General features: G+C 38.4%; 1 protein-coding gene across 1 annotated transcript; it reads right to left on the bottom strand.

The window, feature by feature from the left end:
• Window positions 1-40,557: 40,557 nt before the first annotated feature.
• On the bottom strand, window positions 40,558-122,933 carry SDHAF3 (succinate dehydrogenase complex assembly factor 3). Its single transcript, XM_022586631.3, has 2 exons — window positions 122,671-122,933; window positions 40,558-40,853 (listed from the first exon to the last, which is right to left on the bottom strand). Exons 1-2 carry the CDS (start codon window positions 122,842-122,844, stop codon window positions 40,650-40,652), a joined length of 378 nt encoding a protein of 125 aa, XP_022442339.1. The 5' UTR covers window positions 122,845-122,933; the 3' UTR covers window positions 40,558-40,649.
• Window positions 122,934-144,179: the final 21,246 nt, after the last annotated feature.

Genomic DNA, 144,179 nt, shown 5'->3' with positions numbered 1-144,179 from the left:
GGTATAAGAAGTGAGGGTGATTTTGTGGAATGTTCCCTAACTTTGCAAATCGCTTTGCAAGTTCTCCGTAAATCTAAAATCATTCCAAATAAAAACATTTATTTGAAAACAAAATGAAACAAACCGAAACAAAAAATCCCAGAATATACCAGAATCTGCTCAGGAAGATAAAGCAGATATAGGATATTACGTGAAGGATTTTTTTTTTTTTTTTTTTTTGCGGTACGCAGGCCTCCTGCTGTTGTGGCCTCTCCCGTTGAGGAGCACAGGCTCCGGATGCGCAGGCTCAGCGGCCATGGCTCACGAGCCCAGCCGCGCCGCGGCGTGTGGGATCTTCCCAGACCGGGGCACGAATCCCTGTCCCCTGCATCGGCAGGCGGACTCTCAACCACTGCACCACCAGGGAAGCCCGCGTGAAGGATTCTTAAGGTTAAGGAGCAAAGCCTCAAATCACACCATCAAATTTCACAAACACCAGGAACTTCACTGCAACCACTGGTAGCTCGTTCACCAGGGCTGCTTCTGCCTCCGAAACTCAAACTTGCAAACACTAGAAAAGCACAACTACTGCTGCTCCTGTCACCTGTCCCAGCAAACATGGAAGCCCCATTTACAGTATCCTAATCAAATATACCTTAACTGCAAAGGAAGCTTGGAACTTGAATTCTGACATCTCCCTTGGGAACGGATGAATTATTTTGTGGGAAAAATAAAAGAGAATAACTAAATGGATGACAGAAGGAAAATACCAAAGAGAAAAAAAGAGATTGCAACTCTAATTCACTCATGATTAGAAAGATATTAGTAACTCCATGGAGAGGCAGAATTGGCAAATATGATAGCAATAAAAGGTATCATTAGTTTAGCATCTATTATGTGCCAAGCACTATATATACACCATCTCTAAACTCTGTAAAAACCCCGTATGGCAGGTATTACTATCCTCATGTTATAAAAAACAAAACTGGAGTCCGAGAAGTTAAACATGGCCAGTGTCACACAGCAGCAGATCTGACTGACTCCTTACCCTCTCCATGTTGCTGCTTTCAGAATGTCACCAAACAAAGCAGCTGAAATTAGGTCCACATTTCTATGTGAATAATTGGTAAATGTATTAGAGGTTTACTTACGTTCAGTTTTCTTGGAAGAATGGTTTTCGTTCTGAAATCCCAGTCAGTGCCATGTGCCCAGGTGACTGCTAGTGACCAAGAGCTCAGGAAAGGTGTCCACTCGGAGCTGGTCACAGAGTGGGCAATGTTGGACAGGTGACAATAGACATGGAGGATCAAGAGGTGCTATCTGGCTTCAGGAACTCTGTGGAGGTCACCTTCCTGGGGATGGGAAGGCTGGATCAGGCCATCACCCCACTGTTTAGCTCCTCACCTGGTGGAGCCTGCCAGAGGCCCTGATGATGACACACAGGAATAAGAACACTGCCCATTTTTTTAAACTTCCAACACGTGTATCATTAGAACATCGTATACATTTTACCTTGTGTACTGCCATTCGGTGTTCTGCCAAAGACTTAAAAGACATTCTTCTGGGCTGAGCCTGCACGTCCAGAGCCTGTGCTCCGCAACGGGAGAGGCCACAACAGTGAGAGGCCCGCGTACCACAAAAAAAAAAAAAAAAAAAAAAGACATTCTTCTTTGTTTTAGCTGAAATATTATTTGGGAAGGTTATGAATTCCCAATAGAAAGTTCACACATGGGTGAATATGAAGGTGGCAGGTTAATACCTTTGTCTGACTTGCCACATTTAAATTTCTCTATCTAGTCATCCTTGGAGACTTCAATAATGTGGACTTGTTTTTGCATAATGTGTATGGTATAAGGGGTTCAGTACCCAGGAACAATGCTTTCTTTAGTATCGAAATGAAAGCATACCAGAGTGATATATTTAACATGCAAATTGAATCGTGTGACTCTCTCCTTCAATGGCTTTCCTTTGCTTTTAGAATAAAATCCAAACTCTTTACCACAATAGAGAAGAAAAAAAAAAAAAAAAGGATTTGCTTGCCTGTGTTATTTCTTTTGACCTTGGCTTTATGAGCCTGAATGGATCTATCTATCCAACTCAGCAGCAATGTAGCTTGTTACAAAGATCCAGGAAATATAGTTCAATTTAGTTAAATAATATTAAGTACCTATCATATGTCAAGTTCATGGTAGATGATGGGAGTATAAATGTATATAAAACATGGAGGAGGAGACATATATAAATCAATAGTTACAGAACTGTTGCTTGTAACATGTAACAGTGAGATACATGCAAAAAAAAATGTGCATTCAACATGGAGTGGTGGGGCAAAGCAGGGAATGACTGTTGGGAGGTAGACAGCTAGAGAAGACTGCACAAAAGATAAGATGACTAAATTGGGCATTGGAGGATGAAGCCAATAGAGCAGGAAAAAAAAAAAAACGGTCCAGGGGGAGGAACCAGTGTGTTTAAAAAGCCCAAGAGTATGAAACAACACTGTAAGGGTTTTGTCATGTTGGGCCATAAAGCATGTGAGGGACAGGTCACAGGGGGGGATGACAAGGCTGGGGATAGATCATGAGGGACTTGACTTGTTCATTGCTAGTCTTCAAGCCAATGGTTTCCAATAATTTGTGAGTCTATGGTAGAGATGTGAATGGGAAACAACATGGTGACGCATCATGGTTAAAAAATCTATGAAGATAGACAGTATTGTGTGTGTAAATATATAAAGAAAACATGTTTATATTCTCGTAGTAATAAGTACTGTAACTATTCAAAATCGTAATTGTAAATTAGTTTACATTTTAAAGTGAGGTTTGTCTCTAACTGAGGGCTTTTTCTGGTGGCAAAAACACATTCTTCAGCCTGCCAAAGGAACCTAAAAGTACCAGCCCAAAGAGCGTAGGAGTGCCCCGAGGCCCCTCTCAAAGAGTGAAGGAAGGGTGTTAGTGAGAAAATCCTGCTGCTTCCTTCGACCCTTAGAGAGACAGTTCTCAGGTTTCCTTCTGCTCTTTCTTGCAGAGGCCCCAGCCGACAGCCCAGGTGCCCACCGCAGTCACCGCGCATGAATGCACCCCTGAGTGGCTCTTTCCTTCCCCATCTCGCTGCCCCCCCCGCCCACCACGCCTCCTCCCACAACCTCCCAAATAAATCCTTGCCTCAGGGTCTGCGATTTTCATGTATTCTGTGTATTTTAGAAACGTTAGGAGGAAAAAACTGTAAGCCTCATTTCATGTTCAAGAGAACAGTTTTTCCTTTTTTTCATCCATTACAAGAGTACAGGAGATTGTAAGAGTAGACTATCCCAATTTGCAGAGATTAGAACTACCAGACCATAACTCTGGCCATCCCTCAGCCATGTGCTGCCCTCTGGGTAGAACTGTTTATTGCTACCATTCCTGAGCTTTCTTCCACGCTCTCAAGACAAGGGAACTGCAGTTTCAGGAAACACATGACCCTTGGTTTGTCCTGGCTTGATGTTAGCGTCACAGCGAGCTCTGCCCCAGTTACGCTGAATTACATGACGCTCTCAGCTCCACGTTCTCTCTGGTAGACCTCACCACGTGCCCTCAGCTGGAGCAAAAACTGATTTTACACGTTGATCAGATCTTCACACTTTGAGCTATGAAGGACTGATGGTCACAAGTGTACAATCACATCCTTGAATGGTTTTAAGCAAGGGAATGATATCAAACAAAGAGTACTCTGGAAGCCAAAATGGAACACAGAGTGAGTTAGGGTAAGAATCAAGGTAATAAATGAGGAGGCCATGTGTAATAAACCAGGTTACACATTATTAAGGCCTAAACCCAGGGAATGAAGTTGAAGAGCAGGCAATAGATTAAAGCAAAATCATAGTCGTAGAGTATTCTCAGAGCAGTGGCCACAAATGCAAATGCCTCTAGGCACCATAGACATTTGGTTACATCAGGGTTTTTTTTTTGCATTTGAGACTGAGTTCTACCAAAAATAATAATAATAATAATATAGTATACAACATACAGGAGTCAACAATTACCTCAGATGGTCTCTAGAGCTGGGACTTACCTTCTCAGGGAGTGCTGTGAACAAGTTTTACAGAATCCGGAAACTCCTGAAAATGTATATGTAATTGTGTGTACTTTTGTGGAGAGAGAGTTCATAGCTTTATAAATATTCAAATAGGTTCAAGACCCAGAAGAGAAAGCTTTAGCCTAAGAAAGGCAAAGAGAAATGCCATTCACTCGGGGTGGGGTGGGGGTGGGGGGCGGGGCACGTAAGTCAACCCTGAGTGAATGGTAGGAAGAGCTTGTTGAGGATGAAGAATGAACCCTGAACATGTGAGGTACTGTGAAGATTCTGGCCAGTGTAGAAAATGAGACCCAGATGTTAAGGCAGGAAAGTTTTCAGCAGTAACTGATGGGGAGGCTTGACATGGAGCCGTAGCATAAAGCTTTTTCAAGTTTGTGTCAATACTTTTATCAGAGCTGACTGGGAAAATCAGCAAAGTCCCCAGGCTTTACAGAATGGGTGGGGTAGAAGGGGAGGTGTTTCCAAATAGGGGAAGTAATGGAGGAAGAAGCATTAGGGGTTCATGAGTCAAAAATGACCAGAGAAAATGCTAGTGGCTATGCTAAGTCCACACAGGGCTTTACGAATTTTAGAAAGTCTCCCCCCTTCCTCCAAAGGGGTGCCGTCTTGGTGGATGGTAAACCCCACACATCCCCTCAGCCAGCTGCCCTCACCTGCACAACAATGCACAACAGCCCTGCCCCTGGCGCACGTGGACATTCGGGACAGCACGTCAACAGCCCTCCTGCCACATCCTTCCAACCTTCCCTAGTCGTCCCCTTCTCCACACACCAGTTGCTCCAGACCCCCAGTTTCTCTCCTGCCATTGTACCTTTCAGAGTCGCACTACATACTCTCCACACACTTCCCATCTTCTAGACAGAACGTGTGTTCACCCATCCTTCCCCTCCCTCTAACATGCTCCTTAGACAGAAAGCTTGTGACACCTTCCCAGCCTTACTCCCTATTATATGTGCGCTCTGCGTGCAGGGCATCCCTGATAGATTATTAGGCCTGCTGCTCTCCCTTGGGACACTTCTCTTCCCTTTCCTCATTCTATCTTCTTCCCTTCACATCACCTTTCTCTCTTGTCCTCTGCTCTTCATTTTTTTTTTTTTTTTTTGCTCCCTCAGGCTCTCTGGTTGATCTTTATTACTTGCTTTCTTTGTAAAATCAGGAATTTAAAGCCAGACAAGTCTGGAGGTAAAATAATGTCACTGTGAATGTCACCACTCCACAGTTGTCTGGCTCTTCTCACAGTGTTTTGCAGAAACCTTAGATAATAAGGTTTGTCTAATTCCTCTCAAGTGGTCCTTAGACCTGAAGAGGGCATCCGATGTGTATCATGTCAAGGACTCTGTGCTACGTATTGGCACTTGCCATTCACTTCCTCAGCTGTCCCAACTCAGCACGGTGGTGGTTTCTACCACTGCTGGGACCCCAATGGCAGGGTCTCCAAGATGTCCCCACCGTCGCTCCTCGCCAGGGCAGGGCTGCCAGTTACTGAAGATTAAAGGTGCTGAGGTCTCCCCAGGGTGCCACCTGCCATGGATTCCAACACCCATGCTGCTAACATCTTAGACTTTTAACATCACAATGTCCTTTTCAGTATTCCCATGCTGTCCTCAAGAATTAATTTGCCTGCTTATCTCTTGTTATTCACTAAATTTTTTCAAATGTAAGCTGCCAACACTTTGATAAATCATCAAATATATTTTGGTTAGCATAAAATGACAGCGACTATTTATGATTCTAATATCTGGATCAGATTTGTGTAAAGAGCAAATGGTATTTCCTCCCTTTGACCATTATAAATTAATTTTCATTCATTTAACAGACTTTCTCTAACATTCAATTTCCACATGCTATTTATTAAAGCTGCCTGTGATCTTAATTCTAAATCAGAATTCACCTGTAAAAAGATGGTGTGGAAGGCACACACCATGGAATTTCCCATAAGATCCTTACTATCTGTTATGGGTTGAATTGTGTCCCCCCCTCCAAAAGATACGTTGAAGTCCTATCCCTCTGGTACTTCACAATGTGACCTTATTTGGGAACGGGGTCGTTGCAGATGTTACGTAGTTAGGATGAGGGCGTGCTGGAGTACGGTGGGCTTTTACTCCAACATGACTGGTGTCCTTATAAGGACACAGAGGGAAGGCAGCCATGTGAAGACTCAAGCAAGTTGGAGTTTTGCTGTCACAAGCCAAGGAATGTCTGGGGCTATCAGAAGCTGGAACAGGCAAGAATAGATACTCCCCTAGAGGTTTTGCAGCAAGTATGGCTCTAATGACATCTTGATTTCAGACTTAGCCTCCAGAGCTGAGGCTAGAGTTTCTGTTGTTTTAAGCCACTCAATTTGTGTCACTTTACTACAGTAGCCCTAGCAAACTAGTACACCATCCAAGAAATAGCTCTGCTACTAATTCAGTCAGCAAGTAGTTAGATGCCCACTACTGTCTCTCTATGCCGAGTGCTGGGAATTCAGAGGTGAATCTCCAGGGGAGCAGGGTCGGGGGACGCAGACACACCAACAACCAACACTGACCAGAGGGATACCTGGAATAAGACAGAGATAAGTACCAGAGACAATGAGAGCAAACACATGAGCTGCGCCCAAGGTAATTGAGGAAGGCTTCACAGAGAAGGGGCCTTTAGGCTAGATAGAAGGAACAAGCAGGAATTCTAAGGAAATGGAAGGAACAAGAATTTTTGAAACAGAAGGAACAGCATTAGGAAAGGACCCCGCCATGATATTTTACTGTTACAGTTGAATCACTCCATGTTGAAATCCACAGCATTGACCTCCTAGCCATTCAAACAAACCATATACCCTCTGACTTCTGATATTATAGGGAGTTACCCTAAGGTATCCATTTGTTTGGCACTCAGGATAGATTATTGTCAAATAGAGTCATCTGTAAAACACCTTTAAAAACACTGTTTTAAAATGTAGGTTTTATTATTCATGTGTGGTGAGGCCAGCAGATCAGGAGATGCTTGCCACTGAATACAAAGTTTGTTACGGTTCCCAAGAGGAGGGGCACACCACACCATGGGGGCTGCATGGGGAAGCACCGGGGTTGGTCAGGAGGGTGAGGTAGGCGGAGAAGAACTTGGTTTCTTGGGGAAGGAACAGGAGAGGCAAGGTAAGCAGGCTCAAGGTTGGCTGGTTTGGATAATTTCAGGGGGCTCTGGGGTGTGAGGGCTGTCTCTGGTTGTCTGGTACCTGGCCCTGGGGTGATTAGGGTGGGTGGATTGTGGTCCAGAGTGTGAGAGCCAGATAGAGGAGATATGGGTGTACGTGTTCTGGATTGGTTAGTTTGCATATGAAAGGCATGCTCCTGGGTTTACGGAGCTTACTGTCTCTAGGACTTGGCTAGCCCTCAGAGGGATAGACTCTCCAGGGTCAGCAAGGCATCAAGATGTCAAAGCATCTGAAATGTAGAAGATAAAAAGACATGATGAATACAAACACCTTTATTAATTATTGAGTCCAGATTAGATAAGGTGCAATTCTACTTCCTAAGTCGCCCATCTTAAAGAAATTATTTTAGCACTAAACACCTTTTTTGAGATGATAGGCTCCAAAACAAACACCAGTGCCAGGTTCCAGTGCTGAGTCCCAGTGTGTCTCACAGGACTATGTCTTCTAGGACTAGAAGAGGACCCCTTGCACTTCTTTCTGTATGAAAGGAAAGTCAGATGGAGTAGCTAGCAAGGAGTCATTTGCACTAAATGAGAGGTAAATGAGTTCATTTACATGGTGTCAATCTGTAGCAAATTGATTCATTTGGTTCTTATGCAGAGCTCCAAGAAAACCAGACCAAAAATTTCCACAGATAGAAATGAATGATCCAATTATCTGAGGATTGACTTTAGCATACTGATTCCTTTAAGAAATAAGACCTTTCTTCCTTTTTTCTTTTATTCACTTTCTTTCATCCTTCCTCAGGAAAAAAAAAAAAAGTATCTTGGAAGTTAAAAAGGCAAAACTCTAACATAAGAAGTTCAAATTCTTCCAAGGCTTTTGCTACCATTGACATCATTAGCAACATCAATCCTTAACCTTCATTGACTACGTCTTTTGGTTGGTTGGTTTTTTGGGTTTTGTTTGTTTGTTTTTTGGTTTTAAAAAAATTTTTTTTGCTAAGCACCATGTTAAGAGCTTTACAGGCATGACCTCATTTTATCCTCCTAATAACCAATTGAGATAGGTATTCTCACTCCCCTTGTGTTGGAAATTTAAAAACTGAGGCTTACAGACATTTAGGTAACCCTGGGGGCCCAGTTAGAAGAAAGAGTGCTAAATAGGACAGAACCAAGGCCATCTGATACCGTAACCCATGTTTCTGACCCCTCTGCTAGTGATTCTTATTGTACCTGGAAACCACTCTAGGGTCTTGTTAAAATGCAGATTTTGCCTCCTGCCACCTCAGTAGGGGCCTGGGAGTCCTCATTTCTAATGAGCTTCAGGAGATGCTGCTCACCGGACCCCCTAGCGAGGCAAGGCTGTTTACTGGCATTCAGATCTATTCTTTTCAGGAAAGCAAGAATCCCATTTTTCCAAGTGCTAAAGGCCAAAACAAATGCTGAAATTACCTGTTCCATTTTAAATCTTCAGATAGTTTCTATTTTCACCTAAAGTTAATTTTCTTTTTAATTCAGTGAATTTCAGAGTTTTTCTAGCTGCAAAACTCTTTAAAATTCATACACTTTACATTTTAGAACAGTTTCTGTTTACAGAAAAATTTCACATAGTACAGAGTCCCACATACACCCTCTCCCCACTCACTTAGCATTACCTATTATTAATATCTTGCACTTAGTATGGGACATGTGTTACAATTGATGAGCTAAGATTGATACATTATTATTAGCTGAAGTCTATAGGGCTCACTTTTTGTGTTGTACGTTCTACGGATTTGGGTTCTGCCCTCTTCAGACAAGACCCATATACATGCTGGAGATCACGTGGATATGATTCTCACCATATCCTCCTGTCTCCCCAACATCTGCCGTTTATCATTTGTGCTCTGTTGTCTTTCTTATGAAAGAAAAATATTTTTGGTATAGACTCATGTCTATATCAAAAATGAGAAAATGAAAGACCAGAAAAACCTTCACGTTTCCAGAAAGTAGATGAGAGGCATCACTTAGCTTCACACACATTTGTTGACTGCACAGTCCCAACTATTTTCTGAGTTTGAGATACTTGATAGACAGCTCCTTTCTCCTGCAGCTTTGTCCTTAATGCCTCCAGCCAGGTAGGATACCCACGATAGAGGAGGACGGGACACTTCAGGATTGCAGGAGACCTAGCATCTTCCCAGGGCACCCAATTCTGGCCCCTCCTCTTGCCCCATTCCAGCTGCTGCTACCCTCCGCTCCCTGCCGAAAATGGTCCCACAGTGTCAGTTTCCTCCCTCTCAGTGCATTCTCACGTCCATGCTCTCCTAGGGACTGTCTGGGGTTCCTTTGCAATGAAAGGATGCCCAGTTAAATTTGAATTGAATATATTCATTGACTAATCATTTAGCGTGTCCATTGGGACTGACGAAAAATACTACACACACACGGAATTTTTTTTCTTTGAAATTCATATTTAACTGAGTGTCCTGTTTTTGTTTCATTTTGTATGTGTTTCATTTTGTGTGTGTTGTCATGTGCATGTGTTTGGTTCATTTTGCTATTGAATCTGGCAATGCTACCTCTAAGCTATCTTCCCACCTGCTCAGGTCTCCTCCCAGAGACCATGTTTCATCTTTCGCTAGGACCTGCTTAGTGTCCCCTCCCAAATGAACCCACTCTCTTGAGATACTGTCCCTATTTTCACTGTAACTTCAGAGCTGAAAAATGAAATGTCCTGTCACATCTTTCGGACATAATGGTAAGAGTAGACCTCTCTAATAATTTTCAGTCCTCTCCGTCTTTCTCCCCTGTCACCAAGGCAAACATTAGGACAATCCAGAAACAGAAATAAATTGGTAAAGGAATGTTCTTCCTATGAATCCTTGCCTGGCAACACCATCTTCCCAGGAGCAACCTCATATTTTCAGGCTGCACTTTAAAGTCTTTTCCCAACTTTATTTATCTGGCATGTTTATGTGCTTTTGCTCACCGCCCCCCTCTTTTTATTTGATCCAATTTTGAAATGCCCCCTTTCAGTTCTTTAATTCAGGAGGGACAAGACACTATGTGATTACAAACTTGCCATCTTTTATGTGTCAGGATTATTTTGTGATAACAACATTTTTAGAGACAAAGATATAAAATATGAAATATTTGCTCAACTCTAGATTTAATGAAGCCATCACAGTTGGATCTCTTAGCATTTTCTGAGTGTAAAAGGGATAGATGTGTGGACCTCAGGAAGGTCTGGTGATTTGTTTTTATGTCACAGAGGTAGACAAATGAAGGGACTTGTTTTGTAGTTATTTCCCTCAGAGGTTGCTAAGCTTTCCAGTTGCTCTCCTGGGCTGCCCACACTCTCTCCATTCCCCAGTCACTAAAGGCTTTCAGACCTTTTCAGGTAAAAGCACATTCTAGTCTCTTCCATCATAGCCTTGCTCTAAAACTAAGAGGAAAAAGCCAAAAGAGCTGGAGGTCATTTTGAGAACGAAATAATTCAAGACCTATAACCTAGTCTATTAGTTTAAAAACTGAGAGGGTTGGGAATTAGGGCTGCACATGAAGAACTGTGAAAGCAAATGTGAGAACACAAAATCCTCCACGTATAAGCTTTATCAGCCGTGTGTCCAACTCCTCAACAGAACTGGTTTTCACCTGCACAGGAAATCAGGCTATCTATCGTAACATTTTGTGAGATAAGCCTTGGGTACTGTCAGATGAATCATCCACTGTATTTATTACACTTGACTATTTCCCAAAATTAATCTCATCCGCAAAGGCAGAAGATAAACTGCCCCCGAGAAATACTCAAAAGAATTTGACGAGATATGTTAACGTTTTTAATCTCTTCTTAGTATCCCTATCATCTGGACTAAATGACTTGACACAATTAGGTTTCAGCCCATCAAACTTGTAAAAATAACCAACTTGAAGAGGGGGGTGGTTCGGTGGCCACTGCAGTGAGGTGAATATCACTTTCAGGGAGAGGATTTTTCATTTCTAAATTAATTTATACATAGCATCTCTCTCAGTTCTGCCTCTGTAATCATTACGCCCTTTCAATGTCTTTCTGAAGTTTATGTCACTCTAAAGAGATAATGAAATAAATAGGGCTTGACCATCCCTATGGCGAGGACTTAAGAAGCAAATTTGTGAGGAAAGCTAAGCCAGAGAGAAAGATCCCAAGGTGGTAAATAAATGGTTACGTGTAGACATCATCAGTATTCAACCATTGATTGTTTCGTTTTGTGTTTGTATACAGAAGTGCCTGTAGGGATTTCAACTTAGAAGGTAACGATCTGACACTTCTCTTTACTGTGAATTTAGGTTCCATTGAGGTAGTTTTGCTTTTGCCGCAAGAGTTGATGCCACCTGACACAATATTTTTATGTAGTGCTCTTTTGTTTATTAAAAAAAAGATTACTTTTCCAAGAGCTAGAAAATGCCCACCTGCCACAGAGCCTGTAAGTAACCCTTGCTCCAAACCTACCTGGCAAATACAGCCATTGACCCACCCCAGCCCCTGCATGGTGGTGGTCCTGCACAGAAAAGGCGCCAGTTCAACAAAAAAATGTCATTTTGACAGAGATGGAAACTGGATTACCCACCTGGACTCTCCCGGGGCCACACAGCCATTCAATCTGTGATGTAGTCAACAAATGTGCATTAAAGTTACAGTGTGTCTCCCTGTGTGCTGGGGACACGGTGGAGAACAAAAGACTCTCCTGGGTCTCCAGGAGCCCACTAATCTAGAGCCGAGACAGACGAGTCACGGGCAAGTTCAACGCGGTGTGATAAGCCCCACGCGGGGTGGGGGTGGGTAGGAAGGAGCAGCCTCCTGCGGCACCTGGAAGGCGCATCTAACTGGGTCTTGAGGGATCAGGGAAGGCTGTGCAGGGAAACTAGCCCTCTCTGAGCCTACAGTGCTTCCCGTACCAATGCGGAAGTACATATAAAAGCGACCTTCCCCAGCAGTCAGCAAGAAGATGCTCCAGTTCTGTCATCCTCCAAGAATAGCAACAAAAATGCCTGAAGAGCATGCTGCAAGTTAAAAAAATAATAATATATATATATACATATATATATAGTACTTTCCAGAAATTAAATGTCCAAAATAATTTAAAATATACTTAGAGATTTTAAGCTTGTAAAATGGAATATTATGGACATGAATTAAAGCCAACTGAGTTTTATACAAATCCCACTACCCCAGAGCAAGAAAATTGTTTCACATATCTGAAAACAGCAGGACAATGCATAAGAGCTAAGGTTCTGATATGGGATGGATTTTTGATTTAAAGGCATCAATTACACACAGCCTGCCTATTTATGTGTCCTCTGTGGGGCTGAAGCTCAGTGAATTTGGAAGAGAGTTGCCCCAAATTATGGAATTATACAGTGTTACAGCTAGCCCAATCGCTAAAGCGGTTCAGTCTAAATCTCTCTTGTGGCAAATGAGAAAGTTGAAAACCAGAGTATGTGATTTGTCCAAAGTTACAACTTAGGGTAAATTGTTTCAGAGGCCTGTTGCCAGACTCCCGGACTAGGGATTTTTAGCCTTTAGCCAATTAGATGGTGTGGTACTTCTGTGTTCTGGTCCACGCAACATCTGTTCCAACTTTCTTCTTGTTTGGCTTCCTGGACCATAGATGCTGGAAAAGCTGCAAACTGCATTACCCAGACTTTCAGCCAGGATTATACAAGTGACCGGCTAAAAAGAAAGAATTTATAGCTGGACTGTAACTCTTACTGATGCTTGAGCACCGTTTAATCTTTGGTCAAACTTCTTGAAGTATCCACTGTGGTTAATTGAGGAATCCAAAGATGTTGCTAAGTACGCTGTACCTAGTTATCAGGATTGTTTATTGTATAACCTGTGATTTAGGGACTGTGGCTGCCATAATGAGTGGGAGCTCATCACAGTGACTTTGGGAAGCTAACATGCTTAGGAAAGTGTTTAAGCTCAGGGATCCTAAACTCTGAGGTATCCCTTTGCTGATATGATCCACACTCGTTTCTTTTCATTTCCTGTGACCAAAACATACCCAGTGCATGTGACTGGGGACATCACAGGCTGCATCCAGGGCCTCTGTGACGCTGTTGCTCTGGATGCTCTCTCTCCTGGATCCTTTCTTAAAGCTAAGTAACCATCGTACTGGGCAAGGCTATTGTGCCTTGACGGTCTGAATAACCATCCAAACGGGAAGCTCACTCTGGTGACCTGGCCTTGAGGTTCTGTCAAGCGGATCCACCTGAGTGTGACTTGGAGGCAGAAGGGAGCACCAGGTGATGTGGCAAAGCCATCAAAGCTTTGAGCAGATGCAAGGACAGAGGTATCTGTTTTTCTCTGGGGCATGCCAGTGTCTTTCCACTGTCCCGACTCTAGCATCATAGGTGCGAGTAGCAGGGATTTTTCCCTTATAACTAATTCAGTTTGGGTGGGATGCATTTCCCAACTCTTTGCTCCTGGCTGTGTAGATGCCAAGGGCCAACCAAACCCTTTCCATATGCATCTTTCCACCAGGTGGAGGGGATTCTTTTTCTGCCACAAAGAACCCTGGTCAGTAGAGTTAGGGTTTTCTTTTCTTCTTTGCATTGAAAGGATTGTTCTGAGCATTTTTACTCTAGTTTGGCTCTAACTTCTGTTTAAAACCCTGATCTGAGTTAAGCCATCCCACCTACAGACCCTAAGGGGCAAGAACAGTTTCTGCTGGATTCTGCCTAAAGTTCAGAAGCACCACACAACTGCCTATGACTTGTTTTTGAACCGCTGACCCACCACTTAGCTTTTCTGGTCAGTCAGTCAGACAGGCAGACAGACAACCACTTGAAGAGGAACTCACACCCTCTTCTGCAGAAAACTGTCCTTCTGAGAAACAGCTTGGGTCTCCATGGCCAGGAGAGTTTGGGATAACTTGGGAGACCTCTCTGGCCTCGTGAACATTAAGACAAACAGCCAAGGAAAAGGAAGTTTGGGAACAAGATGCTTCACCAAGAGCCTGCTTTGTTCACACAACAGAGAAGGCAGGAAAAACAGTGCAATGGGGTGGTCCCCACCCACCTTTCCAAGGCAGCAACACTTCGCTCTGAATCTTGTCAACCACCCGTCAGAGCAGCAAGGCCCGGGCTTCAATTGCCAATGGAACAATTAGCCAAAACATATGCATGGGGACTTCCTGGTGGTCCAGTGGCTAAGACTCCATGCTCCCAATGCTGGGGGCCCGGGTTCAATCCCTGGTCAGGGGACTAGATCCCACATGCTGCAACCAAGAGTCTGCATGCCACAACTAAATATCCCACATTGCCGCAACTATGACCTGGCATAGCCAAATAAACAATTTTTTAAAAATAGGTAGGTATTGAGACATTGTGAAAGCTGCAAAGAGGAAAAAAATGAGAAAAACACAATTCTCTCTCAGAGGGAGCTTATGTATTAGAAGAAAATTCAGTCTCTTTTGATGCATTTAAACCATGTTGGAGGAATTCTGGGGAAGGAGAGAGAGACCAGTGTGGAACCAGAGAGAAGGGAATAGGTTGGTCCAGGGAAGTTAGGGACCCTGAAGCTGGAGGTCTCTAAAAATGAAGAGGCAGCATTTGAGGGGAGAGGTGGAAGAGAGAAGACCTTCTAAGCAGGAAAGAAATGGGTAGAACAAAGTAGAGAGGAGATAGGAACAAAGAACTGCCAGCAAGTAGACCTACTTGCTTAAAGGGAGATGATTACATGGACAAAGCAAAAAGAGTATGCTCCTTTAGGACGTAAAGAAAAGGGGCTTGAACAGTCTTGGATCTGAAGTTCCGCTATTGCCCCGCCTGTCCTCAAAAAGGAGAAAGGCAGCGAATCAGCAAGCTTAGGCTTCAATTTGTTGCGCAGCTGCCTCCTGAGTGTCTCAGAACTAGGACACACATTGTATGGCTACAGAAATATAAGCAGAAAGAAAACATGCCACCTTAATGGAACTGCATAAGGCTCGTGAACTTCACCAGAAGGCTCACGTTTGAAAGAGGAAAGTGTAAGATGAGGTTTTTACTCTTACCCATTCATCTAGTAACTCATATGACTGCCTTTTCTGAGTGGGGTCCAAAGCAATAGAAGGCTCTACAGCAAGTCAAGAATACAGTGCAAATGCTCTTCCACTTGGGCCTTAGGACAGGGGTTCCACTGAGACCCAAAATGTCTATAACAAACGGGGCTGATGTTCGAGCCTCTGGTGAGCGACATAAGGAGAATCACAGCCTAGAGCTAAAGGGTTTCAAAGCGAACTCACACCCTCTTCTGCAGAAAACTGTCCTTCTGAGAAACAGCTTTTGGCTTGCTATGAGGTACTGATAAAGATTAAATGCCTAACCATGAGATATCGAGTGACTATGTGACCTGAGCTGCCTATGACAAACTGGGTGCTGACTCACTAAACTGTAAATTGTGTTTACAGCAGCAGTCCATCAGCAAGTTCTACGATGAGATGGCTCAGACTTCTTTGGCACCTACTTTGCTTGCATTACCTCTTTTCCCTCAGTCCACATTTATGGCCCCTGTGAGTTCCTTTGACCAATTGATTGAGAAGGAAAAAACTCAGTCCTGGTGTACAGATGTTTCTGTACAACGTGCTAGCACCAACCAGAATGGCTGCAGCATTGCACTCCTGCACAGAACTTCACGCAGTTTATTTGATTGTTCACTTTGCACCAGAAGATGGACAAAAGTATGTACCTACATTGATTCAGGGGCAGTTGTTAACAGTTGAGCCAGATGATCAGGGACTTGGACAAAACAGTATTGGGAGACACCAGACAGGGAGGTCTGGGAAAGAAGTATGAAGATGAATCTCTCAGAAAGGGCACAGAGTGTGTGAAGATATTTGTATCCCATGTGATTGGTCATCAGAAAACATCCATTGCAGAGGAGGTTCTCAGTAATCAGGAGAACAAATTAACATGGTGTGTGGATGTCATTCGATCTCTCCCCAGCTACCCCAGTGCTTACTCAGTGAGCCCACGTACAAAGTGGCCATGGTGGCCGGAATGGAGACTTCCCCTCACCAAGGCTGACCTGGCTTCCACTCTTGTTGAGTGCCTGATCTGCCAACATCAGAGATTAACGCTGAGCCCCCTGATGTGCCAGTATTCCCCAGAGGGACCAGTTACCTGGTACAGATTGATTACATTTGTCTCTTCCCTACATGGGGGAGGCATGGACTTATTCTCATTGAAATAAGCTGTATCTGGACATGAATTGGCCTTTCCTATTTATAGTTCCTTGCCAGCACCCCAGTTTGTGAACCTCTGGAATGCTTTATTCATCATCATGGGATTACATAAATATTTCTCCTCATCAGGGACCTCATCTCAGAGCAAAAGTGCACAATGGCTCGTTCCAGTGGAGTTCATCAGTCTTCCACTACCCATCACCTAGAAGCAGCTGACCTAGTAGAGTGGTGGAACAGCCTCCTGAAGACGAGTTATGATGCCAGTTGGAGATAATATCCTGAATGGATGGGGCTCTACTTTACAGGATGCAGTTGACATTTTTTAATCAGTGACCAACATATGGTACTGTTTCTCCCATAGTCGGAATACGTGGGTCTGTTATTGAATGGGGGCCCCACTGCTCACCACTTACAAAATCAATTACGTACTCACAAATGTCGGTAGAATTAATCAGAATGTCAGCAACCTGGGGAGATGGTGGACTCAACATTCCCCAAAATCACCTCCCCAGTTTCTGCTCGGCCGTGAAACTTTTAAAGGGAAGGAGAGGAGTCATCTCAGGCAGTCATTGAGATGGGGGCCGGAGTTGTCACCATCCCCCCACTGCGTGCAGGCTCATGAGCTTCTTGTGATCTTCCTCTAGATGTTATCTTGTTCATACAGTTTGGTCACAGTTTGTTTGGGAGGTTACTGAATGGGAAGCTAAGGAAGAGATCTAGTCATCTGTTAATTACTTCTTCATTTCTACTTCTTTGATCTACGGAAAGAACTGACAAGTTAAGCAAGGGATTGTGTGATTAAAAGATTTGAAAGGTATGCTTGGACTGGAGATGAGTAGAGCATGGGGGTGTCTGGTTTAAAAGTTAGTTTCAGGGCTTCCCTGGTGGCGCGGTGGTTGAGAGTCCACCTGCCGATGCAGGGGACACGGGTTCGTGCCCCGGTCAGGGAAGATCCCACATGCCACGGAGCGGCTGGGCCCGTGAGCCATGGCTGCTTGAGCCTGCGCGTCCGGAGCCTGTGCTCCGCAACGGGAGAGGCCACAGTAGTGAGAGGCCCGCGTACCGCAAAAAAAAAAAAAAAAAGTTAGTTTCAATAAAACTTTGCCAAAGTGACAAGAAAAGGGGCTTCTTGCTGAGGGCGATTTCTTGCAAAGAGCTGCTTACAGGTCCAGGAATTGACATATGGAATTCCATGTGGTTTCCCTCACTATTAATAATCCAACTGCAGAATTTTTGATTCCTGTTCCCACAACCTTGGACTTTGCCAGTTTAGAAAGGAGCAATGTTTCCATCACTGCACACAATGGTGGTTCTACTGAATTAGAAGTTAAGACTGACACCTAGGTCCTCATGCTACTGATCTTATAGGTAAAGATGGGCTTAATCTACTGCTGAGATGAGTGATCCTGATGACTAAAAGGAAGTTGGGTTGCTGCGCTACATTAGAGCAGGGAGAATTATGTGGAATGCAGAAATTTCTCCGCCCCCCCCACCAACCAAAAAATAGCAGGTCCGCTGAAGATTCTGACCCTTCAGGAATGAAGGTTTAGAACATCCCACCAGGCACAAAACCTTGACCTTCTGAAGTTATGGCTGAGAGACAAGGAAACATGAGATGGGTAGTAGAAGAAGGAAGTTATAAACATATCCCTGTGAATAGTTGTAGAAACAATGACTAAATGGCTATATATTATTTCTTCTTTGCATTTTGTATGAATGGGTGTATTTGTGTGTATCTGTAAATACAAATTTATTTTTCTTTCACATCCTTCCACGTACTATTTTATATAGGTTTACCATTTAGTCTCTAGGTGACCAAATATTCAGATAGAACTGTGACTGAATTGGGGGAATTATTATGGCCCAGAGGTACATAGCGTGACTGCTAATGAAGGTGGATTCATTTACGGTTGAGACTTTGGGCCCCTCATTTTGAGAAAAGGGTGAGAATATCTTTATCTGAACAAAGGATAGTTGCATTTCTGCATAAAAACATAGAGTTGTTTTTGTCATTGTTTAGAAGACAAATAGGCATAGAAGTGATGTGTATGTGTGCTGAGCAGCCAAAGGGAGGAGTCTGTCAGGGATTAGGTTATGATCTCTCAGCTTCAAACCCCACCGCCTGCTTTGTGAGGTTGGGGCTGCCCCTCTGCAAATCACATTTCTGCTCTGCCGCAAGGCTTTGTTAGGCTCTGCCAATAGGGGGCGCTAGAGAAAAACTACTGGACAGGCGGGGGAGGAAGAGGCTTGCTCCCTCCCGTTACTTACTGTGTGCTGCTTATTTGCTCTTCACTTCTCTCAGGGTCAGCCCAGCCTCACTTCCCTTTAGAAGTGGCAGCTCATTCTCTGCCATTTGCAAACTGGCCTCATCAGACCGTCTCAGAGACGCGACCACTAGCTGTTCCCTAAGCTCTCCTCAGAGGTCTGAGCTTCCGCTGCTCAAATCACCATCTCGAAGCTTCTGAAGCTTAATAATTTCAACCTCTCCCTTTATTCTCCCAGCCCTAGAATTGATAGATGCTTTCTGGAATCTCTCTCTTTGATATCTTAGTGTTCTCTCTTTGCTTTATCAGTTCTTCAATAACTAGTTAACAATCCTTTATATTAAATTAGCTCAGTGGAAGTGCCTGGTATGGTTTCTATCTCCTGAGTGGCACTCGATTCAAGAGACACACACAGACTGGATCATAAAGCATCGTACAATATACCTGGTAAGAAGTTTGGACTTACCCTCAACAAGATGGTTGAAGGGTTTTTAAAGCAGGAAAGTGACATAATTTTTCTCAAATTCAAATTGTATTATCCTGGCTGAATTCAGGAGAATAGGTTGGAAGGGTCAATACTAGAGGTGGCTAAGGTGTGGCAGAAATCCAGACGAGATGCTGGCTTGAACTGAAGAAGCGAAAGTGTTGACAGAAAAAACTGAGTAAATGTAAGACCTATTAAATATCGGATACTATTAGAATCAACAGGAATTGGTGATGAATTGGTTAAAGGTAGGAAGGAGGGAAAGGAATTTATTTCACATGAAGGTGAGACAGGAAGCCATCAAGGATGGTGCACAGCCTCATGTAATGACAGCTGGTGATTCAATTCAGAAAAAGAAGCCCAAACACTGAAGGGTAATCAGGTTTAGGGCAGTCACGCCAATTCGGTTGTGAACTGTGGTCTTTGGGTCTTAGGACATCTAGGGGTGGCTGGATTCAGAGATACGGAACTCACGAGAAGTAGATTTGACCTGGAGATAGAGATTTGGGAGTCATGAAAATGCCTGGTAAGAGAGCAAAAGAAGTTGATGGAGTGTCCAGGGGGAGAAGGGAGTGAGAAGAGGTCTAAGGTCAAAACCCTAAGACACAATGTGAGGATGTTTGGTGTGGTTTTGGAGTAAACAGTTGTAGTTCTCTCCATTTCTGAATTTGAAAGGTACTATCAGCTCTGTTCAGACTTAGGGCCCATTTGCGGGACTTAAGGACTTCACAAAGGAGCTTCACAATCTCCTCCTTTTGGATAGTTGCTATGCTGTCGTCTAGCGTTCACTGCCATGCCAGTGTCTCCCTACATAGGGGATTCTAGAGGAGACCGCCTTGTTCATTGGCATGACTCCTAGGTGGCCAGTGTGGGGCGCTCGTCTCTGAGGAACTGATGCAGAGGTGCCAAAGGAATGCTGAGACCCTGTGGGCAACACGAGACCTCTGAGTGAGTTAGACTACTGCAAAGCCGCGTCTAAATGGCTACTTGACAGGACATGACACGTAGGTGCTGACCCAACAGGGGACCAATCTATTACCTTGACCAATTCAATTATAGTTTCCTTTGAAGAGTATAATGGTGTAATGGTTAAAGGCACAGGTGATAGGCAAACTAAAAGAGCTGATCCCAGCGCCTTGCATTGAGCAACTGTTTGACCTCCAGCAAGTTACCTCACTCCTCTAAGCTTCAGATTATTCATGGATGAAATGGTGAAAGTCATAGCAACCCCGATCATATGGAAGTTGACGTTTAAATGAGAAAATCCTTATACATCCCAATGCCTGGTATATAATAAGCCTTCTCTGTGAGCTATCTGTGCTAGATATCAGTTTATTTAGGCTCCTCTCCAAAGTCAGCCTGCATTACTGGCTCTGTGATCCTGGAGATTTAAATATTTCTCCTTTGCAGTGAGCACAGTGTTAAGCTTTATCAATGGAGGGTTTTTGCAGGAGATGGGATTTCTCTCCCAGAGTATGGTATGGTGCCATTTTTGCTTCTCGCTCCTGCTGTGTGGCTGTCAGTGGCACGTGTGTTGGGATATCCAGTGGTACTCTGCCCCAGCTGTATGTAGCCTGGCCTGAACTGGTGATCACTTCACATGGCCCTCCTAACATGGATACAGAGCATCCCAGGCCTTGTGGCACTCTGCCCACAGATAGGCTTCTGAGGCCCCAGCTCGCTCTGTGTGCCTGCCGCCAGCCTCAGCCTGCCGGCACTCCCTGAGTTGTTTTCCAAGGCCCCCCAGACGTGCACACTGCACACCCCAGGCTGCGCACTGTCCTGCCAGTGAGCAGGGTCCCAATACCCCAACTTCCTCTGCAAGCCTGCCTGCCAGCCAGCCTGCCTCAGCATACCTGCTGGAGGGTAATTTCCTGCTTGCCTGGAAAATACAGACTAGCTCTAGAGCCTGGGCAACACAGCAAACATCTCTGCTATTGTGTGGGCTGCAACCACACCTTCTCCAGTGAGCTCAGAATCCCAGCCTCGGGGAGGGTGCTTCATTCCAACTCTGTCCTTCCTTGGGTACCCTCCCTCAGCCCTAGGCTATTCTCTAGAGTTCCCTTTACATCTTTAGAGTTACTTCCCTATTATATTTAATAGTTTTTTTAATTTTAAACTTTTCATATTCAAATTAATGGTAGTTTCTGTCTCCAGAATGGACCCTCGTACAGTATTTTTAGATATTTTATTCAACAAATACTTACTGAGTTCTTGCAATGTGGGCAGCACTGTTCTAAGTAGTAACAAAGCATCAGTGAACAAGACAAAATTCCTGCCCTAGGAAAGTTGTATTCTCTATAGGAAGATTGGGGCATCAGAGTTAAATGATGTGAGATGCCTCTTAGGCTCTAGAAGGCACAAGGTGTCCCTCACATGTTTCATAAACCTAAGCTTTGGGATAAAACTCACATCTGCTCCCTACTTTAGAAAAGTTGGTTTAAAATACTAATTCAAATCCAGTTCCTTCAAATGTATCTACCACAATCTTTTTGTTTAATCATATTTTAAAGTCAAATTGCTTTTGAGTGAGCTTGTCTTGTAAGTTCATTATGATATATATTTTAAATTTAAAATTTTACTATTCTTTACTATCCTGGTGCTTGGTACCGTTTCAGTCATCTAGGGTGAGTGGCAGTATTCAATAGATACGTTGTTACTATATAGATATTCTTTTGAAGTTGCTTAGCAACAATTATTCCCTATTCAGCTCTTACCAGCTTTTGCACAAAGATATTTCGAAACCCTGAAGAGGGTGTACTATTTCAGGTATCTAGCTTTGAACTCTTATTTCTTTGTTAAAATAGAACCAGTTAATCTTACAATTTGTACAAAAATGATACATTTATTAAAGCCCATAATAATTGCCAATTGAACCCAGCATTTCTACATGTTTCTGTCAAACTTAAGAGATATCCAGAACACAAAACTAGTTGGACTAAGTGAATTAGTGTTTCAAATTCACTAATCTTGAGTGTCAAAATGAATTTCTTAATCAAATAAATTCTGAAAATGAAAAGATGAAAAATGAGATTAGGCTAGATAAACTTACCATCTTCAAATTCAGTAATTTTATATGAAGCTAATTGACATTACAAAGATCCTCTAGTCCCTTCTCTATCAGGTCTCTTACCAAAAGAACAAAATTAGAAACCAAGGGAAAATGCAAACAACCCTCAAGTATTGTTCACTGCAAAGCCAAGTTTATTTGAAACACATCAACTAACTTGGTGCCAAGGGCTAGAAAGCAAAGACCTTTATAAAAGATGAATTAAAGCAACAAGGGCAGACACAAAAGTAACATTATCTTTATTTTCCCTTGCAAACAGGTATGTTCTTACATTACCATACTGACCAAGTTCATAAAATGCTATGAATACATCAAAATTGTGGAGAGTTTGTTTAGGCTAAAAGAAAGAGGGGAGCTAATTAAAAGAAAGAAAACTTGTTGTTGATCCTTAATTGAAACAAAATAATTATTTTCCTGTTTTATTTAATCATGGGTGGTTGTTGTTTGAGTTCTACTGCTTTACTAAAAACAATCTCAGAAATTCGTCAAAATTTCCTAGTGAGCTTTTAAAAACTGTCTAACCCTCTTAAGTGCCCAGGCCCTATCCCATATAGAATCTTCAGAGTGGGCACCCAGTAATCTGTATCTTTAAAAATACAACATCATACACAATGGTAAAATGCTCTTTAAATAAGTCCCAATATGCCGTGTGTGGGGCAGGGCAAGAGGCTGTTGATATCTTTTTCTTCCTATGATCTTAAGCACGTGTCTCCAAAAGCCTTTCAGACAGTCTATTTAGAGATTTTTATTTTATTATTTCTCTTTCCTTTGCTGTTAGTTTAAACAACAGCTATCTTTCCCACTCCCAAAGTTTCTACTAGTTTAAAAAATGAAACTCAATGAGGTATACCAGATATACAGAAGAATGTATTAAAATATACATGTATAATTGAATAATAATGATAAACATTCACATAAACATCACCCAGTCAAAATATAAAACATAGCCACCCAGGACCGCAGAAAACCCTCATATGTCCATTACCAGTCACAACTTTGTTCACTCCCATGGAAATAACCATCCTTCCAATTTTTATGACTGTTATTTCCTTACAATTTTACCACTAATATCTGCGTCTCTTACAATTTTGTTTCATTTTGGCTGCTTTTGAACTTTGTACAAATGGATTCATACCATATGTATTCATTTGTATTTGACTTCTTTCAGTTAGTATTATGAGAAGCTAGAGTTCATTGTTTCATTGTTATATGACTATACCATAACTTTTTATCCATTCTACTGTTGAAGGACATTAGGTTTGTTTCCAGTTGGCAGCTGCTAAAATAATTCTTACATGAACATTCTTGTATAGTATCCTAATCCTCCACAAGTGTACATATGAAGGAGTGATTTTGTCGGTGGTAAAGTAATATTAGTAACAACAGTACTAGCAAATAACAATGATAGCAAACACTTTATAGTGTTCATTTTCCAGGAACTGTTCTGAGCAGTTCAGCAAACACTTTATAGTGTTTAGTTTCCAGGAACTGTTCTGAGCATTAACTCATTTTATCCTCACAAGGGCAAAAATTGATTCTTGGAGGCAGGGTAGGAGGACAAAATCTTACTCTTTTTACGTATAAAGTCATATGCTCGAGATCACAGAACTAGAAAGATGGGCTTCAAATCCATATAGTTGGCAGCAGAGTCTGTACTCAACCACCACATTATAATGTAATAGTATGTATAGGCTATAAACATCTTCAAATTTGTAAGAGAATGTTAAAATGTTTTCCAAAGAGGTTATACTAATTTATACTTCCACAAGTAGGATGAGAGTTTTCATTATTTCCTACCTTTTTTTGTGTGTGTGTGTGCTGTATGCGGGCCTCTCACTGTTGTGGCCTCTCCCGTTGTGGAGCACAGGCTCCAGATGCGCAGGCTCAGTGGCCATGGCTCACGGGCCCAGTCGCTCCGCGGCATGTGGGATCTTCCCGGACCGGGGCACGAACCCGTGTCCCCTGCATCGGCAGGCGGACTCTCAACCACTGCGCCAGCAGGGAAGCCCCATTATTTCCTATCTTTTACAACACTTGTTATTCGTCAAATTCCTTATTTTAATCTGAAGGTTGTGTAATACAATATCATTGTGATTTGCATTTGCATTCCTCTATTACAGATGAGGCAAAGGGTATTTTTTATGTTTACTGATCATGTGGGTTTCCTATTTGTGAATTTCTTGTTTAAGTTTTTGCCTATTTTCTATTGGATTTTACATCTTTCTCATTGATATGTAGGAATTCTTTAGATGTTCTGAATACTATTTCTTTGGCCACTATACGTGGTGCAACCATTTCTTCACACTCTGAGTCTTGCATTTGCACGCTTTACTCCTTTTAATGAAAAAAAGTAACACGTTAATATATTCAGATTTACTTTTTTCCTTTACAGTTAGAACTGGTTGTCTCTTATTTTAAAAATTCTCTACCACCCCAACATTTTGAAGATATGCTCTGTATTATATTCTTACAGTGTTGTAATTTTGCCTTTAATTAAGAAACCTACAGCCAATTCTAGGCACCAAAAAGTTTTTTTTTTTTCCCCACAAAAATACTCAATCGTCCCAGAACCATTTATTGAAAGGGAGTCCTTTCTCCACCACCATTATGGCAATGGCAGTACCACCATCACCATAAACCAAACCTCCGTATAATTAAATGCTACACTGTCTTAATAACTATAGTTATGTTACTGACCGGAGGTTTTCGAATCTTTAATCAATAGAAATTAGTAAGAGGCCAGACAAGAAATTCAGGCAAGGCTTTATTGGGACTCGTGCTGCAGCACAAGGGAGTGAAAGCAAGCAACAGGTTCCCTTGCTAGCTCTCTGGGGTGTGGGCAAGCTGTCCCTTAAATGGGGTTAGGGTAGGGGCAGGTCCGGGGGTCGGGCAGGAGGGGCGGCTTGGGTGGCCTGCCCACCCCTTTGGTGGTGCTGGGATCATGCGCAGTAGCCTGCTTTTGCTCCCAGCACCTCAGAAGTGGCGGTTGGGTTTTGGTCTTTTTTTGTTTCTTGTTTTTCATAATTTGCCCCAAATGTACATGCACGCAGTTACTTTTCAGTCCCTTGTAGTTTCTTTGTATTCTGCTGCTTGAGGAGACATTTGTCCAGGTGCAAGCACGGCAGCAGAGGGTCCCAGGTCCCAGCCTGTCTCAGTTATGTTTGGATATCTCACAGGCAGGGTAAATCCTATTACATTGTTCTTCTTAGGGTGTGCCTTGGCTATTCTTGGTCTTGCATATCCATATAAATTCTAAAATGTGCTTGTCAATTAGAAAAAGATCATCTGGAATTTTGATGAAAATAGCAATGAAACTACAAACCATTTGGGGATACCTAAGATATTTACAATAGTCAATCTTTAAATCTTTGAGCATAGAGTACAACTTCATTTAAGTCTTCTTTTAGTGTCTTTAAGTAAAATTTCACAATTTTCTCCAGAGAGTTTTGAATATCTTTTGTGAAACTGCTTTCTAAGTATTTAATACTTGATATTATTTTAAGGATACTTTCATAAATTTTCATGTTGTTTGTTGCTATATAGGAATGCAACTGACTTTCATATAGAAATTTTTGCATCTAACAAACTTGCTAAATTCTCTTATTCATTCTAATGATTTATAGATTCCCTTAGATTTTCTACATATATGATAATATTATGAGACTAACAGTTTTGACTTGAAGAGCAGTGATGACAGACATGCCTTTTCCCCAGCCTCAAGGAGAAAGCTTTCAAGGATTCTTCATCATGTTTGCTGCCGACGTTTGGTAGAAACCATGTAATCAGATTGATGAAGTAACCTTTATACCTACTTTGTTAAGACAATTTCTATCATGAAATTGATGTTGAATGTTAAGCAAATGCTTTTTCTACATCTAATGAGATGATCATAAGTAAATCTCCTTTAATTTGATTATGTGGCGGATCATAGTAATTGATTTTCTAACAACTTTGGACTCCTGGCATAAACCTGACAAGGTCATGATGAATACTTAGTTTAGGATTTCGCAAGTATGTTCCTAAGGGAAATTGGCATGTAATTTTCCATTTTATCATTTGCTATCAGGAATTTGCCAGTCTGATATAAAATTAGTTAGGGAGCAACCCTCTTTCTCTATTCACTGTCAGGGCTTAAGTTTGGAATTATTTATTTATTGAATACTTGGCAGTACTCATGAAAGAAGTTATTTAGGCCTAGAATTTTCTTTCTAGGAATATTTATTAATTTAATAACTGTAAAACCATTCTTCTATTTTGGTAAGCTATATATTTCTAAAAATGTGTCCATTTCTTCTACATGATACAAATTTATTGGTTTTTCGTTGCTCATAATATATTTAAAAATCACAGAAATAGTTACGTCCTCTTATGCACTCCTGATATTATTTGTGCCCACTTTTTTTTTCTTAACTTCACCAGAGACTTGTCACTGTTGTGTCTTTTTTCAAAGAATGAAATTTTTATTTTTATAAAAATTTTCTGCCCTTATCTTGATTTTCTTCATTCCTTTGAGATTATTGTATGCTGTTTTTCTAATTTATTAAGTTACATGCTTCTCTCATTAATATTCAGCCTTTCTTTCTTTCTGCTAGACACATTTAAAGCTATTAATTTCCTTCAACTACTGCTTTAGCTACAACCCCCATATTTTATTAATTATTCCACTAGTGCTCAGTTTCACTTATACTCTAGGATCCATTAGGATTTCTTGATTAATTCATGGGTTATTTGGAACTGTTAGCTTCCTAGAATATGGGGTTGTTTAATCACTTACTTCCCAGGTAAATACCAATTTAAAATGATCCTCCTAGTAAACTGAACCTTTCATTTTATGAAGTTACTTTCTTTAGCAATCTCTCTGCCTTAAGTAATTTTATTCAAATATGTATATATCTACATCAGCTTATTTCCGGTTGGTATAACTTTTACCATCATTTTACTTTCAAACGTTCTGTATTTTATGCTTTAGGTGTGGTCTCTTACCATAGCATATAATTGGTTTAATTTTGTAACCAGTTTAACAATCTACCCTTAACTGAATAACATAGTCCATTTACATTTAAGATAATTACTGACATTTTGAGTTATATCTCTCAATTTTTTTAAAACATCTTTATTGGGGTATAATTGCTTTACAATGGTGTGTTAGTTTCTGCTTTATAACAAAGTGAATCAGCTATACATATATATATGTCCACATATCTCTTCCCTCTTGCATCTCCCTCCCTCCCACCCTCCCTATCCCCCCGCCTCCAGGAGGTTACAAAGCACCGAGCTGATATCCCTTTGCTGTGCGGCTGCTTCCCACTAGCTATCTACCTTAGGTTTGGTAGTGTATATATGTCCATGCCTCGCTCTCGCTTTGTCACAGCTCACCCTTCCCCCTCCCCAAATCCCTAAGTCCTTTCTCCAGTAGGTCTGTGTCTTTATTCCTGTCTTACCCCTAGGTTCTTCATGACATATTTTTTTTCTTAAATTCCATATATATGTTTTAGCATACGGTATTTGTCTTTCTCTTTCTGACTTACTTCACTCTGTATGACAGACTCTACGTCTATCCACCTCATTACAAATAGCTCAATTTCGTTTCTTTTTATGGCTGAGTAATATTCCATTGTATATATGTGCCACATCTTCTTTATCCATTCATCCAATGATGGACACTTAGGTTGTTTCCATCTCTGGGCTATTGTAAATAGAGCTGCAATGAACATTTTGGTACGTGACTCTTTTTGAATTATGGTTTTCACAGGGTATATGCCCAGTAGTGGGATTGCTGGGTCATGTGGTAGTTCTCTTTGTAGTATTATAAGGAACCTCCATACTGTTCTCCATAGTGGCTGTACCAATTCACATTCCCACCAGCAGTACAGGAATGTTCCCTTTTCTCCACACCCTCTCCAGCATTTATTGTTTCTAGATTTTTTGATGATGGCCATTCTGACTGGTGTGAGATGATATCTCATTGTAGTTTTGATTTGCATTTCCCTAATGATTAATGATGTTGAGCATTCTTTCATGTGTTTGTTGGCACTCTGTATATCTTCTTTGGAGAAATGTCTGTTTAGGCCTTCTGCCCATTTTTGGATTGGGTTGTTTGTTTTTTCGTTATTGAGCTGCATGAGCTGCTTGTAAATTTTGGAAATTAATCGTTTGTTAGTTGCTTCATTTGCAAATATTTTCTCCCATTCTGAGGGTTGTCTTTCGGTCTTGTTTATGGTTTCCTTTGCTGTGCAAAAGCTTTTAAGTTTCATTAGGTCCCATTTGTTTATTTTTGTTTTTATTTCCATTTCTCTAGGAGGTGGGTCAAAAAGGATCTTGCTGTGATTTGTCATAGAGTGTTCTGCCTATGTTTTCCTCTAAGACTTTGATAGTTTCTGGCCTTACATTTAGGTCTTTAATCCGTTTTGAGCTTAATTTTCTGTACGGTGTTAGGGAGTGATCTAATCTCATACTTTTACATGTACCTGTCCAGTTTTCCCAGCACCACTTATTGAAGAGGCTGTCCCTTCTCCAGTGTACATTCCTGCCTCCTTTATCAAAGATAAGGTGACCATATGTGTGTGGGCTTATCTCTGGGCTTTCTATCCTTTTCTATTGATCTATCTTTCTGTTTTTGTGCCAGTACCATACTATCTTGATTACTGTAGCTTTGTAGTATAGTCTGAAGTCAGGGAGCCTGATTTTCGTTCTCAAGATTGCTTTGGCTATTCAGGGTCTTTTGTGTTTCCATACAAATTGTGAAATTTTTTGTTCTACTTCTGTGAAAAATGCCAGTGGTAGTTTAACAGGGATTGCATTGAATCTGTAGATTGCTTTGGGTAGTAGAGTGATTTTCACAATGTTGATTCTTCCAATCCAAGAACATGGTATATCTCTCCATCTCTTTGTATCATCTTTAACTTCTTTCATCAGTGTCTTATAATTTTCTGCATACAGGATGTTGTCTCCTTAGGTAGGTTTACTCCTAGATATTGTATTCTTGTTGTTGCAATGGTAAATGGGAGTGTTTTCTTGATTTCACTTTCAGATTTTTCATCATTAGTGTATAGGAATGCAAGAGATTTCTGTGCATTAATTTTGTATCCTGCAACTTTACCAAATTCATTGATTAGCTCTAGTAGTTTTCTGGTAGCATCTTTAGGATTCTCTGTGTATAGTATCATGTCATCTGCAAACAGTGACAGCTTTACTTCTTCTTTTCCGATTTGGATTCCTTTTATTTCCTTTTCTCCTCTGATTGCTGTGGCTAAAACTTCCAAAACTGTGTTGAATAACAGTGGTGAGAGTGGGCAACCTTGTCTTGTTCCTGATCTTAGTGGAAATGCTTTCAGGTTTTCACCATTGAGGATGATGTTGGCTGTGGGTTTGTCATATATGGCCTTTATTATGTTGAGGACAGTTCCCTCTATGCCTACTTTCTGCAGGGTTTTTATCATAAATCGGTGTTGAATTTTGTCAAAAGCTTTCTCTGCATCTATTGAGATGATCATATGGTTTTTCTCCTTCAATTTGTTAATACGGTGTATCACACTGATTGATTTGCATATATTGAAGAATCCTTTCATTCCTGGAATAAACCCCACTTGATCATGGTGTATGATCCTTTTAATGTGCTGTGGGATTCTGGTTGCTAGTATTTTGTTGAAGATTTTTGCATCTATGTTCATCAGTGATATTGGCCTGTAGTATTCTTTCTTTGTGACATCCTTGTCTGGTTTTGGTATCAATGTGATGGTGGCCTCGCAGAATGAATTTGGGAGTGTTCCTCCCTCTGTTATATTTTGGAAGAGTTTGAGAAGGATAGGTGTTAGCTCTTCTCTAAATGTTTGATAGAATTCACCTGTGAAGCCATCTGGTCCTGAGCTTTTGTTTGTTGGAAGATTTTTAATCACAGTTTCAATTTCAGTGCTTGTGATTGGTCTGTTCATATTTTCTATTTCTTCCTGATTCCGTCTTGGCAGTTTGTGGATTTCTAAGAATTTGTCCATTTCTTCCAGGTTGTCCATTTTATTGGCGTAGAGTTGCTTGTAGTAATCTCTCATGATCCTTTGTATTTCTGCAGTTTAAGTTGTTACTTCTCCTTTTTCATTTCTAATTCTATTGATTTGAGTCTTCTCCCTTTTGTTCTTGATGAGTCTGGCTAATGGTTTATCTATTTTGGTTATCTTCTCAAAGAACCAGCTTTTAGTTTTATTGATCTTTGCTATTGTTTCCTTCATTTCTTTTTCATTTATTTCTGATCTGATTTTTATGATTTGTTTCCTTCTGCTAACTTTGGGGGTTTTTTGTTCTTGTTTCTCTAACTGCTTTAGGTGCAAGGTTAGGTTGTTTATTCGAGATGTTTCCTGTTTCTTTTTTATTTTTCCTGTTTCTTAAGGTGGGCTTGTATTGCTATAAACTTCTCTCTTAGAACTGCTTTTGCTGCATCCCATAGGTTTTGGGTCGTCGTGTCTCCACTGTCATTTGTTTCTAGGTATTTTTTTTATTTCCTCTTTGATTTCTTCAATGATCACTTCGTTCTTAAGTAGTGTATTGTTTAGCTTCCATGTGTTTGTATTTTTTACAGATCTTTTCCTCTAATTGATATCTGGTCTTACAGCGTTGTGGTCGGAAAAGATACTTGATACAATTTCAGTTTTCTTAAATTTACCAAGGCTTGATTTGTGACCCAAGATATGATCTATACTGGAGAATGTTCCATGAGCACTTGAGAAAAATGTGTATTCTGTTGTTTTTGGATGGAGTGTTCTATAAATATCAATTAAGTCCATCTTGTTTAATGTATCATTTAAAGCTTGTGTTTCCTTATTTATTTTCATTTTGGATGATGTGTCCATTGGTGAAAGTGGGGTGTTAAAGTCCCCTACTATGAATGTGTTACTGTCGATTTCCCCTTTTATGGCTGTTAGCATTTGCCTTATGTATTGAGGTGCTCCTATGTTGGGTGCATAAATATTTACAATTGTTATATCTTCTTCTTGGATTGATCCCTTGATCATTAGGTAGTGTCCTTCTCTGTCTCTTCAAATAGTCTTTAAAATCTATTTTGTCTGATATGAGAATTGCTACTCCAGCTTTCTTTTGGTTTCCATTTGCTTGGAATATCTTTTTCCATCCCCTTACTTTCAGTCTGTTTGTGTGTCTAGGTCTGAAATGGGTCTCTTGTAGACAGCATGTATATGGGTCTTGTTTTTGTATCCATTCAGCCTATCTGTGTCTTTTGGTGGGAGCATTTAGTCCATTTTCATTTAAGGTAATTATCGATATGTATGTTCCTAGTCCCATTTTCTAAACTGTTCTGGGTTCGTTATTGTAGGTCTTTGCTTTCTCTTGTGTTTCTTGCCTAGAGAAGTTCCTTTAGCATTTGTTGTAAAGCTGGTTTGGTGGTGCTGAACTCTCAGCTTTTGCTTGTCTGTAAAGGTTTTAACTTCTCCATCAAATCTGAATGAGATCCTTGCTGGGTAGAGTAATCTTGGTTGCAGGTTTTTCTCTTTCATCACTTTCAGTATGTCCTGCCAGTCCCTTCTGTCTTGCAGAGTTTCAGCTGAACGATCAGCTTTTAACCTTATGGGGATTCCCTTGTGTGTTATTTGTTGTTTTTCCCTTGCTACTTTTAACATGCTTTCTTTGTATTTAATTTTTGACAGTTTGATTAATATGTGTCTTGGCGTATTTCTCCTTGGATTTATGCTGTATGGGACTCTCTGTGCTTCCTGGACTTGATTAACTATTTCCTTTCCCATATTAGGGAAGTTTTCAACTATATTCTCTTCAAATATTTTCTCAGTCCCTTTCTTTTTCTCTTCTTCTTCTGGAACCCCTATAATTCGAATGTTGGTGCGTTTAATGTTGTCCCAGAGATCTCTGAGACTGCCCTTAATTCTTTTCATTCTTTTTTCTTTATTCTGCTCTGCAATAGTTATTTCCACTATTTTATCTTCCAGGTCACTTATCCGTTCTTCTGCCTCAGTTATTCTGCTATTGATCCCATCTAGAGTATTTTTCATTTCATTTATTTTGTTGTTCATCATTGTTTGTTTCATCTTTAGTTCTTCTAGGTCCTTGTTAAATGTTTCTTGCATTTTGTCTATTCTATTTCCAAGATCTTGGATCATCTTTACTATCATTATTCTGAATTCTTTTTCAAGTAGACTGCCTACTTCCTCTTCATTTGTTAGGTTTGGTGCCTTTTTATCTTGCTCCTTCATCTGCTGTGTGTTTTTCTGTCTTCTCATTTTGCTTATCTTACTGTGTTTGGGGTCTCCTTTTTGCAGGCTGCAGGTTCATAGTTCCCGTTGTTTCTGATGTCTGTCCCCAGTGCCTAAGTTTGGTTCAGTGGGCTGTGTAGGCTTCCTGGTGGAGGGGACTAGTGCCTGTGTTCTGGTGGATAAGGCTGGATCTTGTCTCTCTGGTGGGCAGGTCCACATCTGGTGGTGTGTTTTGGGTTGTCTGTGGACTTATTATGATTTCAGGCAGCCTCTCTGCTACTGGGTGGGGTTGTGTTCCTGTTTTGCTAGTTGTTTGGCATAAGGTGTCTAGCACTGTAGCTTGCTGGTCGTTGAGTGAAGCTGGGTGCTGGTGTTGCGATGGAGATCTCTGGGAGATTTTCGCCGCTTGATATTATGTGGAGCTGGGAGGTCTCTTGTTGACCAGTGTTCTGAAGTTGGCTCTCCCACCTCAGAGGCACACCTCTGACTCCTGGCTGCAGCACGAAGAGCCTTTCATCCACACGGCTCCTCAATTTGGGATGAGTCGTTGTCTATTCATGTATTCCACAGATGCAGGGTACATCAAGTTGATTGTGGAGCTTTAATCCGCTGCTTCTGAGGCTTTTGGGAGGTCTGAGGTCTTCTGCCCACATTCAGTAGGTGTTCTGTAGGAGTTGTTCCACGTGTAGATGTATTTCTGGTGTATCATCCCGAGAGGCTCGTCTCCTCACCCACCAGGGCGGGCGGGGCTGGGAGCTGAGGCTCGCTTCGCGCAGGGAGAGGACTCTATATCTCTCAATTTTTATCTTTCTACTTATCTCCTCTTCTACGTTTTCTCTTTCCTTATTTTATAATGATTATTTTTTCCTATTTCATTTTTCCTCTCTACTAGCTTGTAAGTTATATACTCATTTCTATGTAACAACCACTAACATGTTATACAGAAATGAGTTACGCACTAGAAATCACACTTCCACTTAATCAGTACTTTTATTCTCTTCTCAGTCCATCCAAACTTAGAGCACTTATTCCAATCACTACCCTACCAACTTACATATTATTGTTTTCTAAATCCCTCATTTCATAACCCCAGGAAACATCATTATTGTTCTGTATGGTAAATGTTCCTTTAGATTAATCTATATTTACAACAATCTTGGTCCTTTATTCCTTCTTTCATCACCTTTCTACTATACAAAGCGCATCCTTTAGAATTTCCTTTAGTAAGAACCTGCAGGTGACAACTGTGCTCATGCTTCGTTGTCTGAAACTGTCTTTATTCCACCGTCATTCTTGAAATATATTTGCTAAGTATAGAATTTTAAGTTGAAAGTTACTTTTTGCTCACGCATTACAGTTATCCAACTGGGTTCTGGCTTCCAAATCAGCTAAAGAAAAGTCTAGCTGATGTAGCTCTGAAGGTTATCCGCAACTTCTGTTTTAGCTACTTTTGCAAGTTTTTGTCTTCAGCACTCCACTGTTTCACTGCAGTTTAACTAAGTGAGGATTTCATATTTATCCCACTTGGGATAAATCTGTGGACTGGTATTTTTAATTGATTTAAAAATTCTCAGCAATGATTTCTTCAGATATTGCTTGTGCCCCATCATCTATTTGAGACTATTATTAGCTATACATTAGACCCTTTGGATTTCTCCACTCTGATATTTTTAAGTTTCTCTTCTATGTTACATTCTGGATCATTTCTTGTATTTTGTACTCAGTGATTCTCTTTTCAGGCCCATCTAATCTTGTATTAAACCTCCACATTGGCTTATTTTTAATTTTAATTCATCTATTTTCCATTTCCAGAATTTCTATTTGGTTCTTTTTTAAATATGCTAGGTCAGTTTTTATAATGCCTTGATTCCTGTAGATATTTTAAAAGTTTTTAGTTTTTAAACATATAAACATAGATGTTTTATATTATATATGTGCTAATTCCAAAGTTATTTTCTTGTATCTTTGCTGCCTTTCATTCATGATGCTAGTCTTCCTTATGGACTTTATTTAAACTTAAGGCATTCATTTCCTAGGAAAACTGTCTATATCCTCCAAAGATTTGTTTACATGTGCCAGGCATTCATTCTGGGGCCACTAAATTCATAGATCAAGTTTTGTCTGTTTTAGCACTTCACTTTGCACAAACAGAGCAGGTTTGCTTCTGGCTCACTCTTACCCTGATGGTGTAGTCCTTAGCGGCTGGCTTTCTCCACCTCTGGAGGCCTGTATGCTTTGTCCTCTGCCTACTGTTCCAAAGGACTATCAAAACCAAAGCTGAAATTCACCCTCGGAGCCAAAGAGGCTTCAGCAGTTTCACTTAGATATTGGCCTTGTTACTTAATCTCTTAGAATACTGCCAACTCTACATGCTTCTCAAAAATGCTTTTATATTCTACCTAAACGTTTTCATTTTCATGAGGAGAAATTCTCAGGTTAACGAAGTCTGCCACATCACTGAAAAGGAAATCTAACGTCTTTGTGAAATGTTGTCTATTTCGTAGCATCCTTTTCGTGCTTATCAATGTCAAGTAATTTCCCATGTCCTTAAAAACCCTTTGTAAATCTAAATTTAAATTGTTTGACTGTACATGTTATCACAACTCACTTAACCTTTCTGATGTTTGGGGAATTTTTGTTCTCAAATTTTGACTCTTTTAAACACCAATTCTAATAATATGTTTATATCAAAAACTCTGTCCACATTTCTAATTTTTCCTGCCTTAGGACAGAATTCTAGCAATAGAGTTAATGGGTCCAAGAGGTATGATAATTCTTAAAGTTCTCAATACACACTGCCAATTTCTATAGATTCCCCTCAACCAGCACCACCAATGGTAAGTTGATAACTGAACCATCTCTAGATCAGATTTTCATGTCAATAAGGTGATGTTTACAGCCCAATGGAGAATAATATATTAAGGGGTATGCCAAAGACAAGGAAGCCATATGACTTACTACAGAAAAAGAAAAAAATTCTAAGTCTGAAATATCAGACTAGGTAGAGAAAAGGTAATGATTCTGAAATAGTAAAGCAGTAGAGTGTATCAGTTTTAACTATATAACAAACCACCACAAAACATATAGTGACTTAAAAGGACTACCATTTATTTAACTTACAATTGGGAATTTGGGCTGGGATCAGCTGGGCAGTCCTTCTGGGCTTGGCTGGGATTATTCATGTAACTGCAGTTGGCTAAGAGCTGGCTGGTCTAGGATGGCTTCATCTCTGCTCCACATTTTCCACAAGACCAAGTTTGTTCACATGGTAGCCGGGTAGGTTTCCAGTAGTGCAGGTGGAAGTGTACAAGGCTCTGAGGCCTAGAGCCTGAGTTGGCATACTGTCATTACCCACATTCTTTTTAGCAAATCAAGAAACAAGGCCAGTTCCAGGTTTGCAGAATTCTAACACGGATGGAATTCCTGACGGGAGGAACTGCAAAGTCACACTGCAATGGGCATGGGTACTAGGAGCGATAGAGAACTATGGCTATTTTGCAGTCCACCACATGGAGTTGTCAGAATTGAATAATGAGAGGGAGGCCTCCAGGAAAATTGTGAACATCTAGGCTAAGTTACAGAATTCTGCACTGAGTATATGTTAATATCATTCATTCCCTGAGGAGGGAAGAAAAGTAATTTTAAATATGAGTTGGAAAATGACAAACAGAATTTTAAACACAGATCTGAAGGTAAGAAATGAGATTTAGGTTGGTGTTATAGATTTAAGAGTATAGCTAATATCTGAAGCAATGGATGTGTAAAGTAGGAGTCCTAAAGATGAAATCCCAGAGGACATCACTTTTTTAAAAACGAGAAAAGTTATAACCTAAAGGAGAATTAGGCAGTATACAAACCAAGCAGGAGTGAGTTAAAAGCAGGAGAGAGTAAATACTGTGAAGCCTCACAGGATAATATAACAATCCTTTTTTTTTAAAATTTATTTATTTATTTTTGGCTGCATTGGGTCTTCTTTGCTGCATGCAGGCTTTCTCTAGTTGTGGCGCGCAGGCTCAGTAGTTGTGGCTTGTGGGCTCTGGAGTGCAGGCTCAGTATTTGTGACACATGGACTTAGTTGCGCTGCAGCATGTGGGACCTTCCTGGACCAGGGCTCGAACCCGTGTCCCCTGCATTGGCAGGCGGATTCTTAACCACTGTGCCACCAGGGGAGTCCCTAACATATCAATCTTATACTGATTAATACCCTATTAATTTTGGCAAGTGAGTGGTTACCTTGGTGAGAGCAGCAGATGAGGTAAAAGGAAAAGGAGACAGTGACATTGAGGGTTATCGCTAAATGGCTGGATGAAGTGAAAGATCACAGAAACTAGGGGAGATTGGGGTGGAAATGAAGGCAGTAAAGGAATGATACTGAACAAACTGAGTGGTCAAAGACTAATGAGTTCACAGTTACAGACCACTCTCTGACATGCTGCTGATTTCATCAGTTCCCACACTCTTAGTGTCTCAGTATTTACACAGCACACCTACAGCAAACAAAACAAAACCCCACAACAGTTTCACTACATAGTTCAAACAACTCAGTAGGTATTTAAGTACTAACAAACAATTTAGCACCTACTGGACACTACACAGCTTCTCAAACACTGTAATCATACTGGAAATTTTCTGTCACTAATTTTTGTGTGGTATTTGCTTTTCTCACAGCAATTGCTAAAGCCTAGGTTTACAAAGATATGCCATCCAAAAGAATGTTGCAATCCAACAGTGAAACTGAAATACCTCAAACTAGTAACTGTGTGGTGTCCAATAAATATGGCTGTGATTTCCTGAAAAATTTGAAATATCCTGCAGCACCGCTGTGGTTCTCTGTGGTGCCCTGGGGAATCTCAGTTCATATTTTGGGAACCACAGCTCTATCCCCTATCCTTGCTTTATTTCTTCATAGTTCTAACCACCCTACCTATTTTATTTATGTATTTTGTTTCCCTCCTTTAGAATGTAAATTCCATAGGGGTAGACATTTTTTCTTCGATAACTGCTGTATCCCAGTCTCTAAAATGATGCCTGGCATATTAAGGTTCTTTGGTATTTGTTGAAAGAATACCCAGGTGCAGGAGTAAAAAAACTCATCACATTAAGATGCAATGACAAAAGCATGGAATGTAGTAATCCATAATTTCAGAATTGGAGCTTTATTCAGTTTTGAATAAAGCAGGTTTAAGTGTAGCCAAGAAAATGGGTGGTTGGATTAGTGAAAGTGAATAATGAACCATCAAAGAACCATCTGGCTACTACGTAAGTCAACCACATAGATTAGTACTAATGTCGCCAGAATGATGGCAAGACATGAGATGAAGAGGTATGAGCCAGGTACCAAAGAACAAGAAAATGTATAACCAAAAAGAAAATACTACAAATGAAAGATTTCTTAAGTAAGGGTGACACAGTGATGGGCTGAAAGGGACAACAGGAGGGGGTTCTATGTTCCAGTGAGTTCTAAAGGATCCCCAACTCCCACATCACAAGACACAAAGAAGCAGTGTCCTCGCAGGTGTTAGGTTTCTATTAACCAAGAAGATAAAAAAGATAGTACTATAAAGAGTTTGAGAACATAACGTATTCGTTCATGATGAAACAGGGTTCCTGAATGCACTGTTAAGACTAACTTCAGGGCAAGAGCTTTACCTTATTCATTGTTTTATTCCTGGAGCCTGTTATAATGTAAAGACTAATTACTGACTGATGTATGAGAAAAGACTCACTGATCAGTCTATAGACTGATCAGAGAGGAATAGAAGAAAGGACTGAGGGACCCAGCAGCCATACACACAGAGAAAGCACAAGATAGAAAAACAGAGCAAATATGAATTAATATTTTGAAAAGCTGACATAAACACAATTGCATCTGAAAAATGATCACTTAAGAATTTCAGAGTACAGGTCATGAAAAACCTAGAGGTAAGACGGGAATAAAGACACAGACCTACTAGAGAATGAACTTGAGGATATGGGGAGGGGGAAGGGTAAGCTGGGACAAAGTGAGAGAGTGGCATGGACATATATACAGTACCAAACGTAAGGTAGATAGCTAGTGGGAAGCAGCTGCATAGCACAGGGAGATCAGCTCAGTGCTTTGTGACCACCTAGAGAGGTGGGATAGGGAGGGTGGGAAAGAGGGAGGGAGAAGCAAGAGGGAAGAAATATTGGAACATGTATATGTATAACTGATTCACTTTGTTGTAAAGCAGAAACTAACACCATTGTAAAGCAACTGTACTCCAATAAAGGTGTTAAAAAAAAATCAAAGTACACATACATAATTATATATGCAAGTTATTTTAGTGTACAATATTTTTTTAAATTCATAATCCCAGTCACATTCCAAAATGTTTTTCTTTTCAGTGTATAAATTGACTTAAGTGTAAGAAAAAAATAATGAAAGTGTTTTTATCTCCCCATGAATTAGGCCATAAATGAGATTCTCAAGGTAACTACAAATTAAAGGGGTCATCTGTTATTAACAAACACCAGAGAAATATTAAACACTGTAAAATCTAGTAGACAAATGGTAATATGTATAATACTGAATCCTAAAGCTTCTTTTTAACCTTTCATTGTAAATAAACAATGACTCAGGGAGAAGGGACATTTAAAAGAATAATCATATGTATTATTAAAGCAGAAGTGATGAAATTTTCAGGATAACAATGTATTTAAATAATAACCTTGCTGGACTTGAGCTCACCTCCTCTCGCAAAAACTCCAAAATCACAATCAGCTGATTTTTCAGCAGAAACTCTGCAGGCCACAGGGAGTGGCATGATATAATTAAAGTGATGAAAGGAAAAAACCTACAATCAAGAATAGCCAGCAAAACCTACAATCAAGAATAGCCAGCAAAACTCTCATTCAGATTGGATGGAGAAATCTAAAGCTTTACAGACAAGCAAAAGCTAAGAGAATTCAGCATCACCAAACTAGCTTCACAACAAATGCTAAAGGAACTTCTCCAGATGGAAAAGAAAAGGCTGCAAGTAGAAACAAGAAAATTATGAATGGGAAAGCTCACCAGTAAAGGCAAACATACAGTAAAGGCAGGAAATCATCCACACACAAATATATCAAAACCAGCAATCATGAAGAGAGTTACTAATGCAGGATATTGGAAATGCATTTGAAATTGAGACCAGCAACTTAAAACAATCTTATATATATATAGACTACTAAATCAAAACTGCATGGTAACTGCAAACCAAAACTACGATGCACACACAAAAAAGAAAAAGCAATCCAAACACAACACTAAAGATAGTCATCAAATCACAAGAGAAGAGCACAACAGAGGAAGGGGGTAAAAAAAAAAAGGGCCTTCCCTGGTGGCAAAGTGGTTAAGAATCTGCCTGCCAAAGCAGGGGTCACAGGTTTGATCCCTAGTTTGGGACATGCCACAGAGCAACTGAGCCCATGTGCCACAACTACTGACCCTGTACTGTAGAGCCTGCAAGCCATAACTACTGAAGCCTAGAGCCTGTGCTCTGCAACAAGAGAAGTCACTGCAACGAGAAGCCCATGCACTGCAATGAAGGGTAGCCCCCAGTCACTGCAACTAGAGAAAGCCCACACACAGCAACAAAGACCCAACACAGCCAATAAATAAAATGAGGAAAAGAAAAAAGACCTACAAAAACAAATCCAAAACAATTAATAAAATGGCAGTAAGAACATGCATATTGGTAATTTCCTTAAATGTAAATGGATTAAATGCTCCAACCAAAAGACACAGACTGGCTGGATATGAAAACAAGACCCTTATATATGCTGTCTACAAGAGACCCACTTCAGATCCAGGGACACATACAGATTGAAAGTGAGGGGATGGAAAAAGATATTCCATGCAAATGGAAATTAAATAATAACCTCAGAATTCTACATCTATCAATCAATCATTATCATAATAAATATACTTATAAAGCTAAAGCCACGAAGCTAATGGTTGAACAAGAATAGCATTAAAACGAATTTATACATAAAACAATTTTTGGCAAAATTTCACAAGCTTGTCCATTTTAGAGCCATTCTTTCTTGTTCAATCCAAAAAACAAATCCTATCCAGCAAGTGCTGTTACTTCAATAATGTAAAGTTTCATCCACTTATGATCCTGATCTGTATATTACAAAGAGCATTCATCCCCAGATAAAAGCTTAAGAAATAAATTTTCAAAACCAATGATAGTTAAAATAAGGGGCTCTGAATTTGAAATGCTTTGTTAAACTTTATTGTATAGACTAAAATTTTGGTCTCCTGGACTCAGTAATACTAAACTGCCTATTGGGTTTAGTGGCTTCTTGCATCAGCTCCTGCAACTGTCCAATTTGTTCATCACGAAAGTCATTAAGTCTTTCTTCTGGTAGGGAGATTCCAAAACATGCTTTTTCAGTTGAATTGTGTCTGTTTTCATTAGCTTGTTGCCATAGCACTGCTGCATATGCCTAGTAAAAAGAAAAAAAATTGAAGGTTATAGATATTAAAATGAGACCTGTATTCATTCATTTAATGTTGAAGAACTTATAGAATCCTATCACTGAGAGTCTTGTGCATTTGGCAAATAAGACACGAACAATATAGAGCTGTGTCTTTACTATTCAGTGATAGTTTCAAATACATATATCTTATTTTTAGCATTCTAAGAGTTTTATTACCAAAGTCCTGAATCTGGAAATCTAGAAGGTTCAAGGCAGGTAGGAGTGGTCCATGAACGGGCTTCAGGAGCATGCATAAACCACCCAAAAATCATATGCAAAATTGTATGTACACAAACATGCACATAGTTCTGGGGCCATAACTTTCATCAGATTTTCAAAGGGGGAGTCATGGGTCATATAGGCTTAAAAGTGGGTCTCAAAATTCTTTAGGTTCATTCCCCTGTCTTCAGTTTAAAAACGAATTTAAATCACACTTAGAAAAAATTTTCAAACCTTTAAGCTTTCAATATTTAACAACCATCTTTGCCAGAAAAAAATTCTACATTTTTCACACTAATTTTTCTCTCATTCTTTTAATCAGGCAGGAAGTACCACTGTATTTCAGTTCATGAAGTTAAATTATGTGCACCCTCTGGGTAAGTAAACAAATTAGTTAACTCTGGATAATGCTGCTATTGTATCTGGTTTAAGATAAATTGCTTATAACTGTTAGATACCAGCATCACCAAAGAACTTTAATTTCAGATATTCCAAACCTTTATTTGAATTGGAAATAATATCTTTGTCACATTTTACAGAAACCCATTTCATATAATACTAAAAAATTGCACACACCCTAGGGCTTTATAAATTCCACTTCTAAGTATATGCCCCAGAGCACAGTTTCTCAACCTCAGTACTATTAACAAAGTGTGTAATTTGGATAATACTTTGTAATAGGGTGGGTGGGAATCTGTTTTTGCATTGTAGGATGCTTAACAGTGTCCCTGGTCTCTACCCACTAGATGCCTGCAGCACCCCTCCTCTTAGTCTTGATAATCAAAAATGTCTCCAAAGACTGCCAAATGTTTCCTTGCAAGCAAAACTGCCCAGGTTGAGAACTATTGTCCTAAAGACACTTTACAACATGTGGACAAGAGGCATTCAAAGAATGTTCATTGTGGCATTCCTTATAAAAGCAAAACATTGTTTAATAATAAAGTGTTTAGACACTTCTTTATAATCCATTAAGTAATTAAATGTCTGTATTAACATGAATAAATCTCTAAAATAATCAGAATCCAAAATGCAAGTTAAAAAAATTTATACAGTTGTAGAAATAGAAAAACCAATACTCAAGTTCATATGAAAATGTGAGAGGCCTTGAAGAGCCAAAACAATCTTGAAAAAGAAACAAACGAAGTTGGAGCATACACAGTTCCCAATTTCAAAACTTACTGGCTTTAGGGTAGATATATAGAGACTAATGGAATAGAACTGAGCATCCAGAAATAAACCCTTACATATATGGCCAACTGACTTTTGACAATGGTGTCAAGTCCATCAATGGGGGAAAGAATATCTCTTCAACAGATACTGCTGGGAAAATTGGATTTCCACATGCAAAAGAGTAAAGTTGCATCCCTACCTCCCACCATATACAGAAATTAACACAAAATGGATGAAAAACAAACATAAGAGCTAAAACCATAAAACTCCTGGAAGAAAACGGGTAAATTTTCATGACCTTGGATTTGGCAACAAGTCTAAGATACGACACCAAAAGCATAAGCAACAAAAGAAAAACTAGATAAACTGGATTTCATCAGAATCAAAAACTTTTGTGCATCAGAAGACAGAGTGAAAAGAAACTGCAGAATGGGAAAAAATATTTGCAAACTATGTCTGATAAGCATTTAATAACCAGAATATATCAAGACAATAAAAAGACAACTCAAAAAATGGGCAAAAGACTTGAGTAGACATTTCTCCAAAGATATATAAACCATCAACAAGGACATGAAAAGATACTCAACATAATTAGTCATTAGAGAAATGAAAATCCAAATCACAATGAGATACCACTTGATACCCACTAGGATGACTATAATAATAGACAATAAATAAAAGGAAAATAACACATATGGGTAAGAATTTTTAGAAACTGGAAACTTGTACATTGCTAGTGGGAATATAAAATGGTATAGCCACTGTGGAAAAACAGTTTGGCAGTTCCTCAAGAAGTTAAAGAATTACCATCTGATCCAGCAACTCCACTTACAGGTATATACCCCAAATAAATCAAAGTAGGAACTCAAACAGATACTTGTACATCCATGTTCATAACAGCATTCATTATTCACAACAGCAAATATGTGGAAACATATCCATCAACAGATGAATAAAATGTAGTGTGAACATACAATGGAATATTATTCACACTTAAAAAGAATTCTGATACATTCTACAACACAGATGAAACTTGAAAACATTATGCTAAAACGGAAATGAGCCAGACACAAAAAAACAAATATTGCAGGATTCCACTCATGTGAAATATGTAGAACAGGCAAATTTATAGAGACAAAAGTGTAAGAGGACACCAGGGGCTTGGGGAGAGGGAGTGGGGATGTACTGCTTTTGGGGCACAGAGTTTGTTTGGGTAAGAAAAAGTTTTGGGTATAGACAGTGGTAACCAATGAACAAGACTGTAAATGCAATCAATGCCCCTGAGTGGTATACTTAAAAATGGCTAAAGTGAGGCTTCCCTGGTGGTGCAGTGGTTGAGAGTCCACCTGCCAATGCAGGGGACACGGGTTTGTGCCCCGGTCTGGGAAGATCCCACATGCCGCGGAGCAGCTAGGCCCGTGAGCCATGGCCACTGAGCCTGTGCGTCCAGAGCCTGTGCTCCGCAACAGGAGAGGCCCGCGTACTGCAAAAAAAAAAAAAAAAAAAAAGCTATGCAAGGAGTTCTACTCCCATTAATACTGTGGTACTTTCTATCAAACCAACCCTCCTGCAGATAACATAAAGTCTACACAAAATATAATCAAACAACAATCCCAAGACACTGGAGAGCAACCAAATCAGAAAGGAGCTGACAGAATGGAGAATGGCAGGGAACGCAGGGTTAGACTGCCACTTTTATGGCATTTTTTCCGAGGGAAGATGCCAGTTGGTGCTGCAAGGTTACTGAGGACTCAGAGCACAGTGTGGGAGAACAGCAGCAGCTGGAAAGTAAGAAAGGAAAATCTCAGAAAAAGAACTACAAAAGGGGAACCCCAAATTCTGCAAATAAACTCTGCCCAAATCTCTGGCTAACCCCTTAACTAAGCATGCTTATGACAGACTAAAGCCCAGCTAAGGCAAAAAGAACTAAATAGACACTTTTTGTCAAGGGGGACACAGAGTTTGGAATCTGAGTTCTGCCAAGTTAACTGCTTGATAAAACAAAAATTAATACACTTTGGAAGAACACAGTGGAATAATGTCTCTACAATGTATCTATCATTCACAGTGTCCAGAAAAAAACCCAAAATTACAAGAATCATGAAGAAACAGAAAATGTGACCCATAATCAAGAGAAAAGGCAATGCCTGAAATGGTTCAGACATTAAAACTAGCAGCAAAGGATTCTGAAGCAGCTATTATTTATGTTCAAATACATAAAGGAAAATGTCATAATAAATGCATAGATGAGAAATCTCAGCAGAAAATGAGAAACTGTAAGAACCAAAAGAAAACTCTAGAACTCTAAAATGCAGTTATCTGAAATTTAAAAATCCTCATTGAATGGGTTTATTAACAGCATACTAGAGATGAGAAAAGAAAGATTCAATGAACTTGAAAGTATGTCAGTAGAAATTATCCAACCTGAAAGTGAAAAAACTATTAAAAAATGAACTTAATCTATATTCCTGTTTTTGTGCCAGTACCATACTGTCTTGATTACAGTAGCTTTGTAGTATATTCTGAAGTCAGGGAGCCTGATTCCTCCAGCTCCATTTTTCTTTCTCAACATTGCTTTGGCTATTCGGGATCTTTTGTGTTTACATACAAGTTGTGTGATTTTTTTGTTCTAGTTCTGTGAAAAATGCCAGTGGTAGTTTGAAAGGGATTGCACTGAATCTGTAGATTGCTTTGGGTAGTACAGTCATTTTCACAATGTTGATTCTTCCAGAACATGGTATACCTCTCCATCTATTTGTATCATCTTTAATTTCTTTCATCAGTGTCTTAAAATTTTCTGCATACATGTCTTTTGTCTCCTTAGGTAGGTTTATTCCTAGATATTTTATTCTTTTTGTTGCAATGGTAAATGGGAGTGTTTCCTTAATTTCTCTTTCAGATTTTTCATCATTAGTATAGGGATGCAAGAGATTTCTGTGCATTAATTTTGTATCCTGCTACTTTACCAAATTCATTGATTAGCTCTAGTAGTTTTCTGGTAACATCTTTAGGATTCTCTATGTATAGTATCATGTCATCTGCCAACAGTGACAGCTTTACTTCTTCCTTTCCGATTTGGATTCCTTTTATTTCTTTTTCTTCTCTGATTGCTGTAGCTAAAACTTCCAACACTATGTTAAATAATAGTGGTGAGAGTGGGCAACCTTGTCTTCTTCCTGATCTTAGTGGAAATGCTTTCAGTTTTTCACCATCAAGGATGATGTTGGCCGTGGGTTTGTCATATATGGCCTTTATTATGTTGAGGAAAGTTCCCTCTATGCCTACTTTCTGCAGGGTTTTTATCATAAATCGGTGTTGAATTTTGTCAAAAGCTTTCTCTGCATCTATTGAGATGATCATATGGTTTTTCTCCTTCAGTTTGTTAATATGGTGTATCACGCTGATTGATTTGCGTATATGGAAGAATCCTTGCATTCCTGGGATAAACTCCACTTGATCATGGTGTATGATCCTTTTAATGTGCTGTTGGATTCTGTTTGCTAGTATTTTGTTGACGATTTTTGCATCTATGTTCATCAGTGATATGTAATCAAGACGGTATGGTACTGGCACAAAAACAGAAATATAGATCAATAGAACAGGAGATAAAGCCCAGAGATAAACCCACACACATATCGTCACCTTATCTTTGATAAAGGAGGCAAGAATATACAGTGGAGAATGGTGCTGGGAAAACTGGACAGCTACATGTAAAAGAAGGAAATTAGAACACTCCCTAAAACCATACACAAAAATAAATTCAAAATGGATTAAAGACCAAAATGTAAGGGCAGACACCATCAAACTCTTAGAGGAAAACATAGGCAGACATAAACCACAGCAAGATCCTTTTTCACCCACCTCCTAGAGCAACAGAAATAAAAACAAAAATAAACAAATGGGACCTAATTTAACTTAAAAGCTTTTGCACAGCAAAGGAAACCATAAACAAGACCAAAAGACAACCCTCAGAATGGGAGAAAATATTTGCAAATGAAGCAGCTGACAAAGGATTAATCTCCACAACATACAAGCAACTCATGCAGCTCAATAACAAAAAAAACAAACAACCCAATCCAAAAATGGGCAGAAGACCTAAATAGACATTTCTCCAAAGAAGATATACAGATTGCCAACAAACACATGAAAGGATACTCAACATCACTGATCATTAGAGAAATGCAAATCAAAACTACAATGAGATATCACCTCACACTGGTCAGAATGGCCATCATCAAAAAAATCTACAAACAATAAATGCTGGAGAGGGTGTGGAGAAAAGGGAATCCTCTTGCACTGTTGGTGGGAATGTAAGTTGATACAGCCACTATGGAGAACAGTATGGAGGTTCCTTAAAAAAACTAAAAATAGAACTACCATATGACCCAGTAATCCCACTACTGGGCATATACCTTGAGAAAACCATAATTCAAAAAGAGTCATGTTCCACAATGTTCATTGCAGCTCTATTTACAATAGCCAGGACATGGAAGCAACCTAAGTGTCGGAAGCAACCTAAGTGTCCACCAACAGATGAATGGATAAAGAAGACGTGGCACATATATACAATGGAATATTACTCAGCCATAAAAAGAAACGAAATTGAGTTATTTGTAGTGAGGTGGATGGACCTAGTGTGAAGAGTGAAGTAAGTCAGAAAGAGAAAAACAAATACCATATGCTAACACATATATATGGAATCTAAAATAAGAAAAAAAAATTGGTCAGAAGAACCTAGGGGCAAGACAGGAATAAAGATGCAGACCTACTAGAGAATGGACTTGAGGATATGGGGAGGGGGAAGGGTAAGCTGGGAGAGTGAGAGTGGCATGGACATATATACACTACCAAACGTAAAATAGATAGCTAGTGGGAAGCAACCACATAGCATATGGAGATCAGCTCAGTGCTTTGTGACCTCCTAGAGGGGTGGGATAGGGAGGGTGGGAGGGAGGGAGATGCCAGAGGGAAGAGATATGTGGACATATGTATATGTATAGCTGATTCACTTTGTTATAAAGCAGAAACTAACATACCACTGTAAAGCAATTATACTCTAATAAAGATGTTAAAAAAAATGAACTTAAGATCAGTTATCTGTGGGACAATGTCAAAACTGTGTTTAAATGGAATCCCAGAAGACAATGAGGCAAAAATTTGTTTTGAAAAATAAATGTACAGGTTCAAAAAGCTTAGCAAGCTCCAAGCAAGATAAATCCAAAATGAAGCCACACCTAGGCATACAGTAGTCAGATTGTTGAAAAGGACCCATAAAGTAAAAATCCTAAAAGAAACTTATATAGTATGACCATATGTATAGAAAATATATATTCTTTAGAGTTGTATACATATGTTCAAAATGTATGAAAACAAGCATGGAAACAACAGACACCAATGTCAGGATACTGATTTCCCCCTTCCTTGTTTTTCGAGGCAAAGACTGGGGTAAAGTTTTAGCTGTACTTTTAGTATTCTATTTGCTTTTTAAAAGACTGACTTAAGCAAATACTGTAAAATGTCAGTATGTGTTAAATCTGGGTGGTGGATATATGAATGTACTTTATACAATTTTCTTCTTCCTATATTTTGGAAATTTTCATAATTTTACACTTAAAAATTTAAGTATACAAAATTCTAGAACATTTCACTGGGGTATAATTTATAATAATTAAGGTAACAATCTAATGCTTATCTTAAATTCTTATGTTTCTTGAGAAAACTAGAAATGCATTTCACACAGAAGTGTGAGGAGGCGGTCCCAGTTCAAGATGACAACAAAGAAGGCTCCTGAACTCTTCTCTTCCCACAAACACACCAAATCTACAGCTATACATAGAACAATTTCCTCTGAAAAAAATCCAGAAACTAGCTGCACGACTCTTACATATTGGGTAAATAAAAAAAAATCCACACTGAGAAAGGTAACAGAGGCTGAGACACAATCTCCCTGTAAACCCCAACCCAGCACCGAGGATCTGCAAATAGGTGGGCACCATCCTGGCATGCTCCCATTACCCTGCCACAGGTTGTCAGTATCTCTATGAAAGAAGCTTGTAAGGCTGGTCTAATAGTGATGAACTCTTTCAGCTTTTGCTTCTCTGTCAATAGTAAGTCCATATCTATCAACAGTTATTTTAAATGTCATGAACTAAATTATTCAATCGAAAGACACAGGGTAGCTGAATGGATTAAAAAAACAGACATAACTATATGCTGCCTACAAGGGACTCAATTCAGCTTTAAGGACACAAACAGACACATGGAAAAAGATATTCCATGCAAGTGGAAACCAAAAGAAAGCTGGGGTAGCTATACTTACATCAGATAAAACAGACTAAGACAAAGACAAAAAGAGATACAAGGAAGGTCACTGTATAATGAAAAGGGGGTCCATCCAAAAAAGAATGACATTTTTAATATGTATGCAGCAAATATTAACAGATCTAACGAGAGAGACAGGAACTACAATAATAGTAGGGGGCTTTAATACCATACTTTCATCAATGTACAAATAATCCAGACAGAAAATCAGTAAGAAAACATTCAGGTCCATCTGGTGTAACATGGACTTTAACAAACATTTACAGAACATTTCATTCAAAAGCAGCATAGTACACATTCTTCTTAAGCACACATGACACATTCTGCAGGATAGATCTTACGTTAGGACACAGATTAAGAAGACCGAAATCACATCAAGCATCTCTTCCAACCACAATGGTATTATTACACTAGAAATCAATTCCAGAAAGAAAACTGGAAAATTCATAAATATGTGGTGATTAAATACCATGAAATTGAACAACCAATGGGTCAAAGAAGAAATCAAAAAATATCTTGAGACAAACAAAAATGGAAATACAACACACCAAAACGTATAGGATGCAGCAAAAGCAGTTCTAAGAGGGAAGTTCATAGTGATAAATGACTACATTAAGAAAAAAGAAACACCTCAATAAAAAACCTAACTATATACCTGAAGGAACGAGAAAAAGAAAAACCTAAGCCTAAAGTTAGTAGAAGGAAGAAAATAACAAAGATCAGAGCAGAAATAAATAAAGACAAGAAAGGACAAAAGTTCAATGAAACTAAGCTGATTTTTTGAAGAGATAAACCAAGTACACATGTCTTTAGCTAGATTCACTAAGGAAAGAAGACTCAAATGATATTAGACATGAAAGAGAACAATACAACTGTTCCCACAGAAATGCAAAGGATCATCAGAGACTACAATGAACAATTATCCATTAACAATTTAGACAACCTACAAGAAATGGATAAACTGCTAGAAACATAAAACCTACTAAATAAGACTGAATCATGAACAAATAGAAAATCTGAACAGACCAATTAGAAACAAGGTGATTGAATCAGTAATCACAAACCTCTCAGAAAACATAAGTCCAAATGGATTTACTGATAAATTCAACCAAACATTTTAAGAATTAATACCAATCCCTTTCAAACCCTTCCAAAAGACAGAAGAGAAGAGAATACTTCCAAACTCATTTTACAAGACCAGCACTATTACTCTGATACTGAACCTAGACAAAACAAACAAGAAAAGAAAATTACAGGCCAATATTCCTCATAAACATGAACGTAAAAATTCTCAACAAAACATTAGCAAGCCCAATATAACAATACACAAAAAGGTTCATACACCATGATCAAATGTGATTTATCCCTGGGATGACATGGTTCAACATCAGCAAAACAATGTGATACACCACATTAACAAAACTAAGGATAAAAATCATATGATCATCTGAGTAGATGCCAAAAAAGCATTTGACAAAATTCAAATTCAATTATGAAAACTCTCAACAACTGGGTACAGAGGGAACATGCCTCAACATAATAAAGGCCATACATGACAAGCCCACAGTTAATATCATACTCAGAGGACAAGCTTTCAGTTTTTCATCACTAAGATCAGCAATGATAGAAGGAAGTCCACTATTGCCCCTTTTATTCAACATACTACTAGAAGTCCTAGCCAGAGCAATCAGAGCAAAAAGAAAAAAAAAAGAAAAGGCATCCAAATAAAATAAAGTAGTAAAGCTGTCATTTGTAAATGACATACATAGAAAACCTTAAAGACTCCAAGAAAAAACCTTATACATGAATTAGGTAAAGTTACAGGATACAAAATCCATATACAAAAATTAGCTGTATTTTTATACACTAGTAACAAACTATTAGAAAAATTAAGACAATCCCATTTACAACTGGATCAAAAAGAATAAAATACTTAGGAATAAATTTAACCAAGGAGCTGAAAGACCTGTATACTGAAAACTGTAAGACATGGATGAAAGAAATGGAAGAAGGCACAAATGAAGAGATACTCCATGCTCATGGACTAGAATATTGTTAAAATCCATACTACCCAGGGCAATCTATGTACCAACGTAACCCCTATCAAGATTCCAATGGCATTTTACAGTAAACAATACTAATATTTGTATGGAACCACAAAATAGCCAAAGCAATCTTGAGAAAGAAGAACAAAGCAAGAGGCATTACACTTCCTGCTTTCAAACTATATTACATAGCTTTAGTAATCAAAACAGTATGGTATTGCAATAAAAAACAGAAACAGATCAATGGAACAGAAACAGCCCAGGAGTAAATCCGTGCATATGTGGTCAACTAATTTATGACAAAAGAGCCACAACTATACAATGGAGAAAGGACAGTCTCTTCCTGGATAAAGAAAATGTGGTATATGTGATTTTATATAAATAATACCATATATAATACGATATATATACACGCACACACACAAAGGAATATCATTAAGCTATTTGCAACATGGGGGCATTGTGCTAAGTGAAATAAGTCAGATAGAAAAACACAAATATAGTATAATCTCACTTATATGAGGAATCTTAAAAAAAAACCTCACAGATTCAGAGAACAAATTGGTAGTTACTAGAGGGAGGGAGCTGGGCAGAGAAGGGAGGAAATGGGTGAAGATAGTCAAAAGGTACAAACTTCCAGTCATAAGATAAATAAGTCCTTGGCATGTAATGTATACATGGTAACCATAGTTAACAATACTGTATTGTATATTTGAAAGTTGTTAAAGAGTAAATCATAAAAATTTTCGTCACCAGAAAAAATGTAAATGTGTGGTGATGGATGTTAACCAACTTATTCTGGTAGTCATTTCACAATATACACATACATTAAATCATTATGTTGTAGACCTAAAACTAATACAATGTTATACAATCATCCCTTAGTATCCACAGGGTATTGGTTGCAGGACCCCCTGTGGATACCAAAATCCAAGGATGCTCAAGTCCGTTATATAAAATGGTGTAATATAGTCGGCCCTCTGTATTAGTAATTGCGGAACTCACAGATACAGAGGGCCAACTACATGTCAATTATATCTCGATTTTTAAAAATCTGTTAATTCAAGCCCATATTGGTTTGATAAAATGCCAAAAAAAAAAAAGATCTAAGGGGAATGATCAATGAACATTTTGAGTGTAAAGACTGTCACAGCAGGGAAAAAGAACACCCTTCCCCCCTGCTGTCACCCTCTATTGCCTACCAGTCTGCCCCATGCACTTTCAACATTCCTCTATTGACAGGATAAAAGAAAAATGTAAAACAAACAAACAACCCAACAACTGTAAGACAATTTGTATGTGTCCAGATATAGGGAGAAGCAGCAATAAAATATTAATTTTCTGACTAGATGCCCTGCCATGAAAACCTCCCTAGAGGGAGAAAGACAGAGAATAGAAAAACATCTCATATGAGCTACAGCACCCTTTGGTTTCAAGCTTGTCATGCTAGCCTCTAAGAATAAAGCTATCCCAGAATTTTCCTCAAGTTAGAAGACTCCTATGATTTGATCTCTTGAACCAAAAAGAATGCACAGTGCTTCCTCAGGTAGCAGAAAGCCATCAAAGGAAGACTCTTTGAGTATGGTGAGAGAAGGTGTAGTAAGTTGAATGATGTCCTCCAAAGATAACAAGTCCTGATTCCTGAAGCCTGTATTACCTTATATGGTAAAGGGTTTGCAGATGTATTTAAATTACAAATCTTTGAGCTGAGGAGATTATCCTGGTGGGCTCTAAATACCATCACAAATGTTCATAAAGGAGAGACTGAGAGAAATTAGACACACCAGAGGAGAAGGTGTTGTGAAGATGGAGACAGTCTGGAATGACATGGCAACACGTCAAGGAATGCCTTCACCCACCAGAAGCTAGGAGAAGCAAAGCACGGTTTCTCCCTGAGAACCTCCAACATCTTGATTAGGACACAGAGCCTCCAGAACAGTATGAGAATAAAATTCTGTTGTTTTAAGTCACCAAGTTGTGCTAAGTTGTTACAGCAGCTCCAGGAAACTAATACAGCAGTAAACTACAGAAATACGATGTTAGGAAAGGCTTATAACAGGAAAAACTACCCTTCATGCTATGGTAACAACTTGAAGTGTGGCTTGCTAATTCTCTTTCTCACTAGAGTTTTTAAAAAGGCAGAGAACCTAGACTACCAGAGTACCTAGTCTTATCAGTGACAATAATTAGAAATATTTTAAGAGACTAGTTATGCCTTCACTGTACTTTCTTATTCTTTATGTATTAAACTTGTCTATAGTCTGAATCCAACTGATTACCATTAAATTACTGGTAACAAAGTAGATAGAATCTTTTATAACATGACTTTAACTTAAAAGATAAAAATAAACTAAGTAGATAGAATCTTTTATATCATAACTTTAACTTAAAAGATAAAAATAAACTGTCCATCTAATAAAATTACCTCTAAAGCAAAGTATTAGCAAAATGCAGGCAAAGACTTTTTTAAGAATAAAAATGAACTGTATTAGATTTTTTTAAACCAGTTTTGGGACTTAAACAACCAGATATTATGGGCCTCCTGATGGAAGTACTTAACACAGAAAATCCATCTGCACTGAATATCCTCTACATTTAACCCAATTTACAGAATACGTTAAATATCACTATGGAAATTCAATCAGCAGAATCCAGACTATGAAAAGCTACAAAAACAAACAACCCCAGTCTTAGAGCTAATAAAGAAAAAATAACTTTACAGTGGAGAAACCTAGAAGACACCACATTAACCAAATGATCAAGATTAACATTACCAGTAATAAGTGATACTGAAAACATCATGGTGAAATAAGATGCTCCCTTTGTCTCTCCTCTTCAATCTGCAACCACTAAAACATCTGCCCTCAACAAAGGTACCTCTGCCCAACACATCAGGATGCCAGAGATCCACACATCTGTACATCTAAAGGTGGGTAGACTGGAACACATAGAGAAGACAGAACCAGAAAAAGAGTAAAGGCAGTGCCTGCAATCCCAGCTACCTGGTTGTGGCAGCAGAGCCCACAGCCCCAGGGAGCCCAGTAACAGCAGAGGAGGTAGCACACATGACTCCAGACACCTGGCCACGTTGGCACTCCTGGCCATGGTAATTGGGCAGCAGCAGCAGAGGGGCCTATGACCACATTCCTCCAGCCACAGAGGCACCCACCACTCTGACCCCTTGCTCAGAGCAGTGGTGCCTGCAAACACGACAACCCCAGACAAAGAAGAGGCAACCTTGCCCCAGCTCCTCCCCATTCCCCTCCCCCCACAGCAGCAGAGCCTGTGGCTTGGGAGATCCTGGACACAGCAGAAGCGCTTACCATCCCAGTGTCCCTGGTGGAATGCCAGCAATACCGCAGCAGCAAGGCACCAACAACCCTCAAGGCACAAGCAGCAACAAGGTCAACTGGCAACACCTATGACAGGTGGTAGAAGGTGGAAAGTGCCAACTCTCAAATATAACCAGAGGCAGCTAAGGTAAGAAAAACAAAAAACTTGTGTCATAGTGTCACCCACTGGAAAACAAAAGAAAGGACTCTAATTTCTAACCTGTTGAATCCTTCGAATTAAAAAACCAAAACTAAAACCAATAACTTTAAAGAAGAAAGATGTTTGCTATTTCAAATGCACCAGCAGAGGAACAAGTCATCAAGTACCATGAAGAACCACAGTAACACTATATCAGCAGTCCCCAACCTTTTTGGCATCAGGGACCAGTTTTGTGGAAGACAGTTTTTCCATGGACCAGGGCTGGGTGGGAATGGGAATGGTTTCAGGATGATTCAAGCACATTACATTTATTGTGCACTTTATTTCTACCGTTATTACATTGTAATGTATAAAGAAAGAATTGTACAACTCACCATAATGCAGAATCAGTGGACGCCCTGAGCTTGTTTTCCTGCAACTAGAGGTCTTGCCTGGAGGTGATGGGAGACAGTGACACCTGAAGTGTGTTGCTTATTTGCAGTCTACTCCATAAGATGCAGCTTAATTGTCACTTGCCACTCACTGATAGGGTTTTGATGAGTCTGCAAGCAACTGATTTATTACGGTCCCTGTTCAGTCAAACCTCACTGCTAATGATAATCGGTATTGGCAGCCACTCCCCAGCACTAGCATCACCGCCTCTGCTCAGATCATCAGGCATTAGGTTCTCATAAGGAGCACGCAACCTAGATCCCTCACATGCACAGTTCACAGTAGGGTTCACGCTCCTATGAGAATCTAATGCTGCTGCTGACCTGACAGGAGGCGGAGCTCAGGCAGTAATGCGAGCAATGGGGAGCAGCTGTAAATACAGATGAAGCTTCGCTCCCCTGCCCAGCACTCACCTCCTGCTGTGCAGCCTGGTTCCTAACAGGCTGCAGACTAGTACCAGACTGTGGCCTGGGGACCCCTACACTATATCACAAAAAGAGAATGACAATTCTCCAGAAACCAAACTTAAAAGGCAGGTAATATTGTGATCTAACTGATAGAAAAGTCAAAATAGCTGCCACGAAGAAACTAACAAGCTTCACGAAAACTCTGAAATGAGCTCAGGAATAAAATTAATGACAAGAAGGAATACCTTACCAAAAAGATTGAAAGGTAAAAGAACCAAACAAATTCTGGAGATGAGGAACTCAATAATCAAAATGAAGACTGCATTAGAAAGCACTAAAAACAGAGCAGACCCCATGGAACAGAGAATTAGTAAGCCTGCAGACAGAAATCTATAAATAATATAGATAGAAGAAGAAAACGAATGAAGATCCAAAAAAATTGAAAAATAAAAAAGAAAGAATGCCATTTGCAGTGACATGGATGGACCTAGAGATTGTCATACTAAGTGAAGTCAGACAGAGAAAGACAAATATATGATATCACATATGTGGAATCTAAAAAAATGGTACAAATGAACTTATTTACAGAACAGAAATAGAGTCACAGATGTAGAAAACAAACTTATGGTTACCAAGGGGGAAAGGGGGAAGGGACAGATAAATTGGGAGATTGGGATTGACATAAACACACTACTATATATAAAACAGATAACTAATAAGAACCTACTGTACAGCACAGGGAACTCTACTCAATACTCTATAATAACCTATATGGGAAAAGAATCTAAAAAAGAGTGGATATATGTATATGTATAACTGATTCACTTTGCTATACAGCAGAAACTAACATAACATTGTAATTCAAATATTCTTCAATAAAAATTAATAATAAATAAATATTTTTTAAAAAGAGGAAATTCTCTAAGAACTATCCAACTCTTTTAGGAAAGGCAACATTAGGATAATGAGTATCCCAGAAGGAGAAGGGAGGGAGAAGGAAACAGAGTTTATCTAAAGAAATAATAGCTGAGAACTTCCCAATCCTGGGGAAGGAACTGGATATACAAGTCCATGAAGCTAAGAGAACACCTAATTACCTCAATGCAAAAAGACTTTCTCCAAGACATTCTATATTTAAACTGTCAAAAGTCAATGACAAAGAATTTTAGAGGCAGGTAGGGAAAAACGTATGATAACTGACAAAGTAACCACCACTAGGAAATGAGCAGGTTTCTCACCAGAAATTCTATAGTCCAGGTGAGTATGAAATGATCACCTCAAAATTCTCAATGATAAACACTGTCAGCCAAGGACACTCTATCCAGCAAAGTTATTCAGATATGAAGGAGAAATAAAGACTTTCCCATCTCTGAGGGAGCTCATCAACACTAGACCTGCCTTACAAGAAATGCTATAAGGAGCTCTTCTACCAGAAACAAAAGGCCAGAGTACACAAAACTTTGCATAAAGTGATAAATCTGAACATTTCAACTCTACATCAGAATATTATTATAGAATAAAGGTTAAAGAGGAAAAAAAGCAGCAAAAATAACTATAGCTACTTCAATTTGGTAACAAACTCGCAATATAGAAAAGGATAATTTGAGACAACAAAAACAAAGGCAGCAGGGGAGAGGAAAAGGACAGAACCCATTTAGGCAAATGAAGACAAGATGCTGTCATCACAAAAAATACTATTTTACCTATGAGACATTTTATACAAACCTCATGTTAACCACAAAATACAAATCCAGAACACAGACACAAAATATAGTATACAAACCTCATGTTAACCACAAAATACAAATCCAGAACACAGACACAAAATATAGAAAAAGAGGAAACTAAGAAAACATAGAAGACCACCAAAGGAAAATGGCAGACAGAAACATAAGGAAAAAGAAACAATGGAGACAGAGAGCAACCAGAAAACAAGGCATAAAATGGCAATACTAAGTTCCCATTTATTAATAATCATCCTAAATGTAAATGGAATGAATTCACCAATTCAGACACAGAGTGCACAGCTGCATTATAAAACACGACCCAACTATATTCTATCTCCAAGAGACTCATCTCAGCTCTAAAGACAAACTTGGGCTCAAAAGTGAAGGGATAGAAGATGATACTACAAGCAAATGGCAGCCAAAAGAAAGCACGCATAGCCATAATCACATGAGACAAAACAGACTTCAAGCCAAAAAAGGTAACAAGAGACAAAGATGGACATTAATAATGATAAAGGAGATATTCCATCAAGAAGACATAACAGTTATTAATATAAATGCACCTAACATAGGAGCACAAAATATATACAGCAATTATTAACAGACCTAACAGGAGAAATTGACAGGAACACAGTAATAGTAAGGGACTTTAACACCCCACTTACATCAACAGATAAATCATCCAGACAGAAAGTCAAAAAGGAAACAGTGGCCTTAAGTGAAGCAGTAGACCAGATTGATTTGATATGGTTTTATAGAACATTCCATCCAAGTGCAGCAGAATACACATTCCTCTCAAGTGGACATGCAACATTCTTAAGGACAGACCATATGTTGGGATGCAAAACAAGATCAATAAATTTAAGACTGAAATCATATCAAGCATCTTTACTGATCACAGTTGTATGAAATTAGAAATCAACTCTAAGAAGAAAACTGGTAAAATTAGAAATATGTGGAGACTGAACAACAGGCTACTGAACAACTACTGGATCAATGAAAAACTCAAAGAGGAAATTTAAAAATGAATAGAAATGAAAATACAACATACCAAAATCTACAGGATACAGCAAAAGCAGTGCTTAGAGGAACATTTATAGCAATATAGGCCTACATCAAGTAACAAGAAAAAATCTCAAATAAATAAACTTACACCTAAAGGAATGAGAAAAAGAACAAACAAATCCCAAAGTCAGCAGAAAGAAGAAAATAAAAGAGATCAGGGGAGAAATAAATGAAATAGAAACTAAAAGGACAACAGAAAAGATCAATGAAACTAAGAGCTGGTTCTTTTAAAAGATAAAATCAACAAACCTTTAGCTAGACTCACTAAGAAAAAAGAGAAGGCTCTGATAAATCAGAGATGAAAGATAAGAAATAACAATGGATGGCACAGAAATACAAAGGATTATAAGAGAATATTATGAACAGCAACATGCCAACAAATTGGACAACCTAGAAGAAATGGACAAATTCTTAGAATCATACAACCTTCCAAGACTAAATACTGAATAAAACAAATCTGAATAGGCCAATCACTAGTTAAGAGATTGAAACACTAATCAAAATCTCCCAGCAGACAAAAGTCCAGGACCAGACAGCTTCACTGGTGAATTCTACCAAACATTCAAAGAAAATTCGATAACTATCCTTTTCAAACTCTTCCAAAAAACTGAAGAGGGAGGAATGCTTCCTAACTCACTTTATGAGGCCAACATTACTCTAATACCAAAACCAGACAAGGACAACACAAAAGAAAATTACAGGCCAATATCTCTGATGAACATAGATGTAAAAATTTTCAAAATTATTAGCAAGCCCAATACAACAATACATTAAAAAGATAATACACCATGATCAAGTGGGATTTATTCCAGGTATGAAGGATGGTTCAACATCATCAAACCAATCAACCTGATACGCCACACTAACAAAATGAAGGATAAAAACCATATGATCATCTCAACAGATGCATAAGAATGATGTGAAAAGATTCAATACCCATTTATCATAAAGTCTCTCAATAAAATGGGTATAGAAGGAATATACCTCAACATAACAAAGGCCACATATGACAAACCCACAGCTAACATCATACTGAATGATAAAAAACTGAAAACGATCCTTCTAAAATCATGAAAAAGACAAGGATGCCCACTCCCAGCACTCTTACTCAACACAGTATTGGAAGTTCTAGCAAGAACAACTAGCCAAGAAAAAAATAAATAAAAGGCATCCAAACTGCAAAGAATGAAGTAAAACTGTCACTATTTGCAGATGACATTTTATTTAGAAAACCCATAAGACTCCACCAAAGAACTATTATAAATAATAAACAAAGTAAAATTGCAGGATACAAAATCAACAAAAGAAGTCTGTTGTGTTTCTAACACTAACAGTGAGTTAGCAGAGAGAGAAATTAAGAAAACAATCCCATAAAAATGTTATAGACAAAAGTTACATGTGCTTTTCCTTTCCATTATTAATTCATGTATTTATCATTTTATACTCTGCTCTTTATTAAATATTTCATCATAAAATTAATCCATATCAAAATTCATCACAAACTTAAAGAAAAAAGAAAATCCCACTTACAATCACAATAAAAAGAATAAAGTACCTAGAAATAAATTTAACCAAAGAAGTGAAAAACCTATACACTGAAAACTATAAGACACTGTTGAAGGAAATTGGTGAAGACACAAATAAATGGAAAGATAGTCAATGTTCATGGATTGAAAGAACTAACACTGTTAAAATGTCCACATTACCTAAAGCAATCTATGGGTTCAATGCAATATCTATCAAAATTCCAAGGACATTGTTCATAGAAATAAGACCAAAAATTCTAAAATACAAATGGAACCACAAAAGACCCCAAATAGTCAAAGCAATTCTGAGAAAAAAGAACAAAGCTGGAGGTATCACACTCCCTGATCTCAAACTGTATTACAAAGCTATAGTAATCAAAACAGCATGTTAGCAGAAAAACAGATACGCAGATCAATAGAACAGAATTGAGAGCCCAGAAATAAACCCCTTATATGTGGTCAACTAATTTATGACAAAGGAGCCAAAACTATACTATGGGGAAAGGACAGTCTCTTGGGAAAACTGGACAGTCACATGCAAAAGAATCCCTGCCTTATACCATACACAAAATTAACTCAAGATGGATTAAAGACTTGAATATCAGACCTGAAACCATTAAACTACTAAACAAAAACTATAGGCAGTACACTCTTTGACATCAGTCTTAGTAATATCTTTCTGGATATGTCTCCTTAGGCAAGGGAAACAAAAGCAAAAATAAACAAATGGGACATCAAACTAAAAAACTTCTGCACAGCAAAGGAAACCATCAACAAAATGAAAAGACAATCTATCAAATGGAAGAAGATATTTTCAAATCACATATTTGATAAGGAGTTAATATTCAAAATACATAAAGAAGGCATATAACTCAACAAACAACCTGATTAAAAAATAGGAGGAGGAATTGAATAGACATTTTCCAAAGATGGCCAACAGACACACGAAAAGATGTTCAGCATCACTAATAATTAGAGATACGCAAATCAAACCCACAATGAAATATCACATCTTGCCTGTTAGAATGGCTATTGTCAAAAACAAGTGTTGGCAAGGATCTGGAGAAAAGGGAACCCTCATACTGTACTGGCAGAAATGTAAATTGGTGCAGTCACTATGGAAAACAGTATGGAGATTCCTCAAAAAAACAACTACCATATGATCCAGCTATTCCACTTCTGGGTATTATCCAAAGAATATGAAAACACTAATTCAAAAAGAAATATAAGCACCCCTAATATTAATGGCAGCATTATTTACAATAGCCAAATATGGAAATAACCTAAGTGTCCATTAACAGATGAATGGATAAAGAAGAAATGGTGTGTGTGTGTATGTGTGTGTGTGTGTGTGTGTGTGTGTATAACCATTCAGACATAAAAGAGATGAAATCTTGCCTTGTGACAACATGGATGGATCTTGAGGGTATTATGCTAAGTGAAATAAGTCAGACAGAGAAAGAAATATATGACTTCACTCATATATGGAATATAAAAAACAAAATAAATGAACAAGCCAAACCAAACAAAAAACAGAAACAACAAACACATAGGTCAGAGAACAGATTAGTGGTAACCAGAGGGGAAAGGGTTGGCAGGGCAGGGTGAAATGGGTAAAGAGGATCAACTGTATGTTTACAGGTGGAAACTAAATTTTTGGTGGTGAGCACAATGTAGTGTATAGAGAAGTAGAAATACAATGTACACGTTTAAAACATATATGAAGTTATAATCCAATGTTACTTCAATAAAGAAAACTAAAAATAATACATGATATTAATATCATGACCCTCAGATCATTACACACTGAGATGGGTATTAAGCTCTGTAATATTCATCTCAGTAATATACAACTTCAATCTAAGCATAAGAAAATATCAGACAAACCTCAATTAAGAGACACTCTAGAGGGACTTCCCTGATGGCACAGTGGTTAAGAACTGCCTGCCAGTGCAGGGGACACCACTTTGACCTCTGATCCAGGAAGATCCCACATGCCACAGAGCAACTAAACCCATGCGCCACAACTACTGAGCCTGCACTCCAAAGCCACGAGCCACAACTACTGAAGCACACGCGCCTAGAGCCCATGCTCCGCAATAAAGAGAAGCCACTGCAATGAGAAGCCAGCGCACCACAACGAAGAATAGCCCTCACTCGCAACTAGAGAGGCCCAATGCAGCCATAAATTAATTAACTTTTTTAAAAAGACACTCTAGAAAATAACAGACCAGGAATCTTCAAAAGCTTTAATGTCACAAAAGACAAGGAAAAACTAAGGAACTATCACACATTAGAGGAAACTAAGGCAGCATAACAACCAAATCCAACGTGTAATACTAGATTAGGCCTTAGAACAGAAAAAGAATATTAATGTAAAAACTGGTGAAATTGAATACACTTAGTAACTAATATTGCACCAATGTTAATTGCTTACTTCTGATAATTGTACTATAACTCTGTAAGAAGCTAAAAGAATAAGGAAAAAATATCTAAAAGAGATTTAATGGACATATCAACTAATCACAATGCATCAGTTTATTTGGATTCTTATTCAAATGAAAGTGCTATTAACAAATAGACAACTAGGAAATTTAAAAAACTGATTAGATGTTTGATGATACATGAATTAGGAATTATTTCTAATTTTGGAGGTATTATGGTCATTATTTTAAAGTCTCTTAAATATTGAAATATTTGTGAAGAAAACTATATGCTTGTGATTTGCTTTAAAATAACCTAGGGGTGAGAGGAAAAGTAGGTGGGAATACAGATGAAACAAGACTGGCCTTAAACTGATGTTAAAATGTTGGAAGCCAAGTGATAGGTACATGGTGGTTTCTTATATTCTCTCTATATTTGTATACATTTGAATTTTTTTCCATTAACTAAAAAAAAATGTACATACATATACACGTGCATATATAACATATAACTTAAACAGAATTAACTGTGTACAAACAGCACTAAACTAAAACTATTCCCATCACTTATAAATTTCACCTATGAGTATGAAATTTAACTCACCTCCAAAGCTTCCCAGACACTGAAACGCTACCATTGGCCTAATCTAACCCCAAGCCTGCAACTCTAGAGAGTGCTCTCATGTTGCTTTAACTTCTCAAACCAAAAATCATAGCTCTCAATTCTTTTTGTTTCAATGAGTGATATTAGGTGTCTTCAATGCTAAATTTAAATTAATTTTTATGAATCAGCACAGAAAAAAGCAAACTTTTATTCAGATTCGAGTATTATTTGTTCTTTGCCGCCTCAACTTCTAAAATACCCTTCGGGGTTTTTGTTCGTTTTTGTGGATTCAGCAGGGTTCAAATAAGAAAACTAGGTAGCTTTGAGGGTATCTTTTCTCAGTCCTGAGAACTTTGTTTCCAATGATTACCTGGGTAACAAAGTTTCATCCCTTTTAGTCCTTGTTAATTAATCTTATTTGAGCCTCAGTCTCTCCTGCACCAATTAACCATTTCCTTAGGTTTCTCCTTCTTCTCTATTAAGTGTTCATTAGAGAGCACACTAAGGTTCTTTTTTGTTTTTTTGGGGTTTTTTTTTTTTTTTTTTGCGATACGCAGGCCTCTTACTGTTGTGGCCTCTCTCACTGTGGAGCACAGCCTCCGGACGCGCAGGCTCAGCGGCCAGCGGCCGTGGCTCACGGGCCTAGCCTCTCCGCAGCATGTGGGATCTTCCCAGACCGGGGCACGAACCCGCGTCCCTTGCATCGGCAGGCGGACTCTCACCCACTGCGCCACCAGGGAAGCCCACACTAAGGTTCTTTAATTCAAAAATACCCTACATTCATCATCCATTTTTCTTTTTTGTTTCTGACAATATTCTTAAACACCTTAGAATTACTATAATTTTTAAGACAGACACATTTTTAAAATCGAAGTAAAACATACCAAAATCTTTTTTTTTTTTTTTTTTGCGGTATGCGGGCCTCTCACTGTTGTGGCCTCTCCCGTTGCGGAGCACAGGCTCCGGACGCACAGGCCCAGCAGCCATGGCTCACGGGCCCAGCCGCTCCGCGGCATGTGGGATCTTCCTGGACTGGGGCACGAGCCCGCATCCCCTGCATTGGCAGGTGGACTCTCAACCACTGCACCACCAGGGAAGCCCCAAAACCATTTTTAAATAGGCTTCACAACAATTTCCTCACCAAAAGAATAGAATTTTGAATTGATAGTTTAACACATGCTTGTGACTGTTGATTAAATTCACTTTGTGCACCACTTAATTACCATTTCTATTTATAATTAATGTAAATCACTGAATTTGTGCTACCTGCCCCACAGGCTAGCATCAAAGTAGAATAAAATTCCTTATACACCTGACATACAAAACTTGAGACTGATTGGTTCTTATAAACAAAGCTGGGCCACAATTTTTTTAGATGCCAATGAGAAACACAGTTGGCAAGAAGAGAAGAGAATGGGATTGAATATGAGATAGAATCTCAGAAATCCCAGAAGCTATAGATTTCAGAGAATTGAGACTTTAAGTGCAAGTAACAGGAACATGTGGGCAGAAAAGATACTGGACATATTCATATCTTAAAAAAATACATGTATATAGAGAAAAAATAAGGATTGGTCAAATTAACTATGGTACATCTATTCTATAGAATAGTATGCAACAGTTAAAAGGAATAAAGTAAAAAATGTACTGACATAAAGAGCTCCCCAAGACAAGTTAAAAAAGCAACTTGCAGATTATGTGAATACAATTCCATTTGCATGTTTTAAAAATATGTACAAATGTATACATGTAATAGAATTTTTATATATTTATGTAAACACAGAAGCTGAAAGAATGCCCACAAAAGTTTGGGGGGATGTCTATTTCATATTTTGTTCTGAACATCTCACCTCTGTACTGTTTTGATCTTTTATAATGAACATTATTTTAATAGTTAATATTATTTAAGTAGTTAAATGGGAGGAAAAGAAAGCAAAGAGAAGCTTATATGAGAAATTTTGGAATGGAGGAAGTTACAACTCTGCTTTTTCATGATTTATCCTAACAGCAGAGACTAAATCAATTTGCCTATTGTGCTTAATTAACTTGGCCATAAAGATTAACGAAAGAAAACTCAAATTCCATTATCTTGTTTAATCACATACCTACTACTTGTCCTTCTTTGTTCGTTAAAACAAAATTACAACTAAATATCCCCAAAGCACAGTCAGAAACACTTTTGGTTCTGTAAGAAACCATGACATATGATAAGCCAAACCGTCAAACTTTGTAAATAAAAGGATTGCGTCCCAAAAGGATATTCATACTTAGAAAAGCATTTATCATAGACCCCCTTTAATGAAACCAAATGGTTTAAGATATCTTTCTTTTGAACTATATAAGTCATATTATTAATTCCATTACAAGATAGGCATATATGGTGCTGCCATGCCCACAATTTCCTGGAAAGCTAAAATGACAATAATTTTTCAGAGTTTTGGCAAACTAAATTATTTATACTCCTTCAGGTGTAAACTCACAAAGAGAAGGACAACTACTAGATCTAAAAGGAAAAAATTACCTTTTGCCCAAATTACTGAATTATTTAAAAATTTTATTTAGCAACATTGAACCAATAAACTTAAGTTTGGAGCATTTAGTCAAGCTTTCCCCAGAGAACTGATTAAAAATGCCATGCGTCCTCCTCCTCAAGGAACAAAACCAACAAGAACAGCCACTCTGTAAGAAACCTGAAAGTTACCCGAATTATAATGACTAAATTCAAAGACACCTTGGGGATTTGAAGCACAGCTGCCTAAGTCATTAATACAGAATACTTTATTTTACAGAATAAAAAAGGAATCCATGTTGTCAATAATAATAAATTTGACTTCTTGGCTCTCTTTAATCAGGTTTTATGATTTTCAAGTCACTGATGACAGAATATCCCTTTTTATAGCACAAAAAATATCAAATAACCACCTATGCTATTTCTTAGCCCCCAAACACTTTTATTACATCACACTGACTCACAGAATACAAACAAACAAGAATACAAAGTAGCACCAGTGTCACGAATCATTGTATTTCTCAGGTGGCCATGAAGCTGGACCTCCCTGGAATCAAGTTTCCCAGGTTCCTCTGCCCAGTGCAGTAAAGCAAACTCAGGTCTCACCTGTGACTCCAGGGATGAACAAAAAAGGTATTAATTACTACCTAAAGCAGGAAAAAAAGACTGGAACAAGAACATGGAAGATTCTTGGTTAGGAAAATAATAAGGAAATGTAGACAATCTGGTTCACAAATGCTCCTTACACTTGTTTACTATGAATTCTGTAGTCACATACAAATCAAATATGTCATGATGGCAGAAATGAGACGTCAGTGCAAATAAATAAGTTATCAATTATCTAACTGCTATAAGGATTTAACAAAAATAAAATCTAGGAGAGGACCTTCAAGATGGCGGAGGAGTAAGACATGGAGATCACCTTCCTCCCCACAGATACATCAAAAATACATCTACATGTGGAACAACTGCTACAGAACACCTACTGAATGCTGGCAGAAGACCTCAGACTTCCCAAAAGGCAAGAAACTCCTCACATACCTGGGTAGGGCAAAAGAAAAAAGAAAAAACAGACCAAAAGAAAGGGACGGGACCGCACCACCCAGAGGGAGCTGTGAAGGAGGAAAGGTTTCCACACACTAGGAAGCCCCTTCACTGGTGGAGACAGGGAGTGGCAGGGGGGAAGCTTCAGAGCCACGGAGGAGAGCGCAGCAACAGGGGTGCGGAGAGCAAAGCGGAGAGATTCCCGCACAGAGGATCGGTGCCAACCAACACTCACCAGCCCGAGAGGCTTGTCTGCTCACCCCCAGGGGTGGGCGGGGGCTGGGAGCTGAGGCTCGGGCTTCGGGTGGATCCCAGGGAGAGGACTGGGATTGGCTGCGTGAAGACAGCCTGAATGGGGCTAGTGCACCACGGCTAGCCTAGTCGGGAGGGAGTCCGGGAGAAGTCTGGAGCTGCCGAAGAGACAAGAGACCATTGTTTTGGGGTGCACAAGGAGAGGGGATTCAGAGCACCGCCTAAATGAGCTCCAGAGACGAGGGCGAGCCGCGGCAATCGGTGCAGACCCTAGAGACGGGCATGAAACGCTAAGTCTGCTGCTGCAGCCACCAAGAAGCCTGTGTGTGAGCACAGGTCACTCTCCACACCTCCCCTCCCGAGAGCCTGTGCAGCCCACCACTGCCAGGGTCCCATGATCCAGGGACAACTTCCCCGGGAGAACAGGCACACCTCAGGCTGGTGCAACGTCATGCTGGCCTCTGCCGCCACAGGCTCACCCCGCATTCCCTACCCTGCCCCACCTCAGTGAGTCAGAGGCCCAGAGTCAGCTGCTCCTTTAACCCCTCCTGTCTGGGTGAAGACCAAACGCCAGAGGGCGACCTACATGCAGAGGTCGGGCGAAATCCAAAGCTGAACCCAGGAGCTGTGTTCTGAACAAAGAAGAGAAAGGGAAATGTCTCCATGCAGCCTCAGGAGCAGTAGATTAATTCCCCACAATCAACTTGATGTACCCTGCATCTGAGGAATACCTGAATAGACAACAAATCATCCAAAAATTGAAGTGGACTTTGGGAGCAACTGTACACTAGGGGTGTGCCTTCTGCATATAATTTGTTTCTAGCTTTATGTGCATCTTAGTTTACGATCTAGAGCTTATTATCATCGGTAGATTTGTTATTGATTTGGTGGCTCTCTCCCTTTCTTTTATATACATATTATATTTATATATACTAATTTAAATATTTATATATTTTTTCTTTTCGTGACTGTGTTTGTGTATGTTTCTTTGTGTGATTTTGTCTGTATAGGTTTGCTTTTACCATTTGCCCTAAGGTTCTGTCTGTCCATGATTTTTTACTACAGTTTTTAGCACTTGTTATCATTGGTGGATTTGCTTATTGCTTTGGCTGCTCTCTTCCTTTTTTTTAAATTACTTTTTTATTTTAATAACTTCATTTTCTTTTTTTTTTCTTTTCTCCCTTTTCTTCTGAGCCGTGTGGCTGGGTGTCTGGCCTGAGCCTCTGAGGTTGGAGAGCCGAGTTCAGGACATTGGACCACCAGAGACCTCCTGGCCCCTCGTAATATCAATCAGTGAGAGCTCTCCCAGAGATCTCTGTCTCAAGGCTAAGACCCAGCTCCACTCAACAACCAGCAAGCTCCAGTGCTGGACACCTCATGCCAAACAACTAGCAAGACAGGAACACAACCACACCCAGTAGCAGCCTAAAATCATAGTAAGTTCACAGATGCCCCAAAACACGCCACTGAACGCAGTCCTTCCCACCAGAAAGACAAGATCCAGTCTCATCTACCAGAACACAGGCACCAGTCCCCTCCACCAGGAAGCCTACAAAACCCACTGAACCAACGTTACCAACTAGGGGCAGACACCAAAAACAATGGGAACTACAAAACTGCAGCCTGCAAAAAGGAGACCCTAAACACAGTAAGTTAAGTAAAATGAGAAGACAGAGAAACACAGCAGATGAAGGAGCAAGGTAAAAACCCACCAGACCAAACAGAGAAAGAGGAAATAGGCAGTCTAGCTGAAGAAGAATTCACAGTAATGATAGTAAACGTGATCCAAAATCTTGGAAATAGAATGGAGAAAATACAAGAAACATTTTAGCAGGACTTAGAAGAACTAAAGAGCAAAGAAACAATGATAAACAACACAATAAATGAAACCAAATATTCTCCAGAAGGAATCAATAGCAGAATAACTGAGGCAGAAGAACAGATAAGTGACCTGGAAGATAAAAGAGTGAAAATTACTATAGCAGAGCACAATACAGAAGAAAGGCTGAAAAGAACTGAGGACAGTCTCAGAGACCTCTGGGACAACATTAAATGCACCAACATTCAAATTATAGGGGTCCCAGCAGAGGAACAGAAAAATAAAAGGACTGAGAAAACATTTGAAGAGATTACACTTGAAAACTTCACTAACGTGGAAAGGAAATAATCAAGTCCAGGAAGTGCAGAGAGTCCCATACAGGAAAAATCCAAAGAGAAACATACCAAGACACATATTAATCAAACTATCAAAAATTAATAACAAAGAAAAACCATTAAAATCAGCAAGGGAAAAGCAACAAATAACATACAAGGGAATCCCCATAAGGTTAACAGCTGATCTTTCAGCAGAAACTCTGCAAGCCACAAAGGAGTGGTAGGCCATATTTAAAGTGATGAAAGAGAAAAACCTACAAGCAAGATTACTCTACCCAGTAAGGATCTCATTCAGATTCAACAGAGAAATTAAAACCTTTACAGACACGCAAAACTTAACAGAATTCAGCACCACTAAACCAGCTTTACAACAAATGCTGAAGGAACTTCTCTAGGCAGGAAACACAAGAGAAGGAAAAGACCTACAATAACAAACCCAAAACAATTAAGAAAATGGTAATAGGAACATACATATCAATAATTACCTTAAATGTAAGTGGGTTAAATGCTCCAACCAAAAGACATAGACTAGCTTAATGGATACAAAAACAAGACCCATCTAAATGCTGTCTACAAGAGACCCACTTCAGACCTAGGGACACATACAGAGTGAAAGTGAGGGGATAGAAAAATACATTCCATGCAAATGGAAATAAAAATAAGGCTGGAGTAGCTATTCTCATCAGACAAAATAGACTTTAAAATAAAGACTATTACAAGAGACAAAGAAGGACACTACATAATGATCAAGGGATCGATCCAAGAAGAAAATATCACAATTGTAAATATTTATGCACCCAACATAGGAGCACCTCAATACATACAGCAAATGCTAACAGTCATAAAAGAGGAAATCGACAGTAACACAATAAGAGCAGGGGACTTTAACACCCCACTTTCACCAATGGATAGATCATCCATAATGAAAATAAATAATGAAACACGAGCTTTAAATGATACATTAAACAAGAGAGACTTAACTGATATTTATAGGACATTCCATCCCAAAACAACAGAATACACTTTCTTCTCAAGTGCTCATGGAACATTCTCCAGGATAGATCATATCTTGGGTCACATATCAAGCCTTGGGAAACTTAAAAAAACTGAAATCGTATCAAGTGTCGTTTCCGACCACAATGCTATGAGACTGGATATCAAATACAGGAAAAAATCTGTAAAAAATACAAACACATGGAGACTAAACAATGCGCTACTAAATAACCAAGAGATCACTGAAGAAATCAAAGAGGAAATCAAAAAATACCTAGAAACAAATGACAATGAAAACACGAAGACCCAAAGCCTATGGGATGCAGCAAAAGCAGTTCTAAGAGAAGACTTTATAGCAATACAATCCTACCTCAAGAAACATCTCAAATAAAAAACCTAACCTTACACCTAAAGCAATTAGAAAAAGAAGAACAAAAAAACCCCAAAGTTAGCAGAAGGAAAGAAATCATAAAGATCAGATCAGAAATACATGAAAAAGACATAAAGGAAACAATAGCAAAGATCAAAAAACTAAAAGCTGGTTCTTTGAGAAGATAAAATTGATAAACCATTAGCCAGACTCATCAAGAAAAAAGGGAAAAGACTGAAATCAACAGAATTAGAAATAAAAAAGGAGAAGTAACAACTGACACTGCAGAAATACAAAGGATCATGAGAGATTACTACAGCAACTACAGGCCAATAAAATGGACAACCTGGAAGAAAGGGACAAATTCTTAGAAAAGCACAAACTTCCAAGACTGAACCAGGAGGAAATAGAAAATATACACAGACCAATCACAACCACTGAAATTGAAACCGTGATTAAAAATCTTCCAACAAACAAAAGCCCATTTAGAGAAGAGCTAATACCTATCCTTCTCAAACTCTTCTCAAATATAGCAGAGGGAAGACTCCCAAACTCATTCTACAAGGCCACCATCACACTGATACCAAAACCAGACAAAGATGTCACAAAAAAAGAATACTACAGGCCAATATCACTGACGAACATAGATGCAGAAATCCTCAACAAAATGCTAGCAAACAGAATCCAGCAGCACATTAAAAGGATCATGCACCATGATCAAGTGGGGTTTATCCCAGGAATGCAAGGATTCTTCAATATACACAAATCAATGTGATACAGCATATTAACAAATTGAAGGATAAAAACCATATGATCATATCAATAGATGCAGCAAAAGTTTTCAACAAAATTCAACACTCATTTATGTTAAAAAAAAAAAAAAAACTCCAAAAAGTAGGCATAGAGGGAACTTACCTCAATAAAGGCCATATATGCAAACCCACAGCCAACATCATTCTTAGTGGTGAAAACGGAAACCACTTCCACTAAGATGAGGAACAAGACAAGGTTGCCCACTCTCATCACTACTATTCAACGTAGTTTTGGAAGTTTCAGCCACAGCAATCAGAGAAGAAAAAGAAATAAAAGGAATCCAAATCGGAAAAGAAGTAAAGCTGTCACTGTTTGCAGATGACATGATACTATACATAGAGAATCCTAAAGATGCTACCAGAAAACTACAAGAACTAATCAATGAATTTGGAAAAGTAGCAGGATACAAAATTAATGCACAGAAATCTCTTGCATTCCTATACACTAATCACGAAAAATCTGAAAGAGAAATTAAGGAAACACTCCCATTTACCACTGCAACAAAAAGAATAAAATACCTAGGAATAAACCTACCTAAGGAGACAAAAGACGTGTATGCAGAAAACTATAAGACACTGATGAAAGAAATTAAAGATGATACAAACAGATGGAGAGATATACCATGTTCTTAGATTGGAAGAATCAATATTGTGAAAATGACTCTACTACCCAAAGCAATCTACAGATTCAATGCAATCCCTATCAAACCACCAATGGCATTTTTCACAGCACTACCACAAAAAATTTCACAGTCTGTATGGAAACAGAAAAGACCCCAAAGTACCAAAACAATCTTGAGAAAGAAAAATGGAGCTGGAGGAATCAGGCTCCCTGACTTCAGACTATACTACAAAGCTACAGTAATCAAGACAGTATGATACTGGCACAAAAACAGAAATACAGATCAATGGAACAGGACAGAAAGCCCAGAAATAAACCCATGCACATATGGTCACCTTATCTATGATAAAGGAGACAAGAATATACAATGGAGAAAAGACAGCCTCTTCAAAAAGTGGTGCTGGGAAAACTGGACAGCTACATATAAAAGAATGAAATTAGAACACTCCCTAACACCAACACAAAAAGAAACTTAAAATGGATCAAAGACCTAAATATAAGGCCAGACAGTATAAAACTCTTAGAGAAAAACATAGGCACAACACTCTATGACATAAATCACAGCAGGATCCTTTTTCACCCACTCCTAGAGAAATGGAAATAAAAACAAAAATAAACAAGTGGGACCTAATAAAACTTAAAAGCTTTTGCACAGCAAAGGAAACCACAAACAGACAAAAAGAGAACACTCAGAATGGGAGAAAATATTTGCAAAGGAAGCAACTGACAAAGGATTAATCTCCAAAATATACAAGCAGCTCATGCAGCTCAATATCAAAAAACAAACAACTCAATCGAAAAATGGGCAGAAGACCTAAATGGACGTTTCTCCAAAGAAGATATACAGATTGCCAACAAACACACGAAAGGATGCTCAATATCACTAATCATTAGAGAAATGCAAATCAAAACCTCAATGACCTATCACCTCGCACTGGTCAGAATAGCCATCATCAAAATGTCTACACACAATAAATGCTGGAGAGGGTGTAGAGAAAAGGGAACACTCTTGCACTGCTGGGAACAGTATGGAGGTTCCTTAAAAAACTAAAAATAGAACTACCATATGACCCAGCAATCCCACTACTGGGCATATACCCTGAAAGAACCATAATTCAAAAAGAGTTATGTACCACAATGTTCACTGCAGCACTATTTACAACGGCCAGGACATGGAAGCATCCTAAGTGTCCATCAACAGATGAATGGATAAAGAAGATGTGGCACATATATACAATGGAATATTATTCAGCCATACAAAGAAATGAAATTGAGCTATTTGTAGTGAGGTGGATGGACCTAGAGTCTGTCATACAGAGTGAAGTAAGTCAGAAAGAGAAAAACAAAAACAAACACCATATGCTAACACATATATATGGAATCTAAAAAAAAAAAAGGTTCTGATGAACCTAGGAGCAGGACAGGAATAAACAAGCAGACATAGAGAATGCACTTGCAGACACAAGGAGAGGGAAGGGTAAGCTGGGACAAAGTGAGAGTGTAACAGTGACATATATACACTACCAAATGTAAAACAGGTAGTAGGAAGCAGCTGCATAGCAGGGAAGCAGCTGCATAGCACAGGGAGGTCAGCTGGGTGCTTTGTGACCACCTAGAGGAGTGAGATAGGGAAAGTGGCAGGGAGACACAAGAGGGAGGGGATATGGGGATATATGTATATGTATAGTTGATTTACTTTGTTATACAGTAGAAACTAGCACACCATTGTGAAGCAATTATACTCCAATAAAGATGTTAAAAAAATAAAAATAAAATCTATAAAAACAAAACAACTGAAGTCTTTTTTATTTCTATTTGGGAGAAAACATGTCAAAATGAGATGTATGGGCAACTCAGTAAGATATAAAATAAATGAGATATAACTATTAGAAAAGAGGAAAACTGATTTGTATATAATATAGTTATCAAGAAAACTTTAAAAAATTGACTAAAAGTATTAGGATTAATACAGGCACTCAGGAAAAAGGAGTTAGTACAAAATGAATAGCACCCCACACACACACACACACACACACACACACACACACACTCACAAAATCAAAGACATACCTGTGTCAATTCTCCCCAAACTGATTCACAGATTCAATGTAATCCCAATCAAAATTACAGTAGGGTGTTCGTAGGAATTGACATGTTGATTCTAAAACATTTATGGCAAGTCAAAGGAACTAGAAAAGTTCAGTTTTGAGAAAGAACAACAAAGTTGAACAACTTGCTTACTTGATTTCAAGACTTCATTATGAAAGTACAATAATCCAGACAGTGTGGTACTGGCAAAAAAGACAGACACAAAGAACAAAAGAATGAAATAGAGAACCCAGAAGTAGCCCCAACAGCCAAATGATTTTTTACATGGCACAAAGGAATTCAATGGAAAAAGGATCATCTTTTCAGTAAAATATACTAGAACAACTGAACATTTATATGCAAAAAAGTGAAAACTCAATCCTTCCATCACACCATGAGCAAAAATTAAGTCAAAATTAATCATATACCCCAAAGTTAAAACCTCTAGAAAAAAAACCCAAGGAAACATTTTTGTGACCTTGGGGTCACAAAACTTTCTTATATACAACACTAAAAACAATCCATATAAGATAAAATTGATAAACTGGGCTTGCTTTTCTAAAGGCACTGTTAGAAAAATGAAAAGGCAAGCCACAGATTGATGAATATGTTCATCAAAACATATCTGACAAAGGACTCGTATTTAGGACATTTAAAGAATTCTCATAATTCAGTAATAAAGAGACAACTCAATTTAAAAAGGAGGGTGCGGCTGAGAAAGGGTTAATTTCCAAAATATACAAACAGCTCATACAACTCAGTATCAAAAAAAAAAAACCCAATCAAAAAACGGGCAGAAGACCTAAATAGACATTTCTCCAAAAAAGACACACAGATGGCCAACAGGCACGTGAAAAGATGCCCAACATGCCTAATTATTAGAGAAATGCAAATCAAAACCACAATAAGCAATCACCTCACACTGGTGAGAATGGCCATCATCGAAAAGTCTACAAGTAATAAATGCTGGAGAGGGTGTAAAGAAAAGGGAACCCTCCTACACTGTTGGTGGGAATGTAAATTGGTGCAACCACTACAGAAAACAGTATGGAGATTCCTTAAAAAAACTAAAAAAACCATATGATCCAGCAATCCCACTCCTGGGCATACATCCAGAAGAGACAAAAACTCTAATTTGAAAAGATACATACACCCCAACGTTCATAGCAGCAGTATTTACAACAGCCACGACATGGAAGCAACCTAGGTGTCCATCAACAGATGAATGGATAAAGAAGATGTGGTATACATATACAATGGAATACTACTCATCCATAAAACAGAATAAAATATCGCTATTTTCAGCAACATGGATGGACCTAGAGTATATCCTAAGTGAAGTAAGTCAGAGAAAGTCAAGTATTATAATCACTTACATGTGAAATCTAAAAAATAATACAAATGAATCTATTTACAAAACAGAAACAGACTCACAGACATAGAAAATAAACTTATGGTTACCAATGGGGATGGCAGGGAGGAATAAAGTAGAAGTATGGGATTAACAGATACACACTACTGTATAGAAAATAGATGAGCAATAAGAATTTACTGTATACCACAGGGAATGAAGTTCAATATTTTGTAATACCCTATAATGGAAAATAATATGAAAAAGAACATATATAACTGAATCACCGTGCTGTACACCTGAAACTAACAGGATATGGTAAATCTACTATACTTCAATTTGAAAAAAGGGTAGGGGAGGAGGCAAAAGATTTGATCAGATACTTCACTGAAAATATAGGGATCGCAATAAGCACATGGAAAGATGCTCAAAATCATTAGTTATCAAGGAAATGCAAATTAAAACCACACTGAGCTACAACTACACACACATCAGAACGGCTAAAATTAAAAGGATTAACCATACCAAGTGTTAGCAAGGATGCATAACTTGAACTCTCAAACACTGCTGGGGGTGATGTAAAATGGTACAACCACTTTGGAAAACAGTAGGGTAGTTCCTTAAAATGTGAAAAAAATGACCCAGCTATTTCAATCTTAGATATTTACCCAAGAGAAATAAAAGCATATGCCCACACAAAGACCTGTACACATATACTCACAGCAGCTTTGTTTATAATAACCAAAGTTGGAAACAACCCAAATTGTTCAATAAGGGGAGAATGAATAAACAAATTCTGTTATGGCCAATGTATTATTATTACTCAGCTACAACACTGATAAATCCCCAAAATAATTATGCTGAGTGAAAGCCAGACAAAAGCAAGTACTTACTGTATGATACCATTTATATAAAATTTTAGAAAATATAAACTGATTTGTACTGACAAGAAACAAACAAACCCAGTGCTGTCCTGGGCCCAAGGGAGACGGCGGAGTGCAATAAAGAAAACAGAATAAAGTAAGGCACAAGGAATCTTTTTGGAGTTATTTTCTACATTTAAATATTATTTGAATGAACCAAATGAGGGAGTGTAGAATTATCATTATGACAATTATGTTACATGAGTTACCCAGAATCTACATATCTATAACTAAACCAAAAAACAAAAATAACTCAATCACTAAAGGTGACTACATGATTAAGCATACAAAAAATGAACTTAGGATATTTATTCATAGGTTTAAAAAGACATAACAGGAAGAGGGAACAAAAATTAGTAATCTTTTGTTATTTTAGTAGTGGTGATGGCTTCATGGGTATATACATAGGCCAAAATTCACCCAATTATACACTTTTAATATGTGCAGCTCACTGTACATCAATGGTACCACAGTAAAGCTTGTTAAGAAAAAGGAACTAGCCAACCCGTCCTTACCTACTCCCTATTCGCAACCTGATGCCATTGGAGGGGGGAGGATTCAGAAAATTAGCAAGGAAATAAAATTAACTATAATAAAGATTGCAAGAATACAGTGAAATAAGAATGCATATACCCAACTGATGTAATAAATCATAGGGAACAGAAACAGCTTACATCACTGATACACTGATCGAAGAAAACAGAAAAAAAGGAAGATAATAATATACAGAATCAACATTATACTTTGGTTTTTCTTCTTAAATTGATACATTCCCCCCCTGCAGTTATCTCATTTATACAAGGTAAAAAAAAAAAAAAAAAAATCACAAAAACATACAAGAACTAAAATGATAAATTTTTATAATTCATTTCTTTTTCACTCTACAGACACGTATTTTGTAAATAAAAAGCTATATAAATTTATATATTTTTCTAAAACTCAATTTTCTGCATTTACCAATAGAGGATTTTTTTTTACTATCCGTTTATCTACAATGCAGGATAATTCCATATTTTTTTAAAAAGAGAATAAACAATTATATAAACTAAGAAAGATGATGCATTCAAATTATACTTTCGTGTAAACTTTTTAGAAAATCTTTGAGATTTTATCAAGAAAATAAAACGAGCAGTATGTTTTCTAACTAATTACTGCTTAATATTCTGGGTTGCATGAAAAAATCCATAGCAACCTACAAAATTCTCAGACTCTCCACAGCAATCTATTAAAAGATCAAGTGAGTTAGTCTATCGAGTTAAACAATGTATTTTAAAAATCACAGATGAAATTGACAGTAATTCCACACTTCAAATTGGGGTTGTGTGCCATGATCCAAAGCAGGCTATTATTACATTAAATGCTACTTATTTCTGAAAGACAAATTTTAACAGAAAATTAAAATACACTATGTCTTAACAGTTATTTTCTACATTTAAATATTATTTGAATGAACTAAATGAGGGAGTGTAGCATTATCATTATGACAATTATGTTACATGAGTTACCCAGAATCTACATGTCTATAACTAAACCAAAAAACAAAACAAACAAAAATAACTCAACCACTAAAGGAGACTACATGATTAAGCATACAAAAAATGAACTTAGGATATTTATACATAGGTTTAAAAAGAAAAATAACAGGAAGAGGGAACAAAAATTAGTTTATAGAGCAATGATTTTTTAAAAAGTAAAAGGCAAAAGTAAAAGGCATGAGGAAAACACAAAGCCAAAGTGTAAATCCATCTGAACACATCCTTCTTTAACTGCTCTGGCATGAAAAAGGCACTGAATATTGTAAAATGTTACCAAGTATTTTCAAGTGAGAGGGTGCCTAGATCAGCCAAATGAGTATTTTTATCCTTGAACACGACCTTCGAGTGGAAGAAGGTTTATCACTGTAAAAGCTTAATCGTAAAAGCTCTTTTACATCGCTCTGAGTATGCTTAATGAATAACTTTCAGACATGCATTTGATTCCTCAAATTGCAAGGATGGTAACTATTATTTCTACTAATCTGTAAGATCCTTCATCATCTGGCCCCTGCTGATGTCACCAGCCTCATTACAAACTGCCTATAGTTCCCAAATATATTCCTGCTCGTTCATGCATCAACATCCATTTATTCCCTCTATGTGGACTGTCCTTATTTATTTCATGGCATACAACTTCAAGACTCAGCTCATCACTTTCTTCTCCATGATGTCTGTACCCTCACTCTAGGTTTGCCTTTAGCGCTCTGCTGGCACTCTGTACACATTTCCTATAACACACATCTTAAGGAAGTTCATATATGTTATGTTGTTTGTGTTAAAACTTTGAAGGTTTCACAAAGGAAATTGCCAATTTAACACCACAGTCTAAATTACCACAAAAACACAGAGAACTTGACAAATCTGAATGAACTTGCAAATTTAAACAACAGATTTCAGACCCTGATTTATCCCAATAAAATGAGGCTATTCAGTGAGGATTAATATAAACATGATTATTTGAGAGTGGTTTTAATTTCTCCTTTATACTGTTTTACAAAATCTTCCCTAATATCACTTTATTTTTTAATCAAAAAATATTATTAAAGAGGCAGAAAGGTCTCTTTAATCCCACATTTGAAAGTCAAATGTTATTTTTCAAATAAAATACTTAAAAAACTGCCTAACAGAATACTAAACAGTAACCAAAATGAAAGCGAAACAAGCAAAAAAACAAACAGGAAAAAAGTTTCAGATACTCTAATTTGAAATCAAGAAATTTATTTTGCCAGTTATAAATACAAGTATAGTCTGATCTCTTAAAAATTCAACCTCAAAGCAGTTCTAAGGATGACCATGCCTTCCTCTTCTCTTTTCTCTCTATACATGTAAAACCTGCATCACTAAAAATAATAGTCTCTGTAGTAAATAATTTATCACATCAGTTTCCTTTAGCTTTTATTTTTATTTAAAGGATAGTATCAATGTAGCCACTTTGCTTATGTGTAAACTTTTTCAAATGATGATAAATCTAAAAGACTGCTTAATAAAAAAACCATTGTTTCAGAGGATGATTCTCATGGAGACACTGTCTCTTTGCTCTTCAGCCAGCTACAGTTTAATCTTTTAAAAAGTGAGTTACTCCACTGATCAAAGAACTCCAAGCTATTGCTTTCCATTAGAATTTCCTCATAGCCATGATACATCATTTTAAACTATGTTCCCTAATATATTTATTTTGCCATCTTTCCTATAGTTTAAGTTCACTAGTTATTTACACGATAATAATATATTGCTTCAGTATGCAGCAAATTATAAGAAATTATGTTAGTCTGTCCTCCCTCCTTCCCCAAACTGGTAGACTAGTTTCACTCTAAAACTTCACCCCCAGTTATTCACTGTGAACAACTCAAAACAATTCATCAAGATGGCTGGTGGCCTAACTGTCAGAGCTATATAAAAGAACCATGAATCGCCCTGTGTTTAGTTTGGAGGTAATTATTACCTTTCCACTATATATTTAGAAACAATGACATTAACACAGTCATTCTCTTATGTTAGAAACCACAATGACATTAACACAGTCATTCTCTTATGTTAGAAACCACAATGGTGTCCTAGTTCCCACTGGATCAAATTTAAATTCTATCAACCAACCCCAGTTAACCAGTCCAAAATTATTTTCAACTTAAATTTAATTGGTATTCCCTACTCCCACAGTAATATATATTATATATATATATATAATATATATATATCCAACTCTACTCTGGCATTTATCACAGTTTTATTAATTTTTTATTTATATACCTATCACAGCTACTGGACCTAAAGCTCCTCCTTGGAAGGGAAGATGTTTTATTCACATAATAGACAATGAACAATCAATGAACGAACTAATAAGCAAGCAAATACCAAATCACCTTTCTCATTAGATCCATCTCTATATCTACTTTATCCTGCTTCTAAACTTTTACTCCAGCTATTCTCTCCACCTGAAATGCCATCTCTTTTCTTGTTTATTAATCTAAAACCTTACAGGATGATAGGGAGACCAAGACTGAAACTGCAGCTATAAAAGCCCTTTGTATTTTGGGATTCATACTTTAAAAAGAACAACAATACTAGACAGCTAATTAAATAAGGTATCAATGATGTATATATTAAATCAAAATTATTTATTCAATCTATTTGCATATTAGACATTTTTATGCTTTCCCCTTTCCCTTTTCTGTACTTCAACCAGATGCTTACCAATTTTTCTTCGTTATAGGTAATATGCATACAGTAAAAAGGCATTTTTGTGTTTATATGTAAGATCTATCAGCTGAAAATCTAATTATGTGACTTAAAACTTAATAAAAAGTGATTGCCTCTGGGAAGCAAAAATGCAGGAATGTAGAAGGATAAGATAGGGTAATGATTTTTTTTTATTATAAATGTTTTGGTACTACTTGACTTTTGAAACTATGTAAACTTAAAACTGAAAAAAAATTTAAAAAAACATGTGGTGATATTGCCTCTCTGGCAGGTAGGGTAGGTGTTTGTGAACTAGAACCAATTTTTCCATAACCCTATATCTAATTGCTTCTTAGATTTCCAATCTGCCTTCATTTTTAAAGTGTAGTCTTCCTTCTGATCTTCCTGTCAGCCTTATCTGTCTTAAGTCTCTGAAACAGGAAACAGCGCCAGCATCAGCTGGGAACTTGTTAAATACGCAAATAATCATGTCTCATCCCAGATCTTCAAAGCAGAAACTTCAATTGGGATCCAGCAATCTGTGTTTAAGAAGCCCTCCACGGGCTTCCCTGGTGGCGCAGTGGTTGAGAGTCCGCCTGCCAATGCAGGAGACACGGGTTCGTGCCCCGGTCCGGGAAGATCCCACATGCCGCGGAGCGGCTGGGCCCGTGAGCCATGGCCACTGAGCCTGCGCGTCCGGAGCCTGTGCTCCACAACGGGAGAGGCCACAACAGTGAGAGGGCCCGCTTACCGCAAAAACAACAACAACAACAACAAAAAAAGTCCTCCACATGATTCTTATGTACACTAAAGTTTGAGAGTGACTACTATAATGGTTCAACATTCTCTTTTCCTGACTCCTTCCTTCAGGAAGGCTGCAATCTCTCAATTTCCACACAACCATGTATGTAAGTGCACAGCCCACACAGAAGATCAGTTCTGCTTAACATAAATACCTGGGGAGAAGGCACCAATTATGATAAACACTGCTCTTTATTCTGCCCTCTAATATCCAGGGACTGATAGGTGTTTAATGATAAATTTGAAATGTCCTAAGTGTTTAATGAAAAGAAAGAGTACGAAAAGGTTGCCCTGGAGAACTTGTCACCAAATAAAAGTATCCTTTTTAACTGTAAGGTGCAACAAAGAACTACTATAACAGTAAAAAACTGAGTGTACATAAAATATCACATTTTTGACCACTTTTACTTACTGTCTCTTAATTCTTACAATCAAATAAAACCACAGAACGTGTCCTATAGCATATGCTCATAAATGCTAATAAACCAAAACACAGCTTCTAAGGATTATTTTTAAATTAAAATTTTAAAACTTTATAGTAGCAAAGAAAGACAGCTTAAATTTAATAAAGGATTCAAATAAAAATATTGTTTTTTTAAATGTCACATCATAAAGTGTGTTCAATACTTCACAGCAATATATATTTGGAAAAGTCAACTCCCATTCTAAAGATAAAAAGCTAATATGGACCCTGGAACATTACTGAAATCAACTGAATGTCTGTTGGAAAAGAAAGTAATATAGTTAAATGGAGCTTAACTTAGTACCAAAGTAAACTTCAACAGAGGTACTGTGATCATAATCTGTTGGTAGTTTTAGTTTCTAAAAAATTATCAGTATAAAATTAAAGTGACTCTAAAGGCCAGAGTCTAACTTAGCAAGATTTTTTTGTAATTTTATTCTACTTTGGTATATCTTAAATTTCAAAAAATTTTAAACAAACACAAAAATATTAACATTCAGATGCTATCAAGGGCTTGGAGAAGGGTTGCTTTCTTCAATAAAGTCTTTATTGAATATGTTAAAATGGCAATTTAACGTATTCAATATGATCTCAGGATGAAAATAACAGACGTATAATTCATTATTAACGTAAGAACAACATTCTACAATATACACATTTCTATATATCATATTTAGCACAGGAAAATTTCTGGGATATTCATGGACATAAACACGTTAGCCTAGATTTACTAGAAACTAAGAGGTGCATGTTACGTTACATGTATCAAATAATCCCACCATTATTAAGTAAAAATTCTACACTTTAATCACAATAAAGAAAAACTGGACACATCTGCATGATGGTCAATCACTAAAATGACTCAAAATGAAAACCATGAAAAAATTTCTGATTATTTATAATGCATGCACCTACTCAAGCTCAACTGTAAGTTCTGGCTTACTCCTCATAAATGTTATACCATAGTGTAGTAAAATCAGCTTAAGAAAAATAATTCTCTCTTACAAAACAAAAGTGCCATTTCATATAGTCTTATCCATTCTTTTTAAAGAAAATAACTTCTCAAACAGAATTAGGAACGTATCTTTAAAAGTCTCTTAAATACAGCTTAACTATAAAATTTCAAAGTGTAAAAATTATTAATTTCCATAACAGCAATTCTTAATCATCAGAATAATGAAGAGACATACAGGTCACACAGGGTTAAATTTGATGTACACTCCTCCTAGGTGAACTGGACCTTAGAATCTTTTTCCAAAGGCAGCCTGCCCTGCTAGACCACAACTTTAAACAAGTTGAGATCAGAACCAATACAGCTACTAAAAATCTTAGTCCCTACAGGTTCCAAGAAGAATGAGACAATGACTGAGTAGGCTGGACCCGTCTCCCATGCCGCCAAGTGAGTAAAGGGGAACCCTGCCAAGCACGCTGTAATTGTCACCTTCCTCATTTCCCAGTTAAGCTCATATTAAGACAGTAAGAAAATGCAGAGAACTGGAGATGCTGCGCTCCACAGGATTCCTGCCCCCATGTCCCTTAACAAGTTTCCCCATTTCACTGAGTTAAGCCCTGGGCTTATAATGAAACCAGCCTTCAAGGCGTGCACATATTCTCCAGTGCATACAGATTAATGTAAGTTTTTATACTACTCCTCATACAATAGAGTAAGAATACTTTAAAGAATACATATTCACAAAACTGAATATTCAACTCTAAACAAAATTTCCTTAAAATCTCTATACTTCATTAGTTGATATACAAATTAACATGTTCTAAACCAATATGCTAGGGGAAATGCTTTTGGTGTTTCTCCTTTCAACAACACAGTCTAGAGTATACTGTCCTATTCCAATTTTTTTTAACGTTATTACTTTGGTAAAATACACGTAGGGAGCAATTAAAACTTTCATGATCATATCCTTTCTTTTACAGTCTAATTACGGATTGATTTTTAAAAGACAACTTATGAGTCACTAGGGAGAAATTATTTTGCAATTCCCAAGAGGTTATGATTCAGTCTATATTTATGAACTACAATTTTGAAATTTAATGAGATTTTTGGCAGTTGTAAATAATTAAAGCCTCTGGTATTTCACCCTGGAAATTAGTGAAGTATATTGGAATTTTTAATAAATTTCATCTCATTGCCTTTTCATAAATGCCTATAAGCCTGTAATAAAAGCGTTAAATATGAGAGAAGTAAAAACTGGAAGGGAAAGGAGAATGAGAAGTGGAAAACAGGGTAAGATTGGTTTGAATACTTGAAGGACTGGCTAGGTAACAGAAAGTTAGTTTCGCTAAATTGGTTGTTCAAGATGATTCAGCAGAGATCAAAAAACTCTGGTATTAATAGTAACTACAAATAATCTACCTGAGTTTGAGGAGGGGTAAGAAATTGGGAAAGTAAAAGAAAGGTAACAAATCAGTGATTCTCTGATAAAAACTAAGCAGAGAAACACTACTATTGATACCATTCTTTCTTCCAATCCCAACCAATGGCAGCTAATTGTGAAGTAGAGTCCCAAAGACTCTATACACTAAATATCTTTTTCAGAAATGACAAAGAAACTGGCACAAGGAGAAATTAATGTTAGTTTACACCAAATTCCAAAAATAATTTTTCCACTTGAAAAAGTTCTACTGCACCACACCAATTTCAGTTTCATTTTACACAACTATAGACTGTTCTCCAAACCTAAGGCCTCAGAAGCCCTTTACTATTCTTTCTACAAATTCACTTCTGAGTTCCAGAGGTTCAACATTACCAAATCCAAACTCTAATCTCAAACCCTGACACCTCTGCCTTTCACTACAGTTCCACATTTACAACTGCCTACAGTGCATCTCCATTTGGGTACTTTTCCATTAGTATCAAATGGGTAATGTCTCCTTGTCATTATCACCTCTTCTTTCCCAATGTCCTCAGGATAGAACCATTCTTAAACATTAAAAATCGTAGAACCAGATGTCAGCAACAATGGTGGAGTAGGAAACCCCCCAATAGTTAACTCCTCCACAAAAGCAACAAATACACTGGTAAAAATTGTCAAAACCAACTTTTCCAGAATTCTGGAAACTAATGGAAAGCTTGCAGTAACCAGGTAAATGTTTAGTCAAGGAAAAATAGCTGAATCTCAGTCAGAGAGCCTTGGGCTGGTCTTGAAGACAACAGCTCACGGTCCCAGAACGGGTACCCAGTATCAGAGGGAACAGAACAGACCTTATTCTCAAACAATTGGGATTATTTGTTGTGACCTGTTTGGTGACTCCCCGGAGGAGCAGCGTTCCTTTATCTCGTCCTACTCGGAAATCACCCAGTGCTGGGGGACCACCAAGGCACATTTGTCAAAAACATGTAAGGCAAATGTACACTGATACCTGGGGCAAGGGATAACAGCTGAGGCAAGCAACAGACTAACCAAAAACCCTAGAAGGAAAGGCTGAGGAATGAGATACCTTTGGGGAGTAAGGGTTTTGAAAAACACCCACATATTTCTGAGAATTTACAAGGTCATGCAAATGGCCACATGTCTAAAATGTTGACGGAGTTAAGATTCCAGAGTCACTGCTTAGAGGAGATCCTTCTGGGAAAGCTATCTGAATAGTAACATCTACACACACTTCTCAAGAGCAAAACATAAATTTTTATATTAAGCCACCGAGATTTGGGGATTATTTGTTAGAGAAGTTGGTGTTAATTCTATGAGTAATTCAGACCTAGAATCTAAAAAACCTAGAAGATATGCATGCTATTTTGCTGTGAAATAAAGAACTTGTTTAAAGAAAAATGAGTGACTTCTTTATACTATGTTCTTGTTTAATTAGGCTCTTAGAAAATATATTTTATTTATATTGTTGACTAACAAAAACATTAAAAGGAAAAAAATACCAAAAAATAGGCTGTTTAAATGTGTTTACAGATAGATATACTTTCCAATAAGTTACTTAGAGCAGTGTATGTTGGCCAGCCCAACCAAATCTTATATTTCATTATATAAGTCATTAGGTAAATGGAATTATATATGCTCAAATGTAACTTTGCTAGAATCTATCTTACAAGGTGAGTTTCATCTGAGTCAGAGTTTTAGTATTAACATCTGGCAGAAGTAACTGTGAAAATAATAACTATGACTAGTTTCAAGCTAAAATTGTAGAGTAACATAGTCAATACAAATCTATTCAAATCCATTCAATTACTCTTCTGAAAATGGTTTAGATGAGGAATATATGACGAGAGAATAGCTCTGAATAATAAAAAGAGAATCATTTGAAACAATGGTAAGGCAAAGTAACGAATGCAAAAACATGCAATTGTTAACAGTTTACCTGGAATGACCAAACCCTCCATTCATCTTGAATAAATATTTTTAAACAAAAAAATTAACAAGAGTTTCACGAAACTCACTAAAACATATACATTAAAAAAAATTCAGGAAACAGTATCTCAAAAATGTCAAACAGACATAAAATACTAATAACTTCCTTGAGCATGCTGCCATATGTCACACTTAAAAGTACCATGAGGGCTTCCCTGGTGGCGCAGTGGTTGAGAGTCCACCTGCTGATGCAGGGGACATGGGTTCATGCCCCGGTCCAGGAAGATCCCACATGCCGCGGAGCGGCTAGGCCCACGAGCCATGGCCATTGAGCCTGCGCGTCCAGAGCCTGTGCGTCCAGAGCCTGTGCTCCGCAACGGGAGAGGCCACAACAGTGAGAGGCCCGCGTACCACAAAAAAAAAAAAAAAAAAAAAGTATCATGAATTTCTTCTCCTTACAGCAGCATCAAAATGCCAGTTACTGAATTTTGCAATTTACCTTTCATATTTAGAGACTTAGCATTTAGTATTATATAGTTAATGTTAGGTTGGAATTTTCAGACTATTACATAGACCGTAAATGTTGAGATAAGTAAAAGTCACATAGAAATATTATATAATGCTTGTAATACTGTATAAAATGGAATATATTATACTTATTTTCCTTAAAAAGATTACAGATACCCCCCAAGATCCCCCCCAACAAAACATGTATCGTTAACTATTACACTTGTGAAGTATAATAATATATAGTAGCATAGCTTGCCCAAATATTGCTTTATATAGAATCCATTAACTGGAATTCCTTAACAACAGGAATCAGTCATAAATGCCTAGAGATATATGCCTCACTTTATAGTGGAAAATTCTGAAAAAGTTTCATGAGTCAAATTTTGATAAGTTGAAGTATATTAAATGAACTACAGAATGAAAGGGTTTCTTCCTAAATACTTTGTTAATGCTTAAAAATCCCTTCAGAGATAAAATAGTCCTAATTAATCATGATTTAGCTTTATATGCTATACACTGGATTTCCTTAAAATCATCTTGGTCTATATTATTTTCTAATTTTTTTTCCAGTGTTACAGCACATGCATCTTCCCATTTCAAAGAGTTACTCATAAACATTGGGAAAATAGGAAAGTGTTTATTATAAGATGAAAAGAAATGAAGGCTTGTTTTGAAAAAAAGGCAAAAGAGCGAAAGCATTCATCTATATTCCTACAGAATATAAATGTCAGCCTCCTAGAAGTACCCTCCTAATTAACCCACTCCCCAAAAGAAAAGTTTTAAGACAAGTAATCTAGCAATGGCTGGGGTTTCTATATGGATTCCCAGGTTCTAACTAACTGGAATGTAGGAATGTACATCCAGTCTTGTTATCAGAAAACAGAAGGAAATGTCATAACAAGGAAACTGTGCACAAAGGAATAATAATGTGAGGAAGCCTGGAGAATGCAGAAAAGAATCAATTTAGGGAGGTAGTAAAATGATCTCTGAAATTCTTCCAGTAGATCATTCGTCTCCAGAGCAGATGTGAGCACCTCAAGGATACAGGGATTACAGCAAGGCAATCCACTGGGGTAAAGGAAGAAAATATCAGAATTTCTATTTAAGTTTTTCATTCAAATATAAGAGAAATTTTATTTTATTGCTATTTAAATTACAGGCTATCACTGGCATCCTCATAACTGTGTAATATAGTCAAGATCATGCAGGATTCAGGCAAAAGATAACATGAGGTTAGTTCTCCAGTTCCCCCATGTCACCGAACTGACAGAGACCTGTCCCTATAACCCGTGCATCTGCTTCTGGTGTACAGTATTTGGATGTGCTCCAGTGTGATGGGTCAATTAAGTATATTTATAATTTATATTATCTAGTTAAATTAACTCATAAAATGAACAATGGCTTTAAGAGATGCCTATAGAGAAACTTCTGGTTGAAGACAATATTAATAATGCAAGCACAAGCAAAGGAGATAATGGAGAATGGACACTTTTCCAATGACGAGTACAAGCTCATCAGCCACATTAACAAGGTAAAAACAATGGCAATAATGTACCTTGATATGATGTGATGAGAATGGCATTTACTTCTTCTGTGGTCTTCCCCCCAAAACCTGTAATTTCAAGTCTATTCATGAGGAAAATATTAGATGAATCCCATTTGGAGGACATTCCACAAAACACTTGACTTATACTCCTCAAAACTTAAGGTCATCAAAAACAGGGAGAGCCTGAGAAACTGTCACAGTCTACAAGAGGCTAAGGAGACATGTAATATGGTCTCCTGGATGGGATCCTAAATCAGAAAAAGGTCCTTAGGTAAAATCTAAGCAAATATGAATAAAGAATGGACTTTAGTAAGCAACAGTGTACCAAGACTTGTTCATTAGTTGTGACAGAGGTACCATACTTTTTTAAAAAATGGAAATATAATCAGATCTAAAAAAAAATCAGCCACAAATTTTCAGAAGTATCGAAATACAAATTGACATCCACTGTTGTTAATGATGAATGCTCTACCCTAAGTTATAATTTGCTGCAGATATTAGCTAATCATAAGACATGTTCAGATTTTATAATATATATACACATATGTAATACATGCTCCAAAAGCTGAGACCACAATTCTAGAAAATAAGTAAATTAACTAGATGTGATACTACTATTCATATCTCACCAATTATTTACTGAGCACACACTTAATGTGAAGTACTAGAGATACAAGGATAATCACACAATTTGATTCAAGGCAGCTTATAATTTAGTGATGAAGCAGACAAGTAAGAAAGGTAATTAGCATACAATGTAATAATGAAGAGGAATGACTACATAATAATCGCCATAAATAGAAATGAACAGAGTTCAGTGGGAGAACTTGGGCTGAGAAACGAGACATGGGGCAGGGAAAGTGTCTAGGACAAGGTGCCATCTAAGCTGGGTCTACAAGAATAAGCTTAAAGTTGAATAAAGCTAAATAGGAAGAAGGGTTCCAGAAACAAGGATCAGTAGGTACAGGAGTCTAGAGCTACATTGTCCAACAGAGTAGCACAAACCAACATGACTATTGAGTACCTGAAATATGATTACTGAGAATATGAATTCTTAATTTTATTTCATTAAAATTTAAATTTAAAAACTGAAGCAGTTCAGCATGGTAAAGATGTCAATGCTCCCTAAGTTGATCTCCCCAAGTTTTAACACGATCCCTATCAAAATCCCAGAAATTTTTTTTTTTTTTTTACACATAGACAAACTTATCCTAAAATGTATATGGAAAAGGAAGGGCCCTAGAATGGCCAAAACAGTTTTGAAAAAGAAAAATAAAGTGACAGGAATCACGCTTCCTGATGTTAGGGCTCACTATATCGCCAAAGCAAACAAGACAGTGTGGTGAAGCATAGACACAAAGATCAATGAAAAACACAGAACCCAGAAACAGACTCACAGAAACATACCTAATTGATTTTTTAGGTGCAAAAGCAATTCAGTGGAAGAGAAACAGCCTTTTCAAGAAACTGTGCTGAAGCAACTCGACATCCATAGGCCAAAAAATGAACCTTGAGTAAACCTCACACCATATGAAAAAGTTAATTCAAAACGAATCACTGCCTTAAATGTTAAATGTAAAACTATGAAACTTTCATTAAAAAAAAAACTAGAGCAAATCTTCAGGACCTGGGAGTAAATGAGGAGTTCTTAGACTTGACACCAAAAACATGACCCATAAAAGGAAAAAAACAGTAAGTTGGACTTCATCAAAATTTAAAACTTTTTCTCTGAAAAAGATCTTGTTAAGAGGATGAAAAACAAACTACAGACTACAAGAAATATGTACAAACCATGTATCTGACAAAAGACCAATATTAGAATATATAAAGAATTCTCAAAACTCAAGAGAAAGAAAATCTAATTAGAAAATGCACAAAAAGGCATGAACAGACATTTCACCAAAGACAACATAACAGATGACAAATAAGCACATGAAAAGACGTTCACCATCTTAGTCTTTAGGAAAATGCAAATTAAAACACAATGAGATATCACTACACACGTATCAAAATGGCTAAAATTAAGAACAGTGACAATAAACACTAATGAGGATGTAGAGAAACTGGTCAATTATACATTACAGATAGGTATATAAAATGGCAGTCACTCTAGCATATAGCTTGGAAATTCCTTTCAAATGGACTTACCATATACCCCAGCAATTGTACTCTTGGGAATTAACCCAGAAAAATGAGGACATTTTATATAGGAGTTTATATACAAATGTTCATAACAGTTTTATTCATAATAGTCAAAAACTGCAAACTACCTAAATGTCCTTCAGTGGACAGTGCTTTAAGAATGGTTAAACCAACTGTGGCACAACTACACCATGGAATATTACTCAGCAATAAAAGAGGAACTGTTGCTACACAAAGCAGTTTGGATGAACCTCAAGGGAATTGTGCTAAAGGAAAAGAGAAAACCTCAAAAAGTTACATGATACCATTTATATAACATTTCTGAATAACAAAATTATTAAAATGGAGACCAGATTAGTGGCCAGGGATTAGGAATGGGGTAAATGTGCCTACAAAGGGGTAGCACAAAAAAGCCTTCTAGTGATGGTACATATCTATCTTCATTGTGGTGGTGCTTACCTATCCATATAAAATTGCACAGATCTATAACACACACACACACACACACAAAGTGCATTTGTAACTAGAGGAATATGAATAAGTTCTCTGGACTGTAAACAATGCCAACTGCTTGGTTTCGATATTGTACTATAGTTATACACGATGTTAACACTGGGCAAAGATGGATCAAGACCCCTGTACATTTCTTTGCAACCTCCTATGAATCTATAATGAATTCAAAATAAACTTTAAAAAAAACAACATAAAATATCTTCCCAGTAAACACAACTTTCTTGTTTTGATTTCAGTTTAACAGTTGCTTTGTGTAAGATATCATTACTGTATTATACTACTAGGGGGAGGGGAGTGCAAGCATTATTTCTAGTATTACACACAAGCATATTAACCAATCCAGTTAGTGTGAATGGACTGGTCCCACTCAAGTGATGTTTTTATAGGCACCAAGGTAACGTGTATTAGAATACTTTATGCAAGACAGAATGACTTACAGTGATACCTATTAATTGGTAATTAAATCAAAATACTTTTAAAGTTAAAATATAATTAAATTTGTTTTTTAAGCTTAAAAATTTAGTACGGACAACTTTTAAAATTTAATAGAAAGGCATATTACTGATGCAGAATCGAGTAGATGCAAAAGCTAGTACAATGACCAAAACATTAAAAAAGAAAAAAAAAGGACTGGAAGAAGGTACTACAAATTTCATGATGAATGGCAACTGCAACTTACTAGAGCACAGCAAAATGAGAAGGCTGTTTGTTTTTGTGCTGGTTATTAATTTACAGCCACAGCTCCAAATTCGCTCAAAGCCTGCTCTGTGAAATGCATCTGGGCCCTTTAACTATTCTTCCTTTGCCAGCAGGCTGGATGTTAAGCTGCGTCAGGAGAGGGCATGGGAGAAAGTGCAGGAGGAAGGTTTTTGCCTTCTTATTCTGGAGTGCTTAAGCGTGCACAGCTTTCTCCAGACCCGCTCCTGTAGCACTCGCATCTCCTGTGGTGCCTGGTAGCCAGCAACAACCAGCAGCCCACAGCTCCTCTAGTCACCCCGCTCAGAGGTCCCCAGTGAGACACCTCCCTGTAAACAGCTTTCCTCAGCACCCTTAGGTGCTAATTTCTGGCAAGTTCTGACAACAGCACACTACAGCAACTTCTCTGCCATCCAGAGAGCTATTGCTGTGCCCTCTCCAACAAGATCTGGCTCTCACCTGGAGTGGGGGGACATGGCTTTGTGCACTCTCCCTCAGCCCTGAGGGGAGTGGTTGCTCCTTTTATGTTATTCCTATTCTCTTCACTTCTTCCTAGCCAATCTCTTGTTACTCCAATGTCTTGTTATAATTACTAATTCTTTATATTACACCTTCCTATTCAAATTACTGTGTGGTTTCCCCTGCTGATTGGTCCCAGTCATGTAAAGAAGTATTTTTAAGATAAGAGACAATCTAAAGAGACATTTTTAGTAAACAGTGATTTTGATAAGTTTCCTTTCAAAAGTTAAAAAAGAACTGATAAAATTAGTTACCTAAAATCAGAATTACATGTCAAGTAAAGAAATTTTAAACAATTTTTAATAGGATCTGAGCCTGTAGCTTTGGCCAGCTATGAAACAAATAAAATCAAATGCACAGAGGCACAGAGGGTCCAGAGATATAACTCCTTCTGGTTGGGAGTAGAACAGTCAAATAAGTTTTTGACTCTACTTCCCTTACCAAATACTTAGTCTACCAGGCAGTTCTGCTCTGGTCTGTGCTTCACCCAAATACAAAGCTGCCATTCTGTAGGCTCAGCAGGAAACATGGGAAATTATAGGTTAGGTACATGTGAAATATGTAAGGGAAATAGAGTATATAGGGAAAAAAACACAGAGTTTGAACCTACCAGAGTAGTTTCGTCATTTAACATACAGCACAAATCTACAACTATTTATGTATATTGTCTGGCAACGCTTTTTTATTTTGTCATCAACTCTTTTGGCACCAGTATTAAAAAAAAAAGCATCTTGAATAAAAAATTAAGTACAGAATTTCCATTTCTTAAAAAAATTTGATAATAAATGTGCAACATGGACACTACTGCAGGCAGTATCACTGACCACATGAAAAGCAGCAGATACAAATTCACTGATTCAGCACCAGTATCTACTTTAAAGTTATAATGAAGTATTTTAAGAAGACTGTGCACAGAGACAACCTAACATGTGTAGCTACAGATACTACGTTTACACATAACACTAGAAGCATTTTTTTCAATTAGATCAAATCTCTAATTGTCTAAATTAATTTTACTCATTTCTACTCTAGATTATCATCTGCTTAAATAAAAAGCAATCACTGTTAAACTGTTTGCAAAAGAGTAACTTTGCAAAAACTTAAATGATGTTAGCTTGGTATCAGTGATACCAGATGCTTCAAATAGAAAACCAATTAAATAATAGCTTGATTTCTTTACCCAATTCATGGAATCAAAGTAAAGCTATTAGAAATTCATTCTTAAAGGTGAAATATCTGACACTATTGAGCTACTATAAATTGTTTAAAAGTTCAACATGAAAGATAAAATTACTTGTTTTTACAGTGATAACATGAATATAAATTTTGGTAGAGCAAAATGCCAAGAAAAAAAGTTACTATTAAATTTAGAGACCCTTAGAGAAGCAATGTACTTGGCATTGGTTGTGGTATGTACATAATTTATAACTATGCCCAAACTGTGATATTCTACTAATCAAAGCAGAATCTGTTGTCAAAACTGATACATTTTTTTTAAAACTCTGTAGGTTATACAGAAAGAATAATCTACAAAATCTTTATAACAAGGCTGACATTGAATGCAACAATTCAGCATTGCTGTATGAACTTCCTCTTTGTGCTATCACATACAAATTTTAGAAATACTGGACCTTTTAAAAACCTAATTTATAAATCAACTTAAGTGTCCTACAAAGATACTGAACTTTTTTGTAAAGGAGTTCCTTACATTTTGGTTGCATTTTGTTAAAATCAGTAGGAATTCTTCAAATATGAGACAAAGAAGCAAAAAGCTTAACCTTTTAACTCTTAACAAATGGCATTTTTTGAAAATAAAGCTTATAAACAGGAAGACTGAGATTTACTGCTACAAAAACAAGAAACAAACAATAAATTAAATTTTAAGAACACAAATGGTATATAAGACATAACTATGAAATTCTATCATTGCATATTTATCTCAACTTCTGGGAACAATCTTTTTTTTTTTTTAAGCAAGGTAACTTCTTTCATTTTTTTATTTTAATTTATTTTTGGCTGTGTTGGGTCTTAGTTGCTGTGTGCGGGCTTTTTCTAGTTGCGACAAGCAGGAGCTACTCTTTGTTGTGGTGCATGGGCTTCTCATTGCAGTGGCTTCTCTTTTTATGGAGCATGGGCTGTAGGCACACAGGCTTCAGTAGTTGTGGCATGCGGGCTCAGTAGTTGTGGCCCACGGGCTCTAGAGCGCAGGCTCAGTAGTTGTGGCGCATGGGCTTAGCTGCTCCATGGCATGTGGGATCTTCCCAGACCAGGACTCGAACCCATGTCCCCTGAATTGGCAGGCAGATTCATAACCACTACACCACCAGGGAAGCCTCCTGGGAACAATCTTTTGAAGGATCTCCAATATTTACAGTTGGATGTATTTATATTCATACCAAAACGGATGAAAATTTAAAAGGGCCTGTGGTTTTGGACCAGTTGAATCTGATAAAACATTCAAAATAATCAATAAATAAAGACAATTTATCTAACAAACTTTGTCTTATAAAAATATTTGTTGGGACTTCCCCGGTGTCCAGTAGATAACACTGTGCACGTGGGGTGAGAGAGAAGTCAAGATGGCAGAATAAGAAGACGCAGAGTTCACATTTCCTCACGACTAGGGCACGTACCAGGTTGGGGCTCGGACACCTAGAGGGACGGGACAAATCCCCACGCAACTGGGTAGGACATGGGCAGTGAAGGATGGGGAAAGTTAAAGTAGAGGCGGGTCATGACCAGCACCCCTGAGGGGCAGCTGGGGGAGGGGATGGGTTCCCAAGATCAAAGAGGCCCACCCACGGAGCAGGGATCAGTGAGGACAGGGAGAGACCTTGAGGGAATCAGGGGATTGGAGGGGAACACAACTAGTGACTCCCCCAACCACTTGGGCCCCGGCAAGCCAGCTGGGGTCCTGGGCCTAAACCTCAGCCCTCCAGGGCTCCCCTCTGGTGGAGTGGTTCCTGGGGCTGTGGGAGTGAGGGATAGGGGGAGGAAAAGTGGAGGTGTGAGGGGACCGGCACCCCTGAGGGGTGGTGGGGGGAGGAGTTCCCACACTCTGAGGGGCCCACCCACAGAGCGGGGATTCACGGGAATGACGAGAGACCATCCGGAGATCAGAGGGGAATGCAACCAGCATTTCCCCTGTCCACTCAGGCACCCACGAGCCTGCTGGGGTCCCAGGACTAAACCTCCGCCCTTCAGGGCCCCCTCCATCTGCGCTAAGCCTAGGCCCCACCCCCCTACCTAAGCCCCACCCCTGCCTGAGCCGCCGCCCCCCCCACCCCCACCAAGGCCTTTTCTGGTCTTTTTGGCTCTTGTTTCATTTATATTTTTATTTTTTCAAACATATTTTTCATAATTTTATTTTATATTTTATTCTTTGTCTTTTTTTTTTTTTTTCCCCACACAGCTTACAGGACAGGATCATAGTTCTCAGGCCAGGGGTAAAGCCTGAGCTCCTGTGGTGGGAGCGCTGAATCCGAATTGCTGGACTAACACAGAACCTCAGACGCCGGGGAATATTAATCGGTGTGAGGTCTCCTGGAGGTCCTCATCTCAGCACCAAAACCCAGCTCTACCCAACTTCCGGCAAACTCCAGTGCTGGACACCTCAGGCCAAACAACCAGTAAGAGAGGAACACAGCCCTACCCATCAAAGAAAAAAACAATGAGATGACAAAAAAATGTTACAGACAAAGAAGCAAGGTAAAAACTTACAAGATCAAATAAATGAAGAGAAAACAGTCACCTACCTGAAAAAGAATTCAGAGTAATGACAGTAAAGATAATCCAAAATCTCAGAAATAGAATGGAAGCACGGATTGAGAAAATACAAGAAATTTTTAACAAGGACCTAGAAGAACTAAAGAACAAACAGTGATGAACAACACAATAAGTGAAATGAAGAATACACTAGGAGGAATCAACAGCAGAATAACTGAAGCAGAAGAACGAATAAGGGGGCTGGAAGATAGAATGGTGGAAATAACTGCTGAGGAACAGAATAAAGAAAATAAACATAAAAAGAAATGAGAACAATCTCAGAGACCTCTGGGACAACATTAAACACTAAAACATTTGAATTATAGGGGTCCCAGAAGAAGAGAAAGAGAAAGGGTCTGAGAAAATATATGAAGAGATTAGAGTCAAAAACTTCCCTAACATGGGAAAGGAAATAGCCACCCAAGTCCAGGAAGTGCAGAGAGTACCATACAGGAGAAACCCAAGGAGAAACACACCAAGACACATACTAATCAAACTAACAAAAATTAAATTCAAAGAAAAAATATTAAAAGCAGGAAGGAAAAAGCAACAAGTAACATACAGGGAATCCCCATAAGGTTATCAGCTGATTTTTTCAGCAGAAACTCTGCAGGCCAGAAGGCAGTGGCAGGATATACTTAAAGTGATGAAAGGGAAAAACCTACAACCAAGATTACTCTACCCAGAAAGGACATAATTCAGATTCGATGGAGAAATCAAAAGCTTTACCGACAGGCAAAAGCTAAGAGAATTCAGTACCACCAAACCAGCTTTACAACAAATGCTAAAGGAACTTCTCTAGGCGGGAAAAAAGAGAAGAAAAAGACCCAGAAAAACAAACCCAAAACAATTAACAACATACATATCAATAATTACCTTGAATGTAAATGGATTAAATGCTCCAACCAAAAGACACAGAGTGGCTGAATGGATACAAAAATAAGACCCATATATATGCTTGTCTACAAGAGACCACTTCAGACCTAGGGACACATACAGACTGAAAGTGAGCAGATGGAAAAAGATGTACCATGCAAATAGAAATCACAAGAAAGCTGGAGTAGCAATACTCATATCAGATAAAATAACTTTAAAATAAAGACTTATAAGAGATAAGGAAGGACACTACATAATGATCAAGGAATCAATCCAAGAAGAAGATATAACCATTACAAATATTTACACAACCAACACAGGAGCATCTCAATACATAAGGCAACAGCTGCCAGCCATAAAAGGGGAAATCGACAGTAACACAATAATAGTGGGGGACTTTAACACACCATTTACACCAATGGACAGATCATCCAGACAGAAAATAAATAAGGAAACACAAGCTTTAAATGACACAGGAGACAAGATCGATTTAATTGATATCTATAGGACATTCCACCCGAAAGCAGCAGAATACACTTCCTTCTCTAGGGCACACAAAACATTCTCCAGGATAAATCACATCTCGAGTCACAAAACAAGCCTTGGTAAATTTAAGAAAACTGAAATCACATCAAGCATAATTTCCGACCACAATGCTATGAGATTAGAAATCAATTACAGGAAAAAAACTATTAAAAACACAAACACGTGGAGGCTAAACAATGAGCTACTAAATAACCAAGAGATCACTGAAGAAATCAAAGAGGAAATCAAAAAACACCTAGAAACAAATGACAGTGAAAACACAATGACCCAAAACCTACGGGACACAACAAAACAGTTCTCAGAGGGAACTTTATAGCAATTCAATCTCACCTCAAGAAACAAGAAAAATCTCAAATAAACAACCTAAGCTTACACCTAAAGCAAACTAGAGAAAGAATAACAAAGAAAACCCAAAGTTAGCAGAAGGAAAGAAATCATAAAGATCAGAGCAGAAACAAATGAAATAGAAATGAAGAAAACAATAGCAGAGATCAATAAAACTAAAAGTTGGTTCTTTGAGAAGAGAAAGAAAATTAATAAACCTTTAGCCAGACTCATCAAGAAAAAAAGGGAGAGGATTCAAATCAATAAAATTAAAAATGAAAAAGAAGTTACAACACACACTGCATTAATACAAACCATCATAATAGACTACTACAAGTAACTCTGTGCAAATAAAATGAACAACCACAAAAAAATGGACAAATTCTTAGAAAGGTACAACTTTTCAAGACTGAACCAGGAAGAATTAGAAAATATAAACAGACCAATCACAAGTAATGAAATTGAACTGTAATCTAAACTCCTCCAGCAAATAACAGTACAGGACCAGATGGCTTCACAGGCGAATTCTATCAAACATTTAGAGAATAGTTAACATCTATCCTTCTCAAACTCTTCCAAAAAACTGCAGAGGGAAAAACACTGCCAAACTCATTCTATGAGGCGACCATCACCCTGATACCAAAACCAAAGATATCATCGAAAAAGAAAGTTACATACCAACATCACTGATGAACACAGACACAAAAATCCTCAACAAATTTCTAGCAAACAGAATCCAACAACACATTAAAAGGATCATACACCATGATCAAGTGGGATTTATCCCAGGGATACAAGGATTCTTCAATATGTGCAAATCAATCAATGTGATACATGATATTAACAAACTGAAAGAATAAAAACCACACGATCATCTCAATAGATGGAGAAAAAGCTTTTGACAAAATTCAACACCTATTTATGATAAAAAATGGGTTTCTCCAGAAAGTGGGCATAGAGGGAACCTACCTCAACACAATAAAGGCCATATACGACAAACCCACAGCAAACATAGTTCTCAATGGTGAAAAACTGAAAGCATTTCCTCTAAGATTAGGAACAAGACAAGGAGGTCCACTCTCACCACTAGTATTCAATATAGTTTTGGAAGTCCTAGACATGGCAATCAGAGAAGAAAAATAAATAAAAAGAATACAAATTGGAAAAGAAGCAGTAAGACAGTCACTGTTTGCGGATGACATGATACTATACATAGAAAATTCTAAAGATGTCACCAGAAAACTACTAGAGCTAATCAATGACTTGGGTAAACCTGCAAGATACAAAATTAATGCACAGAAATCTCTTGCATCCCTATACACTAACAATGAAAGATCAAAAAGAGAAATTAAGGAAACAATCCCATTCATCACTGCAACAAAAAGAATAAAATACCTACAAGTAAACCTATCTAAGGAGGCAAAAGACCTGTAACTCAGAAAACTATAAGATACTGATGAAAGAAATCAAAGATGACACAGACAAATGGAGAGATATACCATGTTCTTGGAATGGAAGAATCAATATTGTGAAAATGACTATACTACCCAAAGCAATCTACAGATTCAATGCAATCCCCATCAAATTACCAATGGCATTTTTTACAGAACTACAACAAAAAATCTTAAAATTTGTATGGAGACACAAAAGACCCCGAATAGCCAGAGCAATCTTGAGGGGAAAAAAACGGAGCTGGAGAAATCAGACTCCCTGACTTCAGACTATACTACAAAGCTACAGTAATCAAGACAATATGGTACTGGCACAAAAACAGAAATACAGATCTATGGAACAGGATAGAAAGCCCAGAGATACACCCACACACCTATGGTCAACTAATCTATGACAAAGGAGACAAGGATATACAATGGAGAAAAGACAGCCTCTTCAATAAGTGGTGCTGGGAAAACTGGACAGCTACATGTAAAAGATGAAATTAGAACACTCCCTAACACCACACACAAAAATAAACTCAAAATGGATTAAAGACCTAAATATAAGACCGGACACTATAAAACTCTTAGAGGAAAACATAGGAAGAACACTCTTTGACATAAATCACAGCAAGATCTTTTCTGACCTACCTCCTAGAGTAATGAAAATAAAAACAAAAATAAACAAATGGGACCTAATGAAACTTAAAAGCTTTTGCACAGCAAAGGAAACCATAAACAAGACAAAAAGACAACCCTCAGAATGGGAGAAAATATTTGCAAACGAATCAATGGATAAAGGATTAATCTCCAAAATATATAAACAGCTCATGCAGCTCAATATTAAAAAACAAACAACCCAATCAAAAAATGGGAAGACCTAAATAGACATTTCTCCAAAGAAGACATACAGATGGCCAAGAGACACATGAAAAGCTGCTCAACATCACTAATTATTAGAGAAATGCAAATCAAAACTACAATGAGATATCACCTCACACTGGTCAGAATGGGCATCATTAAAAAAATCTACAGGGGCTTCCCTGGTGGCGCAGTGGTTGAGAATCTGCCTGCTAATGCAGGGGACATGGGTTCGAGCCCTGGTCTGGGGGGATCCCACATGCCACGGAGCAGCTGGGCCCATGAGCCACAACTGCTGAGCCTGTGCGTCTGGAGCCTCTGCTCCACAGCAAGAGAGGCCGCTGTAGTGAGAGGCCCATGCACCGCGATGAAGAGTGGTCCCTGCTTGCCACAACTAGAGAGACCCCTCGCACAGAAACGAAGACGCAACACAGCAAAAATAAATAAATTAGTTAATAAACTCCTACCTCCAACATCTTCTTTAAAAAAAAAATCTACAAACGATAAGCTGGAGAGGGCATGGAGAAAAGGGAACCCTCTTGCACTGTTGGTGGGAATGTAAATTGATACAGCCACTATGGAGAACAGTATGGACGTTCATTAAAAAACTAAAAATAGAACTGTCATATGACCCAGCAATCCCACTACTGGGCATATACCCTGAGAAAACCATAATTTAAAAAGACACATGTACCCCAACGTTCACTGCACCACTATTTCCAAGAGCCAGGACCTGGAAACAACCTAAATGTCCAAAAACAGATGACCGGATAAAGATGTGGTACATATATACAATGAAATATTACTCAACCATAAAAAGGATGAAATTGGGTCATTTGTAGAGATGTGGATGGACATAGAGTCTGTCATACAGAGTGAAGTAAGTCAGAAAGAAAAAAACAAATATTGTATATTAACACATATATGTTGAATCTAGAAAAATGGTACAGATGAACCTATATGTAGGGTAGGACTAGAGACGCAGACGTAGAAAACGGACATGTGGACACAGCAGGAGAAGGGGAGGGTGGGACGAATTGGGAGATTAGGATTGACATATATACACTACCATGTGTAAAAGAGATAGCTAGTGGGAACCTGCTGTATAGCACAGGGAGCTCAGTGTGGTGCTCTGTGATGACCTAGATGGGTGGGATAGGGTGTGGGGTGGGAGGGAGGTCCAAGAGGGAGAAGATATATGTATATATATAGCTGATTCACTGCGTTGTACAGCAGAAACTTACACACATTGTAAAGCAACTATGCTCCAATAAAAAAAAAAGTTTAAAAAAAAAAAGACCCCACACTTCCACTGCAGGGGGCACAGGCTAGATCCCCGGGTGGGGAACCAAGATCCCACATGCCGTGCGCCACGGCCAAAAAAAATATATATATATATAGATCAAAAAAAGCTACTATAAATGGAGATAAAAAGACAGTACCTGTTAAAATATTGTGGCTTAAATATTTATACAATTCCAATACAAAATATATTGATTTGAAAATATCCTCCACCGAGCAGAATTTGCCCGGAGCTCCTTTGATATCTCAACATTTATAGAAAGTTTTCTCAATTAAAGAAGTCAACAATTCAAATGCATTAGCCATAAATTGTAACTTTGATAAAGCTTGTTGCAAGCAATTATAAGAAAACAATTTAAATAACAAAACCATATTGCAAAACCTATATTCTTCAGAAAAAATGACACATTACAGACAACAACATCTAAAAAAAAAAGTACTTTAATATATCCCAAGAGTAATTATTCTATTTATCTTCTTTTTGTAATGGTCATATAATCATTATAAAGGCCATGTTTTTGGCCTTAAACAGATATATATAATTCTCACATTTTAAAAACTTATTTTTGAGAACAGTTTTCATAAAGAACTATTTTATAGCTATATCAATATAATAAACCAAATTTATAAGTCAGTAAATATACATTTCAGATGTGTATGTGTTTTATGATTTTATTTTAGTACTCCTAAACTTCCAAATGTCCTAGTTTTAACAAATTATACAATCAAATTCAGACATAAGATAAAACTGCACATTGAAAAAGACCAGATCAACTATACTTCAATAAAAAATTTTAAAAAGCTTAATGAACATCAATATGTAAAAATAGGAGGAACGGGGAAGATGGCAGAACAGTAGGACGCGGAGATCACCTTCCTCCCCACAGATACATTAGAAATACATCTACACGTGGAACTGCTCCTACAGAACAACTGCTCAATGCTGGCAGAAGACCTCAGACTTCCCAAAAGGCAAGAAACTCCCCACGTACCTGGGTAGGGCAAAAGAAAAAACAAAGACAAAAGAATAGGAAGAGGACCTGCACAAATGGGAGGGAGCTGTGAAGGAGGAAAGTTTCCACACACTAGGAAGCCCCTTCGTGGGCAGAGACTGCGGGTGGCGGAGGGGTGGGAGAAGCTTTGGAGCCGCGGAGGAGAGCGCAGCAACAGGGGTGTGGAGGGCAAAGCAGAGAGATTACCGCACAGAGAATCGGTGCCGACCAGCACTCACCAGCCCGAGAGGCTTGTCTTCTCACCCGCCGGGGCTCGGGTTTCGGTTGGATCCCAAGAAGAGGACTGGGGTTGGCGGCCTGAACACAGCCTGAAAGGGTTAGTGCACCACGGCTAGCCGGGGGCGGGGAGTCCGGGTAAAAGTCTAGAGCTGCCGAAGAGGCAAGAGACTTTTTCTTCCCTCTTTCTTTCCTGGTGCGCGAGGAGAGGGTAGATTAAGAGCGCTGCTTAAAGGAGCTCCAGAGACGGGCGCGAGCCGCAGCTAAAAGCGTGGACCCCAGAGCCAGGCATGAGACGCTAAGGCTGCTGCTGCAGCCACCAAGAAGCCTGTGTGCGAGCACAGGTCACTATCCACACCTCCCCTCCCGGGAGCCTGTGCAGCCTGCCACTGCCAAGGTCCCGTGATCCAGGGACAACTTCCCCTGGAAAACGCACGGCACGCCTCAGGCTGGTGCAACGTCACGCCGGCCTCTGCCGCCGCAGGCTCGCCCCGCATCCTCAACCATCCCTCCCCCCGGCCTGAGTGAGCCACAGTCCCCGAATCAGCTGCTCCTTTAACCCCGTCCTGTCTGAGCGAAGAACAGACACGCTCCGGCGACCTACATGCAGAGGCGGGGCCAAATGCAAAGCTCAGCCCCGGGAGCTGTGCGAACGAAGAAGAGAAAGGGAAATCTCTCCCAGCAGCCTCAGAAGCAGCGGATTAAAGCTCCACAATCAACTTGATGTACCCTGCATCTGTGGAATACCTGAATAGACAACGAATCATCCCAAATTGAGGAGGTGAACTTTGAGAGCAAGATTTATTATTTTTTCTCTTTTCCTCTTTTTGTGAGTGTGTATGTGTATGCTTCTCTGTGAGATTTTGTCTGTATAGCTTTGCTTTCACTATTTGTCCTAGGGTTCTGTCCGTCCGTTTTTTTTAATTAAAAAAATCTTTTTTCTTAATATTTTTTATTTTAATAACTTTATTTTTTATCTTTATTTGATTTTATTGTCCTCTTTCTTTCTTCCTTCCTTCTCCTTTCTTTTTTTCCCTTTCTTTCTTTCTCTTTCTTTCCTTCTTTCTTTCTTTCTTTCTTCCTTCTTTCCTTTCTTTCCCAGCTCCACGTAATATCAAACGGCGAAAATCTCCCAGAGATCTCCATCTCAACGCCAACACCCAGCTTCACTCAACGACCAGCAAGCTACAGTGCTAGACACCTTATGCCAAACAACTAGCAAGACAGGAACACAGCCCCATCCATTAGCAGAGAGGCTGCCTAAAATCATAATAAGGCCACAGACACCCCAAAACACACCACCAGACGTGGACCTGCCCACCAGAAAGACAAGATCCAACCTCATCCACCAGAACACAGGCACCAGTCCCCTCCACCAGGAAGCCTACACAACCCACTGAACCAACCTTAGCCACTGGGGACAGACACCAAAAACAACGGGAACTACGAACCTGCAGCCTGCAACAAGAGACCCCAAACACAGTAAGATAAGCAAAATGAGAAGACAGAAAAACACACACAGCAGATGAAGGAGCAAGATAAAAACCCACCAGACCTAAAAAATGAAGAGGAAATAGGCAGTCTACCTGAAAAAGAATTCAGAATAATGATAGTAAAGATGATCCAAAATCTTGGAAATAGAGAAAATGCAAGAAACATTTAACAAGGACCTAGAAGAACTAAAGAGGAAACAAGCAAGGACGAACAATACAATAAATGAAATTAAAAATACTCCAGAAGGGATCAATAGCAGAATAACTGAGGCAGAAGAACGGATAAGTGACCCGGAAGATAAAATAGTGGAAATAACTACTGCAGAGCAGAATAAAGAAAAAAGAATGAAAAGAACTGAGGACAGTCTCAGAGACCTCTCGGACAACATTAAACGCACCAACATTCGAATTATAGGTCCCAGAAGAGGAAGAGAAAAAGAAAGGGACTGAGAAAATATTTGAAGAGAATATAGTTGAAAACTTCCCTAATATGGGAAAGGAAATAATTAATCAAGTCCAGGAAGCACAGAGAGGTACCATACAGGATAAACCCAAGGAAAAACACGTCAAGACACATATTAATCAAACTATCAAAAATTAAATACAAAGAAAACATATTAAAAGCAGCAAAAAAACAACAAATAAGACACAAGGGAATTCCCATAAGGTTAACAGCTGATCTTTCAGCAGAAACGCTTCAAGCCAGAAGAGACAGGCAGGACATATTTAAAGTGATGAAGGAGAAAACCTACAACCAAGATTACTCTACCCAGCAAGGATCTCATTCAGATTTGATGGAGAAATTAAAACCTTTACAGACAAGCAAAACCTGAGAGAGTTCAGCACCACCAAACCAGATTTACAACAAATGCTAAAGGAACTTCTCTAGGCAAGAAACACAAGAGAAGGAAAAGACCTACAATAACAAACCCAAAACAATTAAGAAAATGGGAATAGGAACATACATATCAATAATTACCTTAAATGTAAATGGATTAAATGCTCCCACCCAAAGACACAGACTGGCTGAATGGACACAAAAACAAGACCCATATACATGCTGTCTACAAGAGACCCACTTCAGACCTAGGGACACATACAGACTGAAAGTGAGGATGGAAAAAGATATTCCAAGCAAATGGAAATCAAAAGAAAGCTGGAGTAGCAATTCTCATATCAGACAAAATAGACTTTAAAATAAAGACTATTAGAAGAGACAAAGAAGGACACTACATAATGATCAAGGGATTGACCCAAGAAGAAGATATAACAATTGTAAATATTTATGCACCCAACATAGGAGCACCTCAATACATAAGGCAAATACTAACAGCCATAAAAGGGGAAATCAACAGTAACACAATCATACTAGGGGACTATAACACCCCACTTTCACCCATGGACACATCATCCAAAATGAAAATAAATAAGGAAACACAAGCTTTAAATGATATATTAAACAAGATGTGCTTAATTGATATTTATAGGACATTCCATCCAAAAACAACAGAATACACATTTTTCTCAAGTGCTCATGGAGCATTCTCCAGGATAGATCATATCTTGGGTCACAAATCAAGCCTTGGTAAATTTAAGAAAATTGAAATTGTATCAAGTATCTTTTCCGACCACAACGCTATGAGACTAAATATCAATTACAGGAAAAGATCTGTAAAAAATACAAACACATGGAGGCTAAACAATATACTACTTAATAACGAAGTGATCACTGAAGAAATCAAGAGGAAATCAAAAAATACCTAGAAACAAATGACAATGGAGACATGACAACCCAAAACCTATGGGATGCAGCAAAAGCAGTTTTAAGAGGGAAGTTTATAGCAATACAATCCTACCTTAAGAAACAGGAAACATCTTGAATAAACAACCTAACCTTGCACCTAGAGCAATTAGAGAAAGAAGAACAAAAAAACCCCAAAGTTAGCAGAAGGAAACAAATCATAAAGATCACATCAGAAATAAATGAAAAAGAAATGAAGGAAACAATAGCAAAGGTCAATAAAACTAAAAGGTGATTCTTTGAGAAGATAAACAAAATTGATAAACCATTAGCCAGACACATCAAGAAAAAAAGGGAGAAGACGCAAATCAATAGACTTAGAGGGCTTCCCTGGTGGCGCAGTGGTTGAGGGTCCGCCTGCCTTTGCAGGGGACACGGGTTCGTGCCCCGGTCCAGGAGGATCCCACATGCCACGGAGCACCTGGGCCCGTGGGCCATGGCCGCTGGGCCTGCGTGTCCAGAGCCTGTGCTCCGCAACGGGAGAGGCCGCAGCAGTGAGAGGCCTGCATACTCCAAAAGAAAAAGAGAATTAGAAACGAAAAAGGAGAAGTAACAACTGACTGCAGAAATACAAAAGATCATGAGAGAGTAGTACAAGCAACTCTATGCCAATAAAATGGACAACCTGGAAGAAATGGAAAAATGCTTAGAAATGCACAACCTGCCAAAACTGAATCAGGAAGAAATAGAAAATATGAAGAGACCAATCACAAGCACTGAAATTGAAACTGTGATTAAAAATCTTCCAACAGGGCTTCCCTGGTGGCGTAGTGGTTGAGAGTCTGCCTGACAATGCAGGGGATATGGATTCATGCCCTGGTCCAGGAAGACCCCACATGCTGTGGAGTGGCTAGGCCCATAAGCCATGGACGCTGAGCCTGCATGTCCAGAGCCTGTTGCTCCGTGACGGGAGAGGCCACAACAGTGAGAGGCCCGCGTACAGCAAAAAAAAAAAAAAAAAAAAGAAACTACAATGAGATATCATCTCACACCGGACAGAATGGCCATCATCAAAAAATCTAGAAACAATAAATGCTGGAGAGGGTGTGGAGAAAAGGGAACACTTTTGCACTGCTGGTGGGAACGCGAATTCATACAGCCTCTATGGAGAACAGTATGGAGAGCCCTTAAAAAACCAAAAATAGAACTACCATATAACCCAGCAATCCCACTACTGAGCATATACCGTGAGAAAACCATAATTCAAAAAGAGTCATGTACCAAAATTTTCATTGCAGCTCTATTTACAACAGCCAGGACATGGAAGCAACCTAAGTGTCCATCATCGGATGAATGGATAAAGAAGATGTGGCACATATATACAATGGAATATTACTCAACCATAAAAAGAAACGAAATTGAGTTATTTGTAGTGAGGTGGATAGACCTAGAGTCTGTCATACGGAGTGAAGTAAGTCAGAAAGAGAAAGACAAATACCGTATGCTAACACATATATATGGAATCCAAGAAAAATAAATGTCATGAAGAACCTAGGGGTAAGACGCAAATAAAGACACAGACCTACTAGAGAATGGACTTGAGGATATGAGGAGGGGGAAGGGTAAGCTGTGACAAAGTGAGAGAGTGGCATGGACATATATACACTACCAAACGTAAACTAGATAGCTAATGGGAAGCAGCCGCATAGCACAGGGAGATCAGCTCGGTGCTTTGTGACCACCTAGAGGGGTGGGATACGGAGGGTGGGAGGGAGGGAGACGCAAGAGGGAAGAGATATGGGAACATATGTGTATGTATAACTGATTCACTTTGTTATAAAGCAGAAACTAACACACCACTGTAAAGCAATTATTCTCCAATAAAGATGTTAAAAAAAATATGTAAAAATAAAATAGCTTCTTGATACACATCATTTAAAAAAAAACCAGAATGTTACTAACCAATACAAAAATTGCCATGTTATTCCCCCCTCTCTTTTTTAACTAGATCATCTATCACCTAGTGTTCAAAAAACAAACAAACAAAATACCTTGGTCTATTTACATTTTCACAAAATTTCCATATATTTATTTTGATGTTTTTCAGGTCATTGTTCTTCTAATTCATGCTTTCAGAAGTAATCTACCATAACTATGTAAAAGCTGCATACTCTTTAAAATTTTATGCAAAGTATACTGCTTTATAAGAACCACAAACATCAACTGAAACACAATAATGTATTTGGTAGCTATCTGCCTTGTAAGATTGTGAACTCCAGCAAATGAAGATTACATCTGGTGAATTTTTTTTTTTTTAACACTATCAATTATCATTGTTGAGGGCACTATGTGAAGCATGGTAAATATTTAACAAACATATACAGAATGAATGAATCTCTCTTTTTTTTTTTTTTTTTTTTTTGCCACACTGTGCAGCATGATATTAGTTCCCCATCCAGGGATTGAACCCTAACCCCCTACATTGGGAGTGTGGAGTCTTAACCACTGGACCGCCAGGGAAGGCCCCAAAATGAATGAATTTCTTAAATTAATACAGGGAAGATTTCAGAGAAGACCTGACAGTGATAGAGAAGGGAGGCAAAAAACAAAACAGTCAAGAGAGCATAAAAAAAAAAAAACAAAAAAAACAAAAAAAGAGAGCACGAGGTGTATTCACACAAAAGAATGTATGTTGAATCAATTCCTTAATTTCTAACCTAAAGTTGAATAAAAGTCCACATATTTGGTTTCACACATTTATCTATAAATAGTAAATAACTGAACTCAATCTCCGCTAAACTGGCTTACTAAGAAAAAAGACATTTACCAAAACAAGTATTTAAAACACTATTCAGGGGAGACCCATGAAACCTTCAAAAATGAATTTAAATTATATAAAAGAAATCAGGAAAAAAAATTATTCATTTTAACATTAGTGAAAACATTTACAATGTTCAAAATACCAATAACTATCTCTATCAGACAATACAAGTGTGAAAATTACTAGTAGAAATGTGAAAAGACACTATTTCAGATAAAACTGAAATACAAAGTTTTCTGAATTTCATTCAATAACGTGTTTCCAGATATCTTCTGCCATCATGTGGAAATTTTTGAAATTACACTTACACAAAAAATTCCTGTATCTGACTGGAGTATTCCAGTCAATACTAGAAGGAATGAATGAATCTGGTTGTAAACAAGGTAAATATTCTCAGAAGAATTTAGTGAAAATGACCATGCAAAGTTGCTCCTAGTTTCTCTCTTCTTCCGGAGAGAAGATGGTGTTCATTTTAGCTTAAGGAAACTGCCTGACAGACACCCAACTTCTTTTTCTGTTTCCAAGATTCTTAGCAATTATGCCTGTCCTAGGACTCTCCCAGTTCATGATCTTAAATTTCCTAAATACTCTTTAATTATCTCTCTCCATTCTTAGGCACTTAAAACACTATATTAAATGGAAAAAGAAAAAAATATATATATACATATATAAAACTGAACCAGGACATCCCTGGTGGTGCAGTGGTTAAGAATCCGCCTGCCAATTCAGGGGACACGGGTTAGAGCCCTGGTCCGGGAAGATCCCACATGCCACAGAGCAGCTAAGCCCGTGCGCCACAACTAAGCCTGTGCTCTAGAGCCCACGAGCCACAACTACTGAGCCCGTGTGCCACAACTACTGAAGCCCACACGCCTAGAGCCTGTGCACTGCAACAAGAAAAGCCACCACAATGAGAAGCCCACGCACTGCAACGAAGAGTAGCCCCCACTTGCCGCAACTAGAGAAAGCCCGCGTGAAGCAACCAAGACCCAACGCAGCCAAAAATAAATAAATTAATTAATTAAAAAAAAAAAACCTGAACCAGCTATTCATGCATTCATATGCCTACTGACTTGACAGCATATCTAGATAAAAACATGGATTAAAGTGCTTGGAATAAGCCTAGTACACTATGAAATACAACACTGAATTCTCATTTATTTATGAAATACAATTTAAGATTCCCATAATCAGGCTAAAAGCCTTTGCTTAAACTATTAATCTTTATAAACTATAATTCACATATTTGGTTAACTTTTTATCCAACATGTTTGGTCTTCATCTGAAAAATCACACATTTTTCTTTTGAAGGAAAAAAACAAGATTTACTGAGCATCTATCATAAGCAAAATACTGTCCTAGGAGCTTTAAGGTACACAAAGATACATAAAACATAGTTTTCGTCCTCAAGGAATTTACCCTCTACTAGCATCAAAAAGGATGTACACAAATAATTATAATACACTGTAGAAAGCATGAAGAAAACAAAAATACAAAATAATGTTTTAGAAAATTAGAAGACAGAGTTTTGCTTTTTACTGAGAGAATTAATCAAGAAACAGTTGATAGCAAAGGATTGGAGCTGTTATGAAAGACATTTTAGGATTTGGCTATACAGAAAAAGACAGGAAAACATTTAGGGCAAATGAATAGTGAGGCCACGACAACTTAAGGCCACATTCTCTGTTGAGTATGACTGGAACTTAGGAAACTTGACAAAGAATATTGAGATGTAAGGTAGGAAAAACATATTCAAGTCAGATTTTGCATAGTTTTTAACTTGGGTTCAAGAGAGGTCAATCGGAAAACAGTGATGGCTTTTTACGAGGGCAATAATATGATCAAAGTTGTGTTTTATAAGCTGACATTTAAAAGGGACTAAAGGCAAGATTATTTATGAAATTACTACAAACATCCAGAGGCAAAGAGAATGGAGACAACAGGTCAGAGTTCTGATATGGTAAAAGGAATCAACCAGATTTGGCAACTAACTGGATATGGAAGATAGGAAAGAAGGAAGAATTAAGAATAATGAAATTACAAAATTTGTTTTCAGTACCTTCAAAACTCCTTCCTATCAAATCTCCTTCCTACCACACGCTACAGCTAAAATAGTTAACACTTACTGAGAACTTACCATGTACAAGGCAACAATTGTGCATATATTATCTTATTTAATCCTTAACCTTTGAAGTAAGTACTGTTGGTATTCCCATTTCACTGATGAGGAAACTGAGGCTTAGAGTGGTTAATCAAATTATCCGTTCACACAGTAAGTAGCTGGATGTTAATCAATGTCATTGTTAATCATTAAAGTGTTAGCTGCCAATAATTTAAAATGGAATCTCTCATAGGGTAATTATATTTTAAAAAGAAACTCAAAGATAAAAAGATCTTCAAAATCCAACAGAACAGAGGAATAAGGAACTGCAAGTGACAGGGTAGATATACTGGTTAGAGAACTGCCTAACAATCATAAATTGAATGGCTAAGGGAAAGAGAAGTTTCCTCCTGTAATCACACCACTCTTTGTTTGCCCTGCTGCCAGAAGACCAACATTCTCAACTACTACTCTTTAGAGTACAATGAGTTTTCTGCTATCTTATACAGACATGTACCACACTTATGAACTCCTTACGGATACTGACCATTAAGCTCTGTATCCCCTGAAAAATAGTAGGCAATGAATGAATCAGTGAACAAATAAACTCAGTTGGGCTCCTCCTGTCTAGTCCTCCCAGCCTCACACAATTCAAGACCTACATTTGGAACAATTTCTCCATGTCCCACCTTGAACTTGTTGCTGAAACCTCTCCTCCTGATTCTTTGCTTTCTTTCCAGTTTTTGTCCTTAATAATGTCGTCTAGATTATCCCTGACACTCAACTTGTTAAGGCCATGAACAAACAAATGGCTGGCCTTATTTATATTAGAAGACGTGTCTCTACTAGATCCCAGGACATTTCCAAGGGTTCTCTAACCCACTGACTTCTTCCTCAGTTATCGAGGAAAGACTTTACTTTCCATGGAATCAAACAGTACCCATGTTAAATCATGAGGGCTTCTCCTTTGACTGACTATCCAACAGGTTGTGCGGCTGGTCTAAGAGATGGGGCCAAGTTCCCAATGCTCTAGACTTTAATTTGTATATACTTTCCCAAAGAAACAGTATAACAAAGAGTAGTAAGGCTCCCAGACAGCCCTGCAGAAAAAGTCTATTTAAGCACAGTACAATTAAAATACTACACAATGGCCATTACATTTTTATTTTTCATCATAAATATACCACATTTATGCTATACTGTGGACTAAATAGCTGTTTGTGGTTAATACTGGTTAGCAAGATTTCAGTATCCAAACTAAAAGAAGGATGAGTTATCTATCATCCTAGTATCAGAGGAGTAAACTGCTGGGTATCCCCCAACTACAGTTAAGTAGAAAGCTAACAAACATAATTAGAAGCAACATATACATCTACCTCTGTAAGTACAGACTAAGATAAAGCAAAATTTTGAAAGACAAAAATCATTAAGATTTGAGATTCCAGTTATGCTCTTAAGAAAAGATAAAACTACTAAATAACTTTTTAAACTTTATATAACTTCACACTAGCTCTATTACTATCTAAGAAAATATACTTTAAAAATATACTACAGTTCAATCTTAACATATGAACTTCTTGCCACCCATTAAAGGTGTAGAGCATATTTTGATAGCAAAATGCTATATAAAATATGCTTTAGTTGAAAAGAATAGAACTAAAATAATCTGGTATGTCTTACTTATCAAAAGTGCCAAATCTGAATTTGTTCTTCACAAACAGAAATTAAATTTTTTTCTTTTTAGACACATGCATTGACATTTGTAGACAAACCCTATTTAAAACAAATTTCATGTATGCAAATGCAGGTTTACACAAAGAAGGAAATTATGGGCCGATTATTCATTTTACAAAAGGATTAACAAAAGAATTTCTTTAAATAGTTAATCTGCCAGTATACTTAAAATAGTTAAAATTTTTTAAAATCAACTTATAAACAACTTTTCAGAAATGCACTCATAGCATAAAAGTAGTTACAAAAGTATCAAGCTTCCAAAACGTTATTATTACAATCTTTGTCCCAATCGCTTGACTAACCTAGCAGGTGACACAAAAAGATTAAATACAATAGCTGAAAATGGCACAGAAAAACAAATTTTATATAGTTCTTAACTATATACATGTATGTCTATCATAATCATTAATACTGGTTTCTTGTTAACTGTTTCTTTACTGCGTGCAGTAAAATTGCACGCAGAGGCTAGCAAACAATGAATCAATATGGCTGAAGGTGACCTAAGAAACCACAGACCAAAGGGTCTTCTCTGCCTTCATTGTGCAGGCAAGCCAGAGGTACAAAAGAAGAAAAATCCAAGAGACCCCATCAGCGTTGCAGCTTGTTTTTGATTTTTCCTTTGCAGTTTTCTAAGAAGTGCTCTGAGATATAGAAGACAATGTCTGGGAAAAGGAAATCCAAATCTGATGATCCAGAAATGGAGCATTTTGGAACAACTAAGAGAAGCAGGAAGGATCCTAATGCTCCTGAGTAGCCACTACTGGGAGTGTTCTGTTCAGAGTTCCACGCTGAGATCAAATCCGCAAACCCTGGCACCTCCACTGAAGACCAAACAGATATGGAGTAATCTGAGAGCAAAAAAAGCAGCCTTGGGCTTCCCTGGTGGCGCAGTGGTTGAGAGTCCACCTGCCGATGCGGGGGACACGGGTTCGTGCCCCGGTCCGGGAAGATCCCACATGCCGCGGAGCGGCTGGGCCCGTGAGCCATGGCCGCTGAGCCTGCGCGTCCGGAGCCTGTGCTCTGCAGCGGGAGAGGCCACAACAGTGAGAGGCCCGCGTACAGCAAAAAAAAAAAAAAGCAGCCTTACAATAATAAGGTAGTGAGGCTGAAGGAGAAATAGGAAAAAGGTTTAGCCAACTCAGGAAAATCTGACGGTGCAAAGGAGACAGATGTTGCCTTAAAAACAGAAGATGAAGAGGATGAGGAGGAAGAAGGGGGTTGAGAAAGAGGAGGATAGAGAAATAAACTTGAGTATCTAACTCCACATGAATTCCAGAGTAGGGAAAAATACAACAAACTTCTTTGAGATGGCTCTGCCCTCATTAGATTTATTTACAAAATTCGAATATAATCATATTGCAGTTTCTAGAAGTGTACTAGAAATGTTAAGTAATTTACATGAAGTAGCCAAGGTCGTTATTAGTACCCTGAAACTGTATCAAAGTTGTATATATTTCCAAATATTTTAAAATAAGACGTTTTTCTCACTCTGTGCATCTTGCTTAGCCTAGTAAAGGCATTTAAATATGTTCATGGTGTTTTTTAAGTGGTGTTAACTATGGTTATTGGCTAGAAATCCTGCATTATCAACTGTACGTATTTATACCTTATAGAATGAATAAGTAGGCAGCCAGGCTGGGAAGTGTGAGGCAGTGAACAAGCTACCTTTTGGAGGGGTTAGAGCTTTGGGTCTGTGCTGTGAGGCTAGACCCATTGATGCTGCATGCTGATGTTATTATAGTTGTTTGTTGGTTTATAAATTTATTTATTTTGGCTGCATTGGGTCTTCGTTGCTGTGTGTGGGCTTTCTTTTTAGTTGCAGCGATCCGGGGCTACTCTTCATTGCGGTGTTCTGGCCTCTCATTAAGGTGGCTTCTCTTGTTGCGGAGCATGGGCTCTAGGTGCGTGGGCTTCAGCAGTTGTGGCACATGGGCTCAGCAGTTGTGGCGGCCAACACACTCAGGACACGGGCTTAGCTGCTCCACGGCATGTGGGATCTTCCCCAGACCAGGGCTCGAACCCACGTCCCCTGCGTTGGCACCACTGCACCACCAGGGAAGCCCTATAGTTGTTTTTATATATACGTATTTGCCATGCCATCAGCTGCCATTCTTAGTGTGGAAAGGGGAAAGTTCCTATGAGAAGTGTGTGATTTTTTTTTATTCAATGGGATAGTTTTAAACAAACTAGACAACTTCATCTGCAGCAAAGTGAAGAGTCACTACAGCAAAGTCCAGAAAGCTTTGCTACTTAAACATACAATATACAACATTCTGCTATTTTTTTATGTTTATAATGATGAAATGTTTTTTGAAAAAAAATAGGCCATGTTTAAAATCTATTCAAATAAAGCATAAATATTTTAGTGTTTGAAAGCTTAGAAGTCAAAATTCAATTTATTTTAGAAATGCTCCAAGTTTACTAATTTAGGATTAGGGAAGACCAAAAACTTCTAAATAAGATAAATATGATCCTCCCTTGGGAACTGAGCTAAAAAAATCAACACACAATGGGAAACATCTGAGTTCTCTCAGGCCCAGAAGCCCAATTAGGTAGCTTAATCTATCAACACACTGATAATAATAATAATGTTTTGGCAGGAAAAAAATGTGCTTAAAATAAAAATAAAGTATCAAGAGGGGGCAAACTTTCTAATGTGTGTTCAGCACTGTCCAAGAAAAAAGGGCAGTGAAGCATGAGGACCCACAATGTTTTCTACTGTAAACTAAACGGATGTTTTCTACTACAAGGCCTGATAAAAAATCTCTCATGCCTACCCAGTTCCCATTATTTTAATTCTGTGTTTACCAGGTAACCTTCTAAACATTAATTCAGTTTCCTAGAAAGCTTAATAGAGGTCCACAATCCCTTACTTGCAATTCTGAAGTCAAAGAAATTTCAAAAAACAAAAGCTGTTTCAGAACTCATCCGGTAGCAAATCGGACCTAAATGGATTATGTGAAGCGTTTATTTACTCTGCTTAATATGAACAGTCAAATGCTTTACTGCAGAAATATTAATGTACTTGATTACAGGGTACCACTCCAGATCCCACAGGGGTGTGTCTTAAAATTCAATCATACTCCTTCTTACCTTTCTAAAATCTAAAAAATTCTAAATTCTGAGACAACTCTGAAAGAAGTGTCCCTGGATCTAAATATGAATATTCTGACTCCTGGAAAAGGAGAGCCCTCTTTATCAGCCCCCACTCCCCAACCCAAAGAAATCAGCATTCTAGCTTATACTTCAGTATTACATAAATTTAGTTAGTGTGAATCTGAAGTCAATATTCGATCATCTCTGAGTATGCTGATAAAGTCCAATTCCAAAGGTACAAGATCAATTCCCAGAACTTACAATGACAATCTTGGGTGGCACAAATGTACCTAGAATCTCCTTCCTAAGCCTACTGGTTTCCAAGCCACCTTCCATCCTCTCTCTGTCTCACTTGCCAGAAGACAAACCAACAGTTAACCAATTTCCTCTGCCAGTCCTAATACACTGTCAGCCTTCATGCAACCTTCTACAATGCTTAGAAAAAGGTAAAAAATTAAAATAGATTTCTAACAGTTATTAAGTAGCAACTTAATTTTCATTAAGTTATTGGAGAATTATGACTATTTAAGTATGATCTCTAAGAAATTAACATGAGAAGATTCTTCACGTTGCTTAAAAAGACTTAAAACTATACCAGATAGATGGCCCTGATAACTCTTTTCTGATCTCAGTTTAGAGCCCTAAAGATTCTAAATTCTAAATATGTCTTCTAGTGGTTAAGGAAAAAACAGTAACTAGATAAAGTTTAATTTTTAATCTATACATGTTTATTCTTTCCCAGCAATGCTTTGTAGTTTTCAGTGTAGAGGTCTGAACATCCTTTGTCTGAATTTTCCCTAAGCATTTCATATTTTTTGATGGTAAGTGATATTTAAAAAGTTTAATTTCCAAGTTTTCACTGCTAGTATATAAAAGTACAGTTCATTTTTATATACTGACCATGTATCATACAACCTTGCTAAACTAGCTTATTAAATTCCAGAAGTTTTTTAGTAGATTACATCAAATTGTCTACATAATCATATCTCCTGTGAATAAAGGCAGTTTTATTTCTTTCTTTTCAATCTGGATGCCTTTTATTTCTTCTCTTATTTCAGTGGCCATTTACAATACTGAATAAAAAAGTCTACACATTTAGATTGTTTTAATTTTACAAAACTCAGCAAGAAATAATTAAGATATATAGCTGACATTATTTATTAAACATGAAGAAGTCTAAGTTTAACCTACAAAATTTAAAGGGCAAAATTAGGAACTATATAAGGTGCTAGTTGACTCAATGTATGTATTTTCCTATGCTTTGTGACACAAGATTGGTAACAAAAATGCTGAGCATATCCAACTGCATCGTTTAAAATCACATTTATTGGCTTTCTTATAATTACGAAAGTAGCACATGATCTGGAATTCTGAGGTACAAGGAAGAAAATTATAATCATCCTTAATCCCAGCACCCAAAGATAAACACTGTTTATTTTTAATTGTATCATGAGCAGTTTTCTATACCATTAATTCTTCTGAAACACCATTACTAAGAGCTGCATACTAACCCATCCGTCATATGGCTATGTTATAATTTCATTCTTCTGCCATCACTGGACATCTATACTGATTTAAATTTTTCACTATTACCATATACATTCAACACAGCAGTTAAATTCATATATAAATCAGAGAATGACCTCTTATTAGAGTCCCTTTTGCCCATTCCTGTATTAAAGCTGTTAAGTGTTTTCCCAGTCCAAGCTAAGTTCTTTTTATACTAATGCTATCAATCATCTATCACATTAATCCCAAATACATTCCATTTGCCTTTTATTTTAACTAATTTTCAATTCAGGAATTATTAACTTTATGTTAATGGTAAGTATTACAAAGAGAAATAAAATGTACTGTATTTTTATTGTCCGTGGTATTACTATGGTAACACACAACCCTAAAACTAAAAAGATTAAAGAGAGAAATCAGTGGTGCCAATGAAAAGTGTAAAGTGGGTTAAGCTGTTTGATATAGTTTTAACTCATCTCCTAATATAATCATATCTTAGAGGGAAAAGAGAACTTTTTGGTCCATCTGTAATTTCAAGGGTAAAATATTACTTCCCCTACTAAGACAACTGAAGCCAAAAATCACACAGGAAATACATGTGCCTGACTAGCACAACAGTTTAACAGTTACATTAGAGCAACTTCTATTCTGTCATTAATGAAAAAAATCTTTGAGAAAGAAATGTGTCGCAATTAGCACCTTGGGATAATAAACATACAAATAAATCATTACCTAAACATTTCCTAATTATGCTAGAGGTGTATTAGGTAGAAACATGATTTTAAAAAAATCTTCCCTGTCCCTTAGGAAAAATACCAAAAATGGAAAACAAACCAAATATACAAATAAACTGTAATAAGCAAAAAAGCAAAATTCAAAGAAAAAATATATAATCATTTTACATTAAACAGAAATTGAATAGTCTTTTGGAAACATTAATTTCCAAAATCTTAACTGATTTTCATGAGGTGAGAGCACAAGATTTTCATCGTACCTAGTTGTGTGGCACCAAACAAGTCATTTTACTTCTACAGGCCTTAGTTTCTTCATCTTTAAAATGAAAACACTGAGAATCCCCAGTTTGAGACGGCAGATTGGAGAAATCACAGAAGCTTATTTCTTATTTCTTCTCCCTTCCAAAACTCCACTGAACTAATAGAAAAACTTTTAAAGGAGCAATCCATAATGACTAAGAAAGGAGCCATTAGAAGCCAAGAGATTTCAATAAGGTTCTCAAAATGGAAAGCAGGTGGAGAAGTTTAACTAATAAAACAGCCTCAGTAGAAGCAGCCACAGCTTAGAAAACAAAACAGAGAATAACAGCTGAAGATAAAGCCAAACTGCCAGAACCAACTGAACACAAACACCAGGGAGGTAAAGAAAATGAGGAGCAAGAAGCAAATCCAAGGGAGATTTACTGAAACTCTGTGATCCTAAAAGTAATTTTCTAATCAACAAGCCTACCTATATGCAGAGTTCTCAGTTTCTTACTGCTTTACTTGTAAATTTGGACAGATAACCAAATTCACAAGATACTTGAAACCTGAAAGACACCAAAATAAAATGAAAAATGTCCCCAGAACAGATAAATTAAGGAATAGAAAAGAATATATTGCTCTTTATTATAAGCCCTCTCACACTAATTTTTTAGCCACATACATACATTAATTTGGTTTTTCAAAAAAGCTTAAGAGCATTAACCTAAAAAACAAGTTTACTGAAGCAATGTGAAGCCCCTTTCAATCAATTCTAATACTCCCTATGTAAAATTTCAGACATCCGTTCTTATTAAGCAACCGTAAAATAATTTATCTCACAAAATAATAGGTAAACCAGTAAAATCAATATTATACATATATATATAATCCTTTTATTAAATTCTGTGGAAAAACTTACTTCAAATTCTGAAGTCTGTGTGGTATATAGACATACACACACCCCTACACACACACAGATCTGTTTTAGAACCATAACTACTAGCATATTAATACTATCATTCTATTACCATTATTTTAAATCTATAAATTCCAATAACTTTAAAATCACTTAAATAAAAGGACATACCTCTATGTTCCAGTAATATAGTATAAAGTCAATAATATTTGCAATGTTGATCAAACTATGATTTTTAAAAACACCTTAAGTTACTTTATAACACAAGCACTGTTATAACACAACTGACACCAATAAAAGTTAAGTATTTCTAAACAAAAAATATGGTAAAAGCTTCCAAATACTTCAGAAATGAAAAAAAGAAACATTTTATGTTCTAAGGATATACTGTTTCAAATCCTCACCTTCACCCCTTTTTCAACCATTAGTTAAGGACCACAGTATGGCTAAAATTTTTTAAATGGTAAAGCTTAATGTGGAAAACACACATGTGTGACATATCACCATTCAATAAACCATCACCACCCAATAAACCATCACAAAAACACCACACTGAGTAACATGTGGAATAAACAGTACAACTAACAGGTTCCCAGATGACTCCCTCATACTTGGTAGATGATCCCCCACACATACAATCCATCTATTGAACAGAGAGGTAATTCATTCCTTTTCTCCCACAAACTAAAATACAAAGTTCAAATCAGGATGTTCAAAACCAACAAAATGAGGTCCTCAAATTAGGTAAGAGAGACGTACAATTATAAAAACTGCAAAATACCCATCCAACCCTAATTATATTAAGTTAAGGAAACTCTAAATATAGATGACATGCAATGTAATCATACATTTTTTTAATCTGATGATCCACTTCAAACTCATAAGATATCCCACATGAGTTACAAATGCACAGTTACATGAAAATTGAAGCATTTCCTCCTCTCTAAAATGAATACAACAAAATAAAACAAAAAAGCAAATATTATGATAAAGACTATCATAAAAATCTAAAGACTTAAACATAATCAGGAAGGGAAAAAGTATGTTCCTTTGCAGAAGTAGCTTAGGAACAACTGAGTACAGAAAAAGAAAAGAACAGAACAGTTCCAGCACTACACTACTACCTTCATTCTCTTTAACTCCTAAATGTTAGTGGTCTATCTTTGACCACTATCTATCTAGCTTCCCCCGTTATACCCAGCCTGGGCACTTTAATTCACACCTTTGGACCATCAATTACAAATAATGAATTCCAAATCTCTATCTCCAGCCACAATCTGTCTCCTGAGTATCAGAGTAAATATATCTCAAAACATCTCCACTTGACTGTCCCACCAGAATTTTTAACACAAAAATGTACCATACTGAACTCATCCCCCACCTCCTCCTCCTATATACTTATTCTGGTTATTGATATCGTATTCCAAAACTTGAGAGTTATCCATTCTATGGCCTCCCCTCTAATTAATCCTGTATCAGTCACCAAGTCAAATCCCATTCTACCTTAAAAAGGGTAACGCAAAAACCCATACTCTCCATCCTCAACATCTCTGTCTTGGTTCAGGCACATACATATTTGGGATTACTACATCTCTCCTAACAGTTCTCCCTACCTTCAATCTGCCTCATTCTTCAATCATTCCTTTCTATTGCTGTTAAAGTGATCTTTCTAGAATATAATTTGAATCATTTTCACCACTGCTTAAAATCTTTCAATGATTCAAAATAAAGACCTAAAATCCTTAACAGAATATCCTGTCTCTTGTCACCTCTTCAGCTTTATCTCTTATCTCCCATGTAATACACTAAATTCTAAACACATCACCGCAAATCCTGGAAAAAGTCATACTGTTTCTTACCTCAATAACTCTGCATAGGTTATTCCCTCTTTCTAGAGAGTCTTTTTCTTGACAAGGTAACTCTGACCTGCTCAAACCTCAGCTCAGACATTACATGTGGCCTCAGCTTCCTCCATTCCCTCCTTGCCCCTATAGCACTTGAGAGACACCCTTTCATACTATAATCGTCTATTATACTCTAAACTTGTACACCATAAAAGTAAAATACATATATTATTCATTGTGTGTCCTACAATGCCTAGCACTTTGCCTGGCAATAAGTGATCAATAACTATTTAAAGAATGTTTAAGCATTTTGCTTTTTCCAGAAACTTCCACTATAAACCTCCCCCAAGAGACACAGAACAAAGCAGCTACTTAAGGAAAACAATGGAAACCAGGCAAGAAAGCAACAAACATAAATAAATGGGGCAAAAAAAATGAAAAATTAAACACACGGAGTCTTTTCAAAGTGGCTCCTAAGGAGCTGTGTTTCGTCTCACATTCTAACACGAAGGTCTTTTACTTGCTATTTAATTTTCAACGTTTATTCTAATTTCCCAGAAAATAGTGGTAAGAAGTTCTTCTCTCCACAACTGGGTCGGCACAGAAAGAAAAATGGAAAGCATTACCTAAAACAGCTATTCTTCAAAACTGAGCATAGTCAGAACTTTAAAAGTGCCATAATAAGTAAGACCCCCTGATCTACCCTGCCCCAATTCCACTTTTTTTTTTTTTTTTTTTTTTTTGCGGTACGCGGGCCTCTCACTGTTGTGGCCTCTCCCGTTGCGGAGCACAGGCTCCGGACGCGCAGGCCCAGCGGCCATGGCTCACGGGCCCAGCTGCTCTGCGGCATGTGGGATCTTCCCGGACCGGGGCACGAACCCATGTCCCCTGCCTCAGCAGGCGGACTCTCAACCACTGCGCCACCAGGGAAGCCCCCCAATTCCACTTTTAACAGTTGTCCCCTAAAAGGCTTGGGAATAAGATTACAAGGGGTATTTTACTAACCAGTTATCAAACATCTCTCCCTGAACTTAACATTTTTTCTCTATGGTAAGGAATTATACAAATTCACTATTTACTCTGTAAATATGCATTTACATTTTTATCCTTAAGATAAAATGAAATACTTTCCTCTTACCTTCCCCCAAAGGTCCTTGAACAGAAATTTCCCCCGATGAATTTGCTCTAATATTTGCCAGTTTTCTGTGATCAGAAGGGAATAGATGAAAGGGAGTAGGGAACTCTCCTCCCAATACTGAGTCCTCTCATATTCCTGACCCTTCCCTTCTCTTCTCCAGTGGTATCCATACCCAACTTTGCCTTTTAAAGTAAAGCAAATTCAAGTTCATAAGCAATTTTAGAAGTGTGTGAAAGAATCTTAGAGACCAAATGCCACATAGCACTAGGAGAGTGTTTTGGTTTTTTTGTGGGTTTGTTTTTTTTTAAGCTGAACTCCTGACACCAAGTCTCCTCAGTTGATCAACACATTTTTTTTAAAAACCAGTTTTTTAAAAATGTCTCTTTCCTCTAGCCTATTACCAATTTATTCTGGGTTCCTACTCTTTCCCTAAAAAGCTTCCTGTCCTGCCACAAACTGACTTGGCTTAAAAGATGTCACTTACATTTACATACACTAATTTAGAGGTGCATATTGTAAATACTGTTATGGTTTTACAGATAAGAAAATAAGACTAGGAAAAGTGACCTGACATTTAATAAATGCCGGTACCTGAATTTGAATCCAGTTCTTCTGGCTTCAAGACCAAGTTACCATATTAAAAGAGAGCAGTCTGCAGCAGTCTGCATTTTAAGATTCAACTTCCCTGGCTCTAGGCAGCCTCACTACATCTAATACACATAATTTTTAGGCAAGTTCTAAATTTCACCGTTGTCCTAAATGTCCCTCTTGCAAGCGTACATGAGTCTACAATAAAAAATTCTGCAATTCAGTGAAAAAGTTCGGTGTTCACCCTAATGTTCACCCTGTGTTCACCCTTTATGATTTTTTTTAAAAAAACAGACTTCAATAATCTCTATAGACATCAACTTTTGAGGCTGAAGAATTGCTTACCTCAGTTCTTAAACCAACACTGCTTCATGCTTTCAAATACCTGTCGCTCTAATTGCCAATTTCATTCATTTCTTTATATTTGCAAATAACTAGGGGCAGTGCTGTATGTCTCCCAACCCCACGAAACACTCTAAATGAAACACTCCGAATATCATTTGACTTCACTCAAAAAAGGGAGGGAAAAATCAAAGAGTTAATCCCTAATGCATGTGTCTGATTAAGATTTAGTGCAATGATGCAGAGCAATTCAACAGAATAACGTGACTTGAAACTACGAAGAAACCAACTTTCACCTGACCTACCTCTGACCAGTATTTTTGCCCACCGCTTGTAATTACCCCCAGTCTTATCCGATTTCTGTTATCAGTCAACTGAGAATATTAAGACCCAACAAAGAGCACTGGGATTTTAAAAATAGTAATTATAGAAACAAGCCTTTAAAACTCTGAAAACTAGTAACGAGAAAAACATTAATTTATCAATAGGCGCTTGCTACGTGCAAGGCACTGGAGGAGACAAAAAAGCTGCCAAACGGTAAGCTCTTTAAGCACTTGACGGTGACTTATTCAGTTTTGTAACCTCCATCCTCACCCCTCCAGCGCCTGGCAAAACTTGAACTGAACTGGACACGCTGTTGTAACGGGATGTGCTCCAGCGAGGAACCTGTGGGATAAACAGACCAGCTTGGGACGTAACTTTGGGAAGTATTGTTTGAACGGCTTTACGCTGTTTAATTCAAACGGAACAGGCTGCCGCTGTGTTCGAGCTCGTGAGGCCCGGGGAAACCAGCCGGGTCAGGCGGCCTCTCCCAGAGTCAAACCGGGACACCGCTGAGGGACCTCAAAGATCTGGGGCGAAGAAAAGGGGGCAGTTACTTGCCTCCCATTCCTGCAAGAATCGCTCGGCCTCGTCAGAACCAACGGTCTTATGTCTCCTAAATTCGTCCTTCACGTACTGGTCACCAAGGGCTTTGAGGTCTGGGGGCAGAGCCCGGTGCAGCAGCAAAATGCGCCGATACAAGGCCCGGACACGCGAGACGTGCCGAACAGGCATAACTCCAAGCGTGGACCACAGGCCGCGCCTGCGCAGAGAGACCGCGCGCGCCTGCCTCTCCTTACAAGCTGAGTATAAGTAACGCAAATACAAGCGGAAGAGGGCGCGCGACTTGCATCCGGTTGGGTCCGCCCTAATATCAGGACCTTCCGGAAACGCGAGGGGCAGCGGCGGGCAGAAATGGGCCGGTCCTTCTCTGAAAGGGGCGTAGCTTTCGTGGAGCGCTAGCGCAGCGACTACCTAGGGGCTGCGTCTGGGGCGGAACGGTCGTCCACCAGGAGTCTGGCTTTGCTGCTTGTTACCACTCCGTTACACCCCATCATCTTTTCCATTCATCTTACCCCTTTTCCTCCTGATAAAGGCTTAAGAAAGGCTTCGTCAAAATCAGACTCCTCCAGGAAGCCTTCCATGGTTGGCTAAAGACACTTCAGATGTCTTTGCAGTGTTCCTGCGTTCTGCGAGAGGGATCGGAATGGGATTAATCTCTCCATTCACGAGCCTACCCACCCACGTACCTTGCACAGGGCTGTACTCCTAATTTGTACCCTGAAGGCGTGGCCTGTTTCATGTAACTCAAGTGAGACCTGAGCCAGCAGGTTTCAATCCTTAGCTCGTGTCAAGTTGGCTTTAGAAGAATAATTAGAGAACATTTTAAATGTATTGTGTCCAAGGCCAAGATCCAGGAGATTCTGATTAAATAGTCTGAGATGAAAACGTAGAATCAGAACGTTCACAAATCTTCACCTTTTACAACGGTGATACTGAGAGTGTGACCAATCAAAGCTGACAGCAGTTTAGCCTCGTTCTTTCTGTCCCATCACACCTTTGGACCTTCAACAAATCCTGATGGCTCCACCAACAAAATGTATGCAGAATTCGATCATTTCTCACTACTCCCTATTCCACAATGGTCTCTCTTTACCGGATGCTGTAGTCACTTTTTGTGTTTCTGCTTCTGCCATGATCAACTTTGATCATGATCCACCTAAACTGTAACAGCCTCTGCTACTGGTAGTATCTGGCTGCCTTAGAAATCCTTGCTGGTTCCCATCACTCTGACCACACCTTTTTACATAGCTTTTTATTAAATTATTAATAGGTTTAAAAAAAAAAAAACAGGGCTTCCCTGGTGGCGCAGTGGTTGAGAGTCCGCCTGCCGATGCAGGGGACACGGGTTCGTGCCCCGGTCCAGGAAGATCCCACATGCCGCAGAGCGGCTGGGCCCGTGAGCCATGGCCGCTGAGCCTGCGCGTCCGGAGCCTGCGCTCCGCAACGGGAGAGGCCACGACAGTGAGAGGCCCGCGTACCGCAAAATAAAAAAAAATGTCACTACTCTGCTCTCCAAAATCCTCCAGTGGCTTCTCATTAGAGTAAAACGCACAGCCTCTCCACTTCTTAGCTGTCTAAATTTTCTCCTACTGCTCTTTCCCTAGTTGGCCGATTCCAGCCACACTGGTCTTCAAAGCCCCTAATTCATCTTTGAACAGGCCAGGCACTCTCCCAACTGAGGACCTTGGTATTTGCTCTTCCATCTGCTTGGAATGTTCTGCTTCAGGTATCTTTCTTGGCTAACACCCTTATTTCACTCAGCTCATTATTTCAGGTCTCTTTCTGATTAAGATCCTCCCTGGCAAGCATATTTGATATTGCTACAACATCATGCTAAGAACTCCCTAAGCCCCCTCTCTGCTTTATTTTTCTCTGTAACACATACATATTTTACTTGTTTGCCTATTGCTTGCCCCCACTAGATTACAAATTCCCGGAGGGCAGGGATTTTGTGATTTTAAGGGTGTCAAGTGATTTATATGACCTGCTGGTGATGAAAGGGCAAGAATGTGGGAAAATTTATGTGATTCCCTCCGAGACCCCAGATTTTTGTTTATGCAAAGACTTCTTGAAAGACAAAAAGACACACACCCCTCTACCAAGGGCAGGGACTTAACTCATTTTAGTATTCTTTTCAGGGTCCACCGCAGTGCCTTACAAATAGTAAGCACTCTAATATTCATTACCTTGAATGGACTCTTTTCCTTTTGCTGAAATTGTAGAAAAATATTTGTTTAAAAGAACACAGAACATTTTTTTAAATGGATTTAATTTGGTTTTTTGACAAACCACATTCATGGCAAGGATTGAATGGCAGCATGGTTATTTTACTTCAGGAAATCTTTTTCTAACCATACTTCATCTCAATATCCCTGTAAATTAAAAATTAATTTCTTGTTCCAGTTTATTTTTTCTGGTTTCCTTTGGGGTTAAAGTACATGTATAATAAATGCTTCTTTTAGAGCCAAAGCTCTTATAAAAATGTGGGAAAAAATTCTGCCGGTAAATTAATAAAACATAATAAAAGAATTAATTCAGCATAAAGGGAGCAGAAAAGGTCCATAAAGCTTTGGGTAATCAATGCTCAAAAATGACAAATGATGGGTAAGAGAAAAGCCAAGACATAATGGTTAGAGGAGAGGAATCAAGAATAACAGTGAGAATAATGGTAGATGACCTTTATTTTTTTACAGTGGGCTGGACAATGAGTTATGTTTTGAGGACAAAATTTTCTGTTTCTTTGACCTACCAATTTAGGCTGACCAGTTTTCCTCTTGTGGTCAAAATAGCCATGAACTGAAAATAAGATCTGAGTTCTATTCCTGGCCACTAATCCAGATCAGTACACTTCATGCAGGCCTTTCCTTTATCCTTCCTCCATGTAATTCGTTTTCATGTGTTATTCAGCAAGTCACTCAACCAATCTGCACCTCGATTTTCTCACATGTCAAATAAACTGGGTTAGGTAATTCTCAGTACCTTTCAACTCTGCTAATCATGATTTGTCCCCAGTCCCCTCCAAAATTTTTTGTAAAAGGAGCAGCAGATATGTACCCACTCTGAAATAATTGCTTTGAAAAAATTTTTGTTTAAGAAGGGGAAACTCCTCAAAATTTGAATCAGAGAGGTCTCCATGTTTTCCTTTATGGAAGTGCAATTGACAAAGAAAAATCAGGAGGGAAAATTACTTTTGGAAATGCATTTTACTTTACTCATATTGAGTTTGCAGGGACAGCCTATGTTAAATGGTGCATTGAACAGGTTGCCTAATAGTAGAAGTGCTGTTGGTCTAAGTCAGTGGTTTTCAACTTTGGCTGTATATTACAATCACCTGGGAAACTGGTTTAAAAAAACTGATAAGGCCCACTCCAAACCACTTGAATCAGCATCTTTGCGAGTGGGGCGAGGCATGGCTATTGCTTAGAAACCCCTCCAAGTGATTCTAATGTGCAGCCAGGATTGATAACCAATGGTCTAAGTTTCCAACTTGGAAACACCTGGGTTCCAGGAATAGTACCCAAGTTACTGACACTGTTAAAAACTGATTACTAAATGTCCAGTGCTTCAATATTAGAGTGTTCCTGCAACAAAGGGGATAAAGATTTTGATATAGCTAAAAATATTTTAAATATAAAAGTAAAATGGGGGGATAAATAGGGAGATTGGGGTTGAAATGTACACACTACTATACATAAAATAAGTAACTAATAAGGACCTACTGTACAGCACAGGGAACTCTACTCAGTACTCCGTAATGACCTATATGGGAAAAGAATCTAAAAAAAGAGTGGATGTGTGTATATGTATAACTGATTCACTTTGCTGTACACCTGAAACTAACACAGCATTGTAAATTAACTACACTGCAATAAAAATTTTAAAAAACAATCAAAAAGAAAGAAAAAAAAGTAAAACATCTCTGAGAAAGAGGATGTAAGAGTGAAAAATAAGTTATATAACTCCAGGTTATATGCACAATTATCAACAGGAGGTGATTAATAACTTAAGGGCTATCTGAAGAGCTCACTCTAGAATCATCCCACTTCCCACATCCACAGCACCACCGTGTCTCCCAGAGGACATGCTTTAAGCTTTCCAAATAAGTAATGAACATTTAGAACACAGCTTACTTATGCAAACTTGGCACTCAATAAAAATCCACAAAATCTCTATCATCTGTACTCTCTTCCAACCCAAGCCTTCCACTAGAGCTCTTGATTGTATCCCAACTCTTCTGAGAAGTAGCTTCATAATTATCCCCTCATTCTTTCTCTCACTGGCATCTTCAATTATTCTCTTCATAAGACTAGTCCATTCAGCTCATAAACATTCACAAGAACACTTCACATTAAAAAAAAAAATCCCTCCATTCTACCTCCCCCTCAAACTACCATCCTATCACCCTGCTTCCTTCATTGGCAAACTTGAAACAAATATTTCTCCATTTCCATTCTCATTCCCTGCTTAATCCCTTTTAATCTATTGTCCCACTACTCCTCTAAAATCACTTTCTTCAAATTCCCTAGTTACTTGCTTCTGTTCACACATCTACTCTTCCCTGACCTTCTAGAAATCTTTCCATCTTTCGGCTTCCATATGTTTGTACTATCCAGGTGATCCACCTCTAGGGCCCCACTGTCTCTGTGTCCTTAGCTAGCTGCAGTTCTTCCTGCCTCCAAATGAGAATGCATTAGTCCAAACAAACATCAGTGTCAGTGCTCTTGTCCTGGCCAGCTGTCCTCAGCAATTGGTGATGCTCTGCTGCCCCCACCTGGCCAACCCCATTCTAACCATTTTGGAGGCCCTCGCTGGACCCTTACCTGGAAAGGGTAAGGACATCTTAACCAACTCTCACACCCACCCCGACCTCTCTACAGTTTCAACCTTCCTTGCTAAGCACTGGATAAATTAAAATTGGATATCCTGTCATTCCTTCAGAGTCATGTCGCAAATTAAACTCATCATTTTTCTCCAAAGACCTTTCTCTCGCCACCGTTCTTAAATTTACCTAGGCTCAAGACTTAAATTCTGGGGCTTCCCTGGTGGCGCAGTGGTTGAGAGTGTGCCTGCTGATGCAGGGGACACGGGTTCGTGCCCCGGTCCGGGAAGATCCCACATGCCGCGGAGCGGCTGGGCCCGTAAGCCATGGCCGCTGAGCCTGCGCGTCCGGAGCCTGCGCGTCCGGAGCCTGCGCGTCCGGAGCCTGTGCTCCGCAACGGGAGAGGCAACAACAGTGAGAACCCCCGCGTACCTCAAAAAAAAAAAAAAAGACTTAGGGTTCTGTAACATCTTTCACCCTCTTCATGTATCTTGTTATTGAGGAGCCCTTGTTGAGACTTCTTTTGTAAATCAGTCACTTTTTTCCCATGTCATTGACCCACCTGCCTTGACTCCATATCCCTCGTTTAAATGACTACAACAGTCTTCTGATTGGATTCCCTTTCTTCAAAATTCGAAAGATTTTCCATTGTCTTCAGTGTGAAGTATGTGCCCCAGAATATAAAATTGTATTTAAAAAATCACATTGCAACCAAAGGCAAGACTTGCAGCTGAGCTATTACTGGTCTACTTTTTCATTATATTATACATGTATAAAATTATATTTTCATTATAATATACAACTATACATTATACAATTTTCTTAAAATTGAAGGAAAAATTCTAAATGATAACTTCAGACAGAGATTTCAATTTTATAATGCCATTACACTTTTAACCTGCAGAAAGCAAAAGTAAGTAAATAGATAAACAAATGCAAAAAGTAATTGTCTTACAAGAGAAGGCATTCCTCTCCCCACCCCCCAAATTAGAATAAGTTCACAGTATGTGTTCTTCAGGCTCACAAATTTAAAGTGACTAAATTATATTCATATACCATTAGATTCCAGCTTTACCATTTCTTAACTATGTGATCTTGGACTAGTTGTTTAAGCTTTCTGAGTCGCAAGTTTCCTTCTCTTAAAATGAGAATAATATTACGTACCTAAAAAGCTTCCTGTGTGCTTTAATGATTTGATATGTAAAAGGGATTTAGACTAGTTTGTCTGCAGCATATAGAAAGTGCGCATAGTGTTAGCAATGATGGTGATGACATAAAATGATAGCCAGGGGACTTCCCTGGTGGTCCAGTGGTAAAGAATCCACCTTACAATACAGGGAACGCGGGTTCGATCCCTGGTCGGGGAACTAAGATCCCACATGCCACGGGGCAACTAAGCCCACGCACCTCAACTACTGAGCTCACAAACCTCAACTAGAGCCCACGTGCTGCAAACTACAGAGCCCAGGTGCTCTAGAACCCGTGAGCCACAACTACAGAGCCCACGTGCCCTGGAGCCTGTGCACCACAACTAGAGAGAGGAAACCCGCGCACCGCAACTAGACAGAAGCCCACGCACCACAACGAAGAGCCCGCATGCCGCAACTGAGACCCGACGAAGCCAAAAATAAATAAATAATAAATAAATCTTTTTTCAAAATTTAAAAAAATAAAATGATAGCCAGTAAAAACTGTGAATCTTAGTTTAAGGTTTTTTAAAACTATTTCCCGCTTCAGAATACAACAATCTTAGAGGTATGAAACTTAAACTAACTGAAATGATATAATGCAATTACACTGTGACACCTAAAATTATAAACCAACATTTGTGCCTGAGCCCCTACTATACATAAGCATGATGGCTTTCCTTTGAGCAACAAGAACAGTTGCTCTTGAGGTGAGAATCTCCTGTAAATCTGGACTGTGTTTACCGATTCAAGATAAATCCCGCAGTATCTAACAGGCCCTCAGCATCAGCAACGGGAACGGAACTTTTCAGTCTTGGGCTTGTGTTGTGAAATCACTTGAATTGCTATTACTCATGATGGCTGGGAATGACTAACAAATTAAAGGAAAATTAGTGTTTAGTCTCTGTCTACGATACTGTAGCCATGAGGATGAGGAAGGAGGATCATTTATCTACAGAACAAAGAGTGGGGGCTGGATAATTCTTGAAACTACATAATTCTGAACCAATAACTTCTTAAAAATTAATTTCAAGATTGCACTAAGAGTGGTTCAACAAAGAAGCATTTGTTCTTGCTTCATTAGACAAGACTTTGACAACAAAAGATTACAGTATTTCTTTAAAAATGTAACAGCAATTATCATATACATATTAAATTCAGCTCAAGTTTTAGAACAAATCATAAATTTTTAATTACTTTGTTTACTCGAACCCCAAATGGCCTTTCAGACAGTACAATAACGTCCTTAAGCAGATGAGATTATTTTAAAATTGTTACATTCTTTCTCAAGAATGTGACAACACACGCAGCCAGTGATGAAATAGCCATTTCAGTTAGATCAAATAGGGTCTATATTAACGAAAAATTTCAAGAGAAGAACATAACTCTAGTGTTCCTTTATGGATATATGATGTGATTATAGCCTTCTTCAAAATCTGTGGCAGAATAAACATTCTATAGAGAAGCTACTTTGCCACATATAGGTATATAATATTAAAGAAAAATTTTTGTTCACAAGTACCCAATTTAAATGTATTCATAAATGAATAGTAAATCAATTTTTAATGTACTAATTATAGTCCAGAACCATTATAAATTAAATTCAGACATAATTAAAGGGGAGACTTAAAACCTTGTGCAGTGATTCTTCATTTTTATTCTATGTAGCAGACTTCTAATGAGTCCATAAAAAGGCCATTCAAGATGCCTAAGGGAGAATCTAACCTGAGCATACAGGATGTTTTCCACAGTCTTCCTACTGGAGAACCTACATAATGTCTCAAGGAGATGAGTCTGAGGGAATTGGTGCTTCTCCAACTGTAATGTACTCACTAATCATCTGGGTATCTTATTAAAATGCAGATTCCAGTTCAGTTGGCCTGGGGATGGCCCTGAGAGTCTGTAGCTCCAGCAAGCTCCCAGGTGATGCTAATGCTGCTGGACCACTCGCTTTAAGAAGTGAGGTCCTAAAACATAATACATATCGGAAGCAAACAGAGAAAGACATTTTAGTTCCCCAAACTTCATTTTCTTGTTTAGATGTATATCGAACGTGGATATTTTGGCTGACTTGTAAACATTTAAAATTTCTCCAAATTGAAGTCCTATTTAAAATATTTGCATTGCCCTCAGAAAGAAGTGGTATGAGAAGCAAAGAGAAAGGAGAGTTATTCTTTGTCAAATAAATATATCATCTGAAAGGATAACATAAATCATTGAGAGCAGAGAAGAACAAAAATAAGGCTCAAGTATGATAACCTTGAGTGAAAGAACCAAGGCAGGAGGGAAAGGAGACTACAAAGGGAAGATGAATCAGTCCAGCCTCAGACGTATTGCCTTCAGGGGTGGGGCTCGCCCAGCCTCAGTGGATAACCTTGGTATGGGGTATGGAGGAGATTACGTCTTAAGTACTTAAGGCTCAAAGTATTCACGAAGACCTACAGTTGCCTAATCAAACTGCTTTTATGCCTTTGGATCAGCGTTACATTACCCCACAGGGAACTGAAACACAACATAAACATGTATTTAAATGAACTTAAAAGAAAGCTTGTTGTCCCGTCTCCCGTTTTAATTAGATATGTCTTATATAAATGCAGACTCTGTGGTTTCCCTGGCAAGGCTACAGCACTAAGTAAATCCACTATAGCATTATTTTGTTTGCTTTTTTCCCCTTAATTAAGTTTTTAAAGTTGCCTTAGCTCTCTGTGTGGCTGCTTCAGCTTAGGCAGCCGGGTTTGTGGTGAAGGGTTGGGAGAGCACATACCAGCCACCTCATACCCCTCCTGGGCGCCTTATCCTACCTCCTGTGCAGCTAGATAGAAAAGCAGGAGGAAAAAGAGGGCAAAACATCCCAACTGCACAAGTAAATACCCTTCATGGAAACCTCCTTATATCATACCTAAGAAAAGCCCATTATCTTCCTAGCATATTGACAGAGTGGGGATACTCAAAACCCTTAACATCAAGTACGTGGACAGCCTTCCAAGGCTTATGGAAAACAAGGATACTGTCCAATTTTATAGTGCCAACGTATTAAAATATTTTGCTGGCTCCTGTGCTATCTTCACCGTAGATCTCTGGCCTGGAGGCTCCCTCTACAAGCCAATTTCAGAGGCTGTAATCATGCCTTAGCAAAATAACCAACAAGGGGGCAATCAATACACAGGCCTCTAACATCTTTTGTGCAAGCCTTAGTGAGGAAGGCAAGGTCTGACTAATGGTCACACGCTGAACAGCTGCCTAATTAGAAGGCTGAATGGCCTCAAAACGTTGTGAGTTTTTGCCTGCCTTTTTGTTTTGGATTTTGTTTTTAGTTTAATATTAATTCGACTTTAAATGAATGCTGCTAAAATGCAGAGCAAAAAGGAGCACAGGTATAATACGACGTGTGTGTGTTGATACAGCAGGCTCCAAATGTATGATTAAGCTAATGGTGACTCACATAAAATACAGGTATATGTTTACATATCTTTTTTATGTTTTCAGACTAGAGCAGAGAAGACAATAAATCCATATAGTATTCTTTAATTTATGCTTCTGTTCTTCAGGTTATATACTTGGTTTAAATAAATTACAATTTATATATGAACAAAGATATACATAGGAAAAAGACTGGAAGAAATATACCTACATGTTGAAAGTGATTACCTTTGAAAAGTGAAACGAGAGGTGATTTTTATTTTTTATGTGTTTCTTCTCTCCTCCCTCCCCAAATTTCTGAGCTGTTTAAAAGAAAAGCAAATAAACAAAGAAGACTATACTACAAGCAGAAGCATAATTAACGATTCTTCTTATTGATACTTGTTTCCACAGCTATTTTACATAGGTTACTTAATTCAGTCATTCAACGCTATTCATTAAGAATCTCCTATGTCCCAGACACTGTGCTTGGCACTACAATGCACTAATATACATACATTACATGTGTTTATCAAACAAATATTAGCCAAATCCTCTTCATTGACCTATGGAAGGGTGCTAGAAATGCAGGCTCCAAGTTACACCTGGATCCTTACTCTCCACCTTTTCTTAACATCACTGAGAGTAGACTTACTCTGACTAAGCAAACGTTTTTTAATCACTTTGTTTTGATCTTTAGTGAAAGTAATGTCACTTGATGTTTGCAGCGGAACCGCCTTCAACCCTGAAGGCACAAGTGCGCAGGCCTCACGTCTGTCTTTTTGCGGCTCTGTGCTAAGAACAGCAATGGCACAGCAGCTCCCACACCCCCTCGAGGCAGAGGCAGGCTTGGGGAGATGTCTGCTCCTCTCCCTTCTGAAGACACTCATACTTCGGAAGCCCCCAAAGAAAGCTCTGTGAGAGCAGGCTCATCAAACAGAATAAACAAAAACTGATTAAACACTCAAAGACCAAAGTCTGGAAAAGATGCTTAGCTAGTTAAATATAGATCTCTTCAAAATGAAACTTTTGTGTATGCCCCCAGGTTCCAGAAGAAACCACTGTGATTAACAACTTCCAGCTAACATTTAAATTCCAATGTAGCTAAATGGTGTGCCTGCACTGTCTAGGTGTAGCATGTTATTTAAAAACATCTTTTGCCAAGCCCAGCCTGTTGCTTTCCACAACAGACAGCATATTAGAAAGATTTCTTGACTGGGCATTCACGGTCCTTCATACACTGATCCCAGCCCTTGTTCCTCACACTCTGTGTCTGCATGACCTTTCTCTCCAGTCAACTGTCATAACTAGCTAGTCCTAGAACATGCCTCTCATTTTCCCTTTTTTGTCTCTTAATCTCAAAAGACTTCCTTTCTTTTCTCTATTTTATCCATTCTCCAGGTGACATTTACTTCTTCAGTAAACTTCTTAAGAGGACTTCAACCTCCAGAAGGCCCTCTATCCTTGGACTCCATTGTGTTTCTCTCTATAGAACTCATTAGGCCATGAGTGGGACTAAGGGGGTAGATGGTTGCGATTGGGTGAGGCTGTCGATCCCCATTCTACACACTCTTAGAGCATCTTCTCTCTCCAGCTCCTTACTGTTGCTTTGGCTTTCTTGTCTTTGGCCTGCATAAGACAGCCCATCTAATAGCGAGCTTAGATGGATCTTCAATGGGCCATAGGGTTCTTTTGTGTTACAGAGCACACAAAGAGTAACCAAAGAAATGTTAAATCATCATTTTATAACCTCGTGGCTCTTTAACTTTTCAAGATTGAGTCTACGCAAGTAGACTTCATGTTCTTTGGAGACAAGTATCATCTCATACTCCTTTTATCTCTCAGGTTCCCAAGGCAATGCTCTGCATTATCTTTGGTGCTCCGCAGATTAGTGTTTCTTTATGTTTTTATTCAATACTATCAATGACAAAGTGGTCCCCTAGAAATACCACAAAGCAAAATACCCATGACATTTTTCACAGAACTAGAACAAATAACCATAAAGTTTATATGGAACCATAAGAGACCCAGAATTGCCAAAGCAATCCTGAGGAAAAAGAACAAAGCTGGAGTCATAACCCTCCCAGACTTCAGCCAATACTACAAAGCTACAGTAATCAAAACAGTATGGTACTGGCAAAAAAATAAACATATGGACCAATGGAACAGAATAGAGAGACCAGAAATAAACACACCTATGGACAATTAATCTTCGACAAAGGAGGCAAGAATATACAATGGGGAAAAGAGAGTCTCTCCAGCAAGTGGTGTTGGGAAAGTTGGACAGCTGCATGTAAATCAAGGAAGCTAGAACACACCCTCACACCATACACAAAAATAAACTCAAAATGGCTCAAAGACTTAAATACAAGACAAGACACCATAAAACTCCTAGAAGAGAACAAAGGCAAAATGTTCTCTGACGTAAATCATAGCAATATTTTCTTAGGTCAGTCTCCCAAGGCAAAAATAAACAAATGTGACTCAATCAAACTTATAAGCTTTTGCACAGCAAAGGAAACCTGAAACAAAACGAAAAGGCAACCTACAGACTGGGAGAAAATATTTGCAAATGATGTGACCAAGGGCTTAATTTCCAAAATATACAAACAGCTCCTACAAGTCAATAACCAGAAAAAAACCAAACAACCCAATCAAAAAATGGGCAGAAGACCTAAATAGACATTTCTCCAAAGAAGACATACAGATGGCCAGGAGGCACATGAAAAGATGCTCATCATCACTAATTATTAGAGAAATGCAAATCAAAGCTACAATGAGGTACTACCTCACACCAGTCAGAATGTCCATCATTAAAACATCTACAAATAATAAATGTTGCAGAGGGTGTGGAGAAAAGGGAGCCCTCTCACACTGTTGGTGGGAATGTAAACTGGTACAGCCACTATGGAGAACAGTATGGAGGTTCCTAAAAAAAACTAAAAATAGAGTTGCCATGTGGTCCAGCAATCCTAATCCTGGGCATATATCCAGACAAAACTATAATTCTAAAAGATACATGCACCCCAATGCTCATAGCAGCACTATTTACAATAGCCAAGACATGGAAGCAACCTAAATGTCCATTGACAGATGAATGGATAAAGAAGATATGGTACATATATACAACGGACTATTACCTAGCTATTAAAAAGAATAAAATAATGCCATTTGCAGCAACATGGATGGACCTAGAGATTATCATACTAAGTGAAGTAAGTCAGAAAGAGAAAGACAAATACCATAGGATATCACTTACACGTAGAATGTAAAACATCTACAAAACAAAAACAGACTCAAAGATATGGAGAACAGACTTGTGGTTGCCAAGGGAGGGGAAGGGAGGGCAAGGGAAGCATTAGGAGTTTGGGATTAGCAGAAGCAAACTATTATACATAGAATGGATAAACAACAAGGTCCTACTGTACAGCCCAGGGAACTATATTCAATATCCTGTGATAAACTGTAATGGAAAAGAATATTTAAAAGAATACATATATGTTTAACTGAGTCACTTTGCTGTACAGCAGAAATTAACACAACATTGTATCTCAACTATACTCCAATAAAATTTAAAAAAAGAAATACCACAAAGTAAAAACTGTCCCTTGTAAATCTGGAGCTGATCAGCTATCTGGCTCCATTCCTTTTGGACCCTCAGTCAGACCCCTTTTATAATCTGGATATTCTGCAAATATACTCAGACTAGATATGGTTGCAGTGGCTCAGACGAGAGTGAAGGGGGCACAAGATCATCATTGTAATCATACCTTCTACCAGCATTTCTATGTGGACTCTGTAACTCCATGATAACTTTGTGGCAGAGACTATTTATTGTCCCTGATACTATCCTCACATCTCCCTTTTAGAAATAGAAATCTCACATTTTAACTGAACCCATGGCTGCCAAGCTGGCATCATACTGTCTAGTTCTCCTTGTACCTAAGGGAGAGGCATATGACTAAATTCCAGCCAGGATAAAATCTCAGATATAGCTCCCACCCAGTTTGCTGAAACACTTGTGTTGAAGCCCTGAGATGCCATGTTAAGAAGTTCTACCTTTCAGCTGCCATGCGGTGAGGAAGCCCAAACTAAACCTACAAAGAGAGTCCACAGGAAAGGCCTCTAGGACTATAGGAAGAGAGAGATGACTGGCCAGCTTCCAGATGTTCTAGTCATCTACTATTCCAGCTCCAACCACTGTCTAACTATAATTAGATGAGAGATTCTGAGACAGAACTACCTAGCTGAGCCCTTCTTGAATTGTTGTCCCATAAAACCCACAAAATATTATAAAATATGCTGTTATTTTAAGCCACCAAGTTTGGGGGTAGTTTGTTACACGGCACAGATAACTAGAACAGTCACCCAAAGTACAGAGCTCACTGCCCAGTTTTGCTGGGGCCATGAAGGAAAAGGAGTTTTTCCGGCCAGAGGCTTGCTGCCTGAGAATTTTAGCATACAGACCACAGGGTTTGGAGGTAAGAGTCTTAGTCTTTCCCCTTTGCCCCAACTTGCCTGAAAAGGATGAGTTTAAGCAATTCACCTGAGTTTTTGGATTCCACAGACTCTTCTACAAAGAGCCTATGTGGCTTTTAGGAAGGCTGTGAGGGTCAACAGGACACAGAAGGAACAATCCTCCCAAGGCAAGTGTTCAGTAACTGTCACCTGTGGCTTGATATCCTCATGCCCACTCATCTTCATGAAAATCTATGAAGAAGCTGAAGCTGCATGACATAGATAACAATTTGATGAGCAGACTTCCCCTAGTGCATCTCCACAGACTCAGTAGAGCCAATGGACTCCAGGTCAATGTCAGTTACCTTCTGACTTGTTAAATTACAGATGAAAGGCACTAGCCCTTCCATGATTTGCAGAGGGGAATGCTGCTTCCCATCCTAAATCTCTCTTCCGTTAACTCCACAGGCGGAGGCCCCATTGCTTTTCAATGGGAGGAACAGTAGAAAAAGTCTTCGCTAAATGGCCTCTTTTTCTGGGCTTTGCTCTCTGTGAGATCTCAGAGAACACATGTGGTCAGCATCATTTCTTCCAGCACCACAGCTCTTTTCAAAATTCCTTCTTGGGCAGCCAGCACGTCTCTTACAATCCCCCTGGAAATAGCTTTTCCCTGAGAATAATCGCCCTGGCAATGAGGCAGGGAAGAACACATTACAGTGTCCCAGGAAAGCCCTAAGGCCATCATTTAATGGCAATCCTAGCATGGTATGGTGACCACTAAAGGAAAATAATGCTTTACTACAGAAATCAGGGTCTGTGGCTTCTCAGCATGGGTGGCCAGCCAACCAGGTGGGCAGCAACTGCGGACACAGTCCTTAACCTAGGATACTTCTAATGTTCAATGGTTAAAGGAAAATACTGAAAATTAATTATTTTTACTATATATTTCAGTATTTATCCTGCCTGCAACCAGACAGAAGCAGAACCAGAAATAGCTGCTACCCTAAAAGCTAAAATTGAGACTATTTTCTGAAAAATATATGTCTATACATCTACACATATGCAAAATGAATTGTTTAATCATTGTAATTTTTGAGTGAAACTCTTAAGCAAGCTACTTATTAATAGTAAGGTGAGCCAAGCTCAATATTTTTGAAAAAAGAAAGCTGGGCACAGATCATTGATATTGCACTACTTAGGATTCTGGAAATGTAACTAAATACTTATGTTGAAATCGATTTTGATGGCATCAGTATAACTGATAACATCCCATAGAAAGGTATAAATTTAGAAGAACAGGCTGTATTTCATAGGCTATGTTTTCGGTAATATTTTTCTCATCTTTCGATCTGTTCCCACAACCCCATTTTTGCCAGAGCAGGAACACAAAGAAATTCTGTTTCTGGCTTCAATTTTTAAAAATCTAAAGTGAAGCAAAATTCAATTCTGAAGACTACTTTGCCTCTCACTTTTAAAAATATTAAAAATACTAATTATTGGACATATGAAAATATATATGCTTTTGAAAAGATTAATAGATTCAAAGCAATTTTTAAATCAGCCTTTTTCCTACTATTATAATTTTTAAGTGCTTCAGGCTTTTTAATGGAAGCTTTCAGAGCTATATCCTGAGTCATTTAATTTCTGTTAACAGATCTGTCCTGGCTTCTCATTGGCATTTATTCCTGTGCCACCCACGTAGAACTCCAAATGTGGATCCAACGACTGCTGAGCTGTGAACACTCTATTTGTGTAATTCTGCCAATGACCACCCTTAAACCTCAGAAGAATCAAAGGAAAGCAAAGATATGCTGAAATGTTAAAAAAAAAAACAAAAAACCACACACACCAATTTTGAGGACACAAACAAGAATGTGAGTTCTTCTATACTGCACCCTGTCAAATAGGGCTCCTAAGGGTCAGGACCACCAATGTACAGTTTTTAGGTGTGAAGGGCATGATCTGTGGCAAAGCTGTATATGCATCTGTACCAGCCTGCCCAGTGCTCCACACAGAAACCAAGACTAACCACAGCTGAAAGAGAAAACCTTCATTTGGTGCAAAGAATAGGTGAATTGTGAGCCCTGGGTCAAAATACTTTCTTTTACCTTCCTCTGTCCTTAAATAGGATTTGTGTCTGTGTGCGTGTGTGTGCACACGCACACACATGCTTTGTACCTTAAATCACAATAAAAAGACATCAGACAGTGAGGCTCAGCAACTATGGATTGGGCAAAAGCTAAACAAAAAGAACCTATAGTAGTCATTTGAACCTTAACTACCAACTTTCTTGCCAACATCACTAACACTAAAACCTTTGTTTCATTTTGATTTCAATTTGTAATTTCAGTTTTATTCAGTGCTCTAAATTAAAGTGAGGGTAACATCAGTTAATTATAAATTAATTTTGGCATAATCTGGAATAAATTAGAAGATTGCTTAGTTCCCATAAATATATTGTAATCATAAATTGAGACTTTAGACTCTGAAGGGCGCTTTGAAATTATTTCCTATCTAAACCTCTCATTTTAGAGATAAAAAAATATATATATGGAGTTCCCTTGTGATTAAGTGACGTGCCCAAGGTCATACAGCTAATTAAAAGTTGAGTAAGAACTAGATTCCATGTATCCAGCTTCCCCATCTGCTGTTAGTTTTTTCTATTACACCTCAACTTTTGATTAGTCATAGTAAGAGGTAGCAGTGAGCTGGATTAAACAAAATAGCAAATAAACTCGGTGCCCCTTCCTTGTTCCTGGGCTCCTTGAAAATGGGGTTTTTTGGTTTGTTTGTTTATTTAATTATTTTTATATCCTCCATAGTATCTAACACAGTATAGGTTTTCAGCAAAAACGTGTTGAGTTAAATAAGCACTGAATAATTGGGGGAAATCAACTGAGATATCTTTCGAGGAGCAGCAAATTAAGGTTAACATTAGCATTACAGATGGTGAAGGAAGTCTGCCAGAGAGATGGAGAATGACGGGGGAAGCTGGTCTGGAATTCACATTTTCCATTTCTATACCACAAAGAATACACTTCATGGAGGTAGCAGAGATTTAACAGGAAAATACAAATAGCAGTATTATTTATATTATGTGAATAAGCCATTCCTTTTTCTCATTATCCTCCTCAAGTTGCTAATGAATCATATTCTAACACGTATAACTCACAGTTTGTTCTTATTTCTCAGATATAACTTAAGTCATCTCCCCATTGTGTATAGTACAACTAGCTCTGAGCTTATGAAGATTCAAAGTAGGTTGCTAATTTAACTTGTAGCAGAAGGGGTATCATACATTATAAAGAGCATTTGAGCTGGAATTTGGAGACGTGGTTTCTAGTCCTGAACGTGTCAATAATAAGCTGTGTTACTCTAGACCAGTAGTGCAAACCCACTTCTCCCATCTTCCTTCCAGCTTTAAAATCATAGGACTCAATATCCTTTCTTAATGAATCATATATATTAATCTAAGACTAGGTATGTGTTTATCGCTCTAAATAAGGTAACGACACCTCACTTGGAGAGAGCAAACTTTACCACCATCATACACAGAAGACTCAAGTCACATGTTAGGCAATGACAAGGTGATGATGAGGGGCAAGGGGATTAAAGAAGTATAAAACAGGGTCTCTGTCCTCCAAGGCATTAACAAGGCAGCTGGGGAGACAGACTTTCACGTAAGAAAATAAATAGATAATGTTCACACTGGTCTTGTGCACGCTAGGGGTCTAATTGGTGTACAGGTAGTTTTACTGGGGCAATGTTTTTTTTTGTTTTTTTTGTTTTCTTTTTTTTTGCGGTACGCAGGCCTCTCACAGTTGTGGCCTCTCCCGTTGCGGAGCACAGGCTCCGGACGCGCAGGCTCAGCGGCCATGGCTCACGGGCCCAGGCGCTCCGCGGCATGTGGGATCTTCCCGGACCGGGGCACGAACCCGAGTCCCCTGCATCGGCAGGTGGACTCAACCACTGCACCACCAGGGAAGCCCAATGTTTTTTAATAAGTACTAAATTAGGTTATATAATCTTAAATGCCATATGCATACAGAGAGACAGAAACTTGACCTAGACTGGACCCACATAACCTGAAACTGGAAGACTGCGGCAAGATTAACTAGCCCAGGTGCCTCCCACAAAAAGACAGCGCAGTCACACAGGGCCAGGTGCTGGAAGGGTCCCCCAATTGGGGTTTAATGCTCTGTGGCTGCTGTCTTGAAATTCTTAATAATGTTACCTTTGGATCTGGATTTTGTGAGTGAAGTCCAACGAGGCAATGGAGCATGCGCCAGGATCTTAGCGCCTCCGCTCCAGCGTGATCCCGCCTACCTCCATCTTCCCGGGACTGGTTCTCAACGGCCTTCCCCCCTCACACGCCCACACCCCACACACTAGGCAGTCCGACCTCCCCCTTCCCGCCCCAGCACTGCTAACGCCCTCTCCGCTGTCAGGAGCCCGGGCGCAGTGTGGGGACGGAAGGGATGAGTGGTGGCCATTGCTCGCCCTCGGCGGACAGCAGCATCCGCTGGGCAACCGGCCAGAGGCTGCGTCTGGGCGTGGGCGAGCCTCTTCCCTACCCTCATCCAGATCCGCAGCACCTGCAGGCCCTGAGGTTTAAAGACCTCAGGGGGTCATCCATCTTGCTGTGGCCTCAATTTCCCTAGACCCCGCCCCCAGCCGAGGCACCTTGCCTGGGTTGACAGCTACCAGAAGCAGAAGCTGGTAACTGTCAAGCCCAAGCACACACGACCTTGGGCAGCTGTGAGGGGCTGCACTCACCTCACAAGTACCCCCAGCTCCTGTCTTGAGGAGCCCTCTCTTCCTCCTTCCTCCTGTCTGAGTACCGCTGGTATTTGCTCTTCTGGTCCCCGAGAGCCAGGAAATATTTCCACTTCATTTTTACACTGTGCTCTGATATTTATTAAAATTGACATTGCACAATATAAAGGTAAGTGGGAATACTCATTTAATATCTAATTTTTATTTAATATCTATTTTTTTCTTTACTTAGAATGACATTAAATAGCAAATTAAAAAAAAAAAAACACCATGGCAAGGTCAAGAGAGAGAGGATGGCAAAAAGGAAAAACCTTCTCATATACCTTCTTTTTTAAAAATAAATTTATTTATTTATTTTTGGCTGTGTTGGGTCTTCGTTGCTGTGCACGGGCTTTCTCTAGTTGCGGCGAGCAGGGGCTACTCTTTGTTGCAGTGTGCCAGCTTTTCATTGCGGTGCCTTCTCTTATTGCAGAGCACAGGCTCTAGGTGCGCAGCCTTCAGTAGTTGTGGCACGCAGGCTCAGTAGTTGTGGCGCACGGGATTAGTTGCTCTGCAGCATGTGGGATCTTCCTGGACCAAGGCTCGATCCTGTGTCCCGTGCATTAGCAGGCGGATTCTTAACCACTGTGCCACCAGGGAAGTGCTTCATATACCTTTACTTTTCCACCTGCTTTCTAAACAAGGGCTCCACATTTTTCTTTTTATCTTGCAAATTATTTAGTCAGAAAGAGTTTTTATTATGTAGTGTATTATTTACGTATTATGTAGAGATTTTTTTGTTTTTATTATGTATTACAAATTACATAGCCAGAAAGAGTTATTTTCTCAGAGAGAGAGGAATTCTGTCCTAAAAATGTTTACTCACTTTATAATGATGTGTATATACTTTCGAAAGGTTGAAGGATTTCCACCAACCCCTAATTTCCTGATCCTCTTTATTTTATTTTATTTTTATTTATTTATTATTGCCTCTGCCATTTCCTTGAAGACTCCTCAAGCTTCCAGAAAACTTGGGTTTTAACATCTGATGCTTGGAAACAGTTGCTCCACTCCTAGTTGCACACGTTGCGTCAACCATTTTGAGGCAAAACTATTCCCTAAGTACAAACTAAATGGCAGGAAGAGAGACGCTGGAAGAATTAACAGCATCCACTGCACAATATACTGAATGTGGGTGAGCTGAAGCTAAAGGTCTTATAGGCTCCACGAGGTACCACTGGCTGAGATAGCACATTAGCACTTGGAATATGGGGGAAATTTAAAGTGTCATTAAAAGTGACAATAGTGAGTGTTTAATATATATTATAAAGGAAAGTATCATAGAGACAAATCATATTTATAACAAATCAATTATAATATAAATGGCATTTAGGGACTATGAGTTTACAATTTTTTATTCTTCACTTGACTTCAAAATGTCAAATGTATCTGCTATAATTTATTTAATATTTTCTTGTCTTTGGACATTAGTTGTTTCTGGTTTTATGTGCCAAACTCTTTTGTATTTAGAGTTATTTCTTTAGAATAGTTTCCCAGTTATTGGGACAAAGAATATGATATTGACAAAGAATATTGATAAGTATTTTCAATTGCTTTCAAAAAACATTACAGGGCTTCCCTGATGGCGCAGTGGTTAAGAGTCTGCCTGCCAATGCAGGAGACACGGGTTCGAGCCCTGGTCCGGGAAGATCCCACATGCCGCGGAGCAACTAAGCCCGTGCGCGACAACTACTGAGCCTGCACTCTAGAGCCCACGAGCCACAACTACTGAGCCCGTGCGCCACAACTACTGAAGCCTGCGTGCCTAGAGCGCAGGCTCCACAACAAAAGAAGCCACCGCAATAAGAAGCCTGCGCACCACAACGAAGAGTAGCCCCTGCTCACCACATCTAGAGAAAGCCCGTGCGCAGCAAGGAAGACCCGACGCAGCCAATACATACATACATATATACATAAATAAATAAACTTAAAAAAAAAAAATTAAGACAGCCACTATGGAAAAGAGTATATGTTTCAGCAATTCCACTCCTGGGTATTTAACCAAAGAAAATGAAAACACTAATCTGAAAAGATATATGCACCCTATGTTCATTGCAGCATTATTTAAAATGGCCAAGATATGGAAGCAACATAAGGTTTCATCAACAGATGAATGGATAAAGAAGATGCTTTATATATGTGTGTGTGTGCGTATATATTCATATATATATATATGAATATATACGCACACACACAGTGGAATATTACTCAACCATAAAAAAGAATGGAATCCTGCCATTTGTGACAACACAGATGGACCTAGAGGGTATTACATTAAGTGAAATAAGTCATAGAAAGATGTACTGTATGATTTCACTTATATGTGGAATCTAAAAAACAAAACAAATGGACAGACATAACTAAACAGAAACAGAGTCATAGGTACAGAGAACAAACAGATGGCTGTCAAAGGGGAGGGAGCTGGGGAGGGGAACAAAAGAGGTACAAACTTTCAGTTACAAAATAAATTAGTCCTGGGTATGAAAAAAATTACAGAAACTTCCACCCTACAAACTTATGTCTTTTTACAAAAATGAATAGACTATGATGGCAAAGATGTGCAATATCAGCTTTAGGCTTACATCCTACTAGCATAGCAGTGCCAGGAAAAAGAGCCTCTCTTTCCCAAACTGACTGTCACTGCCTGGATAGGATAACACACACACACACACACACACACACACACACACACACACACCACTGAACCAGTCACCATGTGTAAGGGACAGAGTGGCATCTTCATCGGTGAGGCCTGGGCCATGTGCCAACCATAATGCCAGGGGATGGAGTCAACCCAGTTGAACTGGGAGCAACAAACATCACAGCCC

This window comes from Delphinapterus leucas, chromosome 9 (genome assembly GCF_059928025.1).
Source record: "Delphinapterus leucas isolate spDelLeu-1000000601 "Yukka" chromosome 9, BTC_Dleu_Yukka2, whole genome shotgun sequence".
Taxonomy (NCBI): Eukaryota; Metazoa; Chordata; class Mammalia; order Artiodactyla; family Monodontidae; genus Delphinapterus; species Delphinapterus leucas.
Note: the sequence above shows the minus strand (reverse complement) of the source record. Positions and strands in the feature narration are given on the sequence as shown.

Excerpts from the sequence above, each read along its gene's own strand:
- SDHAF3 (XM_022586631.3), bottom strand. The coding sequence starts at position 122,844 with ATGCCTGTTCGGCACGTCTCGCGTGTCCGGGCCTTGTATCGGCGCATT. Across the intron at positions 40,854-122,670 it reads GATTCTTGCAGGAATGGGAG|GCATATGCAGCAGTGCTATG; the intron begins GCAAGTAACTGC and ends TCTTTTTACTAG.